Here is a 125,467-nt window from a genome sequence, read left to right on the forward strand (position 1 = left end):
GCTGTGTCTAGAAAGCAGGTAGCTGTATTGGGTGTAGAAGCAAGGCAGCCTTGGGGTAGCAACTGTGGGTTCCTTCCCTTGGCTGCACCCCTGGTTCTTGCTGCAGCCACATGTTTGCTGCCCCTGTTCCAGTGGCATTTGGCCTTTTACTTAGTGAGACAGCTGTACCTGTTCTGTTGCTTCTCTTGTTTTTACTTTCGCAAAGTACTGCACCTGAGCCAGGTTTTTCAGGGTGTGTAAGATGGCATTCCTGAAGTTTCAAAGAGAGCTGAGGAGAAGTTGGCCACTGGAAAGAAGGGAAAGTACAACTATGATCTCTTTATATATATTTATGCCTTTTAGCATGGTAACACAGCAAGAACCTGCAAGTATTTTAAAAGCAGAATTAGCAGTAACATCTCCTTTTCCCTTTCCTAAAGGGAGAAATGTTATTTATAGTGTCTCACTTGCTTGTGTTAATTTGTTATTACTTATCTGTACAGTAGCAGTGTGCAGTTCTCTGATACCACTATGTGCTCACAGCAACATGGAGCAACGATGGAGAGTGGCACTCCTGTCCAGAGGCAGCAGGACAAGCCTGTACCTTACCTCTTGTCTCCACAGATGCTCTGTATGCCACGCAAAACCAAGATAGGATGAGGAAATGGGTTTATTTTTCCATGGTGCCTTTGAGGGCTATTTTAGTATGCAGATTTTGTGATGCTGCTTTGCAGTCCTATGTGCTTGTCTCTGGGCTGTGAGTTAGCAGTCTGCCTGTGTTCTTAATTGCTAAAAGGAATTTTAAATGAATTTTCTCTTTTTTCATGACCCAAAATGTTGCTGAATCTTTCCTAAGGTCAGACACTCAGAGGAATGAGAAATATGTCCTCTAACACAGATTTTTCTAATGGTAGGGGAAATTATTTTGTTGGCAAAGGACATCTTGTGTACAGCTTCTGTTTGCCTAGGGCATGGCAGGCTTGTGCAATGGATTACCACTCCCTTTCACTGCTGAGCTACTTATTCGTTATGTAATCAAACAGCAATGACTTAACAAGTCATATTGTTTTTCTATTCAAATGGATAATGTCAGGTTCATGGTCACTTTACTAGTGGTCTTCTCAGTGTTTGCCTGCAGGAGAGATCACCACAGAAAATACTGGTCTTTGTGATATGATGCCTGAGGCCCAACTCCAGTGACAAAACCAAACCAAAAGTCATCAACAGGCAAAAATTCCCCACTGTGCAAGCATGGATCCACTGAGGAGACTGGGGAAGCTCCAGTTCCTCTATTAGGTTTTGGGGGTTTAACAGAGACATGTCCATCGCCAGGAGGGCCAGGACCTGCCTTTGGCTATGGCTGCCCCAGCCCTCTGGTGCCTACAAATGTGCCATTTCCTAATATTGTACAGCTCTGACCTGAAGGTTGGAAATATGTGGATCCTCAGGAAGGGAAGCATTTTACTTCTGGGACCGTGGATCAACTTGGACACTGTGTGAAATGCCTTAAGAGGAAAGCTCCTCCATTTCCACTATTATACCCCAGGAAAAGCTGGAAGAAAGCCCTGGTGCCCTCACCTCAACTGAAGAGGGAGCAAAAGGGATGGAGAGGACTTCAGTCTGTGCTTCGGTTCTCTTTTTTGCTCTATGCACATACTGATGCTCCCACAGGTCATGCTTGCAGAAGCAAGCACAAATCTTCTATGATTGCAAGGTAGTAATTAAATTAAATCTAACATTTGCTGTGTGCCCCTTATCTGTCAGGTTATCTGTTATCTCCTCTTGGGTTTTCTTCATGAAGCAGAATAGCTGCAGGAGAGAGAAACCCTCCTTGTCATCCTCAAGGTGGGATTGGAATAGATTTTGAAGGGCAATAGGTGATGCAGTGCAGCAGAAGGCCTGGCTCAGGAGGCAGCGAGGGAAGCGGGGGGAGGCCTGATGCCTCACCAGCTGCTGGAGGCACCACTTGAAAAAAAACAGGCATATGGGGTGGAGTTTTGCCATAGGTTTTTCATTTAAATGGGAGTGCCAGCTGGGGTGGGTTATGCTGAGGTTAGAAAGAAGAGAGCATTAAGAGCAGCTTAATAGTGCCGGTCGCAGCGAGCGGGTCAGCATCCCCGTTGGGGAGGACGGTCAGCTCAAGGAGGCACCACCGGGGTGCACGACGCCCCTCCCGCCGAAACCCAACCTTTCCCCCCTTCGTGGGGGGAAGGTCCAGCCACCTGAGGCAGGGCGCCGACAACCCCCGGGGTGGGGAGGGAGGGAGGGAGGCAAGCCGGCGCGCAAGCCCTGACAGCCAGCTCCCTGCCCGCGCACTGCGGCATCGGCCCGCGCCCCGCTGAGGGGCGGTGCTTCCCGCCCCCCTCACGGCCGTCCCCCGCGGGCGGGGCCGGTGGCGGTTGGGCGGCGCGGCACGGCACGGCACGGCACGGCACGATGGCGGGCGATCACTCTCGCAGCCTGGGCAAGGGTAAGCGGCGGCCCGGGCGGGCAGGGAAGTGGGCAGGCTGCCGTATAGCCTCAGCTGCGGCTGGGCGGTCTGTGAAGGGGGCGCGGGGCTGTGCGTGAGGCGAATAACGGCTGTAACGGTCGGTTCTTCCTCCAGGCAGCGCGGCCCCGGGGCCTGTGCCTGAGGGGGTGATCCGGCTCTACAGCATGCGGTTCTGCCCCTTCGCCCAGAGGACGCGCCTCGTTCTCCGCGCCAAGGGCATCAGGTGAGGCCTTCCTGGCGGGCCGGTATGGCGCGGTGCGCGGCTCCCTAACGGCCGCCCTGCTCCGCTGTCCCCCTCCCCCGGTGCCGCTACACCCCGCGCTCCCGTGACGGTCTGCTAGGGCTCGCACGGAGCAGGGGGTGGTTCAAGCCTTCCCTTCTTACCTGGGCATCCTAAATGGCTCTTAAACACCCCTGAAAGAAGTGAATAAAAAGGGGTTTCTGTGGGTGATTCTGCTATAAAGCTTGAATTTCTTAAGACTTTTTTGGGGAGGGGTGTCTTGTTGAAGTGGGAAATAAGTAGGCTGTGTATGAAATCAATTATGTAAAGGCCCAAAGTAAGTCTGTAGGGAAAAACCCCAAGCTGATTTTTTTTTTTTTCCTCACTTGTCATCCTGAATGTTTGCAATAATAGTGTTTGAGCTTGTCCTGGATAAGTGTGAGTAGAGCCTTAATGTATGTTGTTGTTTGGTTTTGATGTAAGCTGTGGTGAAAATTCTGGGAGATATGAATATTCAGTGTTTCTGTTATATTACTGCTTAGCAAAACACAACAGAGAGTGAGTGGCCTTTTTAAAAGAGGAAATGTACTGTGTTCCTATAATGTCTTCTCATTCCTGCACTGTAGGAAGTTAATGGAATTCAGTATTTGTGTTTGTTTCTTTTTCAAGATAGCCATGTCATTTCAGTGTTTTTAAATGGAGACTAATGCTTCCCTCAGTTTACAGCTTCAAAATAACAGTTTTTTCCACCTTTTGCTGATTCCCACCAAGTCCTAGGCCTGCCAATGGTTTGTTAAGTAGCACTGGGCTGGGAGTCCATGTTAGCATGGTGAAGTCTTACCACTCAGTTCTCCTGATAGCAAAATGAAAGTTGGGTTATTTTGGTTTTTCTTGGGTCTTTTTTCAAAAGAGTAGGTGCATTAAAACTTCCATGTCAGTTTAATTTTGTCTTTATTTAGTGTCTTTGGACTGATTTTGGAGTTGGGAGGTTTGCTTTAGTATGGTGATTTTGGAGGGGTTTTATGGCTACCTAAATGTAGTAGTCGCCTTCTGGTAACCTTTTAGTTGTTCTGAAGGTTCAGCTGTGTTTAGCAGACCTTTGGGCTTACTAGGAATTTTCTGGGGTCACACATACAACACAGCATATAACTTATGGTTTGTTAAGATAACATAGACACTTTTCCCATGTATCTTTTTTAATCAATATCTATTTACCTTTACCCTAAACACCTGCTCTATGTGAGGCCGTAGGTGGGGAAGATAAGTAGGTAGGATGCTCTCCTGATTTGCTCTTTGGAGTAAGGTCATGTTAAAGTTCAGCTGCATTTCTTAGCTGGAGTGTAGCTTATTTGCAATCCAGTGCTTCTTTCTTAGAATGCCCCTGAACCTGCATGTGATAAGTGTGCTGCATTCTGAGCTTGACCTTTGTTTTTAGCATGACTGTAAGGGCTGCCTCTGTTGTGTGCTTGCAGACTGTTCATGTGTCTTTTATTAGTTTGACAAACAAGTTATTGTAAGTCAGTGCTGATTTTCTCCAGCAAAGGGAAGTGCTTCCTGGCAGTATTTCTAGGTGTCAAATGGTTAGTCCTGCAAAGGACTTCAGGGAAGACTAGGGAGAGCAGGGGAATGAGGAGTCAGCCTCTCAAGTATTGTGGCTGTTGAGTTGTAATGACTGCGTTTCATGAAGTTACAATGGACTGTAGAAGAACTGAGCCTGTTTGGGTCTTGTTTCTTTTGCTCTTCTAGCCATGAAGTAATCAACATCAATCTGAAGAACAAACCTGACTGGTTCTTTGAGAAGAACCCCTTTGGGCTGGTTCCTGTTCTGGAGACCAGCAAAGGCCAGCTGATCTATGAGTCCCCAATCACTTGTGAATATTTGGATGAAGCATTTCCAGGGAAGAAGTTGATGCCTTCGGACCCATATGAGCGAGCCTTTCAGAAGATGCTCTTGGAACACTTCTCAAAGGTACTGCGTGATCAGGGTGGGATTGTATTTCTTACTTTACCATAGCACCAAAACCTGCAGCTCTGTTGCCAAAGATGCTTTCATCCTTTACGGCAGGTCTTGTGTCTGGGAAAAGCATTTAAATAACTGGCGGTTATTTATTTTTGGGGTCTCTTGCTGTGAGCACATACAAACCACTGTGTGTCTGAATTGCTCCTGGCATTTATGTGCGGGGATGGATGCAGGAAGACTACCAAGCTAGTGAAAGTGTATATGACTGAGGCAGGATTTTGAGCATCCTACAATAGAGCAAAGGTTAGTAGACCAAACCAGCTGACTGCTTGAGACCTAGGCAGTGATAATGGCTGTATTTTAATCCGAGTCTTTCTGTAGGAAGTACTGTATGAATGCAGAATGTGAAGAGTGCCTGACTGAGAGAGCCTACAGTCTTGGACAAGAGATGGCAGGTGGCTGTAGACATGGGACGTGTATAAGGAGACTGGTTTTGGCTCTCAGCAGAGGTTGGAGGTGGGCACTGTGGCTGACTGGAAGTAACCTCTCTGTACAAGCATGTGCTTTGAAGGGTCTAGGAAGTAAAAGAAGTCAGGTTGGATATGACGCAGCAGAGGAGAGGAAGCAATGGAAGATGCAAAGAGATGTGGACAAAGAAGGGTGATAGAAGGGAGGATATATTTACAACAGGCCTTTCTGAATAGGCGTGATGGGAAGAGGGTTATAGGGAAGCACGTTGCAAGAAATGAAACGTGCACTGAATGTTGGTTGTATGGAAGACGAGATCTTAGAAAAACGTTTCTCTGTGAGCTTTTAAGAATATAATTTAGTTAAGCTTGGCCACTGGGAAACTTTCTGGTACTGTATGCTAATTTCTCTGGCAATTGCCAAATTAGAAAATGGACAGGTTTGTAGAAGGCTGTGTATCTCTTTCTTCAAGTATCTTAAATGTTGATAACTAAAATGCATTTGGATTTCAGAAAAGTGTAATTGGGAAAAGTGTATCACTCAGCACCTTGCTACCTTATTTGCTACTTTTTGGTAGCGTGTGCAAATAGGAAACATGCTGTTCTTTTCATTGTTCTCCTCTTATTGCAAGACTAAAATGCATTAGTATTTGCATTAATTCTTCTGAAGTATAAAATATTTTTATTAATGGACTCTATTTAACTCTTCAAAGTTAAATCTATAAGATTTAACTTGCATCTAGTATCTTAACATCTTAAGCTCTGAGTGAATTGTATTATTGTAATAGGAACACTACAAACTTTATCTTTCCTTTTTATAGATAACACCCATAGTTTTCAAGTACTTTGTGGCAGTCAAGGATGGGCAGGACACCACAGCGCTGAAAGCAGAGATTGCTGAAAAGTTTGGCAAACTTGAAGAGGTAAGGGTATCTCACGATAATGAGCAGGTTGCCAGTCATTGTATGATCAATTTTTTTCTTTCATGCTTTGGCCTTTGGAGCAAGAGCTGTTCTTGTTCAGTTGGTAGTTATAGCAATGAACAATCTTTCAATTCACTCCCTCCAGCCTAGGATGCACAACATACCATTAGAGTAAATTCCAAGTAGCACACACCATCACCATTAGAGTAAATTCCAAGTAGCTAAACTAAACTTCATCTGTATGATGAAGGCTGTGTGGACTTACGGAGTTTTTTAAATGCTAGCTGACTGGTGTTGTCCTGGATATCTTTGTTGTGCTTTAAATGTAAGGAGACCTTGCAGCATGTTCTAAGAGAAAGGGCTGAGGAGTCTGAGCTGCTGAAAAGCATCTGTGCTCTAGCTCTGCTGAAATCAGTGCAGATACACTGGTGATGAAATAAAATCTTTTTTTGTTCAAGAGCTTATTTTTGGGGGGCGGGGGGGTGGGAGGAAGCAGAATGTAATCTGTCCCTTGCAAAAATCCAGCCCTGGGCCATGTTCTGCTATGGTGGTGTAATGCAACTTCAGCAGAGCTCCAGGAAGTGTCAGGTGACTTTGATGCTGTATTAGCAGCTTCACAATCTGTGTTGGTAGTGGTTTCTGGCTAGTCTGAACAGCTGTTAGACTTGCCTTTATCATGAATCCATTCCTTCTGCGTCTTTAGCAGCCATGACTAACACTTGTCTGGCTCGATCAAGAAGCGTTCCTCCAGAGTGTTTCTCTTCTGGTGCAAAGCTACCAATAGCTTTCTAGTACTTTCCTAATTCTCCTAACAGTCCTCTGTGTTCTGCTTCCCCACCCATTTGAGCTGCCAAAGTAAAATTGTTTTCAGGGTAGTCTTGTCTGTCTGATCAGGCTGATGCCAGAGTAGAGCAGATGACAAATGAGTTCTTGGGGGAAGCCATGTGTGTTTCACTTCCCTGAAATACAGATCTATTAAACATTAAGGAAGAATTAACCTTCTTCTTGCTTTATTAACGCTGTGAAATACTTGCTGCTCCTTCAGTGTCTCTATTTTAGTATACCCTGAAGGATTTTGCAGCAGCAGCTGAAGGTCAGCTGAGGATGGGAGGAAGGAACAGAGCCATGCAAACTTCACTCAGCCTATTGCAAGAGATATTCAAGAAGGGGAAGTGTTTTGAAACACTTCTGTATTTAGTTTGCTGCTACCCGACAGAGGGGGCTGTGTTCCCGTCTCTGCAACTGTGCAGCTGCTGAGTTGTGTTCTATCAAGACACCGGGTAATTCAAACAGCTTCATGCTTACTGAAGGACTGCTTTAAAATTTCTACTAGATCATGGTCGTTAGGGGACAGGGAGTAAATGCCATCGGAGTATAGTGTTGTGTGTCCAAAAAGACAAAGATTTGTAAGGTCTCTCAAGTTCCACCTTTAAAATGCTAAAGTGCCTGAAAACAGAGGGACTAGTCTTATGAAAGAAGAGACCAAGCTCTGGAGGTTCCTTAAAGCATGTTGAAGTTGGATGACCATGACACTTGAAATGTATCAGAAACATAAATGTAATGGGAAAACTTGCTGCATTCTTTGTGGCCCTGCTTTCTGTGCTGAGCTGTGGGGATCTCTTCCTGGAGTATGTGGATGTTACACTTGCTTCCTGTTTCCTTTGCACCTGGAATCAAATCCAGTTCTAGATGTAAAGTTAGAAATGCTTTCCTGATACTACTTGGCCTCAAGTGCCATGGGAAAAGAGTCCCTGCTAAAACGGTGTTCTAGTTTACCTGGATGTTGAATTTATCTGGATTTATTGCTCAAGAAATGCATGTGCATTGTTGTGTTTGATTAGTCTGTGACATTAATGCTTTCTGACAAGTAAGAAATCATGAACTGACAGATTCTGAGAGCTAAATTCCTTTTTGTTTGTGCACAAGCTGCAGCTCGCTAGTGATTCATATTTTGTGACAGTTTTTGAACTACTGCACTGACATTGTATGAAATAGTTGAGCTTGATACTACAGCTACTTTACTGACTAGCTTTGACTCCCCAGACATTGTGTGCATGGGAGAAACATACTGTATCTGCATTATTTGCTGTCTGATCCCTTCAGTATGCCTACATTCCACTACCAGGTGGGAATGTTTTGTTACTTTAGTGTCCTGCTGTGGTAATTTTCCTTCTGAGGGCAATTGCCATCTCTCACCCCTCACAGATTCTGTCCAAACGCAACACTGTGTTTTACGGTGGGGACTCAATCTCCATGCTTGACTACATGATCTGGCCGTGGTTTGAACGTCTGGAACCATTCCAGCTGAAGGAGTGAGTACCTCCCCTGGCTTCTAGTGTATACTGAAATGCCTCAGCATAAATATTCTTTGCATACACTCTGCAGCAATGGGCTGCTCTTGGGGACTGCTGAAGAAAGTTTATATTGTGTTACAGTTTGAGGGAAGCATCTTCCCAAAGGAGAGATGAGTTGTTCAGGGATCTTCTGTAAACAGGCTTTCTTTCACCAGGTCTGTTTCCCTACCAAATAATTTTGACAGATCTGGAAGAAGTGGTCAAAATACAGGGCTTTCTCTCCATCCCTAACATCATAGATGAAAATGGTCTTTATTTGAAGGGGATGGAGGTATAGAGGCCTAGTTTCAAATTTCTTGGTCCAAAACCTCAGACTTGAAATGCAGTCTTCTGCTCATCTTCAGAAATTCTAGGTTGACAAAGGAAGGTGGGTTTGCTTTGAGATGGGTAAACTGTATCCTACCTTGCTGTAGCTAATAGATTTGTCCCTGTTGTAATAGCATTTTTTAATAAGTACATAAATGTCTTGGTCTGTTACATCCTGAAACAGCTCAGTTACTGTGGTATTGCATTAATATATAGGGAAATGGTATCAAAGGAAAACTGTTTTATAGCTGGTTTAAAACAGGGCTAAAGAGTCAGCTTGTATGAGGAAGTGGGTGATAAAAGCAGAGGATGAGTATAGAACAGTTAGTCTCACCCTGGTGCCTGAAGCATTCTTGAAGAACAAGAAAGATGCAGGGAGTCCTTAGCATTGAAATGAGGGCTTTACTGAGGGGTTGGTGACTGACTTTGTCTCCTGTGTGATCCTTGATTGGAAGGGGAAATATTACAAGCAATATAGCAGCATAGGTCTAAAGTCATGAAGGTGTTTGAACGATTGAGGATCTGAGCCATTGTATGTTAAGAAAAGATGCTATCTGAAGAAGTTATGCATTAACTAAAATTGTGAGTTTGAAATTGTAATGCAAAGTACTTGGGTCAATCTGCCAGAAGGGAATGAAAATAGCAAATTACACTGCTAAGCTTTCAATTTGCCACATAGCTGTTTTTTCAAATGTGTCTGAGTGGGTTTATGGATTTAGTCTGCTAGCCGAATCCTCAGTTTCCTCAATAGGCTGTGTCTGTGTTTTGAGCTGCTGGGTTGCAGGGTAGTACAAACTGCACAGCTTGTCTTGGTATGCAAGACAGAAGAGAGAAGTTCGTGAGTTGTGGAGGAGAACTCAACCACTGCACATGGCATTTATTTCAAGAATGACCATTGACAAAGCATTCCAGAGGGAGGCAGTGGTGCACAAGCCTCTCCCTTCAACTCAGAGCAGATGATAAGTAAGAGCTGTGTTTTTTGCAGCAGCGATAACGTAAGCAAAAACATGTTGATATCTTGCACAATAAGTGCTCCTTTGTTTTTGATCAGCTTTGCAGAGTGCACAAGCTCTGTAGGAATTATTTCACTTTCCAAATGCTAGTCTGTCTTCTATGATCCAATATGTATTTCTGTCACGTGCTCCGAGCTAAACATTATACTAGGAGGGAGAAAGCAAAACAAGCAGTAAAATAGAACCACTCAAACTGTTTTGCTTCCTTGATGCTCTCCAACTTTCCCATTTATGTTACTCAGTCTCTTTCCTTTTCCCATAGCTCTTTGAGTCACACCCCAAAGCTCCAACGCTGGATGGAGGCCATGAAGGAGGACCCTGCTGTCAAGGCTACAATGACTGACCCACAGACGTTCAAGGATTACCTCCAGCTCTATTTGAAGAACAGCCCTGAGGCATGTGATTATGGGCTCTGAGGTGCCAGTAGGCACATGCTTGCTGAAGTGTCAGTGCTTCTTTTTAGTGTGAGCTGTGGGCATCTAGTGTAATTTGGTGGGGGCTCTTCTGTGGCTGCATTTCATGATGGGGAATAAATCTATGCTGAAAAGGATGAGGAATCTTCTGTGAGCTCCACTCCTTCCTGTCAGGAGGAGGATGTGCTGGATTCAGGCAGGAGATGGAAAGTCATTGCTGGCCGTGTATACCGTGAAGGAAAATGTTGGCTTTACTCAGAGGTGATGTTCTGTTATCTCTGGCCTCTTTGCAGGCATTGCTGGTGGGCAGTCCCTGAACTGACCCTGTTACTTGGTTTAGAAATTGTAATAATGGTGTCTTGAAAATAAATAAAAAGCAAACAATGTTGTCTTTAAAGACAGCTGTTAGTCACTGGACGGGTTGTGCAGAGGGGAGCGAGGCACTGTAAAGGTTAAAACAGATAGTGTGGTCTCTGAAGTTAAAATGTGGTTACCTAGTACAAACTGTCCTCCTCTTTAGACACGACTACTGCCAAACCACTGAACTTGCAACCCTACCCACTTATCCCCGCTCAGGTCACGTTTGCAGGGACCATCTATAATGGCTTTCAGTTTGGGCTAGATATGCTAGGGGAGTGTGTGGTTATAATCCTTCTCTGTCCTTCTGAAGTAGGGTCGTGTTTATTCTAGGTCCTAACCTCAATTATCCTAAAGGCTGGAGCAGGGACTAAAGCTAACAGAAACCATATCCTGAGCAGAAGGACATTTATTTTGTGTTCTGCTCCAGAACTCAAAGCATTGCTATACATGTCAAGATGTAGGTGAAATCAGAGAACTGAAACGGGAGTTCAGTCAGAGCATTATATACTGGTGGTGTCTTGCTGCTGGTGAAGGAATGGATGTATCCTGTTCCAGCAGGTAAATGGCAGGATCAGAGCTTTGCAGTTGGACATGTTTTGAAACTATCCTGTATGTTAATAAAACAGAGTGGGGACAAGATTATTTGAATCAAAAGTAGTCCCAGGAAAGACTTTGTCTCTCTTTTCTCTTTTCCCTCTTTTTTTTCTCTCCATATAGGGGATGAAAAGAACTGTGACCCATTCTGATGTTGCTCAGCTGTGTATGTCTTCTCTGTCAGACCACTAACAACCCAAACTAGCCATAATTCCAGGGAATAAGCATGCAGAAAGAAATAAGGCAAAGCAGTATGTTCAATGACAGGGCTGTGGTTCCTGTGGTGCTGAGGCAGTTGTCATGAGATAAACAAGACTGTTCCTATCTGTCTCCTACTGCAGTGAGGTAAGGCAGCATAGTAGAAGGTAGTAGTTCATCGTTTTCCTGGTAATTGAGGCACTGAGTGTCTTGGAGCTTTTCTGAAGGAAAACTGCACTATCTTTTTTTACCTTCAACATGTTCTACCCCAGCACACTAACTCTGAGGAGGTGCATGCTTGTGTAACTTCAAGTAGGAAAGCAGCTATGAAAGGCAGATTTAATGAGGAAAAAGAATTAGCAAGAACTTGGTCTGTCAGCTTGTGGCCGTTGGAGGGGATTGTTTATGCTTTTACTAGCTGTAATTCAAAGGATGCAGGTTTTCCCCTCCTGTTTATCTTTGTGGCTTTTAAACATATCTGGCATTACTTGGAAATACTAATTACTCTGCTGTTCCTTCCAGAATGCTGATGTTTTCTAAAAAGTTTCCCAGTCCAGATCTGATGCTGTACATGTTCCCGTAGATTGTCATTAGAGAACCGAGAGGAAGTGTAAAGCTGTGAGGTGTGTTATCAGAACGTGGATCTAGGCTGTTCTATTAGATGAAAGCAGGGTTTGAGCTTGATGAAGCCACTATCCCTGAAATGGTGTTGGTGGGATCCCAGTGGCAAACTTCCAAGGATTAACTGCAGAACATCTTGGTTTTATTAGCTGCTCTGCTTTGTGTAGGGCTCGTTAATGCTGTCAGTATAGTAGGCTTGAAGTTGCTTTCTATAAACATGCTAGGAATATGTTGCAGTTTGCTCCAGCGTGTTGTTGGATGCTAGTGGGAGATGTGACATCAGGGTTAAGAGTAGAGGCTGGCATCCAAAAACTGAACTGGCTAGGGCTAGACCATGGAAACCCAGAGACTGAGTTGTCTGAACTGAAAGACGTGCTCTCCCATCTTTACTTAGTGGCTGTAGAGCGTACCATTATAAATATGTTACTTCAGCAAAAAAAGTAAAATTAAGTATTCTGCCTTATAATTTAGTATTAAATACCAGTGTTCTAAATCCCCAGGCAGACAGCTGGGGTCCTTAACTCATTACAGCACACCAAGAAATGAAGGCCTCAGGCAAAGTGTTCTTGATGTGGTAATCAATATGCAACACTTTGGCGTAGTCTTCAAAGGAGAGGAAAAGTTACATGAAATGGACTGGCGTTCTCTTTTCACAGTGGATGGGTGTAAAGGATACATCATATTAGTTTAAAGAGGCCAAGAAAAGAAAACACGTATCTTCAGTTTTGGTCAACAGAGGAAAAAGATGAAGTTAATAGTAAAAGGATCAAGCAGATGAACAGCTCTGCCCTTTGGTCCGAGCTCTCCTTAAAATCTGTGAATCAAATTGTACAGCAAGTACTGTATTCACCTTCTACTCCATATTTCGCCCTTGAAAGTTGGTGGTTGTGCTATTGCTTTCAAAACCAATGGTGAATATTTTTTTGTTCCTTGTTGTTGTGCCACCAAATATAACTGCTCTCAGCACAGGTTAAAGAAAAAATAAAGTTTGGTGTCAGACAAAAAAGGACGGAGGCTGTCTTGTAAAAATAGTGAATTTAGGAGCATGATGGATACTTCAGATTAGGAAGGCATTGGGCCTCATTCTGTCCTGCATTTTTGTGGCATGTCCCTATATCTTTACTGATGTCCTTGAGATGGTTGTTGGTACCATAATGCAAGATGTGGTCCAGCCTCTTGTTCTTCATTATAATTTTTGGATCCCTTATATTGAAGCTAAGAGCAAGGTGGAAGGGAGCCAAGATGGAGGGGAGGGATGGGGATTCCAGGCTATCAGATCTGGGAAGGTTTGCTGAGTTTTGGGTAAGTTGGGTGGGAACTTGGGTGAATGGGGCTGTGGCTATGATACAAGGCCCTTGCTTGGGGAAATTATTGAGAAGAGTCTGTCCAGGGAGGTGTTACAAGTGTTGGTGGTTCTTGTGAGTGGTAGTAACTGGAGATACTGGTTTGAAAAGTCTCAAATGTCACATACTAGGGGTGCCTGAAACACTTGTGTGAACTTCATACAGTTGCCTGTGGCTTTGTTCCTTTTTCTAATCAATTAAAAAGGAAGAGAAAAGGAAATCTCAGCTTCTTGCCATGTTTCACTTAATCTTGGCTTCTTGCTATGTTTCATGTAACAGCTGTCTGTCCTGCTCATCAGACGTGCCTGGCAGTGTGTGAGTGCATGTACTAGGCATGTGTTGTTGGCACAATGTAACACCTCCTGGGCCTGCTTTCCCCAGTTTTCCACTATCGTGGCATCTGTAATGTTCCCCCACATTATCAAGGTTTGAGAACTGGCTGCTTATTCTCCTGTCGTCTTTCTCTGCTAGTAGCCCAATTATTTCACGATTCTGTTCCTTGGACATTGGTTTCACTTGGGAATGGCTGATCAAAATGCAGTCGCTATACAGTCATAAGATCAGATGCAATTTTACTAAATCATTCCCAATTTCTGTAAGATGGAAGCAGTCCTTGCTACTGCTGGTCCAAAGCCAACAGGGATGGCAGTTGCTGGTTTATCTGAGTAAATTAGTAATGCCATGTGATGTTATTAGAATTTTTCCGTCCTAGAACACTTTGATTTGCTAAAACAGGAATTTTAAAACTTGTCAGTGAGATGCAGCTGTGTCTGGTGTGGAGTGTGACAGCTGTTCAGCAGTGTGCAGTAACACTTTATCTGAGTCCAGGAGGACGTTAGAATGCAGCTTGTATTAAGGGACCAATGTACTGAGCCTGTTCTGTGCCGTTCACAGCCATCTTCTGATGCGCAGGAGGCAGTCTGTGAGAGTTACAGCATGTGCTGCAGGTTTGAGTGTTAGAACCACCACTCTTGGCAAAGCTAATGGAAAAAGCCATCTCTCCAGGGGAAATGGAGCCAAGAAGAGGGGCACTGAACAGCCACAAGCTGAGTAGGGAGCAGACAGCGTTTCCTGTAAGCTGCAAACCATTTGCATGAGTCACCTATGTGGCTGCACAGCAAAGGCATAGGAGGGCTGGGGGAAAAGGAGGAAAAAGCTGTCAACTTCTGATGACCTGAAGAATCAACGAGGACCAACAGTGAGAAGACATTATGCCTTAATACTGTCCTCTCTGCAGCTCTCTGCATATATTGCCATTTCCCTAAAGGATGCTTTTGTGCCTTTCCTCCTGTCGCTCAAACCATCCTCAGAAGGGAGCTCTCAACAAGCATGCGCTCTGGGCCAATCCAGAAGTCAGAGTGTGGCTGTTTTTTTCCCCTCTACATTCATCATACAGCTTTTCTCTGCCTGTTTAGGCTTGGAAGCAGAGTCTGTCTCCTCTTACTCATAATAGCTAAGGCACAGTGATTAATCAGCTGTTTCTCCTTGTGGGAAGACAGCTCTGATATAACCTGTGCCTTCAAACCCACAGGCTTGGTGCCTCTCAATGCCTCTTCATTGCTTTATGTAGCTTGGCTGTGTTGTGCTCTGGTGTCTCTCTGCTCTGGATCAAACTTTTCACCTCCAAAGCTGTGCCAGGTGTGGCTCTGGCAGGAGAGAGTCAGTGTGGGGCCATTGGTAGAAACCTGCATGTGGATAAACCTTGCTTTTCTCTAGCTTTACATACAGGAGCTTCATAATACTGACATGATGTCATAACCCTGAAGGTGAACTGAATTGGCAGGAATATTGTGCTGACAGTGCAGAACACATCTGTCCTGCGGGAACGCCTGTGTGACAGGCCAGGCAGAGCCGCTATGCATCACTTGTGCTTACAGGCACAAGAACCATCCAGGGCTGCCCTGCCCTGCCTGGTGCAAGCTGGCAGGGATGAGACCTGGAACATATTAGCAAGCTAAGCACTATCTCCCTGTGGATTTGGGAAATCCCTCTGTGCTGTCTGATTCCCAGCAGAGGGCTAGAGAGCAAGACTGAAGGTTAGGAGCAATATAACGAATTTCTGCCTTGATGTACCTGGGGAGGGGAAGTGACTGATGAGTCAGGCTGTGAACAATGGGGTTTACTGACCCCAGTTCTGCCTAGCTCTGCCTGCTGGGCCTGTATTGCACTGTGTTGGATCCTGAATGTTAGATTTCCAGTGACATTATAAGTGTCGTTCGTGGCACTTCTGGAAAGCAGCACAATACAGACTTAATCTTGGCTCCTTACACATGATTAAGTCTTTGAGTTGAGACTGTTAATGGCTGTGGGTCTGTTGGTGGATTTGAAGATTGTTTTACATCTAAAATCAACTCCTTTTCCTGCAGAGCACCTAAGATGCTTTTAAGAACTTCTTTGGGATTTTAGTCTTCGTTCTTGTGCACAATTTGTAAAACAGTGCCACAGACAGAGATTTTACAAGCACTCAAATGCCTGAACAGTGAGGGCTGTATTTAAATGTTTCACCTCAGCACCTCCTGCACTTCTACCTCAGAGCAGATCAATAAAGCTAAGATACCCACCTTCAAGGCAGAAATTGTTGATTTTTTTTTTTTTCTCCTCTAAGATTTTGGATAAGTTGTGGTTTTAGCTAGACAGATTCATAATTACTTAAAAACTCAGTGCCTTTATTCAAAGGCAGCACCTCTGCAAACAATGACTGAAAAGCTTTGCTCTGTAGGTTCCCTCAAGCCTCTGCAGCCAAAGATTTTGCTTCTAGAAGTCGAGGAGTCCAAGATGACACTCCTGTAACATAACTAGAAAGTGAAGTTTCTTTTGAAGAACACTGTAACATTAATTGATCCACAGCATGGGCTTGTTCAGATTTCTGTTTCGGCGCCAGGCTTGTCCGATAGATGTGATAGGAAGATCTGTCTCTTTGCCTCTTTCCTCTTCTCTCAAGGCTCTGCTACAAAGTTGTGTGGATCATTTTGAGAGTAGCAGAGGTAACACAACCCTGTTTCCTCATAGCTTATTTCTTCAGGTCTAGGAAGGCCTGAGTACCAACTGCCTTTTACTGCACTGGGTACATCGAAAAGATATCTTTTTGTGTGCTTTTTCAGCATTATGAGAGTCTCTGTCCTCTATCCATCTGCCTGCTTGCTTAAAATTTATCGGGGCTGAGTATTTGAGCTCTCTACAGATCTGTCAAATTTGATTAAAGTTGTTTGATGGGTTTAAAAGTATCTTGGCAGTAGATGAAGGGACAGACTCTCCTCTCCCCCCATCCCCATATGCATACACACACTGACTGCATAGGAAACTGGCTAAAAATAACCTAGTTTATGTTGCCATAATGAATTCATCATTTTAGAAAAAGGCAAGCCTGCCTGGAATTTTACTTGGAAGGGGTACAACAGCTCAGTTGGAGCCACTGAACCAATACCTTGGGAAATCCCCTTTCCAAACACACACAATCCAGGTAGATACAAGACATGAATCTGATACTGTGCTAGTGGTACTTGGGGATAGACCTGAGTTAGCTTTTAGACCTGCAAGTGAAGAACCATTACACAGAGTTGAGCAGAGGGGATGAAACCTGCTCAAGAAGTGGGCAAATCTTGAGCAGTATTCCATTCTGAGACCAGTGCTCCCACCTTCACTGCTAGTGGGACGTGACTAAATTAATGCTAGCATGCCTGCAGGTCACCATATCCTTTGAGGTTGCTCTTGCTTTTTAATAGCACAGTCATTTCTGCCTACTTGAAATAAAGGAGACTTTGTCCTTGCTTGTGGATATTCCATGAGTGGTAAAAAGTCATTAGATAAATTATTAGCTGCAAATTATTCTCCTGGCTTTACTGTCCTGCCAGCCTCTCTAGATGACTTAACACTTGAGAAGTGTTAATTTGTGTCAACACAAACATCACCCTGATTTGCATAGTAGCAAAACAACATTGTGCAGAGTTAGGAAACAGAAATGCATTCCTGTGTGGAATAAACAATTTTTCTAAAGTTTGCAGATCTTTAATATTAGCCATGCATCAGAATGGGGTGCTCATTTTGTATCTGATTACCATGAAGGGTGTGAGATAGAGGGGGGTTTCATGTCAAATCATAGAATCATTTAGGTTGGAAAAGACCTTTAAGATCATCAAGTCCAACCGTAAACCTAACCCTGCTAAGTCCACCACTAAACCGTGTCCCTAAGCACCTCATCCACATGTCTTTTAAAAACCTCCAGGGATGGTGACCCATCCATCTCATAATCCGTAAGAACTGCCCAATATAACAGTTACATATCCAGGCACTGCATAAAAGGAGATCTTTTCCTTGTGCTTGTGGAAAAGGCTGCTTACTGTATTTGCAAGTGTTACCTGTCCACTGAACTCTGTCCCTGTGCTAGAGGAGCAGGGATGCAGAGTGGACCTGCATTCATGAGCTTTTCGTGACCTTTTATGAGTTTTCCCAAGAGTCAGGTACCACATAAAGGTAACTTGATTTCAATCTTAAATGTCATGGGGAAACTTGTGTAGAGAGAGGAGGACCAGGCTGTAGCAAGTAGCAGCTCATCACACTGGAGAGACGTGCTACAGACATCTGTGCTTGTACATTTACCTAAATGCTGTGACTCAGCTTGGGCTTATTGGCAGGACAGCCTACCTGAGAGAGCTCCTAGTACAGAGCAAGCAGCTGAAACAATCCCGCTCTGAAGGAACCCGTCTGAGAGAGGTGTGTACCCCTCAGTGAGTTTGGAGAGGGTTGTTAATGATGGACTTCAGTGAACTCAGATGATTTGGGAATTTTGGGAAACTGCAAAAACTCTGAACTGTGTTTGAAAGCCTTCATTAAAATGAAAAGTTTCACGTTAAAATTATACTTGCCATTCTTGTGTTACTTTACTTGATCTATTTCCAAATTTCCAGCATTTAAAATGCTGTTTTGAAGTTTTCAAATGGAGTGGTAGTCAATGCCCAATGTCACAGCAACTTTACGGGGCCAGATTGGAGGACCTAACACAGAATAAGAGGCAGTTACTGTGACTTCTGAGTTTGTGGCTTAGAGTCACAGATGTAAACCAGCAAAGTCTTTGTTTTAAGTGTTACAAGAATACTTTTATGGGAAGCTTTTAATGACCAAAAGAGGAGTTTTATTGTACAATAAAAGAGAAGGCGGTAAATGTTACTTGTATTCTTGCCCCAAAAGAGAAATTGTAAATGCCTAAGACCTTTCCCCATAATTACCGAGTCAGCTTCTTCCAGCTGTAACATTTAAACAACATATGGGTCTTTAAGGTCTGATCATGTACTAAACTAGGACAGCAAAAAATGCCTGGGTCTTTAAGGTCTGATCATGTACTAAACTAGGACAGTGGAGATATTCACTGTCCTATGTGTTAGTTGTTTTAATCTTGCACTCGCCCTCCCACATAGGCCTGATAGCACCAGAAGCCAAGAGCTAGTGGAGGTTTTCTGGCATGTGACAGACTTGGTTTGCTTTGTGTAACTTCCCCATGTTCAGCTATTTATTCTCAATGTGCTGAAAAAATGTCAAAGTACACCACCACAAACTCACTTCTTGTCTCAGGGATTATTTCAAAGTGGTAATAAAAAATTGAGATTAGAGATGCCTCTAGCTGCAATAGAGAGTGCTGCTTTCTAAATTTAAGTAAAAATCAGCCTTTTTTTTGCGAAGTTTGTCTTGGGAGTTTTGATTTTAGAAGAAATTGAATGCTGAAGGGGAGAGAGACCTGGAACATAACATAAAGCAATTAACCATGCAGCAGCAGAAGGCAACGGCTGGTATGCACACCATTTCCAGGTCCACAACACAGGGCTTTCGGTGCACAAACCCCATACTGTGCTGGTGGGGTACAATCATTAATAAAAGGCAGCTCTTTTTTTTTTTTTATAAATACAGTTGCAAATGAAAGGCAATTGCATATTGATGAGACTGGGAGGACAAGACTGAGAGGTTTACTTTCAGTTCAAGTTCATGTGCTCATTAGCCAAACTTGGGACGCTCTGTCCCTTTGCTCGAGGAGTGATGGACTTCCCAGGACGGTGATGTTACACACCAACCAACCATAAACAGGTAGCCATGTCTAAGTGCGCTAGATAAATCTCCAGCCATAAAGCACACATTTAAGGCTTGAGCTGCAGGGTGGTTGTTACCTCAGGAGCTTTTGTCCATCTCTAAGAATATTATCTGCAGGTGTGGGAAGCACATTTCTGGACAGCAGTGTATCCACAATTGTATGCTGAAACTCTAGGCTGCTAGACTTCAGATGAAAAGCAGCACATTGGAACCAGGGCTTTAAGGAAAACACAAGAATTTTAATCTCTGAAGAAAGAATCCAGATCAAAGCCTAGAGGAAAACTCTTTTGCTACTAGAAGAGGAGGCCAAAAACAATCTCTAGTGGCTGGGGTTGGCTGCTCTCTGTCTCTGCATCTGCCTAGTCTATGGCAGATAATACAGTAATAATGGCCATGGCATGGACTGAAAATCTGCTAATTGCCCTTCTGAAAAAGGATTTTATATTGGTGTTACCCCTTCTGTTACATAGCAACACAGAAGCAGAAAATGAGGAAAAGAAAAAAAATGCTCCAGGAAATCAACAGCTCAGTGGAGCAAATGTTGCTGAGCTTGTCAGACTGAGCTTTAAAGTATGGTGGTTTCATTTTTGTTTTGTTTTTTTAAATAACAAAGTTGCACTAAAACACCCAGGACCGCTGATGATCCTGGGCCACAGACCTCACAAGCTCCATTTATCGCAGTGTGTGGCTGACCCTGGGAAATTTTATCTCCTGGCTAGGTAGTCTTTTGCTGCAACTCTTAAGCCAACTGCTTCTCAGACCTATTCAATGCTGATTCAGCCCCAGCAATCACTGGAAGGCAGAATTATTAATTAAAAGTGTGCAGAGCATTCTGTGGGGCTGGAAGACATGTCGCCAAGGAAACAGTGGTGTTTCTATTATATGAATTCATAACTAGCTTTGGAGTTCCTTCCAGAGCCAGAGAACATTAGAATATTAACAAGGAGGTGCCATTCCCTTAAACCAGTGAAAGGGGTTAAGCAGGAGGCTAAGTGGTGGTGGGTGGTTGCTGGAACTTGGCTGTGGATACCTCTAAAACGAGCAGGTAAAGAGGATTCCTCTAGCTAAACTGGAAATTCAGGAGATTCCTGGTTCAGCCAATAAGAACAACAACTACCAGCAATATCTGGGGCTTGCCACAAAAGGGTGTTTTTTGAGCAGAGATATCCAGAATAATTATTTTGAATTCCTGTGGATTCGTATTCTTAGGAAGTCTGACATCCTTGGCATTGTTCTGGAATAGCTATTCCACTTCATGTTCACATTGCATCTTATTCTGGAACAATTTCTTACAGGCAGTTAGAAATCACAGGGATCCTTGCTCTTGGGCTCACTGTGCTAGGATCGCACTGAGCATATCCCCACTCCATCCTTCTGCTCTCTCAGAAACATTTTTGGGGGAACTAGAAACACAACAGACTTCATACTTCCTTAGATTTTGTACAAGACTTCCTTTATTATAAATAAAGCTGCATGAGAAAATCTATACAAATTCAACAGTGTCCTGCTACAAAAACAGCGGTTTGAATACAGCACTGTAAATCAAGGAAGACCTTAGTTTGGAGAGTTTTGGTGGTATTGCCCATCTCAGCTGCATTGCCAAGATTGATCTTCATACTACAGTTTTGCTTCTGAGCTAACATATTACACACACACCCCCAACCCTAAAAAAAGACAAGTAATAAATAAAGCTATTTACTATGTAGGATCCTGTGAGAACCAACCCCTCAATGACCAGCAGCTAAGCTGTTACAGGTGGGTAAAGTCTCATTTCTTCACCACAGAGAAAATGTTGCAAAGGCTTTGCATTAAAAATGTCTGGTGAACAAGCACCAAATCCTGCTGCTTGAATACTGGATAAAGTTTTGGATCCCTTTGCTGAAATACATCTTTATACCCCCATAAGACCTGTATACAGAGCAACTCGGAGAGAGAGAAGCCATATTCTATGGTTGCCACATACTAAAGAATGAACTCCCAACAGCTCCCCTTAGAAGACATTCAGCTCCTGAGCAACAATAATAACATTAGACCAAGACATTTCCTAAAGGCAAATGGCTCCTGAGGCTATGTTGTAGATCAGTGGCTGCTATCAAGCCACCACTAATTCCATGGCTTTGACAGAGCCTATAATAAAATACGAAAACCACAAGTTGAGGGTGGAGGGAGTGGTTGGAAACCAGCAGAAGGCAATAGGAGTTCATCTGTTAAATTCACCTGGTTAACAAACAGCAAGAACAGCACGGAGGCACAAGAAAGAGGTCTGGGACAGGCAGTTTACCCTTCCTTAGGATGTCTCACAGAGATACAGGCATTACCAAAGAGATCTTGTGTGTTTGTTACTCACATGTCATATGCTGTTTGGTTTAAAAAGAACGTTATTCACTTTAAGCCACAAAACCCCACTTCCACCCCCACCCATTAAAGCCGCTTCCTATGAACGCCCAGCCAGACTTCAATCAAGGCAGAACTAAACACGGGCAGCACTAAAATGTCTTAGGACATTTTTACTGTCTGACAGCTGATAGAGCTGAAGTGTCTTATAAATCTTTTTTATGAAATGTGAGTGTGGCCTTTTACTGATAGGGCTAGTACTTGGTGGGCAAAGATTTAATACAGGAGAGACAAGGCAGTCCAAAGGAATGATGTGCTTCACATCATGGCCTCCTTGTACCACTGCAGAGGTCTGATCCACAGAAATGCTGCGTACCCACATCTCCTCAGATGGGACATGTCTATACCTCCGGTATATATGCTGGTATATGGCTTGCAAAGAAGATGTCTGCCCTGAGGCTTACTGGAGCACAGCTTATAGTCACAGAGCACTTCTACCCCCGGGACAGGTGTAAGTGGGTTCTCTCACAGCCTAAATGCACAGAACAGACCTCTTAAAAGGTGTCTAGGGCAAAATGAGCATATTGCATGCAGGAAAATTAAGCCAAGCAATTTGCTTTCAGGGGGATCAAATCCATAAATTCCTTTGTTTAGCTCCAGCTTGGGTTCAACTAAACCCTATGGAAACACTTCAGGGTCAGTTTGGGCTTAAGAGAGAACAGGCACACAAATACAGAAAATGAAGAACAAAAGATTCAATCCACTTATCAGTTTAGGTTCCCTTTGAGTCTGAGCAGCAGTCCTCAGAGCTGCATAAAGATGAGTTTAGGCATGTTTACAAGCCCGTAGGACTGGCGTTACAAAGCTTTGTTCTGACATTTTAACAGGGGAGCTACCTTATTCTGTTCAACAGCTTTTTTTTCTCATTCTCCCCCTGCTCAACCTTATTTAAAAGTTATTTTTCAACCCTGAATGTCATTTCCTGAGAGACCTGGGTCACAAATTTGTTTCTGTTCTTTGGACAGGCTAAATTTAGACTCCTGACAGGAAATGGCAGAGAAATTTTTATTTCTCTCTGGCTGGGCTGGGAACACATTCAAAAGCAACTCTGACCACAACTGCTTCAGCACGACCTGCCTGCCGGCAGCACATGCAAAGCTGGATCTGCTACAGGCACTGTGCAGTAAACCTGGGCAGGTAAAAATGGCAAATTGCTTGGGTTTGCAAACAACTTACACAGCTTCCAATGTAGCTTCCAGGCTCCAGTATTCACCCACTCTCCCTGTACCTCTCTGCTTGTCACTACCTGTTTGCTGTGTCCCCTGAGATTGCTCCTGCCCTCTTTCCTACCGGGGAAGGCTTTCTTGGTTGTGTTAATGAAAACCAAGGGCTTACAACACTCTTTAGCGTTAGCAATTAGTCCTGCCCTGTTGCTCTGCCAGCCCTGGCAGTCTCCCAGGCACTCATTGCCAAAGGTGCTGAACAAGCACTGATGATCCAAGACACTTTCCTACTGGCATTACCCACCAGCCTCTTCTCTCCCATTTTGCTTCCTACCCCTTACTTTCTGCTCAGAAATATTACTTAACCACCCTATAGCTGTCATGATAAAAGCCAAGGGGAGTAGCGATTTGAGCAGAGAGTTCCCTGTCCCCAGCTGTGTTTTCTTACAAACCAGGTGTGGAAACAGGAGTTACAGCTTTCCCTGCTTTTGTGCATGAAATGTCCCTCACCGGTGGAGGGACAGACAAGAGCAGACATCAAGGAGCTGGTGAAATGGTTTTTACCAGGAAAAGGGAGGAGAGAACACGTCTATGGAAAGTTTGCTTATCAATAGGCTGGATAATAAGGCTTGTGTTGTATGCTGTCCCTAGTAGTGATACAGGATTAAATATTCTCTCTGATGCATGTGATAGAGAGGATTGATAAAAAGGGACCTGTGGAGTCATGGTAATATCATCCCTGATGGGTCTCACCACCCAGAACAACCACCCTCTCGTAAACAGGATTCAGAGAAGCCCTAGTGTAAAACATTGCAGGAAATCCTACTGTAAGAAAATGGTAGGAAAGGCCCCTTAGCACTGGAGGCCAGCCTCCGGGACCAGCACAAAGCAGATCTGCACTGAGGCCCTGCCTTGAATCCTGCACACGAAGCACACGAAGGAGGGTGAGGAGCTACTGAGCCTTCTCCTCCAGCAAATCCACCTCACCGGGGCTGGGCAGCCCACCAGCACAGCGCTAACGTGCTGTTTCCTGAGGGAGTTCAGGCACCTCCATTTCTGCATTGGGTCTTCTAGCACATGCCTCAAGATTCTCCCCTGGACTGCAGAAGCTGTCGTTTCCCCATTGCACTCCTGGCTCAGCAAATTACAGTCTGCAGCAGCAGCTCCTCAGAGCCTCATCAGAGCAGCAGTGTCTAAAAGGATTGAGGAGACCCTGTATGGAGGCAAACAGGTAGCTTTCGCCTGGGTATCTGGGAGCAGAAGGGATGCGACACAGACCACCGGACAGCTGCAGACAGTGCTGCCAAGCTCTGCTACATGTGCTCCTCTCTCGTCCCCTCCTCCTGACTCAGAGCCATCCTGCTGGCCTTGGCCTCATTAAAACCATGCTGGGAGAGTCACACTCTCATTTGGAGGGTGATTGTTCCCTCCTCCTACCAGACTGCTGAGATTGGCTTCGTTACAGGATAATTTTGGAGAACTGCTTCTTTTATTAAAGCAAAACCTGTAGCAGTCCTTTATCTTGTGGCTGTTGTCAGCCTTGCTGCCCTGAGGTAAGGAAAACAAACACTAATAAACCGAAACGCCAGAACCCAATAAAGGTGTTTATCTCTTTTATCGAAGGTAAAAAAGGTTCCTGTCCTTTTATCCATGGAAAATGGCCAGGAATATAAACCCCTAGCCACGTTATCATGAAGAAAATGGAAGACTCGAATGAAATGGTCTGAAGACACAGACCCTGCTGCCTTCTCTTCTACATCCTCCCCAGGGAGAAGAAATGTGCAGGGTGCAGGGGTGTTTTTGAAGGACAGGACAAGCCATTTAAACGACTGCTGCAAGTCCTATCAAGAAGGCTTTTTCTTATAACTACAGTTCCCTTTTGATTAAAGACCTGCTGTTGATGTAAGGATCTCCATCCAGTCCAGACCTTCTGCATGACCTTCCTCCCCACAACAGCACTGAGTCTTATGTTGCACTTCCCATCGGTCACAGAGCTCCCGCTGTCTGCAAGCAGACAGGCTCCTGCAATCCCAAGATCCTGTCTCTGATTCCTCCACCCTTTTCTTATCTCCTCCTTGCAAAGGAAATTAAGTATTTGGCCACCACCACCGTTTGCATTGCAGGCATCTGAATAAATTAGCCATATTTGTTGCTCACCACCATTGTAGTGTGACTGAGACACAATAGAAAAATATATTCTTAGCTGCATAAAACCCAGCCAGCACACCAGTGGAGCAGAAACTTACTTTTATATGATGTCTTCCAGTTTCTCCCTATCCTCCCCCCAATCCCCTCTCCCTTACTGCAGAAACCATGGCCCAAGACTGGTTCAGCTGCAGACAAGAAGCTGTACTGGCAAAGTCAGTTCTCTCCAGGAGGCTTCAGAAAGCTGCCCTCTGGACTTGTGCTTAGAGGAACAAATGTTTTCCTGCTGGCTTTGGTTAAAGGGATTCCTTATGGATTCCATTGGTGTGTGCAAGAGGAATATGCACCGTGTACTCATTTATCAGTGCAGATGTGTTCCTGAGCATCTCGTGGAATGTGTCCACTGTCTTCCTGTAAACGTCCCTGTGTAGCACAAAGGGACGGAAAAGGTTGAGAGGCTCAGCCCTCTGGAATATGACGGGGAAGCCCAGCTCTGCTGGTACCTTCCCATTGCCGATGAAGAAGTGGTAGAGCTTCTTTTCATGCAAACATTTCTCCAGGAATTTCAGCATGTCCTGTAGTCGGGCCTCCAACTTCTCTGGGGCCCAGTCCTGGCTGGGACGTACCTGCAGGAGATGCAGCATCACTGTCTTCAGGTGGTAGTTGGTGAGCCCGCTTGGACCTGTGAGGCTGCACTGCTTCCCATGGAGGAAGGAAAGGATCTGAAGGCAGCTGACATGGCAGGCATTGGCAGGCAGTGTTTTGGAGATCAGCTGGATGAACCTCCTCTCATACACTGCAAAGGTGAGAAACCAGTGAGTGCTGGAGGGGAGGTCTGCTGCCAGGCCGCTCCGAGGGAAATGAGAGATGAAGTAAACATCAGAGTTCTCATACTGCACCACAGGGGTGAGGTTGAAGGCAATTGACTTCCCTGATCTAAATTTTATCTTCAGGGCTCCTGGCAAGTCCAGGAGGCTGAAGGAAAGGTCAAATTCATACTTGTGAGAGATTCTGTTCCAGGCCTTGGTGACCGCAATCTGGAACCACTTCATGACTTGGTTGGCATCCAGATATTGAGTATTTTTGAAGCACAGAAGGTCTTCCATCTCACTGCTGGGCCTGGTAGTATTGACTTGGCTATGGAGGAGGCACAGCATATCTTCCCCTAGTTTAGTCTTGTCACAGATGCAACCTGTCACATCCTCATCTGCCCTGCATACCTTGATAGTGCCATAACCTTGTTCATCTGGGGGAAAAGAGTCTCCAGAGCACCAGGTCTGGGACCGAAAACAGTATGGCTCGGGGGGGGCAAAAGGCACTATCAGATCACAGACAAAAGGTTTACGCACTCTCCAATTCTCATACATGCTCCCCACACCCATGCAGTCTTCCACCTCCATGTCAGCATCCCGGTTACAAACACTCCTCAAGGCCTCCAGCAGGTCATCTGCAAAGCCTTCCACCATCTCCCGCATCCTGGCCATGTCTCCGGTGGTACCCAGGATGCGCTTCTCATAGAAGCTGGCCAAGACGGCCTTGTCAGGGAAGGCCACTCCCTTAAATGCTTTCCCTAGGACAGCCATGTCATCCTCTTCTCCTCCTGTGTCCTGCCAATTCCCATCCTGGAAATCCTGCCTCCAGAGCTCGATCAGCAGAAAGATGACCATGGAAAGGGCAGTCCACATATCCCATCGGACCTTTTGCTCTTTGCTTTCCTCCACTACTTCTGCAGCCTTTTCCAGAGCCTTCTGTGTGGCTTCCTGGTCTGCAATTTCCTGCTCCAAGCGCAACTGCTCCAGCCGAAGGCTCTCCTCACGCTCCTTCATCTTCTGGATGATTTCTTCCGCGTTCTCGGGGACAGTGCCATTGTCTTTAGGGAAGAAGCGCGGGTGGTTGACAATAGCTGTAATCACCACTAGGCACACCCGGAAGATTCCCACGGGCATGGCAGTTCCTTCCCTGGAAGAGAAAGAAAGGCAGAATGACCCACGATTTGGAGTATGTTCCCTCAAGAAGAAAAATGAAAGAAACTGCCCACTTGAATAAAAGCTTTGGCATCCTTTCTAGCCCTGAAAAAACCGCTTGAGTCTAGAAGATCCTAAGCACATGCCTGTTTCTGCAAGTTATCAACCAAGCTTCCCAAAGAGACTTTATCAGCAGATGGTGAGGATGAAAGTGTCCTCTTACCAAATTAACTTTGAAGAACAGAACTGTGAAGGCACTTGCTACTGTCAACCCACTGTAATGCTGTTGGGGCAGTGTGGGAGGGGATGTCCTTCCTCCCTCCTTTAAAGTTCTCAGGACAGAAAGGGAAAGAAGGAGGCAGGGCCTCCCCAGGTGTAAAAAAGCAGGACTGGAGGTGAGCACTGCTTTCCCTCAACACAGGGCTAATGTTGCAGCTGTGGCAATGGCATAGGCAGGGCAGTCCCGGCCACCTTCCATGTTCAGCATGTCTGGGGACTCACACAGCCTGCTTGGATCAGAGCAATCTTCACTGCCAGTGCTGGTTATGTGCATCTGGGTGAGAACAAGCCTGCACGGTTTTGTGCTTCTAAGCGGGCACCAGAGGCAAAGCTCTTCCTGCCTTTCAGCACTATCAGGATCAGGCTGTGGCAAATCCTCCCAATCCCCACGATGCCTCATGACTGCAGATCCTGGAAAAAGGGCAGAGACAGAAAGACTGGTAAACTAGAAAGGGTTTCCTTTAGCCCTGTGGTTTTAAAAGCATCGAGTTGTTTATTTTTGGTGCTTACTTCACTATTAATCTGTGGGAGACATTAGTAAACACCATGGCTTTGATCTAAGCCATCTCCCCCAAGCAGCCCCTTAACAGCTGTGCTTGCAGCCAGCTCGGTCCTATTTGAAGTGACCTCAGCGTGGCTGTGAGGACACAGCCCGGGTCTTGGTGTCACTGCGCTTGCTGCAGGCAGCCATGTGCCCGCAACAGTCCCACATGTCACCCTTTGCACAGGCCCTTGGCATGACTGAGACTGCTATGGTGTTTTGGAGTTGCTTTGTGTGGTTACTGGCTCCGCTGCTTGGACCTCACACTTAGTAAAGCTTTCCATGCCATGGGGCTCATAATGAAAGAATTTAATTCCCAGCTTTCCGGGACACAGCCCCATTGCTGGAGCATCCGCCTGGCCCTGACGAGGCCTCCCAGAGGCCTGGGCCAGAGGGTGTTCAGGCTAAAGCCCGGGATGTTTCCTCCCAGGTGGCATTTCTGTTTCTGGAAGGCTGGCATTGCTATCAAGATCCCAAGCTCACTGGTCCCTCTTTCTAGCAACGTCACCCCTCAGTCCTAGCCTAGGGAGATCAGAAGGACAAGACAGATAAACAGGGCTATTTCTTCTTCCAGCTGGGGCATTTTAACACAGCCCCTTTAATGCCTCAAAAGTGTGAGAGAGAAGGGTTTCTATAACAGAAATAAAGTCTATCCATAAAATACCTAATCAGTCAGACCAGAAATAGTAATTAAATTCCTAACAAACTAATTCATCCTGCTATGGGAATGAGGCTGTTTCACAGAGAGCCAAGAGATGGTGGGGGCACCGTGTGTGCACCAGGAGCTGAGACCTGTAATTCCCTCCCCCTGCAATAGCTCCTTCCTGGCCTGAACCCAGCGTGTTTTGGTGCCACAGCAATCCTGCTGTCCCAGCATCTGGGCAAGAACAACATCTCTGGCAATCTCATTTATGCCTCCACAGGGCATGCAATAAAGATAGATCCATCCCAGTGGGCCTTGTTATCATTACTGCACAGCAAACTGCTGGGTTTCGATTGCAGGAACCTAGATTTCCTCGATGTGAGCACTTACTGTACATGGGAACTGTATCCTTCGGCATGCAATTGTCTTTGCTTATAAGAGGGCTGGGACTGGAACAACAAGAGAAGGGAACAAGGTTGAGATGCATTGTCCAAGAATCAAGAAAATTCACACGGTGCTCAGTATAACGCTACGTGCCCCTCCCTGTGTAACATTTACTAACTACACTTTTTTTAGATCCCATGTACATGCATAGATGAATGCCTTTATGCAGACATTTCTCTGGAGATGGTTTGCAGGCCTTTCTTGTCCTTTTTACATTTACATTAATGCTTTAATTCATCAGGCAATGAATTAAAGCTGAATTAATGCCCAAAGCTGGATGTTCCAGTTATTCTGTGAGCTCCACGCCTGGCCACATTTTAAAAATAAACTGGGGTCGCCCTGCATTGCAAAGAGCTTTATCAGTTTGCCAGGGCAGGGCAGGAAGCACTGGCGAGTTCCTTTCCTTAGTGCTATGCTCTTGCAGACCATGTGTGCTTTCCAAGCTTAAAAATAACATGGCCAGGGGCCAGGTGCCTCCTCTTGCAGTCTTGACCAGGATGACATTGCTGCTCTGCCCTGCTAGACCTCTGTCCCTGGAGGTGAAATGTTTTACTGTTACCAGATTACTTCTTAGATGCATAAGGCTGAAAGAAGTCAGCTTCCTTAGGATCTTCTTGTACCCTTCAAGTCTCTCATGCCCAGCTGCCCATGGGCACACCGCTTCCAGAGGTTACCTGTCCCAAAGCTCTGCTAGTAGAAGGTGTTAGGCCAGACATCCCCAAGTCCATTGCTGGCTGGCTCAGCTGAATTCATTCTGGGTCACACTGACAATCTAGGCTACCCCAGCTGATTTCGCAGGAGTAGGTTAGGAAGCACATACACAACCTCTTCCCCCAGCAAACTCTACAGGCATCAGACTCTGGAAGACAATCAGGATGAAAACTGGAAGTTACATCTTCAGCTTGCATGAATTTGCAAGAGGCATGTCTGTTTTCAGCCTGAACAGAGGAAGTTCTCCTGGTCAAAACTGCCCTTTTGCTACTGTAGCTATTCAAACCAGAAAATGAAGCAAAACGTTAACCTCAGTTAAGGCTTAAGGTTAATGATGCTCAGTGTCCAAGGTCAGTGGAGCCTGGCCTTGACAGCAGCAAGGGTGGTAGGGGCAGAACATTCCCACATCTCATCAGACACAGCTTTCCTGGCTAATATGAAAAGACTAAATAATACAGGTGAAACCAGTAGCACTGCCTGCTAGGGCAGTCCAGCCTTCCCCATAACAAAGGCTGCTCTTTTTCCTTGCTTTTAACTTCAGCCCAAGCAATTTAAGTCTGATAAAAATATTTATGCCTGCTCTGGCTGAGACAGCTTTTGTGTGGGGAAGTGGGAGAGAGTCCAAATGTTTCCAAGCCAGAGACTAAGAAAGAGAAGCATCATTATTTCATCTACGCATCAAATTTAGCAGCATTTCAAGTATGGGGGGAAAAAAAAAGTATCCATGAGTTTTTAAACAGCAAGGTCCCACAGTGATCTTCAATCTTTTCCAAATTTCTGGCCCTGCCAGTTTTTTCCCATTCAAAGTATAGACAATGTCCAGACTTGGTAACAGGCTTACATCTAACTACCTTCTGCAGACCCTCTTGTGACAGTCCCAGGGCTCCCAAGACAGGCCACCTCCACGAGCAGCCAAGCCTGCCTTCGCCCCGCTCCCTGGGCCAGGGGGTTCCCCAGGTGAGAGAGCAGAGACCCCCCCACCTCTTGTGCTCCTGTGGGCACAAAGCAGGGAAAGGAGCAGCAAGACCAAGGAAAGCTGCTTGGGGAAGGAGGGCGGGGGGCAAGCAGGTACATGGAGCCCCCCTGTCTTGATGCAAAGCTCTGTCTCTGCTCACTGCCCAGCATGTGATGCTGCTTGTTCAAACCTGCTTCTGGCACCAGAATTAGTTTGCTTCTGGGCTTTTCTGTGGCACTCACTGCTTCATTGACTGGGTGCTTCACTGATTTTAAGGTTAACGACCGCTCTGAACAACCCTGGGAAGTGAGGGGGCAGGCGCCGTCCCACTCTCCAGCTGGGGAGGGCTCAGAGACATAAAAGCAGCTGATCGCTCCGCTGCCCGATTAGAAACAACGATCAGCTGCATCCTGCAGCACTTGGTATGTTCAAAGGCTGAATTCACCAAGAGCACCTGCAGCCCTCCACCCTCAGCTCCCAGGCAAGTTAGGCCTCATCCTTTCAAGCCTGAAGCAGCCTCCCTGGCTGGAGGATCCCAGTCAGTCCCACAGCAGGTCCTGGATGATGCAGGGAGCCCCAAGAGGGGAAGGGGAAAGAGGACACTGCTATCTTGCAGTTCAGGTTGGTGCCATGAAGCCACATGCAGAAGGAGGCCAGCTCTCACAGCAGCAGATCTGAAAGCCCTTAGCTGCACAATTCAGTAATGTTTGGTTCACCCACTCACCTGGAGCATGGTTACAGGTAGCGTGTTGCAAGGAAAGGGAAGCAGCACATGAAGCTCACAGGCACATAAAGCCTTCTCACAGCCAGGCAGTGGCTTGCCTAAGGTCAAGTAATGGCTGGAGAGCACCCTCTGCACAGGGACTTTGAGAGGTGGCTGAAATCCTCTTGCATACACGTCATAAAAACCAAGGGGTGAGTATGCCCAGAGAGGCTTGCCCCAGAACTGCCACTGGGAAAGACTCTTCTCCTTTGAGACATTTGGGCAGTGCCAGCCATGCCAAAGGCTGGAGAGGAAATGAGCTGGAGCTCTGAAAATGGTCCTTCAGGTGAGACCAGACTCACCAGCCATGCTCAGCCCCTTGGCATTGGAGTAAAGGCAGAGTTGCAGCTCCTCACCAGCACAAATGGAGCCCCCTAAGCTGAAAAACTGGTGCTGAGCTCTGCAAACCCTCACTTGCTGTGCCTGCATCTCTGCAGTAACTGAATCTGCATCTCCTGAACTACCTGGGTACCTGCACAAGTGGCCTTGAAGGAAAATCGACTGCAGAGACTATCACAAGACAATATAAAAATAGCCATTGCACTGTTTCCTGACTGTAGTCAGCCCTGAAGATGAATAGTGCTTGCAGTGCACACTAGTGCAAGCAGATTTGCTTAGTGGTGTTTTACGTGGCATAGGGGCAGAGCTCAGCTCTACCTTCAGCTTCTGCCTTGAAGACCTCCTCCTCTCCTGGGAGTGTCACAGAGCTCATCTGGTGTTCCTGTGGGCCGACTTGGGACAGACGCTGCCCTGTGGCAGTGTGTACTCTCCCCCTTCCCACCAGCCACCCTGCCACAGGGCATTTCCCTGCATGAGCAGCGAAGTCCTTTGTAGAGACGATGATGCTCAAAGCCATAAAAATGTCCTTTTCCTTCCAGTTAATATATGTTCAACTTCTGATGTCCCCAAGCCTTCCTCACACCCTTTTCCACAGCAGCTTCAGACCCTTTTGCCTCCTGCTCAGTCTGGCAAAGGAAAAGAAAGAGATTTAAATGGCACCTTGCAAGTTGCCTCTGTAAGCTGCTCATGCGCTCTGTGCCCAGATAACCCTCCATTTTCTCTGAAGACATGGGAGAATATTTCCCTTTCACTAACGGTCCCTTTCTTTCCTCAAGAGTTCCTCATACAGCTATACTTTTTCCACCCTTTTATTCCCTTAATTTTTGAATCATGGGAAGCAAAACACGTTCTGGCTGGTGCTCAGCAATAAACCAGACAGGAGTAAGCTGAAGCTTTGATTCTTAAATTAGAAAAACCCAAGTCAAGCCACTGAATGCAGTTCAGTAATACACTGGAATACGCCAAGACATCATTTACAACACACTTGATTGCTTCCTGCGATTTGGCTGACACAAAAAGCAGTGACTAGGTGGCTGACACATTGTGTTTTGCTTTGGTAGGCTACAAGAAAAGAGGCAATTCGAAGAGATGATAGAAACTACAGCTGCTTGGGACCTTTTTTCATTGAAAGCTGCCAAGTTTTTGAAACCAGAACTTTCATGGGAACAAATAGGATTTCAGAGACTCTTTTTGGGAAGGTCCTTGAGGTCTGGAAAGGACTCTGCTGCCTGTTTTGACTGGAGAGATTAACAGCCCAAAACAGTCACTAACCTGCACTTGGGACTTTCTTCCCAGTAAGATGTGAATCTGAAGGCCAAGGGGTTTCAGGCCCAGCCCGGCCATACTCCCTCATGGCTGAGCTTCTGGGAGCTCCATGATTCCTCCCCTTGCTGTAACAGAAAACAAATTGCCTTTTGGCCTTTGAGTGTATAGCCTGAAATGCTTCTGCTGCATTTATGAAGACCTAGTCAAGACAAAAAGTTTGTTGAAAGCCCTTTGTAACGCACTATGACCTTCTCCAATTTGCAAATACCATTGCCACCTCTGCAGGTATTCAGAGGTATGCCCGGCTGCAGCAGAAAGAAATGACGCTTCCTCTTACTGATGACTACAAGCTCTGAATTGTACGAAACATGCACAATGAAAGAGAAATGGGGTTTGCAGAGATGCCTGTCAAAAACTTGGAAAGATGCACTTTATTTTGTCAACCCCAGACCATGCTGCTGTTTTTCCACCATGTCCCCATCAACGTTTACAGAGCAGTCGAAAGGCCTTTGCTGGCTCAGGACAGCTAGTGAGGGCAGTTTTCCTTCCAGCTGCTACATGAAAAGCCTCAGGAATAGACACGTGCTGGATGGATGTTCATGGAAAAAGATGAAGGTACCACTAGAGAGAGCAGTACCCTGGTGAAGATATCAGACTGGTCTCTGCTATTAGTTACTGGGAACTTGTTCAAATTTTGCCTCTTTTGCACTGAGAAGAATGAGAAAATGTTCAGGTTTTAATTTTATATGCACATATTTAAAAAACAGAGCACACATCTGTGACCCTATAGTCTGATCACTTACTTGGGATGACAGAAACTTCTGTTGAAGGCTCTCCTCCAAATTCCGGAGGGAGTAACAGTAATCTAAGCTTTGGTCTCCTTCCCAGCCCCTGAGGTTGCTGGCCTCATCACTTGGCTGCTTTCAGGTCAATGCTCCGCTCTCCTGGTTTGACCTGGGCTTTCACAAGACTTGGGGAATTGATTGTGGCAGGACTTCACTCAAACCTGGCTTGTTCTTGAGACCATTTTTACCGAAGAAGTGTTTTTTGGGGTGGGCACGGGAGGAGTCCCATTTTGGTGAAGAATTTCAGACCAGAAGCAAGTGAGGTTTCCTCCCAGATCAGCACTACATTTGTTGAGGCCTGCGGGTTATCCAGCACCCCAGTGTGATGGACGCTGCCAGCTAAGCCAGCTCCTAGGAGACACCATACGGAAGCACTGTATCTCAAAACAAGAGTTCCCATGTTCGCCTGAGTCAGCAAGGTGAGGCTGTGGTATCAGGTGGGGCTGGTAAAGCGCTGAACCCTCAGGGATGGCTGGAGGGCCCTTACAGCGGAGGTGAACGCTCAGAGCCCATGTACTGAAACACCTCCCAAGGTGACTAAGGGTTTATTGCACCAGTCTACCCTTCCCACCCATACATTGCCACATGTGACTCTGCCTGGCTTTCACCTGGCACAGGCAGCAAGAGCCCAGATGCTGAGATGAGGATCCTCAGCTGGTTTCTACCCTCCAGGATGAAGACCCCACTGCTTCAGTGAGAACATGTCCTCCGACTCGTACAAAGCCATGAAGACACCCCACTTCCCCCTCCACCATCAGCTATGACAGCACCCAGCACAGCCCACCCAGAGATTGCTCAGCATGGGGCAGCCAGGAGGGGCTCCTGCTCTCCCATCTCTTGAGCACACAGTCAGCTGAAGCACACACAGCCCACCCAGGAAGATGAGGAGCCACAAAAGCACAATACAGAGCCTGAGCGGCACCAACTTGTGCTGTTCTTTCACCCCCTATGAATTAAACTTGCGTGCAGGACGTTGGTGTGATAAGCTACCGACTGGGACAGAACAGTGCCAGCCACAGCAGCTATAACTCATGCTCTGACTTGTCTTTTTGAGGATTAAATTAGCGCTACAGACAAAGTACCAAATTCCAGTTGCTAGCACAGTCGCAGTTGGTTTGACACAGACTGGTGGGATCGGGCTCTGTCTTTGGCTCTCCAGTGGAAAGGACCAAATGCACCAACTCACGAGACGCAGAGGCTTGGATGTTGAGACTGGTACTACAACCACGTTTAAAACCAGAACAAGCCAGCGGGCCTGCTCGGGACTGCAAAAGACAGGTATGGCAGAGCAACTGCCTTCCAAAACCTGCCTGGAAGCCCCACCCCAGATTAGCTGCTTGGCCACAGGACAGCAGTTGGACAAGGCCACTTGCCTGATAACTATTGTTTTGCCATTTGATTGAGAACACGTTAGCCTTTCGTAACATCCCTGGACATCCTGTCCTGGGCCTGCTGCAGTGCCAACGGGGTCAGTTGCACAGCCTGAGTCGGACATCCTGCCCAACAGATCTGCTGTGGACTTCGGAAGCAATATTTTCCTCCCAGTGTCACCAGATCAGGTATTTCCAAGGAAATGCTGATGCTCATCCTGTGTACAGGACTAGGTCGGCCTCCCTTCCCATGGGCAGGCGGATTTGGGGTGGATAAGCATGTGAGCCGCACTGACATTGCTCCGGAGACAGATGCTACCATGCAGCCCCAGGTACAAGCAAAGACTGACTTTGCCAGCATCTCTTCAAGCAGAGGAGTGCTTGGCTTGCCCTGGGAAGGACAGGAAGTCTCTCTCATGTCTTCCAGTCATTCACTATCTTTGCCATCATGAAGCTTGCTGCAGTTTGAACCCCTAACTTTCCAGTGACCACTGTGGGTAAAAGTGGGACAGACTGTTTCTTTTCTTCTTGCAGTAGCACTCAAGATGTTCAGAGGTCCTCCCCTCCTGCCTCAGCTTTCACTGCACACACATGCATTTATAAGATGTTGCCATAAAATCCCATGGGCCTCCTTCCCCCAAAGCCTAGACAGTACAAAATTTTCTTTCTGGCTTAAAAGGAGTTATTTGCCTTCCAGGGCTCTTTTCCAAAACCCAAAGACATGTGGCATCTGTTAGATTTTCAGTTATATCAGCAAGTGCGTATCTGGATATTTCTAAGTCCTTATTTCTCAGTGCATACATGTATCACGCCACTAACAAGAAAACAATTCTGGCCGCCCCTTCTTGCCCCAGAAGCTGGCAGCCACTGTCAAAAATGGCTGTAATAACTACTAAATAAATGCAGAACCACATCATGCCCCCAAAGTACTCACTGTTTACTCACTGTAAGGCTGGACCCAAGAGCGGGTGCCCATGGAGACCAGGAGACAAAGCTAATAGCATGAGGAGTGTGTTACTCAGCATCCTGCCCATTGCCTGAATGTGTTTGGTTTTTTTTTTTTCTTTTTGACTGTGCAAGCCAGCTCAGCTCTTGTCAGCAAGCAGCACGTGGGCAGCCTGTGCAGTGCCTCGGGTTCCCCCTGCTACGGCCAAGATGGGGTTTTACAAATTGGAACATAGTGCTGGCTGGGAGGGAGGCAGGAGGGGAAAAAGGTAGGAAGTGTGCATGTGGCTCCCACCCACGTACTGAGCTGTTGTGGTAGGATCCTGTCCAGGAACAACTTGGCTTTTTAAGCCAAATACATTTTGTCTGTTAATTGTGAGGAAAACAATTGGAGTAGACCGAACTTTTGTGGTTTGTTTTTTGGTTGTGTTTTTTTTTTGTTTGTTTGTTTGTTTTTTTAAGGAGAAAAAGAGACACACACCAAGGAGAAAAAATAAAGGCTTACCAACCTCGCCAGCTCCCTCAGCCTCAAACCCAACATGATGGGAGCCTGGGCAATAGATGGTCATTCCCTTGCACAATCCTTCATCAGCACAGATGGACACAAAATCCCTGCTGCTTTATGAAAAGCCTGATGGTGTCAACCACAATGTATGGTGCAATGTCACTGCACAGGTGCTCCTCTGGCCTCCACCTGGTGCTCACGCTGGGACCCACTCTGGCTGTCACCCTCTCAGCCACATGACCTCCCCTTGCATATGCAGCAGCCATGGCTCATTGATCCGACCTGGCAGTCACCTCAGGGAAAGGTGGTGAGAATACAAAAAGGATTCAATTGCTAAGATGTTTGTTTAAATCTGCCCTCCTTTTCCCCGCTTAATTCTCAACAAGGTGGAGGAAAAAAAAAATAAAATCACACCAGCATTGTTAAACCAGGCAGTGGTTACTCTGACTCTCCTCATTCTAAGGTAAGCATATGCCCAACATCGCTACGCATCCAACTTAACTCTACGTTGTACATCCATTGAAACAAATGTTTCAGTATTAAAAGGGTTGGTGGAAACATTATTAGAAAGCTCATTTCCCAGCAGGGATACACCACTCCAGCACATCTAAGAGCACATGTGTATATTGGCACAGCTCAGATGTGACTCGCAGAATGATTATGTTTTACATGTAAAACATAATCAAGTCCCATTTCAGTCATGTAACTATAAGCACTTATATATTACAGACAGTAGAAAACACAGTAGTTGCCAGACACTTCCACACTGAGATGCTGAACAGAAATACAGCAAAAAGAAATTGTCATTGCAGGCTGGGCATTTGGTTGATTTGAGATCTTCTATTCCATCATAGTCTTGACTCAGTGACAAAGTCACACTCCTATGTCAGGAGACCTGCAGGCCCAAGTATCTGCTTAAAAAGGACTCAAACACTGGATGAGATCAGAGGTTTGTGTGATATTGGACTATTGTTTTGCTAACCAGTTACAGCTGTTTGTATTCAAACAGTTGGGGAGGAACAGTATTTTAAAGCTGGCTATTGTAGCCAAAACATCACCACAGAAATAAAAAGCAATGCTTTATTCCATTGCCTGAAATAGCAACTTTTTTATAAAACACATTATAGTTCCTTAAATAAAGTAAAAAAATCCAACAGACTGTGAAAGCCCCTGCAGGGATGAGTAGAGGATGTGGAAAGAGGAGAGAGCAAAATAGAGCACTTTTTCTGCAATGCCCAATTTCCTTGACTTTCACTAACACGACTCCCTGATCTAAGCAGAGGCACTCCTCATTGCATGCCAGCGTCTGCAGGAAGAATCAGGCCCTTTTACTTCATTACCTGGTGGCTCTAGAAGAGAACAGGAGAAACAACACAAATGCTTTGGGAAGCAGCAAGCCCAGTCTTGGCTCGCTAGTCATAAACCTGAAAACTGCCAAGAGACACACACGCACACAAATATGTTGGCTGCAGAGTACTGCTGGCTAACCCTGCTTTTCAAAATCAGTTTGAATAAATAAAAATCAGAAGAAAATAGCAAAGCCATACAAGAAAACAAACTGCCCCACTTCCATACAATATTTTCACGAAGCTCATCCTTTCAGCAGCCGTGGCCACCAACTCAGAGCCATTTTCACCCAAAAGGAATGACTCTGAGACCAGCCTATTGCCACATGCACCCATATTTAATAATTTTCATGTGCTCTTTGGTCAGTCCCCTCTGCTTACCAACAAAAGAAAACATCTTTAAGGTCTTTCTTTCCCTGAAGAGTTTGTAAAATGAATGCTGGGAAGAAAAACTCTGAAAAGACTCAATGGGTAAGAGCAGTGTAACATGCACTGCTGTAGCAAAAGTACCAAACACATGTTACGGCTGTGAAGTCACATGGTTTTCATTTGGGATGTGTGGGGTGAACACATACGCTTGCTTCCTTTATAACATACGCACCACAAAGGAAGGCTTTGTTTGAAAGCCAAGGGACAGCCTCTCCTCACTCTTAAAGGCTAAGTTACAACGTAATGGGAACTGTGAGTCATAGCTGTGAGGCCCCTGCTCACAGGCACAAAAATCCCCTCTGCTGCAGCAGGCAAGGAGCTTAGCTTAGCAAGGAGCAAAGACAGCTTCCAGCTCCGCAAGGGAGACTGGAAGTGTCCAGGACTAGCAGCAAATACAAGGCTGAGCTGAGAGCACGTGTTGTGGATGACTTAGGACGCAAACACGTCCCTTTCAGTCGACATTTCTTCCTGTAACTCTTTCAGAGCTTGAAATCATAACCCTGCACCCGTTCCAAGAGCATGAAGCAGCTATGGCTCAACAGGGAGGTGGGATGGACGTCAGCCAAGCACCTTCAGACTGTCTTTTGACTTTGGCTGCGGAAAAGCATGGCCATGATACTTAAACGGAGCTTAGCCAGCTTGCTAGGTAGGACTGCAGTAGAGCGATATGTCCTTAAGTCACCCAGTATGCCAGATAATTTACGTCGCTGTGTGTTACAGTAGGGGAGGGTCAGCTGATGGATTCCAGCTATCCAAAATACAGACACCCATCTCATCCTTGCCCCTACTAGCCTGGGAGAAAAAGATAAGGGTCTTCTTCAATTATGAATGGGTTGCAGTCTGCAGTGGAGAAGTGGCTGTGCTGCAGAAAATCCAAGTGTTTTGTCTCACTTTTCCAACAGTCCTAAAGCATCTGGTTGCTAAATCTCCAGAGGCCTTTAGAAATCAAACTCTCAACTGAAACCAGTGGCAGGCAGGTACCTGAGCATCCAGGAGGAAATAGCTTAGGATCTAAGCATTTTGGGTGCAGATACACACATGAGCACAAGCCCCTCTGCGAAGCACTAGACTGTGAACATCAAGGGTCACAGTTTAAGTTGAGAATGTCTCCTTAGCTCCATATCTGGTATGTAGTAACATTCTACAAGAGCTTAAAAAATACGGGAAAAAAAATAGGTTCAAAAAAGCAATACAATCTCCCCCCTCTGCCTACATGCATGGCCTACATGGCACCTGGATGGTTTCTGGCAAGTCTTTGTCTACTTTGTTCTGAAAAGCTTCCAGCAAATCTCCATCTCTGCCTCTCAAGGCAGTCTAGACTACTGCTTAACTACTTCTACCTGTAGGAAAGTCTCCTTATCACTGCATGTGCTTTCTCCAAAAAAAGCTGTAAGCCCTGATAGGATTCTGGCACATGCAGGTGGTATCTTGTCTTAAGGAGCTACTTCCGTCCCTGTGGGCAGCGTGGGAACTGTTTGCTCCCACTCCGTTATCAGGTGCTCCCCAAGCATCACCAAATCCTCTGCAATTTGGAAGAACTGAAAGCAAGGCATTCCAAAGCTGATTTTCATTGTTTTCATTTGAGCTTGGCCACAAACTCCATCTTTTCAATTGACGGCACCCACCATCCCTTGAGGCAACCCAAAGAAAGATGCAGTTGCTTGCACAGGTGGCTCAACCTTATAGCTAATGTCACTTTTCTGCCCAGGCGCAAGAACCTTCTCTGCGTGTTCTTCCCCCTGGTTTTGAAAGCAAAGGAACTGTACGTTTTCCTTTGCCAGGCAACTGAAATAACCATATGAATCGGAGACTGTGCCTAACAGGGCTTAAATTCTGCAACAGTTGGCCTCAATGATCCTCATCCTTGCCAACACCAAGCTTGGTTTTTTCCAAGCCACATGCATGGCAGTGGGGTGCATCAGATCTTTTCCCTGTAAATGCTGAAAAAGCATCTCTGCCTTGAGGCAAATAGCACTGATATAAATAATGTACTAGATCAGCCAGAAAAACCTGCCTCTAGAAGAGGGATAATAATGAAAGACGGTGGGGGGAAAAGAAAAAGAGAAAGAGCTTCATTTACACACAGGAAGATGGCAATGGGCCAGCTCTCACAGCTTTGATCGGGGCTGGCTGGAGGAGCATGCCAGGGAACGCTGTGAGCTGAGATTTGCTAGAGCAGAGCAGCCGTTTGAACTGACTGGGATGGGAAGAAGGGGACAGACACCACCCAACACAGACGCAGGTCCAGAATAAATACGAAAAAGGAAAAAAAAAAGATCACATGGAGTATGTGAAGTAACAGGTACTCAGAGCTGTAGCAGGACATTGTGGCAGCCAGGACTCCTGCTCTGGCAGCTCCCTCTGCCATCAGCTCCAGTTCTTCCCTTCCCACCACTGCTACCCGCAGAGCCTCCTGTCACACACTCGCTGAGCGTCACTGCCAGATGTCTGGGTTTCACCCAGCAGTTCTGCTTTCAGCAAGTTTTTCAGGGGTTTTCGTACAAACATGAGAACTCTGCACATTGATGACTTGTAAAAGCCACCATTTCCCTTCAATGTGCCTGTCTATGCTGTCACCTCTGATCATCAGGAGGTTGTCCAGGCACTTCAAGGCCTTCGCTCTCTCTCTAACACCTGGAAGAGGGGGGGATCTAGTGCTTTCCCAGACTGGGAAAGGTACCTCTGGCAAATTCTCCTGCATAGCAACAAATGCAGCAGTATGTAAGTCAGCAAAGCTTGGACGTCTTGGTTCCCTTCTGCCATCAGCCTCTGACTAGACCCCAACTGTACCAAGCAGTCACATAAAAGCAGTTTTATACTGAATGCCAAAAGAGAGAGGCTTTTAACACCGACCTTCTAAACTGAAGCCATTTCCAAATTAAACCTTCACAATATTGCTACTTTTGCTTTGCAAGTGCTGTCTGACCCTTGCTGCTGGGAACGTTTACTAAAATATGAGCCACACCACTTTCCTTCCGGCATTTCTGCTGTAAGGCTCAAGATCTCCTAGTGAGAGCCCATCAAGAAGCTTTTTCAAATCACATCAAATCTGGAAGAAAGAATGACCCCCGGAGCACTTACCTGCTACACGACTTTGCAGGTGCTCATTAAACTTCACATTACTGTTATCACCGTGATGCAGAGAAGACTATATTCAGTCACCCACTGCTGAAGCACAGCCAGGAAGTCTGCAAAACACAAAGAGAACAGATGAGGAAGTTCAGGCAGAAGATGGGTACATAATGCAGTTAACTAAATTAGGGACTGATTAAAAGAGAGATTAACTCACCCCCTTACCTAATAAAATGATCATAAAAGCTCAAGGGACCAGAAAGAATTAGCTTTGAAGTGATCAGGGATGAGTTAAAACGCTGCTTCTCCTGTGGGAAAGCGTGCAAATCACATGGCAGGTCCATCAGCATCGCAGGCATACTGGCAAGCGAGGACCTCCCTTCCCTGGCTCCATCCTCACCCACCAGCCCTCTCCTTTAAAATGGATTAGGGTCAAATTAGCAGCTGCGTAAATGCAAGGGCTGGGACAGTTCGGGATTGGTTTGTCTCAGAAAAGGCATCTATCTGCTGTAAGCAGCTTGCAAGGTAGAAATACTTGCTCGGGGAGCTGGGTTTAGTGAGCTAATGTGAGAAACAGAAAACGCAGGAGAAGAGGCAGGAAATAAGTTTAAGAGCATACAGGAAGATGTGAAACACAGAACCGCAAAAGATAAACTACCATATTTTAGGAGAGAGAAGTTAAGAAATTTTAGACGAAACAGGGAACAAAGCAAAGTCCTCCAAACAGAAGGAGGAGAGAGTGGGCTCGACAGGCTGGTTGCAGGCAGACAAAGGAGACGTTACCCAGCTGTGCACAAGTGGGCTGGGGAACAGGGATCCACCGCCCTTGTTACCAGCCAGGATCACCACTTCAAACCCTCCAACTGTCTTGATCCAAAGCCTAATGAAATAATGAATAGCGTGGGCTGAGCTGGGCTTTGGAGCCGGGTCCTTTAAGGGCTCGGTATTAGGTTGACGCGTCCTTGCTCTCCTGAGCCCCTTCACCTTGGCAGCTGTTGGGGAGGCGATAGCTCAACAGTTCCTCCTCCCACATACCTGCTCTGACCAGACTGTGCGTACAGTTTCAGTTCTCTGTTTCCACTTTCAACTGCGAGGCCAAATCAGGCAAACGGGCTCTGCCCTGACCCCCCAGCGCCTTGCAGCCTGCAGGGCTGCTTATGCCCCTGCTCAACCAGCGCCACGACACTACCAGCAGCAGCACAGACTACTGAGCACAGGAACAAGACACCCCAATCCCAAAAGGACTGGATCTGCACTATAATATCCCACTGGATGCTTGTTAGCCTTCAGGGCCTGCAATGCCTGGTTTCATGGTGGCTCAGGGCCAGTTAGGTACAGCAGGCGCTTCTGCTTGGAGGAAAGGAGCTATCAAGTGCCATGTAGGAACTGCTGCTATGGGACTTACACGCTCTCACTTGCTAAAATAATTTTTAAATCTCAAATGAGAAAGTTTAAGTCAGGGTGTCCCTCTACTATATGTGTATAAATGTTGGAGAGACCTTGACTGAACCTTAGAGGATAGTCTAAGGTCACTACAAGAAGGTCTCTCAGCAGTGGATGCGTCTGCGCTGCATCCTCACACGCTAGCACAAGTCTCATCTCGCTCCCTCGGAGGCAGTCTGAGCAACACAGCACAGTGTTTGCTGTGGGTCAGCAAGAACCTCCTTCTCCACACCAGAAATCAAACCCACCCCTGCTCCAGTGAAGCTCAGCAGCTAGTCTGGCCTTCAGGTCATGGCAGTAAAACCTATTTGTTTGGCTGAACCACTGGTCAAGTTTGGCTCAGCCAACTTTGCATGGCCCATGTGTACATGGAAATCAAAACAAACCAAAAAAAGAGCCCTGTCACAGCTGCACCCCTGGGCCAGCTCTCCGTCCCTTGAGCTACTTGAAGCTTGGCTACCTGCCTCCCTTCCTATTGCCCATGCTGAGGGGTGAATGGGCAGAAGGTTTTGCTTACACAGCTGAGCCCACATCCCTGCAAAACCTGGAATTCTTGGTCAGGCACACGGTGATGCTGCCCAGTGTACACCCTGGCCACACTCCCTCCCTCCTTCCAGCCTGAAAACCAGAGTCTCTACCTCTCTCCACCACCCAGCAATTACACGTGCTGATGGAAAGTATGCTGCCTGGCAGCAAACCTGATTTTTCCCCAGTATAAATGGATTATAATAACATTTGGGAGAGAAAGGCCTGGCCCACCCAACAGTCCATTTTAAAGCGGATCTGAGGGAACAAGCCAGGAGCTTTTTTTCAGCTCTGTTCTCCATTGCACCATTGCTATGGATTTCAAATTGCAATTCTGTGGAGCAGAGCATGCAGGACAGGACAGTGGGGAGACTCATGCAGACTCTTCGTGGAGTTCATATCCTTTATCAGTGCTCCCCAGAACTGCTTCTTAATGTTCGCCTTGTTGACAGAGGCTGAGTTTAGGTTAAATTTTGCCAGGACAGTTATTTTAGAGGGGATGTATATGTGGCAGGAGAAAGCAATACAACTAGAAAAATAAACCACTCCTGTTGCTCTGTACCCATTGTGCTCAGGGAACTGATTTAAGCTATCGGGGAAAAGAAAATTTAAAAAAAAAAGTATGCCACAATACAATTCACTAAGTATCCTGATATTGCACTATCTGCATCAATTTATTTGCAAGCAAGCTCCAAGATACTGAAACAACAGCCAGCAGGTAGACAGTTGCAAAAGCCAGCCTAAAATTGTCCTTATGAAAAATCATACTGTTTTTCCTTAAAAACAAACTCAGAAATTAGTTAGATCAGTTCATAGAAGACCGTGTCAGGTTTCTGTGGGTCAGATTCCCTCCCCCTGTTACTCATTGCCATGTAAGGAGGATCACAATCACTGGCATCCCTCTGAGATCACCGTGCAGCAGAGGCACATGGGAGCCCTTATTGCCATGGAGAGAACCAACAAAAAACAAAAGGGGATCAGGACATGCAGCTTTGGTGGCCCTAGTCATCAGATGGCCTGAAACAATCACTCACCAAAAGCAAAGTCCCCCAGTCCCTGACCAGGGCTATTTAGTCTGACTTGGGCAGGGGGGGGGAAGGTGAAAAAAGGCTGTTCTTAGTATATTGTAATGCTCCAAGCAACAGAAAGAGGAAGACAGTTAGGTGGGGAGGGGCCACCACCTTAGCTCTTGATAAACAGGTACAACGCCTTTGGTGCACACAGGTCGCTTCTCCCTTGTGGATGCCACTGGTGCAAACACAGATTGTTGCATTCTGCACACCCAAGTCATGCAAAAAAAAAAAAAGTGTCATCTACCAGCTGGGAGCCAAGCAGCCCTCAGGGCTGATCCCAGTACTGACATTGGCTCTCTGACCTTTGGCAAATCAATTCATCTCTCTCCACATCTGTGGCAATCACATTTAATATGTCCATTTCCCGTGTGGTAGCAGCGTGAAGCATCTGTTGTGCTGAAAACAAGATTGAAGAGAAGGCTTTAAATTTCCGTTCCTAATTTCCATGCTCTGCTTTTCCTCAAGGACCGAAGAAACCCGTTTCAAGTATATTAAGTAAAACTGGGACCAGTAGGTTTTAAAAAGCAGATACCTATAAAGGCAGAAAGCATCACTTTAGTCAGAGCTGCAGAAGAGCATTATCATCATCACCAAACTCAAAAACCTCACAAACCAAACCATGCTGCACTACAGTTGCTCTCCTCTCCAAGTGCTGCTTGCCTGGCAGCTCACGCCAAACACTCATGCCTGAAGGAGGTGCGCTGGCTATGGTTTAGGCCTATAGCACTCACTAAAAACATGTTAATAGTAATATTTGCTTAGAGACACTGCTGGAGCTCACCTTGCCTAACCACATAACAGACACCAATAGCAACATGTTCTGTTTTCCTGAAGGATTTTAATACGGCAGTTCCCAAGAGAAGTGCTTCAGTGGGAGATTACCAAGTTGAAGATGCAAAGGCCACTAAGGCTCTGGTTGTGCATCAGTTTTACAGCCCATGACTTCCAGTATTCCAGTCCTGACTCACTTCGATTTGAGCTACAAATACCTACTGGCCATCTGCAAAAAGACGGCCACATGCAGGAACAGCAGCTCTACTAAAAACATTGCTCCTTCTCTCTGTGCTCATTAGAGAGATACGCTGTATCTCAGAAGAAAGGCAAAAAAGTTTTGTAACAAGCTAAGACCAAGCCACGTAATACTGAACACGTAACAAAGCGCAATGATGCATTTTGGACTGTACGTGCCTGTGATCACCACTGGCGTTAAGGACCCCATGTGCTGTCGGCACCAGCAAAAAGAGGTGGCTGTGGGGTCTCTATTCAGCATGACCCGATGCCGCAGAGGTTCCCCATGCACCCCACCGAAGGGGGCTGCAGCCAGTCCTCCTGCAGCTCACGGGGCCCCTGAAAGCAGGCTGCCTTCTGCTCCTGCCCTTGGCTCCTGCTTGGGCTGCTGGGAGAGGAAAGCCGGAAGATCTGTCGAAACTTTAGGGAGCACAGTAATCGGCCTCAGGGGCCTGATCCGGCCCGATGCCCGAACACCCACCAAGACGAGCCACAAAATGCCCAAGTTACTCCGTACAGAGAAGCCGGGGAAAGTCACACCGACGCGACCTGTTGCAGGCAGACACCGGCGTCCCCCGCGCCTAGTCCTGCCGCTTGGCTCTCCTAAACCGCCGCGGCAAACGCGGGCAAAGCCCTTCCCACAGCGGCAGCGCGGGGAAGCGGCACAAATCCCCCCCCGCCCCGCGTGCTCAGGGTCCCCGCAGCCCCGGACAAGACTTACCGGGCCGGGGCTCCGCCGGGGCCGCCGCTCCCCACGGGAGGTCCGCGCAGACCGGTGGGTGTCGGCGGCCGCTCCCCGGGGCGGCGGGGCGTCCCGCAGCGCGGCGGCTCCGCTCGGCGAGGTGCAGGCGAGTCCGCCCAGCCTGGCCGGAGCGGGTTTCCTTTTCTCTCTGGTGTTTTTTTTTTTGTTTCTCTCCTCCTTCAAACCACCCCCGCCAGCCCCAGGAGCCGAGCCATCCTCCGGCAGGCTGCAAGTTCGCTGTCTGAGCTCCCTCCCGGCTCCCCCATTAGCTTCCCAGATGGTTTTGTACTAAGGGCACGGGGGACGGAGAGGAAATGCGCTCATTCTGCTTCTCGGATGTATTCTGACCTCCTGGTGGTCGTGCCTGAGAGTCAGGAAAGCAGCTGAAACGCATAACCTCGCTTGTGATTCTTATCAAAGCAAAGGAGCAGATCCCAGGGATGCTGAACCACTTTCCTGCTCTCAAAGCTGGTACAAGTAGAAGCTCGTGAATCTGCCCGACATCCCTTCGAGATGCAGAAGTGTCACTAGTTTCCTTGTAGGGGTGAGGGAGCTGAGGCACAGCAGGGTTAACTTAAGCAATGATAAAGGCCACTGTAAGGGATTTAAAAAGTGTTTTCAAACACTGCCCTCATTCTACAGTTACAAGGCATCTTCTTACAGATCTAGCAGACAAATAAGTTTGCTCAACAACCATCAGGTCCACAAAGAAGCTTGAGGGCACCAGGTTTGAGCAACAGCATAGTAACATCTATCTGATTTAAGGGGAACTATAGATCCCTTTATTGCACCCTCCCTCTTTCCACAGCATTGCAACAACTGTCTTATATTACCACTGGTATGGCACGTTGTATGTGCTCCACCACTGCTGCTTTGATATTTTTAAGCTCAGGTGGTGGACATGTGCTGTGGCGGGAGACAATCTGCGTGTTACGTTGCACTAAGACTTTGCAATATCAAAAGGGCACCAGGCAAATGTGTTGGCACAGCTTGGCGTTGAAGCCATCTACTTTGTGAGTGATAACTGGGACTGTTAAGTCAGCCTGTCTTTGAATTTCCTGAAGTGCTTACTGAATTAAGTAACAGTTTTAATGTTATTCGAAGGGCTTGTGTTCGTAAATGTGTGTGTATGGGTATCGTTTCCTTAGTGTCTGAATCAAGTTTATTCAGGTTTATTGGCAACCTGGGTGTTGTTAGCACATTCCTTTCTCATTATGCCATAATCTATGAAAATCATCTCTAGCAAGAGCAGTAGTGGAATCTCCCTGCTTCTGCGCTGCAGGACTCAGCCTGTCTTGGTGCACTGTTTATTTCCCCTGGGAACTTCACAGCAGCAGCAGGAGAGAGAACAGCTCCTTCTCCAACATCGCAAGTATTCATCATCTAAGCCAAAGGAAAATGTCTATTAAATATCACCTGCATAAAGCCTGACAAGGTAGTAATTACTGATTGTAGCCATGTATATATATACATGCACACACATTGGACAATACAAATCACTATAGGTTACATTGACTAATTTACATTCAACTGCAAAATTTCCCTGGGATACAGGGAAAAGATCTGAACATTTTTCAAAGGAAGGCTCACATCCCAAGAGATTATATTACATACCCACCATCCCATTCAGGATCCACTTTCTGTGCCACCAAAGATGGTATAAAATTATGATAACAGTACAACGCATGTAAATGGAAAAGTCAAACCAAGACACATTAATTTGATTTGTATTAAGTTTTTTGATGCAGTTCAGCAGTTTGAAAGAGGATGGAAAGCTAGAAGCACATAACCTGACAACTCCAGTACATTATTCATTGTTTGAATATTGCTGCATTGCAGAAGGCTTAAGATCATTATCTTGCTAAAGGTAGTAATTTATTTGATAATAAGCCAAGCTCCGCTAACCTTACTCAGATGTTGGGCAGGACCTGAAGCTGTGAGCAGTGGAGTAACAGTACGATAGTTTGTAGCACACTGGGATGTAGTCTGTGGCTCTGTCACATGGCTGCTACTGCAGCAGAAATTAGATATAGTAATATTATTTCTAAAATGGACTCTAAGATCCCATCAGCAAGAGCAGCACAAGAGCAAGATTTGGGCTGAGAGTTAGATTCTAGGTAACTTTCTCAGATACTTTCAGACATGTTATAAGATCGAGGAATTATTTTATTCTTTCCACTAGTATTTCTAATCCATTACAAAACTAGCAATATTTCCTTAAACTATTACAAGCAGTAAATAAAAAAAAAACATCTTGCAAGGTCTACAAAGAGAGAAGAGGGTTATGGTAGAAAGGCCATGGGTAGGTAGCAGTGAAACAGGTTTTAGTACAGCTTCCAGCTGTCACCTTCGCAAGGGACACAGGACACGGCTGCCAACCTGGAGCACACAGAGAGATCATGTTAACACAGAGAAAGCAGGAGTGATAGTCTTGCTCAAGGTAGGCTTTGCTGGGGCCCTACCTTTTATACTGCAAGTGGCTGTGTAAGCGTAAAGGAGGCTGCAGCAGGACGGTATTTTAATAGGCATAGCACAGTGTGACCCAGGAGCATGAGCAGCCCAAGGGGAGAAGGGGGCAGGGAACTCCCTTCCATAAATAATTCACACCTCCTAGCTACCACGCAAGGAAATGTGCAGGGGGACAGGGACACCTCCTCGCAGCTCACCATGTGGTGTCCTCATCTAACCACTTACACCTGACCTTATAAACATCTTAAATCTCTGTGATTTCTATAGCCTTCCCTGGGTACCAAGATTTTTTTAAATAGCTTCTTCCTCCCAGAGGACTCAAGTGTCAAGTAGATGCCAGACAAATTTTCAGCTAGGGGAAGATTTGGTGGTTGAGAATTAAAAGGCTGAAGAATAAAATATGAAGGAGGGGAACAGGAATCAGAGATTAGGACCTGGATTCTGCTGCTGGAACAGAAAGGCTGTTAGAAAGCACAGGGGGAAGTTGTTGCTAATGAACACATGATGACTCCAGACATATTTGAAACTCATTTTTAAATACACCCAAATGTCTTGATTGGGAAGACAGCCATGGATCAGAACAGGTAAGCAGGTAATGGAAAGTATGTATTGAAGAAACCTGAGTGCTGTGCAGGACCAAGCGTGTTAATGTTACGTTGAAGGCTTTCCTTCATAGCCTCTCTAGGGAGTAATGATGCTGGGCAGCCAGGATGGGAGGGGGTCACTTCAACCAGCCTGTTCCTCCAAATACATAGGAGGAAGAGTCCCCCCCCCATCACTCTCCAAAGCTATAGGTCAGACTGGTACCATAAACCATAATACTGGTGGTGGTAAGAGCCTGCAGTGGGCAGCGATGGTGATGAGGATCCACAGAGCATTGTTTTCCTCCAGCAGTCTTGGAGAATCCCCATATTTGGTCGGAGAAGGGGAGAAGAGAGGAATTTTCTAACAAGTGTGGCAGGCCATTGTAATCCTAGTTGCAGAACTGGGAGGAAATACTGGGGCAGGAAACAGTTCTGCAGTTTCAGACTGTGCTGGGGAATGGCAAGTTTGGCTTAGTTCCAGGATTATTGACTCAATTTTTAGTTGCTTTCCATAATTGTACTCTATTTTATTTTTTATGTAAAGCATGTAATTGTACGTTATACACAGACCACTTGTCAGCTTTAGTTTCTGTCTCAGAACTAACCGAGCTTTTTATTTGGGTGTTTCTATTAATCAAAACATTTCCATGATTTAACTTCTTATGAAAATGGTAATGAGATATGGTATGTTTCTTCCTCTTGAGATCACTGGCTCAACTCTAGTGCCAAACATGATCAAAGGTTACTGCTATTTGAGATTTGTTGCGTGATCTTTATGAACAAAGTAGAAAGCCTCAATCCAATTTAAACTGAACAACTGTTCATATTATAAAACTATCATTTATTTTGAAAATAACAGGAGTAGAGGACATTCAGAAAGAATATAGTAAAAATATCAGTTGGATAATTAAGTAATCAAGGACCGCATAGCATTTCCTTGTCACTGGAGAAAAAGAAGTATTTTTAGTAAGCTCTTTTCCTTTTAATACTGCAAAACTGATGTAATTCTGAGAAGGCAAACTGGCTTCTGGGGTATGTCCTAGAATGTCAGCCCACTGACAGCATCCGTACCATCACTCATGTTGGAGGCCATGAGGCTGTGTTGGATTTCCATATTGCTGAGGAATTTACAAGACTTGCAGCTATATAAGTAATATTTATGCAACATATTTGTAATATATATAAAGTAATATTTTAATGTTAGCAAATTGTTGGCCAAATCTTGCTTTCCTTGGGGGTAATCTCCCGTTGATTATATTATCTGAGTAAATTGAACAAAATTGTATGCAAATACAGGACCTCATCCATGAACACATGTTCACCCAACCACTATGTCTCCATGCATTAATTAATATTTGTAACACGTTTCTAAACCAGAAAATCTTGTCAGGGCTGAGAAGAGCTGTTGTTTAAGGGGGCAGTTGACCAAGCCACTGTGGCGGTGGAGTGCCACCTAGTGATACCCTTCCTTACAACAGCATGGTGTGAAAGGAAACACATTTCACCCACCTCCCCCCAGGCTTTCCTTTATCAATTCTTATCGTCACCTTCCAGCGTCCACAAGGTTCATTTTACACTTCCCAGAAAACATGTACTGTCATGGCCCCTGCCCCAAATTGCTTACATTCTCCTGGGTGATGTTCTGATGAGATTTTACTGTATTTATTTATATCTCTGCAGTAGCCCATAAATCCTTACACTCAGGAAGCGATGGCTTATCATTTTCATGCCACTACAGTTTAAAACGTGCATTAAATTAACTGCCTGAGGGTTGTGACCTCAAATAAATCAGTGAGCAAATATTTCTTCTCTAGTAACTCTTTCTGCACGCACACAAACACATCCCACTGATGTGAATATCTCTCTTACGCAACAGGTGATTCTGCCTGTTTACCATAAAGTACAGATGTCTCTTGAACAAAGTCAGATATTCAGGGAAATAAATAACAATCTTTTCAATGAACTGAAACTTCCTGGGTCCAGCTTGTCCCTGCTGTTAATGTTGATTTATTTCTTTTCATTTAAGGTGATTTATTAATTATTTTCTTATTCTGGGGCTGTCTGATTTTTTTGCTCTTACTAGCAGAAAGGTTTTCCCAGAGCTGGGAACATAGGCTCAGCTTAAAAGGGAGAGTTAAAAGGTGATGCCACTTCAAGAGCAAGTTCTTGTCTAGAGTTTCACTCTGTGACATGAGCACATCATTTATAGCCGGGACTGTCACAACACTATTGCAGGATGGCAAATGTGGTTATTTCCACTTTACCAATGAATATATAGCACAGAGAATTTTAAGTGGCTGGTCCCAACCTACAGGAAATTCTTGCTAAGGTCAGAAACCCAGATGTCCTCTTGAGTGTCAGTCCAGCTCCTTGGTCATGAACCTGTCGAGGCATTCTGTAGATTTGTTGCAGAATTAATTCAAAGTAAGTATTTGAACCCTGTCACAGATTTGTGTTCTGTTTGCACTTAAAACTATGCGCTATGAGTTGTGGTGTTAAGGCTTGGTGGCTGGCTTATCAAAAATGGGCTTTGGGATGAGTTATCACGGACTCCTAACACAGTCACTCTACTATGTCTGCAGTGCAGTTAGAGGTGCGGCTACTATGACAGTGAACTCGTTGAATTTGAATGAATTTAGCTCAAATGGCACTTGTCATGAAGACCAGCCTGTACACTCACCCTTAGATGGTCTCACAGGACACAAATCACCAGGAGTTTGAAAAACAGAAGCTCATGGGAATGCCTTAATAAATGGGTATAATTTTTGGGCACATTTATGCTGTTACCTGCAAGTGCAAACATGAACGTAAAGCACAAAGGTAACTACCTCCCTTCATAAGTTTCCACTCCTGTTTTGTTGTTAAAGCCATAAGAAAGAGTGTAATAAATATCAAAGTTGTATATTTAAGACATAATTTTAAAGGTTTTTTTGTTATAGCATATAATATTTTTATTTAATTCTGAGCATATCTTCTTCCTCCAGCAGTATTTTGCTAGCAAAATTAAAACAATATCTTTTGGTATTTCTTTACATGTGCAGCTGTTTTAGTTTTAAAGGCCTAAAAGTTTGGTCGTCTTGAGAATCTGAAATCCTAGAATCAGGGAATTTTTCATGATGTCTTCCTGGTAATTTTATTAAGTAAGAAACATCAGTACACAAGAAAATGAGGAAAAGAGTGCAAAACTTAGAAAAGGAACTTTTATTTTTTTTTTTATTAGAAGTGTGCTTTGAAATGATTGAAACTATGTTTCAGCATGTAGGACATTTTTTATAAATTAAGTCATACATACAGGGAATACGTTATAAAATGTGTATTATTCTCTAGTTCTACTTGTAAAACAAGACCATTTGAAATCATCCATTTGAAATTGCCTATTTTGCTGTGTAATCAATAAAATGAAGCGCTACAATTCAGGCTTCATTAAAGCAGGAAGAGAAAAAAAGTTTTCCATCATCATTATTAGTTTCAAGTGGTACTTTAAGGTCATAACCGACATCCATTCTGCTAGGGAGTGTACACATTGCACAATACACTCCCTGCCCTAAAAAGCTATCAGATGAAACATAGAGACCCCATAGAGATAAAAACAACTATTTCAAGGGTTGGCTGGGAGCGAAGCGAACAGCAGCAGCTGGTACTGGAGCACAGCTCTCCAAGCGCAGAGCCGCGGTCCTTGTTCTACGCCATGATTTGTACACGTACATGTACCATTCACACGCACAGACAAGCTAGTGTGAATAGCCAGGTGCAATGAAATGACAGAAGGCAGGCTCCAAGTGTAATTCGTGCCCCAAAACCGCACAAATCCCCTTTTACCACCTTCCACAGGACCGACCCCGCCTCCCTCCGTGCCTTGAGGGGACGTTTGACTCTTCCTGCTGAGCTGCTGCACCTCGCTGACCCCGCTGCCCTGCTCAGGGAGCAGCTCCCGGCCTTTCCTGTCACAGGGGAAATAGTCCTCAAAGTCGTTGATTAAAATCCCTGACGGCTGAATTTCAACAGCAAGATGGACAGCTTTGGAAGAAGACCCCGAGGCCGAAGGGACGGGGGGGTGACCAGGGTCTTGTGCAGGTCCGCGACGGGCTTCTCCGAGTTGCCTCTGGGCCGCGGGCCTACACAGCGCTGCGGAGCACACGGAGGCCCCGGGCGGCGATTCCGACTTCCGCGCCTCACGGGCCGCCACCGCGGGCACAATGGCCCCTCCCGCGGCCCCAACGGCCCGCCCCGCCCCGCCCCGCCCGCCGCCGTTGCTACGAGACGGCGCGGCGGCCTCTGCACCGCCGCGGCCTGGGGCCGCCACAGCAGCGGCACCGGCACCGGCACCGACTCCCGCCCTGGCCCCGCCCGCCCCCAGCCCGCCGGCAGCATGGCTGAGGTGAGCCCTCCCTCACCCTACATTCCCCACCTGTTTTTTGGACAGGACGAACGCTGTACCTCAGAATAAGCCCAACGACTTCTTCTATATCTCTATCATCTGTATCTATATACCATGTTTATGTGTCAAGTGACTTTTGTGAGCAGAGCTCAGTTAGATCCTGTGTTGAAAGTAGGAGCAATTAGGCTATCACACATCGGCAGTAATAAGAAATTTTGGGAACACCTGCTACTTTTAAGATGGTGGGTGTGAATCCACACACCCCCTCCCACCCCAGCCCCATATGCCATTACTGTCCTTCTTTTACCTCTATTTATGATCACAAATGTAAATGAGATCCAAACTGAAGGTTTGACATTGGAGAGGAGGATGAAATAAGAAGAAACCCAAATTCTTTGCCGTGAGGGCCACAGCAGGTTTGAAGGGGTTATGCACCAAACTTCGGCCATGCCATGCAGACCGCCCTTCCACGCCAACAGGAGCATGGGTTTTACTATTCAAGTTGCCTTTGCTGTTTTCCCATTGAAGTTTCTGACACAGGAAAAAAAAAAACAAATTAGAGCATTGGCAAGGAGAGGGGATTTGGAGGTGGTGCCTCTGCATCAGTGCGTTGCACAGCCTGACCTTACTTTCAAGTCGTAAGGGTCTGGTTTAACCCTTTTAATTTCAGGTTTTCCAGGTAGTGTGAACTTGTGTACTCCCCCCCCCCCCCCCCCAAACCAATGAAACAAATGAAACATGTCATTTTGCTCTCAGAATTTTTTTCTTTTTAGAATTTTTAAAATTCTCACCTTTAAACTTTTTGTGTTCAAATGGTGAGCAGGGGCCTGAAACATTTTTGAAATAGCTATCCATTGGTTTGGGGGCGAGATATGGGGGCATATTTTTAAGGTTGTGGGAGCTGTGCAGCTCATTGCTTCTCCTCTGTGAGGGGAGCTTGCCATACATCCATGCCCGGTGCTAACGGGAGAGCTGTTTCCCTATCCAAGTGAGTCCACCTCTGAGATGCAGTTACAAGGATACACCTAGACTTTGTATTGCAGCGTAGAGACATTCCAGTCAGTTTTGAGCAAGCTTGAGTAATGGAAGCAATGTGTCTGTGACAGCATGAAGCATCCCATGGGCTGATTTATCTTGCTGCTTAGCAGATCAAGCTAACACCCAAGAAATGGCCATACTGCCTCCACTTGATATGATTGTGTTCTGTTGAAGGCTATAATGGCAGCTTATTTTAAGCTGTTTTGAAAAATATTGGTGGAATTTGGTGTCCAGCAATCAAGCTGGCAAAATCTGGCGTCAGAACTGAGCTAGATCAAAAATGTCCCCTGTGAAAGGTTTAACAGTAGCATTTCTGGCAGAGGAAGGATTGGCTTGCATTGGCATTACTGGAGCTTTCAGACACACTTAATCTGCAAGTGATTTGCTGGCACTATCCGCACAGAAAGCATAAACTAATCAGACTTTAAAGTGTAGAGAACTGGGAAGAATTGAAGCTGAAATACTGGGCTTCCTCAATAGTTGATGTATTATTTAAACACTATCACAATGATGGTATTTTATAGACCTATCTTTAAAGTATATGTGGTACTCAATTACAGGAACTCTGACTGTTAAAGCACTAGTTATTTCAGTAAAATCGGGGGAGCTCTGTTTGAAAAATAGCTTGCAATGTGCATATAATATATGAGCAAGAGAACTGTTATTTCAGAAAATTTTGTCATGATTTCTTAGTAGCTGTTACACACTCAGTATATTGCTTTTTTATATTCCGGGGTCATAAGCAAGATGTTGAATCCCTCCCGCTTTTTGATTATCTATCTCATTTCATTCAGGAAAAGTCTGGCAAACCATATCTAGAAGAAAGTGCATTTGAAGCACTGGAAAAAGACTTCCAAGAAGTCATCAATCTACTTAAGGGAGATAAAACTCTGGAAAAATTCCGAATAGAATATGAGAAGCTCCATGCTGTTATGAAGAAGTCTCATGAAAATGAAAAGCGTCTCATGGAGAAATGCAGGGAGCTGAATGCTAAGCTTGTGGTGAATTCATCTAAAATAGCTGCGCTCACAAAGCTCTCTAAAGATGATCGGGGAACTATATCATCAATGAAGACGGTAAAGTTTTGAATAGAATTAAACATGATCTGCAAATTGTTAATGAAAAACATGGTAATAAGAAAAGCATCTACAAGAACACTTTATTTTATGTAGAGAACTAGCCAGACGACTAACCACAGAGCTGGCATCTCCAGTTCTTTAACCTCTGCTTTGCTACTGATTGCTTTGTTTCTTTAGCCGGATATTTTTACTAGTCCCAGTCAAATTCTGTGTTTATTTGCACTAAACCAACTCCATCAGCTTTCAAGTACTCGCTAATAGTTTTTGTTTAAGTTTTCCCTCTGTAAAATAGCACATTTCCAACTTAACATACAGTTTTTGAGACTGGATTCATTAATATTTTTGGAGTGCTGCTTGGATGTTCAACTATTGACAGAACATAAAAAATCTACTTACTTGCTGAAATATGGATTGTAGACCAGGGAAGTGTCATCAACTCATATAAATAAATGTTTTGCAGTGTTTTTGAAAAGGAATCCTATATAGCATTTCAATGTGATTTTACCAATTTACTCTGATATGTTCTTTGTTATTATTGATTTGAACTCTGTCAAATCAAAGTGCTTGACTCGCTAAAAACAGTCAATGTTTTTAGTCTTACAGTGAGGTTTGACTACCAGAAACCTAAAGCTGCCAAATGATCAGAAGGCTGTATTTTGAACTTTTTTCCTTCTGATGGTTTAAAAGCTTAGGCTGTGGAGCCTAGACAGGCTTTAATTTAGCATTTAGTTGAGAAACCTCCATGCCTTACAATAAAGTGTTTTGTTCCAGTAAAATAAATTCAGTGTAACAATCCAGAGTGATCTATGAGCACTACAGAAATAGAAGTTCTTTAAAATGAAGTTTCTTGTCCTTAGAATTAGGAAGAAAATACGCTCAGAGTAAATATAAATAGCAGTGCTGTCATCCTATGGCTGCAGCTTGCAAGCCCATGGTACTGCTCAAAGTATCCTCAAGGAAGAGGAAAACCGTGTAGAAAATCTTGTTGATTTTCACTGCTGCTAGTCAAAACCTGGAAAGTGGGTGTCAGGAACTGCACTGATCCTTATAATTTTCTTGCTGCTATTACACGGCAATAATCTGAGTGTGAACAGCAGCAGAGGCAAGCCTTTAAGATGTTCCCAAGCTGAGCAGACATTGTCTTAGTCATGTCATAAAACTGATGAGCAGAAGAGTAGGAAAAATAAGAGCCTTTCCAATTTCAGCAGCTAATTTGAAGCTCAGGCAAGGTATGGCTTAACAATACCACCTACTATTGAACCAGCTTAGAGATTTTGTGGTGAAAAAGCTGCTTGACAATATGATCCTATTAGAAATGACATGCAATGCACAACATGTGACATTTCGATTCTAGTGGTGTGCTGTGGGCCAAGTAAACAGCACTGATACTTTTTCAGTTTTGTTGTGAGAATTAGTCTTTCCCTTAAATGTTAGGAGTTATTTGGATATTGTTTAAAATGTTCATGTCATGTTTTGGGGTTTTGTTTGGTATACCCTTCATATTTCATGTTATTCTCCTTCCCCAAGGGAAGTTCCATCCTACAGTAGTGAAATACTACAGCTGTAGTAACAATTCTACTAACATTCAAAAAATGTGTTATGCAAGTGCCCAAGGCAAGTGTTCAGGAAAGTTCAAGTGCTAAAATAGGAAAGATTATATTCTTCAGCACTAAATTAAACATACAATCTGTTCTACTGTTTCATTATTTACGAAAGATAGGAGAATCCTGGTGGGGCTGTTCCAGTAAAAATGGTATAGCTGCTTCAAATTAAGGCCCTAAATCTCAGTGACTTGATGGGTCATCAGGGTAACAGGCGTACAGCCTTCTTCTTCTAGGTCATTGTTTCATATACAAATAAAAGCTGCAGAAGCAAAATTTTTCTCCATGTGAAGCCTCATTGTAATCAGTAGGATTTGTTTAGGGGCAGGGGTTAACTACACAGATCAGTGGCTGGTAGGACTCAGGTCAGTAATAATCAATAGCTGTTAACTGTTTGATGGTTGTTCAGTGCTCTGTTTTGTAGTTCTAATAAACCGGACATAATAGTCTGCTGTTTACAGTCATATCAAAGGAGCAAAGGGCCAAGCTGAACACCAAGGGCATACAATTCTCTTTTTCATTGATAGGGATACTGATCCACAAGGCTGCACTGGAACAACTCTAGAAGGGGAATTTATAGGAGCTTGTACTGCCCTGCCTTGGAATTACCAAGTTTTCAATTTCCAGGGGTATCAATCCGATATACTAAGAAAGCGTTTCAGTAATTCTCAATTTCTAAGCAGTGAAACTGATGTGATCTTCTGGGGTATTTAATGAAAATAAAATAAGGCAGTCACACTTTATGAATTCTGCATCACAATTTCCAGAGTTCCAGTACTTCTCCAAAAATTCTTGAGTTTTTCTAACTGCAAACATCCACTGTACTTCCATCTTCAATTATACAACAAACTGCAATGCATGTTACCTCCCTAACCATGTACTGCAATCACCCAGTGATGCTGACGTACTCTGCATTATTTCAGTTCCCCTCTCTGCTGAGTAATAATGTGAATATTTTTTCAATGAAGGCTTTCACCATCAAAAATTTCCTCCTCTTTGCTTTTGAATTTAGAGGAAGCAATCTGTTGATCTGCTATTCAAAGTAAAAGGCACAACCAAGAAACAACTACAATGAAGCCCAGTTTTGCTGATGCTGAAGTCTGTAGCAAATTCTTATTTAGATTTTGCTTATTAATGGGGCCATGATCTGTGCCTGTTAACCTTATTGATGAAAATTGGTTTTATCAATAGAAATTCAATAAAATTGTTTCTACCCATTGAAAGCAAGATAAAGTTCAAAAAGCACAGCTTAGGGTGACCTGAAATCACTGCTTATCTGAATGGCCTCATTGACTTCAGGGGATCACTTTTGTGAATACTCACGAGAACAAAATACTCACTGAAGCCAGTAAGACCTCTCAGAGGGCATATTGATTTTATTCACCGGTTCTATCCCCCAAAACTCCAATCGTAATGATTTAATTCACCAATTCTAATCACAGTCTAATCAGCCAGCAGGATGCTTTGATTTAAGTAATCAGCTTTAATCTTATTTTCCATTTGCTTTTTTCTAGAGAAAAGTTGGTTGCCTCGTATTGGTTGGCAAATCTGAAACATGTTTATTTACAGCTATATTTTATGCTTTTCTGCCAGTCAAGATGATATACTATATCTTCATACCGTTATTTCAGCCTAGTATGAGTTTATTTAAATTTCATAAGTGAACATTTTTATGTAAGGTAATAATGAATGAAAAAATTATTATTTACTAGATGATACTGAATACTTCATGTGTGATCATTGCTGCATTTGAATGGAATTTAGAACTCAAAATCTAGAAAATGTAACAATTGACTAATATTTAAAACTGTTTAAATATGCTTGATATACAAATGAAAAGCACATTTTTAAAACTAATTTTTGAACTAAAAGTAATTTATTAAGTAATGAAAATACTGTTTGTAGGTAGTGAATTTAACTGATTATAATCTCCTTCAGAATTTCTGAACGAGTAAAGCCCACCGTTTAACTCTTTCTTAATAAGCTGAGAAAAAAAAAAGAGCAAACATTCCTAATGTTTAAACTCCAGTTAGTTTCTCAAATTTGGATATGCTGAACTAGTTGAATAAATAAAATGAAAACGTATTCCCTCTCCAATTGGAAGAGCCTACAGGTGTTATATTTTGTGTTAGCTTTTCAGCAAATTCTGGTAGCCTGTTACTTCTGCTAGTTCGATAGCTTGAATTTTTAATTTAGGCAGTAAACAGCTAAATACTACCTCTATTTGATTTTTAAAAGTTCAATAAATATATTAACAGTATGTCATAATATAGGTGTCATCATTTTGAGTTTAAACAGGTTTTTTTTAGAACCAGAGATGTTAATTTCAATAAAGAACTGCTGTAAACAATTTGATACAAATTAAACTATTTGATACTCTTCATTGTGGAGTGTTTTTAAATTTTTTTGCCTTGCCCTATTTTCATATGATGCAAGTAGAAGTTGACAGGGATATTATGGCCTGATGTAATGATGCTTCTGTCTGTCTTTCCTTGGGGAGACCTTAAAGCTAATGTAGAGTTGCACAGCCACGCTTGGAGTCTAAATCTGTACAAGTCCATCAAGTCCAGAACTCCACCAGGAGCCAGCTGAGAAAAGACCATGAGAGAGAGGACATCATGCTGTGATTTGCAGCTCAGGGACTTCTAGCATCAAAAGTAGTGTCTTCATTATTTACTGAGTCTTCAGGAACTTTTCTTTCAGTCCAGTCACTTTCTGAATCTATGCATTTTTTTAGCACAGGATTCCAGAACTGGTAGGAGCTTGGTTTGAACCTATCAAGGAATAAGCCTGCTGTGTGATTCTTAAGGATCTGATTCAAGGGAGAGAGATGCAGAGGAAATTAAAAAATCAAGTGAACCTTGCTTCCCTATTCTGTTTGTGGATATCAAACCCTGGGTTTGTGAGAGGCACATGAGTCTGTCATTCAAGTAATTCCATGTGCTGAAATTTGGCATGAGAATTGCAGCTTGTCTAAATATATAGTTAAAATCAAAATACATTAGGTCCTCACAGATGAAAATGAACAAAGAGGGAGAAAAGGCCAGAGTAACAACTTTTTCTCATCCAAATCAAATTGGATGTTCATTGTCATAACAGCTAATAAGATTTTTACAGACATAGGTGAGCTATTTAAGTAGATGGTACCTTTGTGGGCACTGAATTTTCAGTAAATTTTTAGATATTAGTGGGACTCACTTGAACAAAACCTCATAGAGTGAGATCTGATAATGTTCAGATCTATGTGTTAAAGAAAATGTATTAGAGCTTTTGTGGCGTAAATTGACATAACCTGAATGGCTCCAAATTTTTGCTATGCCCTTGTCCAAAAGAAAAGACAACTGCTGAAGAAAACTGTTGTGAATCTAAGCGTGAAAAGGCATGAAAATCTATTTTCTTAATTAACCAAAATGCAAGGCAATTAATTTTTAATTTGTTGTTAATTTTCAACTCAATTTAATTTATGAATTGTTTTCCATGTCGTTCCTAGGAGATAGAAAAGGCCTGGAAAATGGTGGATATAGCCTATGAAAAGGAACAGAAAGCGAAGGAAACGATTAATTCACTGCAAGAGGAAATTGTGCGCCTAAATAACTTGGTGGAGCAAGGATCTGGAGTGTCCTTGGGACAGGAGTGCAAGTAAGTTTTCCCCAGGGAGGAGGAAAGTCTGATCTGATTTTCTATCATTCTACAGCTTGTTTAGCCATTTAGACACTACAAAGACACTGGAAAACAGAGAGAGAGGTCTTTTCTGCCTTTTACTTTTCTCATGAGTGCACATTTATTGGTCAATGTGTTTTTATGCAGTGAGCAAATACAGAATCAGGCTCTGAGTGAGTTCATTCAGCATCAGATTAAGCTGAGAGATCAAATAAAAATCAATATTATGCACTTTCTCAGTATCTGTCATATTGTTTTATCTGACTAGCGTTTCAACATACTCCGTCTTTGAGAATAGGATCCTGTCAACATTTTTACATATGATGGTAGCAGGGTCAAGTAGGTAAGTCAAGGACGCGGGACACTTGATTTCTCTTCTGTTCCCAGCTTTGTTATAAAGTATTATCACTGTCTGTATTCTTGTTTGTATTTTGTATTTATACATTTTCAACACTATGGGGTTTTTTACGGAACACTTACGCAGCCGCGAGCACAGAGGGACCTAGTCTCAGATGGAGTCTCTAGCTGCTACAGTGTGCAAATAAAAATGATCCTCAGAAGCTGCTCAAAAGCCTTCCAAAAGCTAGTGTTTGTAGCATCAGGTTCTCAGACGGTGCTTAGGCTATAAGATTAAGTGTAAACTCAAAGATGAGATTAAGTATATTGACCCTATGACCCGTGCACATTCTATTGAGATTGCTGATGGTTGGCCCAGCTGGTTCTGGATTGAAATTTTCACAGTGTAAGGTATTTATTTCTATTATGCATTCAGGATATGTATGGGGCATGCTCATCTCCCCATGCACTGTGTATCTAGGCTGCGTAAACAAGACATGTCTGTGAGCAAGGCCCTTAGCGTGCTTAAACACACGTTCCTCATTCCTCCAAGGAATATGCCAGCACATAAACCACCTGGATGCAAGAGAAATCCACTCCTTCACCTTTTGGCCCTGAAATGTTCTGGACCTGTGTAACAGGTGTCCTTGGATCAAAAAGCTTGGTCATTAAGCCTTCCCCTAGTATAACTCTCCCTAAAGGCAGCTCTCTGTGGCTGCTTTTTGCATTTTCCTGCAAGAGCCAGGAGCTGTTACTTTGCCAAGACCTCACTCCTGCCATTTCCAGCTGCTGCCCAGGCTGCTGAGACCTGCCTACTTACAATTTCTTCTTAATTTTCCCTGTGTATTGCCCTCCAGTTCCATGCTTAAATACTATGTCCAGTAACCAGGCCGTGGGACTAGACAACTCCTTTGAAGTCTATAGTCTTATAGATCTATAAGGCTGGTTTTCAAGGTTGAGTGTGAACCCACACTGCTTGGACTTTCTTTCAGATTGTAAAAGTGTCCAACCAGGGAGTCTGTTTTATTCTTACATTAGATGACTGTAAGACATAACCCAGTTAGGTGCCCAGTCAGGTAAGCTGCAGAGAGACTGGTTACAACAATGTAACATTTTTGGTCCCTGAGTAATTTTGCAATGGGTAGAGAAGAAGGAATTTTGTTCCCTGTTACTTTTTTGGGAAACTGAAGGTTTCTTCAGACCCATGAGGATGTGATATAACAAGAGCGATTTATTCAACTAGGTTAGCTTTTAAAGCTGCCTATGTTGACGGTGACTACGATCACAGTAGATAGAGCATATAATTCAATTGACCAGCGGAGCCTTAATCCAAGAGGAGCTTAAAGTGAAACAAATTACTTTTAAACTCCTGTTTCTAACAAAAGATCTTTCTCTGGGACAGGAGGAGGAACAGAAAGGGCATGTGACACTGCTTGACTGTCATTTCCTTGCTTCCAGTATCCAGGATTTGCTAAAACTTAAAGAAGAGATAACAAAGGAGCGAGACCAACTCTTGTCAGAGGTCGTGAAGTTACGTCAAAGTCTAACTCAAGCCACAGAGCAGCAGCAGGATACAGAGAGGGCAAAAAATGACGCAGATCAATCCGTTATGCAGGTCTGTACAGATCACCAAGTGGTGATTTTAGGCTTTGTCCTGAACCATTCTCCACTCTTGCAATTGATCGCCATTGACTAGTATGCTACTACCTGTTCTTTCACATCTCAAACATTTTCAGAAGTGCTCAGAAAGGAGTTTGTTGTGAATTATTTTTATATTTTTCTCTACTTCTAGGCTATAGAAGTAGATACACTTTGCAAAGTGTATTGTCATGTACCAGCTGCTTCCATAGCTTCCCAATACCCTGAATGAGGCCAAGGTTCCTTTGCCTGAATCATAGTTATCTTTCATACTGGAGATGTGTTCTTCTGCATTGTAAAGCCTTATGCCTCCAAAGAACCACTTAGAACATAGACCTGGAATGGAAATCCTAGGTCCCTTGTTGTTGGCAGTGGTTGTCACATGATGCCATACCATAATTTTTAAGAATGTATCAAATTCTCACTTAAAAGCCCATTAGGATATTTTCTCCCCTACTGCTTATGGGAAGCTTTTCCAGAACCTCACTTTTCTAATGGTTAGAGACCTCCTACTTTCTTCTTCACACTGATTCCTACCTACTGCTTTTCAGCTTAAATAATTTTTCACCTCACCAGTGTCTGTAGACAGCAGTCATATTCCATCTCAGCTTTACTTTTTTTGTCTCCTCTTTAAGTTAGATTCCCTGTTTTTCTGACCATCTGAGTAGACAGTTCTTCTTTACTGATCAATATGTACACCTTCCTTTAAATGTGTATAGCAGCTAGAGATACAGAAAATTGGGGATCAATAGGATGCCCACTGAATGGAAAGAAAGTAGAAAAGGATGGAATATGGGATGCAGAACTGTGACACATCAAAATATAAAAACATAATAATGAGGAATAGAAGAATTTAAAGCAGAATATAAATGGGGACTGGAGCAAGACAACAGGAGAAAGGAAAAGCAGAAAAGAGCAGAAAAGAACAGAGAAGAGATGGAAGCATTTAGCTTGCCATTTTTTATTAATCACAAATAGGAAAGTAATGATCAGCCTAGGTTTCATGCACAGAACTTGTTTCTAAAGCAGATGGTTGGGAATGTATTACAAGACAATATAAATCTTTGCTTTTCTGACAGTATTGTGGGCATGGGAGAAAAGATAGAGGTTTGAAACCCCCATCAAAACTCATTGAATTTTGCCAGCCTTAATCTTTTGATACTCACTTCATCAGTCCTTAAAGTTATAGGATTTTTACAGCGTTTGTAACCAACTCCTATTCTGCCAGTATGAAATTATTCTCCACTTCAGACTGCTTAAATGACAATGTCTTTTTGAAGATCCTGTTGAAGACCCAGTGAGTTCTGGCAACTTTTCATCTGTGGGCTCAGAGGGAGAGGAATCTTTAAGCAAAGAACATCTTTCAATCACTGGTCCCTGGCTGAACTGAATATTTCCATGTGGATCAGCCCCCTCTGTCTCCTCTCTGCTGATTCTGCTCCATCACATTTTTGGGGAGGGGGAGAGCAGAAGTCACAAGATACTCTATTAAATATGAGAGAAAGCTCTTCTTTCAAAGTTCCCACAGATGAACTTTGAGAGCAGAAACGTTGAGAGCAGTTGTGAAAATAAACACTGGTCTGACATCTCTCTCTTTCCTTTACTATCAGTATAATACGTGTTTTTGATGGTGAGATAGAAAAATCAGAATAAAAATCCTTGCAATACAACATCAAGCCCAAATTAGTTTTAACACTGCACTCAGAAAGCACCACTTCACAAATAACTTACAACTGAAAATACATTTGTGCCACTGCATCTCCAGAGAAATGCTTTTATATCTGAACTGTATCAGACCCTTTTGTATGGGTGAACTGACTGGTACTTAACAAATTCTTGTCATCAATAAATAGGTTCCCTCATGCAGGGTTTTTTGTTCTTTCTTCTGAGAACATCTGGCATATTCCATGTAGTAGTGGGTACAGTAGTATAGAAGCTGTTATTTTCAAAATCAAGCACAGTAGAAGGAGAGGTGAGAGGCCTTGTTTTCCTGAATAAAAGGCGGCAGAACTTAAACTTTTGTCTTCTCTATTATTATAGCTTCAGCAAGAAATCCAGCTGCATCAGAATGAGGCGTCACGAGAGGCTCGAAAGAAGGAAAAAATGGAGAAGGAGCTGAAAAATCTTCTAGCTGAAATGGATAACAAGCAAGCTGAGATCAAGAATTTACAGAAACATATACAGAGGAACAAAGAGGAACAACTGAAAATGGAACAGCATCTAAAAGAGCAGAAGGTAAGGTGCATGGCACACTGTATTTATCAGGTCTAAGATTAGGGTCAGATATCAAAATAAGAAAAAAATTAATTTTCCTGAAGGGGGGGAGATTATCTTAAGTCAATAAATTTTTATAAATATTTATTTTTATATAAATATTACTTTACTAATAAATAAATATGTAAAGCTGGCTGACAGATTTCAGATAGATTTCCTCACAGAAATCAGTAGTGGATTGCAATGATATTGCTAGAGTTCATCTCGAAAAGATCACAGCAAATGAGACAAAGTCTGTGAAGAGCATCGATGATCTAATGATAGTAACAGGAGACTGCCAGGTTGGACTTCTGATGTGTATTGCCAGTTTTGCCACTGATTCACTATAGTGGCATTGGTAAAGTCATTTTACCTCTGACCCCTTCTTTCTTCTCTGTCACTGTCGGGAGTTTCCCGAAGATGTCGGGAGTTCCCCGATGCCAGGAGTTGACCGACGGTTCGCGGCTGAAGGAACAGATGCGTCCGACTCAATATGAGTGATAAAGCATAGTCCGCCTTTATTATTCAAGCAACACATATTTATACCGTTAGACCTAATACGCGCCTACTTGTTAGATCCTAATTGGCTGAGCCTAAAAGTTACTTTTGTTTATGTTCTTCTACTTGCAGTTTGAGCAGCTGTATAACTCCCTTCTACTTTGATCATAACTACTTGTTATCTACATCCTCATTTCTCAAGGACGCCCAGTCCTTGCCACGTAGCCCTTATTTATTGCTTCGCTTGTAATTTTCCACAGGCCCGTCTTTGTCTCTCTCAGAACAAGCTCTGATCCATCAGCTGCACAGGACCACCCCAGGGGCCCGCATCCTGCCCTGCACAGGACCACCCCAGGGGCCCGCATCCTGCCTTCCCACATGTCACAATCATTTTTATCTACCTCTCAAGCTTGTGGAAGAGTTTCTGTGAAAGCGCAGAGAACTGTCTTCATAAACCTTTTTGATTGATTTTTCCCATTCTATTTCTAAAAACTTTATCTGAAAATGTCCTAACAAAGTGTTCTGCAAGCATTTGAATTTTCAAGTTTTCAGTCCATTTCCCCTGACTTTGAAAAACTCTCAGAGAAGCAATTTCTGTAAATAGCAGGGGAGATCTCATCACTGTAAAACAGTCCTACCTCAAGGGAAACTTCTTTGCAAGCTGTGTGTGTCTTGTAAATTTATGACCTTTATGGCTTTTTCTTCCCTTCATGTCCAGGGATTTGTGAAGGTAGAGGTCTGTGACAATTTTTTGTCAACACAGAGTCTTAGTAAAATACTTCACATAAAGAGATACAGAGAAGACTTGATTATTTCTCTGAATATCACTGATTTGATGCAGCTTTTGAGGGCAGCTCCATGATCTGCCAGGACAATCACTTTGTTTTTAAATAGGTTATCTACAATTCCTGGTTCCATTCCATTCTTCCTTCTCCTTTCTGTAGTCCTTTTCAACCTTGCTAAGTGCAGATTTTAGGGGCATTCAATTGTCCAAACTGTCCTGGAAACCAATAGTTCACATAAAGTGCTATGCCTAGGCTAATTAACCAATGACTGCACTGTCTTTGTTGGCTGTGCTGGCTTGAAGGCGTCTGTGGAGGCTCTGCATTGTCTTTTGCAAAAAGTCTGTCCAAAACACAGGTTATCCAACTGTGCAAAAGTCAGAGTAGAGATCTGCAAGAGAAGGTGACTCAGCTATTGCAATGTTATCAGGTTATTGTTTCTCAACTGAATTGTAGTTGGCTGTGATGCCTGCTCTTATTCCACTGAAATTTCTACTAAATATCCTTGCTTGCATGACAGTGAAGATGGTTTGATACAACTACTATAAGCTTTATCCCACCAATGTCCAAGTCTCAATAAAGAATCACCTGAAACACAGTGTTATCCTGACATTTGCAACACAGCAGTATTCCTTGTTTTTACATTGTCTTTGCTTCTGCATGTATTCAGCAGAGGGAGATTCCACTTCTCTTTCTTTAATGTTAAGGGCAGAGTACATTTTGACTTCATCAGTTTATCACACATTAATGCTTGAAGTGAAAAATATGATTGTTCTTTCCTCACTTATGGAGTAATATCTGTTAGGGGAAGTCCCATCAAGCAGAAGAAAAGACTGGCAGCTCCAGTATTGAAGTATATGTTCTCCATAGAAACCATGAAACTGCTGTTCTGGGCTTTTGACTGAAGACAAATTAGGGAGGAAAATGGTTGTGACCTGGTCTCAGCAAACCATGTACCCAGCGAAATGTTATCAGCATATTAATGTAGGATTTGCTTGCTAAGAAACAGAGCTCCCCTGCCCTCTGCTGATGGAAGTAATTTGAATCTCATACTCATTTTCAGTAATTATATGTAGCAAGTTGTGTTACGTGATGCTTGCCAAATGCCTAACAAGTAGTAAAATATTTATCTACCACCTGCAAGAGAGACCTGCTAAGCTCCCAGAAAAAAAATGACACTGGCTGTGTTATTCATTAGAAATTATCATTTCCCCTAGTCAATATGAACATGTATCATATTTCACATTAGTAGTTTCATCAGCAGTGAAGAGTGGTTTTTAAGCAGACAACAATCTGTAGCAGCTTTTATCTCCTGGGGAGATGGAAGGTTCTGTCTTCATGTATATGTAGATATTGCAATGAGATTAAAAAGAATTAATAGGATTGTTCTTTAACAGATATTGAATGAAAGAGCTGGTAAGGAACTTGAGCAATTTCAGATGAGAAATAATAAGCTCATGCAAGAGAGCGAGCAGCACAGTGTGATGTTTGAAGAGGTGATGCAGGACATCCAGCAGAAGACAGCAGAACTGAAAGTAAGTGCCAGAAAGTGCATGCATCCTATCAGCTCTATCACTCTGATGGCAGTCTTAGCACTTGGGACAGGGATGACCTCAGTTCTTGTACTGATAGTTCCCTATGGGTAGTTTAGGGGGAAATCTGAGGAGTTTTTAGGAATGGATCTGGCTGTCACTGATTGCCATTCTTTCTGTGGCAGTACCATGGTGCAGTCTTCAACCCTACCACCTGACAGGGTAGCACCTGTGCTGCTGGAGGAGCTGTGTTTCATAAAACACATAAATCAAAATGCTCAACACATTGTCTTCATAAAGGATGCATGGTACTTTTGGCAAGCATAAGGTCTTTTCTCGATTGTGACATCTTCAGATAAGAGCAACGACTTTCTTACAGTGATTAACATAATCAGAATGTTGCCAAAAAGCATTGAAAAATGTTAATAAATTATAATGACAGTGTCCTGGATAGCTTCCACTGAAGGGAGTTGCTTCCAACACTAAAATTTTCCCCCACAGTATCAGTTGGGGAAGTTAAGTATAAGTAACAAAGATCTTGTTGACCTTCCAATTTAAATGGTTTTCTTGCCTGATTTTACATTGTTTAACAGTTGTTTTGTACCACTCAGAAGCAGGTGAGTTTCAGTTAGGGAAGGATTAAATGATTCCTGCATATACTTTGAGAGCATTTGTGATAAAGGGTAATGTATAAACGTTTGATATTATTACTCTGTCTACCATATCTTGCATTTTGTATCATCATTGGGGTTAAAACACTAAACATTAGAAAATTCAGGTAGAAAATCATTATCTTATCAATGTTTACTCAAGTATAACCAATTCACCTAAATAAAAACAGTTTGCCAATAGTGTGCTTTTTTTTATTTTAAATGGGAACTGTTAGTCAGAATGATAAAAACTAGCCACTGACAGATTAAAATCTCAGTTCATAACTAATATAACACAGAAGATTCTGATTTGAATCCTTAATGAGCTGTATGGTAGGAGCTTGTTTTCTGTCATATTTTATTGGGCAGACTGGAGGATATTTTTCTTACCTATTCGAGAAAAAAATTACTGTCTTTTCCAGATTATCTGGTTTTATCATTCCTTCTAGCAATACCATCATTGTTTAAAACTTTACAAACAATGTGTTCAAATGTGACTTACATTTGGGGCTCTAGAGTGTCAAAAGGAGGATTTTGATTCTATGATCTTATCCTACCCTCAAGAAAAGTTGATGGAACTTGTAGAGTCATGCACATGGAATTCTGGGAACAAAAAAATAGAAGATATTGCCCAGTTAGTGATTAAGCCAATTGCTAAAACTTCTAACAGCCCCAGTCATGATCTGAGATGCCCTTTTTGCAGGCATTGTGCTTGCAGTTTCAGCCTGCAGTGTGCTGAGTGCCTCCACTATGGTGTTGGGCAACCCAAACTGTGCAAGTATTCATAAATCTCTTGAAGGTTATTGTCAGTAAGATTTGGGAGATTCACATCCTCCCAGACGATACTCACATAGTAGGATTCAACATCTTACAGAATCAGTATCTGAGGCTGTAAGTGGAACACTGTAGTCTGTGATGACTGTAAAACCTAACAGTGGCACTGAATTATACGAGGGAGTTATATTTAATTCTTAAAAGGAAAGAGATGAATTTCTGTTGTGATTATTGGTTGTGTTTCCTGGTAACCAGTTCCTTAATTTTTATGCAGTGTTTTGATTGATTATTTTCTCCTCTGATTGTATAGCAAATGAGACGAACTCTACGTTTTGCTTTTTCTTTAAAGCCATAGGTTATAAAAGAGATGGAGATAGCAGATTCCTGCTCTTAGGGACATGCAACCAGACCACACTACAGATATCTTTCTCATCACAGTCACTGTCCCTAATACTTCAAAGGAAATTAGAGCTGCCCGTGTTTAATCTGCAGGACTAATTGTGTAGTGCTGTGTGAGGTTTGCAGCTGGGGATTCTTTATTGATCATCTTCAGCCCTAAAGCATAAGATTTGATTATCATTTTCCTTGCCCTAGCTGGCTTTGTTTAAATTATTTTAATGTTGTTCAATTAGCTAATTGTCTTCTCTCAGGCGACCCACAGCACTTATACCTGTGCTTCCTGAATTTCATGGAATAAGTATATACCATGTACAGAGGCATGTTCTTTCTGTGGGTGCTTTCTCTCCCCTTTCCTTCTTGCTGTTCTGTAGGCCAGAGAGGATGAAGTGACTCAGATGCGCCTTGAAATTTCAAAGCTGAACAAAGTAAGAGATGTTCTCCAGAATAAGCTGCGTGTTGCAGAGGAGCAAAAAGTTGATGCAGGACATGAGAGAAACACCCTAAAAAATCAAATGTCTGGGCTGGAGAGAGGTAGGTGCCTAACTGAAGGATTGATCTGTCTTCTGATTTGTAATTTATTCATTCAGGGTACATCCTCCTGTTAGGATCATAGTGTCTAGTATGAGACTGTATAAATGACCGCTGGAATCTACAGCAGCATTTTAAAAACCTTGTACGGTTACAGAATTTTCATAATGTAGCATATGTAGGGTGAAAATACAACAGACATAACTGAACTTTGTGGTGTGCCAATTTGTGCCATGTCACATAGAGAGTCGTCCCCAATGCACCTTCATTGCTCCTGCACTGACCTGTGAGAGAGAAGCAATCTCAGAGTTTACTGAAATCAGGCATGGTTAGGACACGCTTTTTTCCCTGCTTTGATTCTGCTGAATAGTTACAGCCTGGAAGTGAATATGAGCAAGCGAGCTGATAAACTTAGTTCTGGTATGTTTAGGACTTCGGTGGTCAGTGTGGATACTAGAGCTGTCCAAGTATTGACTTGACTAGTAGCAGATCTGGAAAACCTTAAGAAGGAACTTTCAACATTTTTGCCAAATGGAAATTTTGGAAGAAAATGCCTTGGGTCTAACAAAATATTTTGTTTAACTTTTGGGGTCTTTTTGAGCATTTAAAAGCACTTTTTTTTTTTTACTTTAAAGTGCAAATAAATTTCAAAATAAAATATGCTTTGAAATAAAAATAGACACATTTTTCAAAGTAATTTTCAGAGAAGACATTTTTATGAATTTTTTTTTTTGCTAAAATATTATGAAGTTGGCAAAATATTTGAGTTGATGAGACTTCACTTTTTGGGGCAGAAAAAACCCCTTTTCTACAAACTTCATCTAGTTCAAATTGATATATACTGGAATAAATGCCTCTCCCTGCCCTCCCTTGTTTCTAGCTTGTGTCCAGAAAAGACTGCATGTATGAGACATGGATCCTTCCATATAACTGTATTTATGGAAAGTCGTGTCTGTTTTTCATGCACCTCTGTGAGGGTGGAAGAGCTTTCCCACAAGTATTTTGCTAGTACTGCTTAAGGTCATGCTCTGTACTAGAAAGGAGAGAGTATCTTAGGAAACTCAGATCTGCACTGGAATGTCTGAGAATGCAAAAAGACATGTTATTAGTAGCCAATATTTGACTATCTTAGCACTCCAATGTACTGCATTTCCTGAGTTGCAATCTTAGTGTAGCAGGTTTTAATTAATTTTAAAATATAGTGAAAAAACATCTCTTCAATTTTTAATATCTTTTTAATAGTATGTGTCCAGTGTTAATCTTTACCCATAGCAAGTAGTTTTAACACCACTGAAGCCAGTAGAATCTCACTGCTTCAAAGGAGAACTGGATTTCACATAGAAGGATTAGAATAATTCTGAAAGTCCCTGTTTTTGAAAGTGCCTCAGGTTTTGGATGCCCACATTGACGGTTCTTAAAAGGCTCTAATTTTCAGTGTGCTCCATGATCTCTGAAAATAAAAATTCTTTGTGGTATCTTGGTTTCAACACCCAAATACAGTAAATCCTCATACCATTAATTACTGTGCCTGAGTTGTTCTAAGTACCCAAATAAGTATTAACATCATTAGCTGATACCTGAGGTTGCAAAACTTGGTCACAGCTAATTGAATTGTTTGTGTAATGTTAAGGCTTTCTAAAAAGTCCCCTAAGTTCTTTCTGCATTTTTAGCAGCTGTACAGTTTGAAGCCAGGATTTATTCTCTTTCCTTCTTTTCTCTAGAGTTGGAGGCTGCCAAAAAGCAGGCGGAGATTGACAAGAAAGCTATAGATGAGCTTGTGAGGGAAAGGGATATGCTAAGCAAGGTGAGCTTGCATTGGTAATACTGATAAACAAATCTCACGGCTTGAGAATGAAAGGCTTGTAATTTAAACACTTACAGCGACACAGAAATGTTGTAGAATAAATAAGGTTAAGTAAAGCATTCAGATTTCCTTAAGCAGATGCTTACACTCCCTCTTTTCTGTGCATTGAAATAGTGTTAGTACCCATAAACATACAAAAGATTTCTAAGTTTTAACATGTAAACTATCAGGGAGTTCAAAAATGCTACATGTGTTCACCTTTATTGCAAACCTGTTATTTGATATCCAAAGAGTTCATTATATCTGTGCTTTTAAACTTTGTAGCATATGAAGTTTAATATTAATCTGGGCAAAGTAGGTCTTTGCTAGTAAAAGAACAAACCAAAATATTGATGCACCACATAGCAGCTTGGCAGACTGTGTTAATACTAATCATCTTTGCTTTTAGGTCCATTTCTCATACTGATCGTTTTCCATCAGCCCAAGGTTCTTGCACTGCAGGATAGCATCTCATGTTTATGGGCATTCCTGAAGTGTAATCTAGTAAATTCAATGCTAAAGGATGATTTCTGAGGTGCTTTACTTGGTATAGATTCACCGTCCTGTGTCTTGACTCTAGCAGAGGCTCAGATTTGGCAGGTAACAAGCACCTGTTTTGTATAGGAAGAGAAGTTTCAAAGTGGGACCAGAAAGCTAATTTGGTAAAGATGATACAGGACAGATGATATTGGACAGGCTGGATTGATGGGCCAAGGCCAACTGTATGAGGTTCAACAAGGCCAAGTGCCGGGTCCTGCACTTCGGCCACAACAACCCCATGCAATGCTACAGGCTTCAGAAAGAGTGGCTGGAAAGCTGCGTGGCAGAAAAAGACCTGGGGGTGTTGGTTGACAGCCGGCTGAATATGTGCCATCAGTGTGCCCAGGTGGCCAAGAAGGCCAACAGCATCCTGGCCTGTATCAGAAACAGTGTGGCCAGCGGGAGTAGGGAAATGATCGTGCCCCTGTACTGGGCGCTGGTGAGGCTGCACCTCGAATACTGTGTTCAGTTTTGGGCCCCTCACTACAAGAAGGACATTGAGGTGCTGGAGTGTGTCCAGAGAAGGGCAACGAAGGTGGTGAGGGGTCTGGAGCACAAGTCTTATGAGGAGCGTCTGAGGGAACTGGGGTTGTTCAGTCTGGAGAAGAGGAGGCTGAGGGGAGACCTTACGGCTCTCTACAATTAGACACATTTAGTCTAAATGCCTTAAAGGTGGTAAGGTTTTCCAGTCATTAGTTATATCCACTTGTAAACAATCCTATCCATTGTTTTGTAACGCAGACACTAGTGTTTTAACTTCAAACCAGAAAAAGCGCTATTTAGCAGCTCTGTTAGAGATTTTTTTAAAAATCAGATTTGAGGCTCAAGTATTTCAACTGAACAAATTAGATAAGGGGTAATAACATTGGAAAATCCACAATCCACTTAGACAATGGCATGTTTTTGTCATAGTGGTGGCAGTGTTGCTTTTTTAGCTCAAGAGTCATTATTTTGTGTTCCCTGTAGAACTTGGTCAAAGCTACTAGTGCCACTCAGAAGCAGATAAATTTGGTGAAGCTCCATGAACAGTCAAAGAAGAACTTGGAAGAAGAAATCCAAAATTACAAGAATGAAGCTCAGAAACAAAGGAAGATTATTTACCAGTTGGAGAAGGAGAGAGATTGTTTCATCAATGAAACCAATGAGCTCAAACAGAAGGTAGGAACAGCTTTTTATGCAAGTGGTTCTATCCTATCTTACTCTCAAAACTGTAAAGATGATATATTCATTTCCTAATGTGCCAGTGGGAGGAAGCTTAGGTCAGTGGTCTTCACACAGTTTACAAAGATTTCTTCTTGTCAGTGCATATTGCCCGCTACTGTTTCAGGTGTCTCTGGGGGAACCTCATCAATGGGTGTGTATTCTATGAGAGACTCGAGTACAGCTATGTATTTCTCTTATTCAGCGATCATTTGGGAAATGAAACTAGGGTTGGAGTTCAAACCAAGGCCTCTGACTTCTTATACCTGAGTCCCACGATTGAAACTCTTGTATGCAGTTGGAAATTACTCTTTGATTATTCTGTCTTATCTGCAAAGGACCTCATCTGCATGCTACCGGTGTCCTCAAACTGAGGCCAGTGAGGGCTGACAGTGCTTGACATCTTTGTAAGAGACTTAGCATTTTCAAGGATTACTCCCAGTATGTGAAAACATCTGAACATGTTCAAGCTAGTCTGCAAAATAGAAGTTTTCCAGGAACAGCTGCAGAGAAACACTATATAAAATTTGTGTTGTCTGCTGCCCATTATTATGTACAGGTTTATTCCTGACGGTATACTCAGGAACATAGTTCTAACATGTTCCATTAATTGCTGAAGATCACATTGAAGGGCCCTCCAAGAAGCTCATTGATTTACAGGGATTAGCTTTCAAGCTGTTTCAACCCACAAGTTATTTGCTATCTTTTCACTTTGAAATTATCCTTTCCAACTTCATGTGACATGGGGCTTCTAAAGAATTTTTTGAATGGTGTATGCTTCCTTGTCTGGAATGCCTTTATGTTGTTTCCTTGGAATAATATTCCACAAAAGTGAGATTTGTCTTTGTTGCAAAGTCATATTTTGCATCTTTCCCTCATAGTGCATTTCTAACAGTATAGATATGAGTTAAGAACATTGTAAACTAGGGCCAGGGAGTAATTCATAACACTCAGAACTACAACGATTTTGCTTTCAATTCTGATTAGGGTTGCTCACAATATTTTGAGAGTGAAAATGACAAATGTTTGCTTGTTTACTTTTTCCTTTTTTTCCCCTGCCACTTTGGGTGCAAATTTTCTGTCACTTCGTAGAAGTCAGAGCCTCAGTAAGTGGGTTATGACACTTGAGCTGTTTGTATAACAATGCCTGCATTGTGATTGCAAGTTTCCGAAGGACTTGCACGCTTCTGTGGTGAAGAGCAGCAGGAGCAGTTCTGAGCACAGGAGTATGTGAGACAATAGTCTTGTCCCTTCAGATGTTCCCTACATGAGATTACTCATTGTTTGGAAGGACAAGACAGGGCAAAACACAGGGTAGAAGGAGGGCATTATTACATCCACTAGGTAATATTTAGGTTCACTGTTTGAGCTATGCAGATGGGTAACTTGAGAAACTGTGGCAAAACTACAGGAGCCATTTCACATCTAGTGGGGAATGATGGGCAGTAATCATGGCCAGTCAATGCTCTTCTGTTACCTTTTACCATCAAACCGGCTCTGAAGCAGCTCGCTGCACACCTTCCGAATTGTGTAAGAGATGGTAAAAAGCTAAACCCATCTAAGTCCAAAGACTTCTTGGAACTCCTGCAAGGCAGACAGAGCCATGCAGGCTCTGAAAGCTGTCTGGTTATTTACAGCAGGACAGAATCTATAAAGCTGCAGAATTCCTCTTTCAAAATCATCATTTACTACTGAGTAACTGATGAACAGAGTCAGCAAAGTTATATCCACAACAGTAAAATATTTTAGTGGTGAGAATTCACGCTAGACTTGCTCTTCTAATTATTGGCCTGGCTGACTGCTCATTTGTACCATTTTTAAGGCAGTGTCACTACTTCTAGATTAACCAGCACAAATGAGGAAAAAATCTAGCTCTTTGCTCTTTGTTGTGTAGCCTGTATTACTGTGCTACAAATGTTAGTAGAATATTTTTTTTTTAATTGAAATTCTTGGATTATGAAATATTAGTTTCCATGTGGAATGTTTAGGCTGCTGAAAAGGAGGCAGTGTAGTATACCCTTCAGTCTCACCTGAAGTGTTCCCTGACTGCGCGTTATGAGAGGTCACAAAAACAGACTCTAGTATGTTGTTTTTTCCAAAAAAAGACATTTACAATGTTAAGTTTACAGTTTAACAACATACCCAGGAAAATAAAAAAAATCTTTCCTTTTTAAAATTTGCATAATCTTTTGGAAAACCTAATGCTCAACAGGCATATCATTAAGACCCTGGCAGCACTTCTTGGAGTGGATAAATAAAGGTAAGCGAATAAGGGTGGCACCATTACTGAGATCTTGAGTAGATTCACTGAACTAAACAGGTAACCAACAGCAGATGATAGTTACATGTACAGATAAAAGAAACTGTGAGGGTACAGGAGAAAATTATGAATATCTAATACTTTATTCTTATCTTTGGCCCCTCATTGCCAAATGTGAGAGGTGTAGTGTGCTATCAACTAAAACAGAATTGAGGATGCTCAGCCTCCCACAGGGTTCTGTTGGGAAACATTGCATGTGTCTCTTCTGTATTTATAAGGGAAAATTATTTGTGTTTAATCATTCCTGAAAAAGCAGAGTCAGCATTCAGCCTCTGAGCACAACTCAGAAAACTTAGTCCACAAGCTTATTGCACTTATGTTGTATCAAAACCAAGTAAAAGACTTACAAATGCAGTGACCTACTTTCAAATCTTGCTCCAGCCTATGATCACCATAGTGCAGATAGAAAACATGCCTTATTGATTTCTTCTCCCTGCTATTACTATTGGCAGGTTGTTTTAACAGAAAAGGAAAAGGCAAGAGTAGGTTATAAACTGGGACTGTATTTTTGTATTGCACTGTAAGCAGTTCCTGGGATCCTCTGCAGTCAGCTACAAATGTGCTGGAATTGTATTCCTGCTGCTGTAATAAAATTTTCTATATTTAGCTATCCCCTATCTTCAAAGTTGGTTAGAGGTACGTGGTAGAATGGTCAATTAATTAAGCTCCTGCCCCATAGTTAAACCTCACAAGGCTTTACTGCTAAGCAAGGGACAATATTGTGAACTGCAAACTTTGCAGTTATTGACTATTTGATGTAATCATTTTTTTTTGTTCTTCTGCTTTGACATATGAACATAAATTTTAGCTCAAACTGCTACCTTCAAAAACAGTCAGGAGAACTGGGTATGAAATGCAGTTGTAAATGGACTTCTCTCCTGGGTTTTGTCCATGTGATTCCTCAGCTTTTTCTTTAATGCTTGATCTTTTTCCCAGCTTTAGGGGTGGCATTGTTTTCTCCCCCAGGCAGTGAACCTGAAAAATGATGTTTTTGACTTGTGCACTCCTTAGTTTTCTTTTTATTTCTTTCAATCTTCTTTCTTTGTAATTCTGGATTCCGTTTGAATACTGCTTGTTTGTGCTCCTCAGTTTTCAAATTTGTACAGCAGGAGGAAGGTTCTTATGTTTTAAAAAATAATTAGGAAGCCCACCATAATGATTAGCAACTATTTATATTTTTGCTCCTTTAATGTAGTAATTCTTATGTATTGTTATGGTGGTAACTGTTTAATAAAGCTGTCTATAAAATTTTGTTATTTTCATTTATTGGTACTGCATGTGATCACCTTTCTACAGTCTACAATACTCCATTCTCTTTAGGTAATCTTCACATCATTATTTCTGATCCTTCATAGAAGCAACTAATGGTGATTACTTGCTTATTTAGATCAAGTGTAAGTTACATTAACTGACTTTCTTATTATTGTAGTTATATATCAACAGTTTGTTATCATCAACAGTTTGGGATCATGTGTTCATTAAAGAAAAAGTTGGGTTGTTAGAATATAGGAGTGCATGCAGGGCTTCTTGGAAAACCATATGTGTTTTTATTCATCTTATCATACAGCTGACACCCAAAACAACATACAAAGTCTAGCTTCGCTCTATAAATAACCTAAGGCTATTCTTGATGAAAGCTGTTTATGTTGATTTTATTGAACCTGCTCAGTAGCGATATTTTCAGTAGCTTGATTTTAAATTAAATATATGCATATCAATAAGTTTTAGCCTTGAACAAAACCTAGGTATTAGATCAAAATAAAAGCTTCTCCCACATAAGCAATCCAGAAAGGTTAAGCTTGTACTTGGACTAAAGTGATTTTTAGCTGTAGCTAAAACTTCTTATCACAGGGATTTGAACTTGTCATCTTAGAAGAAAATCACAAACTCTGCCCCATTCTTATAATCTTGTGATGATGGTTTAATTGTGTTCACTTCTTTCCACTCCAGGTCCTCCAGCACCTGAAAGATATTGAAGTACGGGAAATGCAGATCTGTGACTATGAGAAGAAAATAGAAGAGTCTGTGATTAAATTAAAACAGCAACAAAACCGCTGTGAAGCTGTGAGAACAGAGAGGAACCTGTACAGTAAAAATCTGATTGAAGCTAAGGTAGAAGGATGTGTTTTTCCTTGTGCTTCTCCCTCTGCTTGTGTTGTTTTTTTCTGATGTAACTTTAATTTGTTAAAACGAAAACTCACTGGGTAAATAGCAGAATTGGTTTCTTCATTCCTGTGTGTTTTGGGGAAATTAATGTTTTAGGTCCCTGGCAATTTATCTGGAGAGTTTGTGTTTTGACTGGAAATAGGAATTCACAGTCATCATGTGGCAATATTTCTGCTTCAAACCACGCATAAAATCATGATACACTGGAGCTATGGAATCATAAAACCCTATCAGAGAAGAAACTTTTTCCTTTCCATCCTGGGTCCACTCTGCTCTGTCCCTTTAAAACTTGTCTGTATGTATGGCAAATAGGGTATAAGGGGAATAAGATCACCTCCTTAGCCCTGAAAGTGTATGCATATTACAGTGAATCATGATTTAGAAAGCAGAGGGAACACTTTCCCAGCTGAAGCGGAATTTTCTGACAGAACTCAATGCTTCCACCTTGCTTGTTTCTTTCAGGGAGTGTCACTTTCCTCAGGTAATGATTCTCTCCATTCATATCTCTTCCTTGGGGATCTCACTAACAATACTGGAGGAGGAGAACAGATCACTTAAGGATACACTCTGTTATTCTGATGTAAAGATTTAAAATGCTACACAAATCCTATTGCAATTGGCAGAGATTGGGACCTTGGATAGCTGTGATTTACAGCCTTGGGTTATTTCAGAATTAGGATTACAAGTTTATGCTCTGATTTGAATAGGTAGGTGTTTTTTCTTGAGAAGCAGATAGGAACTTGGACATTTCATTCCTATCCAACTGTGTGCTGAATTTGATTAGGAATGAACCATTTTGCCGTTTATGTGGGATGCTTTACTTGACCTTTGTCTGCCTCTCATTAATGGACGTGGTGTTGGGATTCTCACTGCTCCCAAACAATCTCTCAGCAGAAATAAGGGTGAAAAATTGCAACACTGATGATTTGTTTTTATTTTTTTTTTTTAAATACAACATAAATTTGCATACTTATAAAGAGCTGGCAGCTATGTGCTGAGTTGCAAAATGATGCAGTGAACTCAACGTTTCAGATTTTGACTGTTATATGGTGGTATTCACAAAGTTATTCATGGTTCCAGTTGTTAGAGGCTGGTATTTAGACTTTAATAGCTTACTTGGCTTACCATAAAACTCTTCTAGCAAGTCCTGTGTGAGGAGACAGCTGATCCCAAAAGATCTTTTGGCCAAGGCAATATTATGTGTAGCAGTGAAAAAATAGCCATTCATAGTTCAGTAACAGGTCAGCCAGCCACAAAAGAACAAAAAAAAAAAGAGGGTTGTGTTAAATATTATGATAAATTCTTTTTCCTTTTGGGAAGTAAACCAAATTTGCACAAGCTTGTTTAGATAAAGCTAGTTGTAAGTATTTTTGGATCGCTTAATGTGGAAAGATCCCCTTTTGCCTACCTTGTTAGTGGTCTCCAGGGTACCATAATGTTCAGCTCAGTAAAATCTCTTGGAAGAGACACACTGGCAGGCTGTTAATATGAGATAAATAAGTGATGCTTTCATCCTTGGGGTTTCTGTTGGTATTAGGAGCTCATTTGTTTAAGCAAGTTGATTAGAAGACCTGTTTGCAAAAATTGTGTGTTCTTACTGTTCTTCATTAAATACAGAATTAGGAATATATTTGGGTGTATGTCTGGGCACCATCTTTTAAATCTCTCTCATCTTTTACAATATTGGAGAGCTTTATAGGCTATTTAGCAAAGACAGCTTTTAATATGACTTTTGCATTCACAGGAGTGACTGAACATGAAAACAGGTGGGCCTAATGGCATATTGCTACATTTATTTCTGGTTCATTTAATTTGCCAAATAAGTGTGGAATCCATGGATTTTGTTTTTGAGAGCTGTCTGACTACTAATCAGTACTTTCTCTGTACTGTTTGTGAAGACTGCCATGACTCAAGATCTTGCTTAACTATATTAAGTATTTCATGCAAGAAAGCATCACTCATTTATCAAGTAAATCCACACCTATGGTGGACAGTGCTGAAAGAGCTCTAAGCTACCCTGGTTTTGTACTGAAACAGAATGTATTCACATGAAAGTTTATGATGTCTTCTCTATGAGGTGGCAGCCTCTGGAAGAGAAGTAATAGCTTCTAAAGCTACTTTCATTAGATCCAGAGGAGTATGTCTGTCTAAGCATTGAATTTATTAGCTTCCATTTCATGTCACGACATGTGCCATCACTGCAATGAGTTGAAACAGTTTCTTAATTTTATATGGTCAGGCATCTCTATGCTGTGACCAGAAGTATTCCTAGTGACCTGATCTCTCTGCAGTGCTACCAGGTTTTTTGCTCTGTGTTTTGAGCTTAAAATACATGCTAAATGTTCTCATACCAGGGACTTCTCAATCTCTGAGCACACTCTTTTCCCCCTTGCACCTATGTGCAAGCTAGCACATAGGCAAAATGGAGATAAGCATTTCCTATACTCCCTGGCAGGCATATAGGTATCTTACTTATGGGTATGTTCATTTGCTTTGCACAAAAACAGCTTCTCGCCAAACATTTGTGCCCAACTGCATACAACCTTACTGAAAAACACATTACTAGAAGCATGAAAACAGATATATAGGAACAGAATCATATTAATTTGGATTGACTGCTAGTTCTTATTGTGCGTCCAGCACTTTAAATTAAATGGCTTATTATACTCATAATTGGTGGTCATTATTTTTGTCAATGTATCTTTTAAAGGCTTTTTTACTGCAATGTCATGCTGGCGTAAACAAAAAATTGTCATTTAATGAAACTGGTTTGTTCTGTTGGATTAAAAAGTAATGTCTTGTGGTATGTATAACAGATCTCAAGCGCTGTGGCTACATTTTCCAACATCAAAATAGCCTGAACTCCCAGTCACAAACTTGCTCTTTTTTGATCCCTCTCTGTGATCACACTTCCTGTCCTATTAGGATGAGATAGCAGAAACGAAGAAGAAACTGAAAACTGTGACACATCAGGTGGATCAGCTGAAAGAGGAGATCACAGACAAAGAAGCAGCCCTTGTGAAAGCACATCTAGAACATGAGCGAACAGAGGAGGAGAAGGAATCATTGAAAGTAAGAGCCTTTACAAATACACCTTCTTATAAAGGATGGTTTCCATGATTTCACAGACTGCATTATGTTCCTGGTCTGTGGTAGTTGTTTTGCTGTATTTTAATAAACTATTTTGTAATCGAAGCACAAGATTTCAGTACCTTTTAGAGGTATTAGTTACACAAAGCTTCCATGTATATGACAAATTTAATCTCTGCCTATAATTATAATCAGAAAGGTCCTGGATTGTCTGTTGGAAGCTTTAAATCTCTTGGTGACTGAACATTTTTACTAAAAAGTTCCGTTTTGCTTGCAGAAGTGTGGATTTTGGGGATAGCCTGATTCTAGCAAACTTTTCAATATAGACCCTTATAATTGAAGTTTTTCTTTTTAAAAACTTTTTTCTCTCTGCTGTTTTTAAGTGCAAACCCCATTATATTATACTTCACAATCTTGTATTACTGTGTGACTAGCAAGTGTTAGTCTTCTGGGAGTTAGGCAGTGACTTTTAGTAGGTCCCTCTGCACAGAAAGTTATTTTAATAATGTGGTATAAAGCAGCAAGAATCTGTTTTAAATCAAAGGAAATCTGAGCTTGAAGCTCTGGTTCTTCTTCTTAGTACTGGCTGCAGCCCATCCTTAGATAAGCTGTTAGATTTGTGGTCATATCTCAACCCAATTTGCTGCGCTCTCAAAAGATTTAAGGAGTTAGTGTCCACAGCAGCTTATTTTTTCTCTTCACTAAGCACTAGAAAAAACCCCAAACCAGGAAACAAACAACATCCCCTCAAAAACAAAAGTCCCCTGCCACTTTCCGCAATGTTTTCTTTTGTCAGTTTATTGCTATGCTGCAATGACTCCTTGAGTTTTCAGCCCCTCTCAGCACATTACAGTTATGACAAGATGTCAATAGAGCTTTGTAAAAAGGTGATGAATTTGTGTTCTTTTACCTGATCTGTCTCAGAGTTGTTCTATCAGTGATGGAGAAGTCAAACAGCATCTCATTTCTTGTGTGCAGCTTTCTGCCTTAACTAGTCCCCAGTTCTGTCTCATCACCTCGGAACTGTCTGCCATCCATTTGACAAACATGATTGCTACATGGTTTACCCACTCAATTATTCACTAGCAAGTATGTCCATACACTACCATCACATTACTGACTAGCTTCAGGGCATTGTGGTCTTCTACCTGAGTGTCTCTGCTGAATACTAAAGCAGAAGAGAATTCAAAGAGGGAGCTGATTGACACAGGCACAAAAGAACCCAATTATTTGTACAGTAAGATGGCTTCAATTTGTCCTGTTTGCACTGATGTGAAGGAGGCAAGCAAGCTATTCCTGGAAAATCAGTTTAAAGAACATGCTAAATCATGGAGGATTGGGATTCATAGGAATGAGATGATACAGACATTGGATTTATGCTTGCCTCAACTGGCATGAAGATCTTAAAAATGTGTAATCATGGTAAATGAAACAGAAGATGCCTGATCCAAGTTCCATTAAAGCCAGTACAATGTCATCTTTTGGTTTCAGTTGGCCTACATACAGGCTTACCGATCAGACTGGTTTGACAAAGCATCCAAATGTTGAAAAATATATATCTGAAAGCTGTAAGAACTATGGCCCTCCAGGTTTGAGCTGCTGTCAAGTGCTTTCATATATTTTTGTAGATGTTCATGTGTGTCTTTTTTTTTTTAGCATTTTCCAGAAACGTGGATATAAAACCTCTGACTTACTGTTATTTCAGCATTCTGTGTCCAGCCCCAGTTACACCTTTTATAAAACTCCTATTTTCCTCCCACCTCTAGAAGAAACAAAAACCTCTTCACTTAAGCTAATATTTCAGAATCTAAATGAAAATTTGGTTTGAGATATTGGCATAAGTCCCATATAAATTCTTTCTTGCTGACTGTTCTTCAGTTCTTACAAACTCTCTGAACCAATTTCAAATCAGCTGTGATGATTTACAGCAGTTTCAGACCTGACTGTTTTTCTGCTTGCACAGTTACTGTGTTTATTAATTTCCTTTTCTCTTACCTAATGTACACAGACTTTCATACTGTAGTTTTTAGCATATTTAATCTCATTGAAAGTCCTGTTAGCTTGTGGGGCCTTTGTGTGGCTTAAAGTATTTATGTTCTTTACTGTGCAAGGCAGTTCAGATTTATTTTAACTTTGTGCATTCCAGTGAGGAGATTTGTTTATATGAATGTTTGCTGCCAACATCTAATACCACTTCTTGTTTACAACTTATATTTTTTCTGACATAAGGAGAACATAGAATTTTGATATATTAAAAAAATATTATCCAGCAATGCCAAACGCATGAGCAGTTTTACATTTGTAGACAGCTTTTGCACAGTGTTGATTGCATTTCAATATGAAGTGGCTTGCATTTTTATTCAGCTGATGGATTCTGATGAACATCCAACACTGAGTAAGAGAGAGATGAGTGTTGCACATATGGGAAAAATGAGAATTTTATTAAAGAAAATAAGAATGGAACAAGCTATTTTATTATGATGATGGAACTCTTTCTCTCTTAAATCAATGTTTTTGCAGGTGAAGCCTTCATCACAGTCTCATTCTTTCAGCATTGGATGATGCTCTTTCTGAAAAGGCATCTTGAGTATTATGCTTTATAAGGGTCAGAGTTGTGGCAAAGTCTTTGAGTCAAGGCTTAAAAGTTTTCATATCTGTGAAAATGGACTGCAGTCAGCTAGCTCCATCTTGGCTCTAACTAATTGCCTAGCAATGGTAAAAATTTCTAATAATCCAAGAAGACCTTATTATTTTTATCTACATGCATGCCTTGAATTACAGAATTCATGACAGTAGGATAGAATTATTGGGCAGATTCCAGTGTTAGTTTATGTTAGTGGTGTGCAATCACTGTAACAATGCATTACTTCTCCTGCACTTAGGGACAGCCCCTCTTTTCTCAGTCTTCCTCATCTACACATCCTCTAAAAAAGTGCTAAATCTCTTTAATTTTGCTCTTCCATGTCTGGTTGCCATCTTTTCTATGAATTCTGGCTGTCCCAAGTTGATGCTAATTTGTATTACATAGCATAGATTGTTGCCCTTTCCAGCATGGTGAGCTATCCTTTCTCATATCCCAGCCTGGCTTTGAATTTGTATCTGCTAGATTTTCATAACCTAACAACTTCATTGAAAAGCATTCTAAATATGACCTATTTCGTTTTTTTTTTAATTTTAATTAAATGAGGTGCCTCTGAATTACAATTTGAACCATTGTCATAGATAAAAATCCATCCAAATTTCTGTTGTGTATAACACAACAATATTAAAATACTCTTTACAACATTTCTTAATGGGTCTTCATGCTTGCTTGTCTTAGTGATTTGTTCTCAAAAACTAACAAAATATGTTCTCTCTCAGGAAACTAGAAGAATGTATGAGATTTTATTAAAATCCTAACTCTTAATCCCAGGTTTATGTAATGGGAAGTTGTTACTAAGCACAGTTTACCTATATTCTTTGACTTCTTCAGGCTGAACTGCTTAAGATGAAAAAACAGGCTCTGGAAACCAAACACTTCATAGAAAATCAGGAGGCAGAAGAGAGGAAACTCCTAAAAATCATTGCTGAAGCTGATGCTGAGAGGCTGAAGCAAAAGAAGGAACTTGACCAGGTAGGAATCTCTAATTTGGCTTTTCAAACACACTGCATTCTGTCCCCTCATTTATCCAGTGTATTTTTAAGATCAAGATCCTCAGCTACTGTAAATGTGGTACCACTAAAGCTTTCAAAGTGCCATTGAAACAAAAATGTTAAGATACTGAAGTGAATGGAATACGTAGTTTATACTATTCAGATGACTGAACCCTTATAGGGGAAACTATTAGGCCCTTGCCATATTTCTGTCACTAATATCAGTGAAACCTCTTAATGCACATGATATTGACTGATGCAAATATAGTCACAATACTTTGGGATTGTACTGAGAAACTGTAACTGAGATTATTGCTTTGCCCTGCATCCTTAGGTTATTAATGAGAGAGATATCCTAGGGTCCCAGCTTGTTCGGCGCAATGATGAAGTGGCTCTGCTCTATGAAAAGATAAAAATCCAGCAGTCCATCTTAAACAAGGGTGAGACCCAATACCGACAGAGAATGGAAGACATCCGACTTCTCAAGCTGGAGATTAAAAAACTTCGTCGTGAGAAGGGGATACTTGGCAAGAGTGTGGCTAATGTGGAGGAGCTCAGGTAGAAAAACTAAATACATTTCCATAGTGACTACATCCATGATTCTGTGTTTGATACAGAAAGTATATTTTATGCATGGTAAAGATTTATACCAACAAACATTATACCTTGGAGAAGGGGATTGTTTGGTTTGACCTCAAACACAGACTGGATTAAACTCACAAAACAACTTATTAGCAATCAAGAAAATTAAAATATAAGCAGGAGGAAAGGACGAAAAAAGACATCTTGGCCAAAGTTGAAATAGTTTTCATATTTTCTCTTGTACTGTGAGTTACTGCCTACAGAGTAAACTTGACAGACAGCAGCAGAAAAGGTGTTCATAGTTCAGTGAGCTACTTAGTGCTATCCAAGGCCCAAATTAGTGGAACTGCTTTTTATTAGGCAATCCACAGAGGATGGGGAATATTTGACATGTTTATAACAAACCCCTACACATTTTCAGAGCTCTCTCCTTTCAGATTTATATGTAGACTTGCTCTCTGAGAGAGATTTAGTTAAATTTTCATTGAAGGTTGTGTTTCTTTAAAACAGAAGTTTAATAGCCCCAGCCTGATTTATCTCCTCCTTCTCTGGCTTAATGCTTCCCTTCTTTTTAATGCTCCAGTATTTGAGGATTAAAATTTGTATTCTTTGCTGATGGGAACTATTGTCATTTTCTATAGAATAAGTCTTGGTTTGTAAGGAGAGGCAGCTATGTTTTTAGCAGATAACCGTCATACTAATTCTACGTAGTTACCACAGTTTTGGGTGAGATCTTTAGGTTAACTGTATCAGTATAATTACATAGCTTTCTCTGGAGCAAATTGACTTCAATCCTTGACTCCAATGGTATTACGCCAGTTTGATTTGGTGTAACAGAAAAGAGAACTGGGCACAAAACATTAGCAATTGCAGTTTTCATTGACTGACTACAGACAGGAATAGGATTTGAACCTGCTGCCCAAATGCATTCAGCTGAAAGTCTGTTACTGTATTGAAACTCAGTGACGATATTGAAGTATAGTGCGATGCATGCCATGATGGGTGGATCAATTCTTGCTAACTGCAGCAGCAATCACATACTTTAATGAAGTCCAACACCATCATGAAAACTGCCTGTCGAAAGACTTCATTTATCACTTGTGCTGCTAATTAGCTTTCTTGATTTGCCAATTGGAGATGTGGTTTTTTTTCCTCTTCCATAACCTTATCCAACCTCACAGTTAAAAAAAAGGTCTTTTTCTCTCTAGTGAGCTAAATGCAACTCTGAGCTTAGCAGAAAAAGATTCAGTGGGGGAGTAGGCACATGGTGATCCTCCACACCCTTTTCCCTTGGAGAACTTACAGGATCCACCCACCAAAGTGATAAGGGTTGGACCATTGCAGAATGTGCCTTTTTCTTCCTGCTCCTTGGTCGCCCCATCCCCACCATAGGAGCGTAGTTGACAAAGCATCTTGGGAGTGCTCAAATAATTTTAAATTCAGCAACAAATCACCCCTGAAATTCCTTGAGGAGAGGTAGTAAGACTAAAAGAAATCAAACTTGGGCTCTCTAAAGAACAGTGTCCATCATACTTAGGTCCTAGCGTGTGTCTTATTTACTGGATTGTGTAAGCCATGTAGATTTAAAACCTCCTTTCAAACACAAACTGTCAGATTCAATACAGGGGTAACTGGGTATGATTCCTTAACTGATTTGTAGGTTACCCTAGATGAATTATTAACTGTCCTTCTGGTCTTAATGTACATGGGAAGATGTGGGCAGTGAGATCCAGTAGGCTGCGGACTAGATGCTGCAGGAACTGATGAAATGTCCCTTTTTTGAGCCATTCTTACTAAAGTGAGTGAAGAGGTCTAACTGTTACCTTATGGTTCCACCTGTATAGTGGTATCAGTGTTGACTATTAATCACAAGAGTCACTTTGCCAGTACTGTAGTGCATAGGAGAATGGTTTGTAAATGTTAATGTTTATTAGTGTCTTGGTCACATTGATGTGGTTTTGGTGTGTTTTTTTTTTTTCTTTTCGTTTTATGCTGGTCTTAAGACAGGAGGTTCATTACATGCAGAAGGAACTATTAAGGGAACAGACTCGGTGCAAAGCTTTGGAAGAAGAACTGGAGAATCCCTTGAATGTTCACAGATGGAGAAAATTAGAGGTGATATCTCAGCATTTCAAGTTCCCAAAGTCCATGTTACCAAATCAGTGACACAGCACAAAGGCACAATAGGCACAAAGCCTATTTAGTTTACTGTTATGCAAATTATGTGGAGGGGCAGGCAGACTGAAATTTCCATAGTACCAGTGGAACGGTTAACTGCTGAATGGTTTCCTTGCACAATGCAATCAGTGTTATTTTTGTGTCACTTTCTCAATGAAAAATTGCAGAGGGATTTGTAAAGAGCCAGTCAAATGCTAAAGGGAATAAGAATGCATAAGGTGAATTTAGGAAGAGGTGATTCCTTAACATGGATTGATAATGGGAAAGATACAATCCTACCAGAATTAGAAAGGGTCATGGAACAGGTGGACTGGGGAATGGACATATATGAAGTCAGAAGGTAAATTACATCTGTGAGAAAAGGAAGAGGCCTCCACATAAACAGTGGTGAGCTCCCAAAGATAGCCCTTCTGGGTAATGTCAGTTCAACTGTTATGTAAACAGCAAATCTAAATTTTCACACTATTCAAACCCACAAAATGAAGGGGAAAAATAAAAAATCTGTCAAGCTCAGACCAAATATATGAACATCAGTTGGCATCACTGCATGTTTCTGAAATCAGAGCCAGTTGAGATTTCTCTGTTGCATGGATCTCTGATCTGATGCTAGCCTAGGTTGCTTAGCTGCTCTAATAATGAATGGTAACATGTTAGTCCCTACAGAAGCAGAGCTGAATATTTTGGCTGCGCTTACCAGCATGATAGTTAATTTCTGATCTTTCCATGCTGAGCTGAATGGTGCGCTTAGCTTTTCTCATGGAAGGGAGATAAAATGCAGGACGCTGAACTAGGTTAAAGGCATCTAGGTACAATCTCCAGCAGCACTTTGTAACAAAGGAGAATCAGGCCAGTCAAAACATCCAGTGTTGGGAAAATGAATGTATGAATAGACTGATAATGGGAAATTACATCTTTCCATTCTAGGTCACTGGTTTGTATTTGGAACACAGAAAGGCCAGCAGATGGCAAGATCCATATGAAATAATCCTGATGGGGTTTCGGTTCAATTCTTAATGAACAAACACCCTCTTATCACTACACTTGAAACAAATTGGCACCATGTTTGGCCAGTGCTATAAAAAAATGAAGGACTGAGTGGGTCATGGGGACTGAACTACTTTGTAGCCTGGTTTCTCAGGAAATGATGTTGTGTTGTGAGCACTGCATGCGTATCTGTGTCAGTGTCCCAGCTACACTTGAACTGATTAGTCAATTTAGATAAAATCAGACAAAGGATTAAGAGCCATGAGACACCAAGTTCCTTGTAAGCTCAAGCAAATATGCATAGAGTGGGACTTTATTGGAGCCTTTACTGCAGCGTGAGTTTAATCCTTATAAGCCACCAGACACACCAAATGAGAGAGGAAAAACCACGTGGGAGAGAGAGATGCGAATCCCCAAGTGGGGAAAAGCTTCAGTCAGAGTTTATTCCTCATTAAAGGATCCAACAAGAAGACACAAAGTGGTGGGAAAGTAAGTTTTGCTGGCTGCTCCTCACAGAATTATTTGTTTGCTCCTTAGAGCTTCCTCCAGATGCAACCTGTGATAAAAGAATGAAAAGGGAAGGAGAGACATCTACTAGCTCCTTGTCTTTATAGGCTATGTAGATAGAGGGCTGCAGTAGAGTGCCTACACTCTGTCACCTTTTTAAGCACTTAATTCCATTGAAGAATGAGATTCCACACATACAGACACTTTAAATCCTGATAATAACTTGCCAATATACCCCCATAATTTGTTCCTCTTAACTTCTCAACCTGTTTCAAAAGACTGTATTGCGGTTACTCTTTCTTTTGTTTAAGAGAAAAATCTTCCTCTCCTTAAAACTCAATTGGCACTGTTTGAAGTTCTTAAAATAGTGGGAAGTACTTGCACTGCTCTTCATATGTCAGCGGGCAGTTTCAGTTTCTGCTAAAAATTATATACTAACCTCCATTTCCTTCTATGCCACGTGGTTCTCCCATCTTTGTTGGTTTGGGGGTTAAGCTCTGAAGGACTCTTATTTATATTAGTTGTTTTGAGGAGGATTTGTGAGTGTAATAGTGTTAAACATGAACATACTCCAACTGATCTTCAAGAGGCAGAGATTCCAGTTTCAGGACTGCTTGTATATGTGCCATTTAAAAAAACCCCCAACACTCTCCTCCCCCACCCCCTTTTTTATATTTCTCAGTTTTGAACACTTAGATATTATGGTTTTCATTTGCAAGCAAGAAACACTAACTTGTAATAAGGTATAATTTTTGAGACTGCTTTGCTCTTGTCTAGGCCAGTGACCCAAGTACCTATGAGCTGATTCAGAAAATACAGAGACTACAGAAGCAGCTTATCAGCAAGACAGGTGAAGTGATAGAGAAAGAATTGCTCCTTCAGGTATTGCAGCATCATTATTTTGATGTATCTTATTAACATATTTGACTTACCCTGCATTCTCTGTCTAGTCAGATGTGCTTCCTGAATGTTATTTAGATGCATGACTTCGAATTTCTTTTGCATGCCCTTTAGATAGCTTTAGATGGCAGCACTGACTCACTGAAAGAGAACAAATAGCATCTGATTAGTTGATTTTTATATTCTGGTTACTGATACCTGGACAACTCTGGAAAATAGAATTAAATCTTTGCTTTAGTTTATTCATGTCATAGATTAGTCTTCAACTCAGTATTAGACTTTTGGAAAGGCTTTTTTTCCCTTTTAAACATGCCTGTTATGACCAGGACATGAAGAAAAATGCCTGTTGGATTCTATTTGTACTTAGCTTGGCTTTTGGCAGAAGGAATCCTACAAAGTTTGTGTGAATTAGATATGTTGCTGTCTGGGCCATGTTTGACTTTAAGGTCTTTGTGACGAACTTAGCCAAAAAATAATTTTTGTGATAGCTTATCTTTTTTTAACTGTATCAGATGTCCCTTAACCCCAGTGATACCAATAAGATTTATGTTCTAGAATCAAGGAGAGACTATATTCCTGTAGTGCAAACATTGCTATCAAATATAACAAGAAAGGACTGTCTCTCAGCTTCAACCATAGGTGTAAAACTGGGAAATTTGTCTCCTTCTCTGTGGTGACTGTAGGGATAGCTACAGTTTGCCATCTGTAGGTATGATTTTTAACATCTTAGTCTTAAATATCCTAATAGTCTTGATGCCTATGCTGGGTTTCACTCAATGGAGAGTAGAATGTGATCTAAATCTCCTTCTGTCTTGAGAAGAAGCTCAGCAGATGTTATCAAGACAGGGTTCTTTATTGTTTCATAGGAAAAAATAGACCTGCAATTTCATATGAAGGTAATGTATGGTGTATTATGTCTTTGCTTGGAAAAGTGTAATCTTTGTTGCATAGCACTGAAATGCTGTCAGTGAAATAGTTTGTTAGCTTAAACAAAATGTAGCAAAAATAGCTTCAAATTTGCTGTGCTTTATTTACCCATGCACAAACTCAATTCTGTTAGATTTTTACATAGTCTCTATTGCGTATCTTGCCTTATCCTTCGGGTACTCCCATTTCGCTATTATCCTTATTTAGAAGTGAAGAACTGAGATATAGAGGTTTTAAGTTGCCTGCCCAACAAAATAATTGAAATAATAGGTATCTGAGCCTACATTAATATACTAGCCATTGGCACAATCTTTCTGTCTATGCAGCAGTCCTTCTATGGCAACTCTACTTTTTTTATTATTATTTTCTTGGATTTAAGTCAGAGTTTGTCTATATAAAAGCTAATTATTATATCTAGAATTGTTAATAAAATGCTTTGCGTCCTTAATTCAGGCACCAATTTCCTGTGCAACAATGCTGAAATGAAGGTCTCCCTCAGAGAGACTGATAGTAAAGAAAAGGACAAAAATAAATGCTCCACATTCTGTTCAGGGCTTCACCATCAACATTTCTAATCTCTTTTCTGATTTGCCACAATGTTTTTGAGTCCTCCACAATGACTGAAAAAGGGTTCTTTCATAGCAGGGTGTGGGTAAGGAGAGGTAACCAGAGATGGAGGACATACCCCAGCTCATTTCCTCAAAGGGCTGTATATCCTACTGGATAGGTCATTGGCATAGGGCTCTCAAATGAAGTGTACTAGCTGAGCTTCTTCTGCTAAGTGTCTGGATAACCTTGTACAAGTAATTTTATTATTCTTTGGACTGGTTTTCCTCGGTATGATGATAGTATCTGTTTTGTGAAGTGATACTCTGATACTCACTAAAGCAAAACACTCAGTAATAACTTATGAAACTGATGCTATCATCTTCCAGACTCCTCTGGTGAAAGAGGGAGCCTGAGGAACACCTTCAGCAGAAGGAAATGAACAGAGAACAGTAATGTTAACTTTCCAGAGGGAGCTGAGTTGTATGTGCCAGGGGGATTGCTTCACAAGGCCCCTTCTGGGCAGTGTATCTTTACTCAATAGAGAGTGTACAGTTTGCTCCTGACTGAAATTTAGAATTATGGGAAACAGCAGCAATTTAGCTCCCATTTCTGGAATGTTTAGTTTTTGTTCCCTCAATATAATTCGTCTTGCTTAGTGAGTTTGCTGTCTGGTCAACAGCTAGTGTATAAGGCACTCCTCCCCCATAAGGTCTGATCATTCCTTTTTCTTTTTTTTTTTTTTTCCTTTCTTTTTTAAAATCCTGGTAAATCCCCTCATGGTTAAAGGCATTCAACATCTTTTTTTATAGGTCTCTCCTGGAAGTCACCTCAGTTCAGTTCAGTCTCTGCTCATTTGCAGGAGTAGGGGAATTGCTGATGACTTGGCCTGTGCCTAGTTGGTGTAACATCCCCTGTATTCAGAGTCAGAGACTGCAGGAGGCGAGGGATACAAACTCATTAGGTCAGAGAATTGTTGCTTCCCCATGTTGTGTTTGCTTGCATAAGTCACACCTCCTCACTCGCAGTTGTTTTCATCCACATCTTGCCCTGTGATAAGGGCATAGCCAGTGTGTGTGTCTGCTTTAAAACAATCTTAATCTCTTGCTTGCCGTACATAACCGTTTTTATGTGTGTGTGGCCATCATGCTGGCACATGGGATATTTGTTGAAGGTGAAGCTTGCGAGTGTCTATGATTTCTGTGTGTGCATATTATGTAACTTAAATTCCCTCACATCAAAGTGTAGTAATGAAATGGAGTGCAAAAAACTATGTGGATTGAATACTGAGTATTAAAAACACCTTTGGAATTTAGAAATAACCCATGTCTGGAAATGGTTGAGCCCAGCGTCAGCAACCTGTAGTTTGATTTGTAGGGTGTTCACCTTGCTGCATCCTCAGGCAGAGCCATAATGTTTGTATAAGGAAAAAATAATTCCATTTGTATTGTATGAATTTTAGTTCTGTCTTCTGACTGTTACTTTTGGTTTTTTGCAGTCTTTTAAATAAAAGCTGGTTTATGCAGGGAACAATGTTTCAGGAAGAGCTGGATATATAAATGGAAATTTTTGCTAAGTAAGGATCACAGTCTATAGATTCATGTAGAAAAGCATGTGCTTACTTTGCCTGCTCCTGATGTGTATTTGATCATATCCTTTTTATTAGCTTTTTCACTATTTCTCACCTGTTAGTTCTTTAAAAATGATGCAGCTGTAAAAGCATGCTACAGTCCATGCTACGTGATTAAAAGAATGATTTGCTACATTTCAGACAGAAAATTCTGATTGCTGGCAGTACAGGAAGAACCCAGCTTGACTCTAAAATCCCATACAAAAATATCTTAACCTGTCAGCAGGGCACATTTTTTGTATCAGACATTTATTGAGAGGTATTGAATATGCAACATGATGAATATTGCTTTTTTAGAATGACTTTTCAGAGTTGAACACTTCTTAATAAAGGTGTAGAGAGATGTCCCACGTTACAGAAATTATTAAACTCTTTTCTTGTTTCTGATTTACCTGTGCCCTGTAGCCACAGCATCTTGGGTTATAACCTATCAGCTCTCATACACCAAATAAGTGTGGACATCCTGAGGCTTTGAAGAGTAGCTGCAAAGCAGGTGGTCATACTTTCCCCTTTAACTCAGGCATTCTCACAGTTGTGAGCTGCTGTGCTGATGAAAAATGCTGTCTTAAAAATCAGATCCAAAACCAAGGTCTTGAATACTTACGGACAATAAAAATCCAATGGTACTTTTGCCAAACACAGAAAATGTTACTTCAGGGTTAGCCAGCTTCCATGTTTGAGTCATTACCTTCCTTCTGAATTTGTGCAGTTAAAAGATACAGCATTTTTGGGTTCTTTTCTAAACTGTTGAGTAATACTGTAGGGCTTTGTGGAGAAATACCTTGTGTGTTAACCAAGGGATTTCAATGATGGGTGAAGGTCTTTGTGAACACGTGATATGAGCAAAATGTGTTGTATAGCCGTAAGGTGTAATTATTAATAAAAACAAGTGCTCTGCTGAACAAATCCTGACTGCAAAAAAAATACTTGCTCGCTTTGTATGTGGGACAAGTCCCTCACGTGACTGAAGGTCTACTGCTCTACTGCATACTGAACAGTGATGTGGTAAACTCGCAATGTAATGTATTACCTTGTTAGGATTATGATCAGTGTGGTTTTAGGAACTTATCCCATTAAAAGTGAATTATGCACTGCTTTAGTTGTTTCAAATTTAGTTCTTTCTCTTCAGAGTGAACTCCTCTAATTTGATTTTATGTCTGACTGAGAGGAATTTTATTCAGTTGCACGTCTTGGAATGGTTAACAGTGGGAACATTCACGTTATATGTCAGTTACCTCCGTTGTCCGTCATCTCAGAAGATTGTTCATAAATATAAAAGAGAGATGTGCAACCAGAATTATTTGTGGAGGGAGGCAAAGACAAATGTGTCTCATTTGAGCCTTGCATGTAGTAGTGAAAGTATTGTTCTTCTGTACATATATATATTTAATTGCATTTTTTCAAGTTGTCAACAATCAAAGACCAGGACTGGGCAGTCAGAATGTGATGCTTCCAGGCTGTTAGCATCTTGAACTTATAGTTTCAAAGAGTGCAAGGGCAAAAGGCATGATTAGCTCATATATCTGATTCAGAGATTACAGGCAGGTAACACCCACGTCCTTGCATTGAGCCAAGTTTTGAGCTAAGTTTCAATACCCCCAAAGAACTGATGGCCCTGCTGACAGAGAGTAGGAGGAGCAGAGGGGATGCTGCTGTCTCTAGTACAAATCAGCAAGAGTTTCATTTCGGGTATTGCAAGATACAGGGGGGACAAAGCGAAAGGGACTTTCTCTGTGACCTTGGGCAGTAGCTTTGCATGCCTCACATCAAGTAAAAAGGGAATAAAATAATTTCCACTCTTTCAGTGCTGTGTGAATGAATATATTAGCGACGTGACTCAATTAAATAGTAACAATAGCTAGCTAAACACTCAAAATAGGCAGATGTTTAATTTTATTTGTGCTAACATTGTAGTGGAGCTGTTCTAAACAATTTGAGGTTCTTGTTGCTATAGTATCTGAACGTACACATAACCGTCTTTATTTTTCAGAGCCGGTACTATAGTTTCATAAAGAAATCTGCTTTAGAACAGTGTTACCATGTGGGTTTATGCAGACTGGCAGCTACTGAAATCAAAGTTTTCTCCCAGCTACTGGAGGAGCTTTGGAATTTGCTTCCATGTATCTGTTACACAAAAATTTTCTGCCCGTTTATTATCTAAAATACTGTGGTTTTTTCAATCTTGTATAATTTTTTTTCAGCCCCGTTCATGAGTGCCTAGTCCTCTTGAAAATAATTTCTTTCACTAGCTTGGCAGTTTCAGGAAGCATGCTTCTGCTAGGTTCTTCATTGCTTTCACAGTGCTCATGTAGCTTCCATTATACAGCATGTAATGCAGAAAAGTGTGCTCAAATGCTGAGTAAGAGATTTTCTCATTGGAGAGCCTGCTAGGGGAAATAGGAGAATACACTCCTTTTACCTGCCTTTATTTCGGTATGCTTAAGGCCCAGCTCAGTTTTATTTTAGGTATTATCTGTATGTCTTCAAAATGGCTGAGATTTACTTTACCCTCTCAAATTTGGCATTTATATATTTTCGGTGCCGAGTATAGATTCTACTTGGATTTGAGAATATAAACTACTTACCTGTTACATGTAGGGTAGACAGTCCGAGTTGGGGATTTTTTTGGCAGAATTGTCTGTTTTCATAAAAATAACTGCAATTCACTTCAGGGAACTAATGACTGTAGAATCTCTAACAGTCTCTTTTGACCTGCCCATTATTGTTTCTCTGTCATCTTGCCTTTAGAGAGATTTTAGCAGAGGTAGTTTGTGAGAGTGCTTTGTGCACACTGAAACTTACAGGTGAACTGCAAAATCCACTGCCAAAATGCAATCCTTTCTTTACTGCTCCTTTATCATTTATATATGTCAGCCTTTTGAAGGGATTTTTCCATCCAAAAATGAAAAGGGAAATTTTCTTTTTGGCTTTTTATGCTTTACTAGGACTTGGGTCTTTTCTATCTCTGTTTCCTGGAGGATTTAACTTCTTCTGGAAGCACTGGATTAATGCCCTATCTTGTGGCTGAAGCTAGCGGTTCTCTCAGCCCTCAATTAAAGGGATGAGTATATTGAGCTTTAGGCCTTTTCTATGCTTAAAAGTACCATTCCTACTGGCAAAAAAGTCACTTTTCTGATTTAGCTTGTACCAGCTCTTGAATGGCAGAAGACTTTCTTGCCAGTATAATTGCATCTAATTGCATAGCCTGTAGCTGGCATAGCCATGTCAGCACAAAGAAATTGCACCACTAACGGAGAAAGCTAAGCTGGCAAAACTTCTAGCCGTTGATCAAATGGTTCCTGACATGGGAAAAAAAAAAAGCAGAAAAATGCTTTCCTGTCCTTATAAAAACCTAAGCGTTGTTACGTATCTTAAGGAAGAGTAGAGAGAAAACAGTACCTGCTGGAGTGTGGTTTTTGAGTTTATGACTCCAGTTCTAAGTTGGTGACCAAAATTTAAAGGGATTTATATCGGAATATGGAAATGAGAAATACACTAAGGACTTAGGCCCAACATTTACTTTTTGGCTTTCAGCTAGGTATGAATCATTAAAAAAAAATGTTTACTTCCCTAATGCCACACAGAATTAGGCACTGGTGTGTCAAAGGCACACTGTAAGAATTGCCTTGATTTAGAATGGGACTCTGAAGAGAAAATCTGTTCTTTTTTCAAATAAAAAAATAATATATTTCCATGAACTCTGGCTGTAATCCAGTTCTAACTAGTGATGAACAAAAAATATCTAATTATCAGCACAATATTTTGATGCACAGCAGTCTACTGACTTAGTGCCATCAAATTAATTTCAGTCCAGTGCCTTGAATCTGATTTGAACTGGAGTCTCCAATGCATTATGAAGTGACATATGGAGGTACTTACTGCATCGAGTCATCCTTCAGGACTACTTTTTCACGTTCCTTCCTTCTTGTGCCATCCTTTTATTTTCCTTTTGTTATGCTTGAAATGTTCATTGCTGAACTAGGGCTTTGATTGGGGATTTTAACTTTGACTGTAAGTGGAAATGTTTTGTATTTTAGTATTGGTGTTAAGTTGAAGGATTAGTGTCTTTTAGTTATTCTATGCCTGGCATGATGATTTCTTCATATAATTACAATTTCTCTAGTGCGTTTTGTTCTGCCACTGATGTTATTTTTCCAATTAATTTATTTATTTATTCTTTTTAAAAACTGATGGTGTATCCAGTAGGGTTCTGTGAGTAGGGTAGAACCACTCACACTGAGCAAATCATAGAATCACAGAATCACTAAGGTTGGAAAAGCCCTTTAAGATCGTCAAGTCCAACCATCAACCCAACACCACCATGCCCACTAAACCATGTCCCACAATGCCACATCCACACGTTCCTTGAACACCTCCAGTGATGGTGACTCCACCACCTCCCTGGGCAGCCTGTTCCAATGTTTGACCACTCTCTCTGTAAAGAAATCTTTCCTAATATCCAATCTAAACCTCCCCTGGTGCAGCTTGAGGCCATTTCCTCTCATTCTTAATGTTAGACTCCGTGACTTACTCCTCTACTGCTTGACAGCAGTGTAAGGCATGAAAGGCCATATGATGGTGTGCAGTCATGGTGTTAATTCTCGGTGCACCTTACCTGGGCTTGTATGCAATCCTGTGATGATGTACTAAGTAATCACATCTCATAAACAGGAAAGGTAAGAGTCACCTGTGTGAAGGTCTGTTGAGGGTCTACATATCTACCTGAAAGTTTTGTGTAAGCCTTAAGAATTCAATAGAGATTTGAAGGATGTTCAGTTCTTGTCCTAGCTCTCCTCAGAAAGGAGTTGATTTCTATTTCTGCATATTTTGAATACGCTTCTTGGCACATTAGTTTATTTTAGCCCTTCTAATCTCAGTCTATCTAGAATTAGAAGATGTTCTATGCTGTAGAAACTTACAGCATGATAAACTACTCTTAAAAACACACTGACATTTACATTCTTTCCCTCCTCCCACATATGCTGCAATTCAAATGGAAGAGGATAAAGTCTTCCCAGGAAAATAGCCTTTTTGGTTTTTTTTTTTTTTGTTGTTGTTTGTTTAGGGTATGTTTGTTTAGGGTATGTATGTTCAAAAACACGGTTTTTAAAAACCAGGGAAGAAAGGTGCTGATCACTTTAATGTTACAAGGTGAAGATAATCGGCTGCTCTTTAGAGTAAGAAAATATTTTTTCAATAAAAATAGTTGAAATATTTCTGGCACTGGCAAATGGGAAGCAAAGCAGATTACTTAGCGATCAAACGAAACATTTTTGGTGAAGAATTTTCTTAGTGGAAGAGTTTAATTTTTGCTGAATCTTTGTGGAACTACATTGCCCTCATAAACAAAAGAGTTTTCCCATGATAAATGGTTTTGGACAGAAGCAAGGTGCAAATTTATTTGAGAACTTAGAAGAAAACAGATCAAAATAACTTCTGGGGGTCTGCACCATTTTTAGCTACTCTAATGGTGTTTTAGACAGAAATATTCAGTTGCCATTTACAAAGGTGAGGAAGTTGCAGGTAGGGTAAAAATCTCTTAGGGTTTATAGGTGGCAAATGTACATTAATGTGTAATCTGTTTTTAAATTTTTTTAGGAGAATTTGTATACTTACTTGACTTTGAGCTTGAAAGAGAGCTCTATTGTGTCATCAGATGCCATCCCTCCACATCATGCAAGACTGACTTAATTACACAAATACCATCCGTGATAGATGAATGTCAAGTACAGATTTGTTTCCTGCGTTCTAATACATGTACTCCCAGTCCATGAATTTTAGCATGCATGAAGAGATTGTTGGCTTGAAGTATACTGTGGCTTATGGTTGTGACTTTTCTCCCACACTTCTAACCTTCTGCTGTAGTCTAGTCCGGTGGTTCTGAAAAGCAAGGAGCAGATGTATTGGCTTACTCAGCATGGTGGTCCTGGGAGCTTAGGAGGCTAAGTTTCATTTCTGTGTATCTTCGAGAAGTTTTAGTGAACTTTGTCAATTCATGTAGCAACTCTTTGTGTCCAAACCTCTTGTAGAATGAGAAGAGGATCACTGCCCTGGCTACAAGCAGTACTTCAGCATAAGTACATTAAAGATTTAACAGCATTCAGATACTGAAAGGATAAGGCCATATAAGTACCCAAGGCACATCACTGTTATCTGTAATCTGCATCAGAAAAGCAGAAATAGTGATCACCAAAGTATTTTATTCAAATGCATTACATCTGGTTTGAACCCAGAAATCCTGAGCATGGGTACCTTGTGTCATTAGACTTAAAATATTTTGTAAAACAACCAATTCCTAAAGCTCTTACTCAGTCAAAATTGCCATTAGCTTCAGTGATAGTTTGCTAGAATAAAGCTTGAGTAAATGTTCAGGAATTGTTCCAGTAAAAAACAAACAACTGAAAACAAACTTGTTTACTCCTCATTCCTGTATTCAACATGTATCTGGGAAGGAAATAAATCTGCTGCACATGCCAGGGTAAAGTATATTAATCAACCAGTTATCTTGTTAAGAGAAAGTAAATGACTCACTGTGCTGACTGAATACAGTGCAATGCACAAACTTTGCAGTGCTGTTAGCAATCCAATACTGACTGTCAGCCATCCAGAAGCTGCTAGAGAAGTTAAAATATTGGAGGAGTGCAACAGCAGTGTAGCAATACATTCACAAGTCCATATTATATAGTGTGGCCCAGAGACAGCTGCAAATCTTTATTATTCAGGTGTACCTTTTGGCAGGTGTTCTTCCATTGAGGCAAGGGGGTTCTGCTCTTCCCTCAGCAGCAAGATACAGACAATATCTACAGCATCCCATTCAGAGATGGATTATTATTTTGTATGATAGTTGCAACAACAACAACAAAATCCAACAAACAAAGACATTCCACAGGGACACACTAAATTGTATCTATTTCAGATCACTTACTTTCATTCTTGTAGGAGTGTGAATGGTGCTGTTGTTGAGAAAACACATGCAAAAAGATGCACCAGAGCTAAGGCTGTTTTGGGGCAGTTAGAGGTAGGCAGTTAGAGTCACTGCATTGTGTTTTTTTTTAAAAAAGGTAGCTTAAAATTGGACTCACGAGGACACAAACAGGTGTAGAAAGAACCCTGTCCCTCCATTCTTCACTCTGAGACAGCCAGACACGAGCTGCTGAGTGCACGGGAGCCATGAACCCCACATAGGGAGACTCTCTGCCAAGTAGGGTGTATCAGTCAGCCAGTTGCTCCACATCCTCTAGGCCCAGAGCTCAAGTCTTCCCGTGCCTGTCTTAGTAGATATAGCTGTAATCTTAAACAGGGGATGGCACACTTGGGCAGAGCAGTTGTCTTTACATGAACATTAGGATTTGCTCTCTTTCCCCTTCCTTTAGTCCTGTTTCTGTTTCTTTGAATTTTAAGAAACAGGCAAGGGGAGCTGAAAACAGAACTCCCTGAAGGATAGCAGAGGGCCAGCTCTAATTACAGTGAGTCTGAAGGAAGCCATATATTAAAACATTCATGATTTCAGAATTGCTGTGTGTGTTTCTTAGATGTACTGTTATTTCTTAATAGGTTCCAAAGTGTAACAGGAGACCACTCTTTCTTCCCTGAGGTACTTGGCATATGCAAGGAAGCTCTGCTATTCTGTCAGAAAGATGTATGTAGGCTTTACTGCCTTGTTAGACAGGTATTTGTAGGTTTAAGTGGTGGCTTGACTTTGAGACAGCTGTTCAGAGGTAGCAATTCCAGAACACCGAAGGACTTGAAGCTAAGTACTCTCATCTTTCAGGGAAATCTAAGGTTCTAAGTCAAGCAGGTGATTAAAGAGATGTAGGTGCCTAACTTACCGATGGGTATTTCGAGAAGCAGCTCTGCAGTTTCTCTGACCCTTTGAGGTCATCTGTCAGATCAGTCAGAAGTAAGAGCAGAAGCTGGGTCTGCTGGGAATCCCCATCCCAAGCCTCCACCCACAGAAACAGCTAATCATTAACAGCAGAGCTGTGATAATTCTCCTTTGATTAATGTGATATTTTAAAATCTGAATGGCTATTGAATAGCTAAAATACATGCTGTTACACTGACATTAAAATACAGAGGTTTTAAGTCAAATAGTCTACATTTGAAGAAGAGACTTTTTTTTTTGGCTTGAAACCCTGTATATAGTAATTATTAGCCAGTAAAAGGTACCCCATTGTTTGCTGTGTAGACTTATTCACTTAGAATAGATTTCTTGTTGATAAGATTTGTATCAACCTCTGAATCTCCTCCAGAACATTTTAAGACAAGCCGCTACTAGAATGTGAAACAAAGGTTTGTTTAGAGCTCTCTTCACTCCAACTGTCAAGCTGCAGGCACTCTAGAAATAGCTGGAATATTTACATCAATCCATGCTGTATCAAGGGTAATTCTTACCTTCAAGGAAGGTAAGAATACACACACTTTTCTTGTGTGTGTATATAAGTGCATGTGTGTTCCTGTTCACACATATAGAAGAACAGGGGATAATTAATTGATCGTCTTCTGCAATGTAAAGTATAAACACTGTGATTAAATGAACTACTCTGATTAATGATTTTATAAACTCTTGTGTAATGTGAATTGTAAAAAGGGAATTGCAGCTGTTATTTCAGCAAGAGGCATCCATGCCATTTTCTTCTGGCGGATTGTTATCCTTATGTCTCAGAGTTCAGAACTGAAAGGAGAAGAGGATATGTAACCTATTTGTTTGTCCATTGGAAAAAACACCCTGTTTTCCCACACACTTCCTAAGAAAGATACAATAGTACCAGTACCTAGCAATAATAATAAAATAATAATAAGTTGCAATTGCACTTTTGCTGGAAATGTTTGTACTTTATTGTTTGTGGAAGATGTAATAATGCAGCATTCAGCTCTAACGGTTACAAAAAAGAGTCAAGGGTGAAGACCTTAGAAGATGCTCCAAGGTGGTTTTTTCCTCTCTCATTAAGCTGTTTTGAAAATGCCAGTCAATTTGGTGCAGTCTGCTCTGTGCCAAAGGAAAGAGATTTGTCCTTGAGAGGCATTATCAGCTGGAGGGCTAAGTCATAAGACAGGTTTAATTTAACTCCAACTAGAGTGGTGCGAATCTCACCAAAGACAGGGAAATGATCCCAGCCTTTCCTTCAAGTTACTGGCAGAGTTTTAACAGGAACATCCCAAGCGTCTCATGCAGTATTAGTGTTGCCACATTGCGAAAGGACTTCAGTGCCCTGTTTTAAATGTGAGTTAATTTGCCCAATAAAAATCCTCACACTGGACAGTTAAAAGAGGGTCTGGATGGTGATGAAAATACAAGCTGCAAGCTGCATGCTTGCAAAAGTGTTTGCTGATGGATGTGGAATAGACAAGAAAGAGCAGGAGCTTTTGAAAAGTGTTTATTGAGAAAGTTTATACCGCACACTTCTCACAGTGCTGGAGGCAACTTTCTTCTATTGTTATAAAATTTGTGAAGGTTACTGTATGCTAATTTTTTCTACACCTCATAAAACTTTTAATCATAGATGTCCTGAGCCAACAGCTACTCTATTAGGTATACACGTACACACAAATAAGTGTGCAGCTTATACAAGTAAAATGACTATGACTAGATATATATGTATCTATGTATGTATTTAATTCAGATTTCAGTGTCCTGTTTAACACTTCTGAAAATGGATCACAACCCCTTAAGGAGGCTCTGCTGCTGCCTGGCATCATAAACAAAATGGCTCTGGAGTTCAGCCTAGAGCTGACATTTTGGTTATAATGCCAATAAACAAGAAACCCCCTGTGGCATGTTGACTGACTTGTTTTCCTCACCAAAGCCATGAGGAACTGTAGTGTGCTTACAGAGTTACTGTGTTGCTTTCTCCACCTTACTAATTAAAATAGGGATTTTTATCTAGGTTAAATATTTCGGGGTTTGCCACCACACACTACATTGCACACTTTTGCTCTACATCTTTATCTTGTTGGGTTTTTTTCTTTAGCTCAATTGCTGGAGACAGGAGCTAACATAAATGAAATTTACTCTGAGTCAAAGGGTTTGGGATTTTTTGTGTGTAGGTTTTTCTAATAATTTGCGTGATAGAAAGCTTTTGGTGCATAGTAGGATTTTTGTGGGTCTGGTGGAGAAGGCTGTTGGTGTGCTACTATGCCAGGTAAATTTGTGGAATTATCTACTTGGAAAGACAAGCTGATAAAAACAAGGAAGCTGGGACTTCATGGCCTATTTCTGCTGTGAATACGTTTTCATTAAATGTACGGTCATCCATTGTCCCTGGCTCAGAATGATACCCTGGGCTAACCAACAAGATCGGTCATTTCAGGAGTTTCCTCGTGTCATGGCGAGAGAGAAGATGATACAAAAAGGAGTCTCATTTTTAGAGCTAATACCAGGTGCATTGGTCTATCCCAGCATTGCTGACTGTCTCCCACTCCTTGTCAAAGCAGTGAAATGTCTTGGGTCATTTTGGGAATGTGTCTGATGGGGCTGATGGTCCCTCTGGCAGGAAACAACGAGCAAATTGGGCTGTGCATGTCAGCAATAATAGCTTTTTTTGAAGTAGGATTGTGCTGGCAAAAGTAATTCTTCTTCCTGTAGACTGAGCCAACTTGTGACCCCCAAGTCCTGAAGAATGAATTGAAATTTGCCAAAGACCTGCCAGTCCTCTGCAGAAGAAAATTTTTTTTTCTCAATTCACTGTAGAGCAAGCAGGCCAGGAGAACTCCAGATTCTGGCTGAGACAGCAACTCGTTAAATTTAGGGTAAAGCAACAGTCCCTCCACCTCCAAATTAATAGGTGAGAGACTTAGGGATGCAGAAACATATTGTCATGGCGGAGCCTAAAGGCAGATCTGTGGGCTCCTTGGAGCTCCCCTGGAAAACAAATCTAAGGCAGGAAGGGCTGTTCTAAAAATAATGTGGAGTTTTATTTACACAATTTTTACGGCAGGTATTCACAGAGGCACTGAAATTCTCTTTGGAATGTCTGAAATTTGACTGTAACCCTCAATCTGAGTCTCCCAGTGTGCCCTACATACACAAAATGAATGTGCCCTCATCTTTCCACCATCAGCTTGGTTTGGTTTATGCCGTAAACCATGAAGCTGGTTGACATTATGGGCTCAGTCCTACAGTCAAATACCTGCTGAATTCCATGGAATTTTGCCATGGGAAGGATCACATAAAAAGCTTTGGTACTGGCCTACACCTGATCTGAACACATGTACATTACTCTTACCAGTGAAGTCTTAACAGCATGGAGTTACAGAGAGATCTGATGGATCTTCCTTCACCTCCTCAAGAAGAGTAATGCCTCGCAGTGTGTTTGTGACTTTAAGTTCTTTTCATCTTAAGAATGCGTAACTCTAGCAAGCTGTATGTTGTGATTGCAGCCTGGCATAAGGACAGAGAGGAGTGTGAGGGGAGGCAGTCTGGGACAAGCCAAAGAAACACATCTTACAATGGATTGACTTATTCCTGCCCGATGGGTGTAGGATTTCAGGTAGCTTTTTCTCCAACATCACCTATGCAGCCACCAACAGAAATAAATGGAATTTACTGACTTCCACTTTGGACAAAATAGTGTTAACTGACTTCCAATAGGCACCAAACAGATCAGCCTACCCTCTTGATTTTGAATTACTGCTACACCGCTTATCATCATTGCTGACATGATTTTCTTGTCAGTGTCAGGATATCTTCTCTCCATCCAACCCCATTGGGTTCTCAGACATGTTAAGGAATGCATATGCATTTTACTTGTTTCCAAAACAAAAAAGCAACATAGATCTATCTTCTGGGGGTATTAATTTATGCAGTACAACTGAAAGCTACTTTGAATACAACTCGCACATCAGACAGCCCTACAGGTCTTTCTACATATTCTATGCTGTATCTGATAGCTGGCTATTTATAAGATATCTGCATGGGATACACATTGCACAGCTTGTCTGTCCTTTGAATATAGCTAGAGTATTGTAGAAGCCAAAATTTTTCTTTATTATTTTGTGCTGATTTTTTTTCCTGGTCATTCCTGATTTCTTATGTGTAGAGATAAAAGTACCTGCTGTAAGCAATGCATTTTTGGTGGTAGTATCACATGTACCTTGTGACTGACTTAGATTTACTCTGGTGGTTAATATTTTAAAATTAATTGAAATTAATTAATTGAAATCAATTGGTTTGGGGGTTTTTTGCATCCTGGGGTAAAATGTCAGAAATTATAGAAATGCCAACCTGTGAATATAACTTTTGCTGATGAGGAAAGAAGTATCCAGGATGTTCTTTTAACATTTTGCTGACATATGGTGCTTCCAACCCAGTGACAAATTAATTGACTAGATGTAAAAGAGATGGACAGCGCTTAGCAAGGAAGGACAGGATATGCATTATAAGACAGCTGGTTCTGCCTCTGTTAGATTATGGAGACAATATACATTGGACAGCTAACGAGTCTCTGTTGCATAAGATAGATTCTCCTTATAATAGAATTGCATGCTTTGTCTCTAAATGGTGTTATTATACATACCATTGCACAATGTTTGAAGAGCTTGGTTGGCCCTTGTAGATGGTTAGGAGAGAAATAAATTGGAAAACAATTGCACGTAAGACCTTAAATCCGTCAGCTGCTCCATATTTATCCAAATTACCGTTGCATTCTTCCAAAATACAAATCTGTGATGCATTCGGGGGGGAATGTTAATACTGACCAGGCAGATTTTGACAAGGCAGACTTTTCTTTTGCTGTTATTTTTAACTTGCAGTAAAATCTTGCTTCCTCAGGAAGAAAAGGTGGTAGTGGAAACCACTTGTAGTGACATAACAACTCTCTACTGAGAATGAATTATCAATTTAATTTTTGTCACTATGCAAACTTCAGTCTGAGTCTCAGGAGGTTTTGACTTTTCCAGAGACAAACTGTGAACAACTTAATTTATAAGGAACTCTTCGTCAGTAATATTCAGAGTTTAAGGGCAATGCTTGCAAAAGTAATTTATGATTTGAAGTGCTTACATTTTTGGGTCCCAGCTTGTGACCATTATAGTGCATGGTTTTCAGAAAATGCTGAAGTCTAAAAACTCTGGACTCCTTATACTCTTGAAGACTGGATACCTGGAATTTTACATCTTCAAAATAACAAGCCACTTTTGAAAATACTGGCTCAACCACTGAGCAAGGCCAAATGTAGCAATTCTAGGTGATGTGATGGCACCATTTCCCACATCAATGGAAGAATTCTGTGGTAAGAGTTGTAAACAGAGCTTATAAAAAAGACAGCAAAAAGGGGTTTTGTCAAAGCCAGTGTAAATAATCACCTGTCCTACCTCCTACTTGGCATTTTTGTCTTCTTCAGTTAAATCTTTTGGCTGCTAGTCTGACTTCCAGTCAAATAACCCTCCTTTTTAATTCCAGCTCTCCAGGTACCAGACAAGGATGGGATTTTGCTAACTAATGTTAAATAATAACAATCTTAGCCTGACAGGATAGATAAATAGTAAAAATATTGTAATGTGTATTGTATTGTAATGTGCAAAGCTATGAAGGTGGCTTTGTTCAGTGCTTTATACCTCAGACTAAACCCTAGTACCTCCTCAAAACACAATAGAAAGTAACCTTTCAGTGCAGAAAGCTGTAAGTGGGTCCATGGTGTGGTTTCTGTTCGGGCATGGCTATATCCGATTCCCACAAGTATACTGTTCCAACATGAAGGAAGAGGAGACACATGACAAAGAGAAATTACTTGGTGGTAATTGTGCTAGTCATTCCTGTTGCTGTTTATACTTTCTTTCCCTTTCCCAGTGCCCCTGCAGTTAAACTGAAAGGTGTTTTATATAAATATATGTATGTGCATGTGTGTGTGTGTACATGTGCTTTGCAGGATTTTCTTTGGAAGAAGTTACTCTTTTGTACAGTCCCTCCCTGACATTTCTGTAGCCTGCTCACATCCTGTTGGGTGTGAAGTTATGATCCTTAATGTAAGGCAATGTGGCTTATAAGAAGAAGGATTGCAATAAGCACAGTTACTAGTAATTAATTTCCCACCCCTGGATACTTTTCCAGTGACTGTTTTATGTTCTCTGTGGTAGAGCATGCTCACTGATGACAGTGTTTAAAAGTATTTCATTTGTGGTTCGAAGTAGCTGGATGTTTCTCTTAATGAGCTCTCCCACTGCTGTCACAACTTTAAATACCTCATGGCTAGTGAGGAAAAACTGACACACAAGCAGACTTGTTTCTGCAAATATCTTCCTGATTAAGTTGCTTTTTTCAGTGAGGTTGATTTCACAGAATCACAGAATCATTAAGGTTGGAAAAGACCTGTAAGATCATCAAGTCCAACCATCAACCCAACACCACCATGCCCGCTAAACCATGTCCCTCAATGCCACATCCACACGCTCCTTGAATATCTCCAGCGATGGTGACTCTACCACTTCCCCGGGCAGCCTGTTCCAATGCTTCACCACTCAGTAAAGAAATTTTTCCTAATATCCAGCCTAAACCTCCCCTGGCGCAACTTGAGGCCATTTCCTCTTGTCCTGTTGTTAGTCACTTGGGAGAAGAGACCAACACCCACCTCTCTGCAACCCCCTTTCAGGTAGTTGTAGAGAGCGATGAGGTCTCCCCTCAGCCTCCTCTTCTCCAGGCTGAACAACCCCAGTTCCCTCAGCCGCTCCTCATAAGACTTGTGCTCCAGACCCTTCACCAGCTTTGTCACAGGTTGTGCTGCTGCTATATTAGTTTTATAAGAGCTCTTCCTCTTGTCTTTTTCTTAGGAAAAGGAGAAACTGTATGTGGAACTGAAGCATGTCTTGGCCCGGCAGCCTGGGCCTGAAGCTGCAGAACAGTTGCAGCTTTACCGGCACACTCTCCGAGAGAAGACTAAACAGCTGAAAGTAAGAAATGCCCTTTATCTCTGGCTGAAGGGCTGCCAGGATTGCAGAACGACTTTACCAGTGATCCTGGGGAGCGAGTCTTCAGGAAGATTTTTGATGATCAGTGTGCATGCCTTAGTATATTAGATCAAGAAAGTAAGATTAATACCGCATCTCCCCAAGGGAGAACCAATAGCAGTAGAAGAGCTTTTTTTCACATTATGCTAGTTTGTTTCATTAAAATAGAGGAAAAGTCTTATTAGGATATGAGTGTGCAGCACAATGCTGTAAATGCTTTTTGTACGTGGGCATTCTGGGACACCATCAGTTTTCCATTAAGCTTATTCTCCTTCCCTTTTCTTGAACTGTTAAGATCTTTAATAAGCAAATCAAAGCCATTTCATTTTCTTTTTAACAAACTAGTGGGAATATATTGAGAATCCAATCTTAAATTCTTGTTATTTCTCTTGCAGTGCATACACATATATTAGACTTGCAACTTTTATAGGTATGCCAGGAGTAACCTGTCCTAACCCTTTGTCATTAGATGGGAGGATTTCCTGGTTCTGAAGGAATTTTGTGGGAAACTTTGAAATCATGTTATTAAAAAGTGATTCTTTGATAAAATAAGCTGATATTCCCTTGTTCTTGCCTGCATGAAAGATCAGTCTCCCCAGGAGTTCATCTACTTCTACAGCTCCTCTCTCTGTTGAAGTCATCATCTCCTCTTCACTGCATCATAATCACGTCTATACTAACCATGAGGAAAAAAATGCAGGAGCAGATGGGCCCTTAGGAAACAAAGAGGCTGTTATGCAAATCGTAGCTTTCCATGGAGAAGAAAAACAGTGTAGAAAATGTAAAATAGAAGCCAAAGTTTAGCTAAACTGAATGTGGTTTGAAGTTTTCCATACGGTTCCTATTTGTCCTTAATGCAGTCAATTGCTACTGTGTATTTCAGGCACAGTATGCTGTGGCGTGCTGGCTTGCATGCCATTTTGTGGTGCCAGGTCAAGCTATTCTCCTTCTTAAAGAAGGAAAACACACTATGCATGCTCCTACTTTTTTTAAAGTTTACTGATTCACATGAAAGCAGCATTGTATTCATATTTACACTGCCTGGTATGACTTTGCCTATGTGGATTTAATTAGTTCATGTAACAAAGTGGATCCCTGTGAAAAAAACCCATTATTGTTAAATAAATCCCTGCTTTATTATTTTTTAAGACCTTCATTTTGGGTTTTCATCCAGATTTGTGTCCCAGAACATTAAGAGCTAATGTATGTATTAATATCATTCCCATAATGCTTGGGGCATATTTTACATGTTTTATTGCGGTTAAATGGCATAGCCTTAATTTTGTAAATTGTCCTTAGGAGGGCAGAGGCAATCAAATGAAACATCGTGACAGAAATGAGATGTGGTGGAAAATGGTGGGGTCTTACATCCTCAAATGCGAAAGGAAAAAGTGTTTGTAAAAGTACCAACTTACATGTAAGTGAAACTAACATCTCCTGTTTCTGCTTTTTGCCTTTTGTTAGGTTTTGTCCTCAGAATTGAATATGTATGAATCACAGAGCCAAGAATACAAATATGAAATTGAAAGACTTGCCAACGAGCTTCTGAATGTGAAAAAGAAATATCTGGCTCAGAAACGCAAGGAACAACAGGCCAAGTATGGGAAAATAACAGTTTTGTCTACACAACTTTCTGCATAAACTAGATTTTTTTTAGACCCTGCTTTAGCCTTTTGGCCAGAACGTGGCCAAATTTGACCGATGTGATATAATATTGTTGCCTAATTTTCCTGAATGTTTTCCTTCATATTCAGTCTCATCTAGATTTACCATGATCTACGGCCAGGACAAGAACATCCAGCAGACATGTTGCTGACATGTTCTGCAGTCCAATTAAATTATTCATACCAATGAGATGGTGCCCAGAGGACACAGATTAGTGTCTGGTCTCTCATGTCAAATGAGAGATCCTCAAGCATTAAGAGGACCTCAATGCATTTTACAAGTTATAATTATAATGAAAGTGTCTTATATGGGGAACAACCTTTCTTCAGGTGGCAAATGCATAGTCCTGGTATAACAACAATGTTGTTGTTTCCAAAATGTGGTAGTTGTGACTAATGACTAGCCCCTAATGGAGGCAGATATCATCGCCGATGGTTGCAGAGAAGAGCATTCCCCATCCGCTTCTTGTTCCCTTCCTACATCCAGATGGAGGAAAGTGAACAATGCTCAGAGTCTGGCTTTGTCAGATGTCTTACCCTTTTGATGGTAGAGCCTAGGAACTTTATTGTAGGTAGCTGCTGTCTCTCCTTAACCAATAGCAGTTTGATGACACCTCCCTGCTACTCTCAGTCCACAACTGAGCATTCAGCTGCTCCGCTTGATTAAAAGAAAATGATCCAGGATCTTAGCTGCCCAATTTCTGGCCCATTAAAGTGGGCCCATTAAATCTGCACAGGCTGCGAGATGAGACTATTCTGATAATGAATCTCCAAGCTGGGACACCAAAACTATTAGCTACTTTTAAAAATGGAGTTATTGGACTTTCCTTTTAAAGAGAAGTTTCTTAGATTTCTGCAGTCAGATGACACGATCTGTTACTAAGTTTTTCTGTGTATGCCTTTTGTCTTTCCACCCCTTTCCATCCTCAGCCTGTCCCTTTCTCACATACCAAAGCCAACAGTTCTCTACGTTGCTGAACATAATTCAAAGCTGCCTGTATCTATTTCTTCCTTAATCACATTTCAGGCAGCAAACAGTTTTGATGACTAAATTAGCAAAATAGTCAGTGATAAACAGTGACTTTTGTCCATCTGCAAATTGCATAATGTTACCTTAATGTTTGGAATTAGGAACAATTGTGCAGTGCTAATGGCCTTCCTGGAGCTTTAGGATCAATATGTGAGGCTACCATAATGCCTGATAATCCATTTCCAGCAGCTAAGTATCCTCTTCACAATAGTTTTAATGTTTCCATTTTGGACCCTGGCATCATGTTTCTTTCTGTTCATCAGATTAAAAGAAATTCACCCATGTTTTTTTGTTATATTGTACCTAGAATTGATTCCTGTCATAACTATTGAAAAAATTCAACTTGTTAGGGGCATAACTGCTTTAATGTAAAGCAAAAATACTGTGCAAAGTGATGGTGACTAGAGTTGGGTCTGTTAACCATACACAGAGAATGGAATTTCGTGGTGCAGGTCAATTAGTGCCGGACTCATTACACTGTCTATAGGTTCAGGATAGATACCTGCCATTAGTGCAGCTTGTCAGGTTGTTGTTTGTGTTGGCAGGCATGACTGTAGTCCGATGAGCATGGTGTCTTTGTGGCATCTGTGTTTTAAAAGTAAATTCAGATGCTTTTAGCGGTGCTTCTGCAGGTCGATAGCATCTCATTGCTCCTACCTCGGGCTCAGAAGCTACCAGCACTGTGCTGTCAGCCCTGACTTGCACTTTGGTTGTCTTTGTGGCAGCCGAGAGGTGGCCAGGTGCTGGGCTTTGCTCTCCTCTGTCCCTCGTTGTTTTGTTCCCGGGTCAAATCTGTTGGACCACATCCTGCTTTGAAGGATATGTGCACCCCAAAGCACAACTGGGCATACCAGTCCTGGATAACTGCAGCTTCTGCAATCTCTAGACCGCGCTTTGCATTGCCCAGCAGCAGTGCAAAGGAAACAACCTTTTTTGTGCAGCCTTCCTTCTCCAAACTGCCAATTGTGCATGACGTCTTTTGCTTTCTACAATAGAGAGAACCTGTTGTGCAGCCAGATCCTTCCCCAAGGAGTCCTTCACCCATGATATACAGCCATTCCACAATCAGACTGGGCTGGACAGGCAGTGCCTAGTGTGTAGATGCTAGCCAAAGAGCCAGGGCCATTTGATTCGTACAATCTCAGGTTTCTCTAAATCCCAGCTGACACAAAACCACTGACTTGATCTCGATCATGCTGGCTAATGTTAACATCATGTCTGAAATAAATGTGGCTGGTTTTGCTATAAAAAGAGGATCCTGTCAGGACAATAGCATTAATAGCATTATTGACTACCCTGGTATGAAAGAGAATTAATACTCTCAGATGTCATACAAAGGTATCCTCTAAAGCTTTTATTGATTTGCACAAGACAGTTCTTGTTTGTGATTTAAAGTCTTGATACTGAACTAATGCAGGTTTTAATGGGATGCTGAATGAATATAATGAGTGACAACAAGAATTTAGTTTTGTTTTGTGTTCAAGCTGAAAATCCAATGTTTAAGATTTTGGTTGTGAATTTGAAATCCTCTTTTTCTCCTCTCAAATTCTGAGTGTTGTCTTTCCCAGATGTTTTAGACTTTCTTTTTCTCACTCTTCCCATTCTCTCCTGCTTCTTGCACCTTTTCTGCTTCACTACTTTTCCTAGTTTCTTCTAGCACCAGGGTTCCAGTGTGATCTTGATAAAGATCTGTGAGAAAATACGAAGCTTAAATCCACACCAGAGACCTGATCCTGCAGTCGTATATATGTAAATAACTGCACTGAGGGATGTCAGTAATAACTGGGAGCTTTTGCACGTGGTTGCTTGCACATTAATTTTGCATAATATATTAGAGTATTCGGCCTCATAGAATTTTCCATACTGATGAGCACATCTGTTGGCTGTCTCCATGGGAGCATGAAGAAAGAAAGAGCATGGATTCTGGATCCTTTTGTCTCCCCAAAGTTGGAAGCCCAATAGAGAGACAGGATGACCTACCTAAACGTAGCATATTAGTTTTTAGTGCTATCAGCTGGCACATCCATTAGTGTTACACTGATATAATTAAAAACATTTATAAATGGTTTTCATGGTTAAGTTCATCTGTGCCATCTTTTGCCTATTCTCCCACCTCCATATGGGTTAAATTTGGAAAAGGAAGCGTAAATAGTCATCCTACAGGGTTTCTGTGAACTTCCTCCTCTCCTGACACAGATATTTAGGGACAAAGAGAAAAGTATTAATTCTGGGAATCATTTGCTTTTCCCTTACTGGGGACTGAGAAAGGGTGCTAATGTGACAAGGCTAGATTTTGCAAAAGCCTGGTTGCATTCATGTTTGTGTTTCAGTCTCAATGACTGTAAAAATAAAAGTAATGGCACTGACCTTCTTTGTAAAGCCTTGAGACCTCTGCTGTTATGATAAACAAGTACTTCATAAAGCTCCACTTGGCTACTTTTAAACATGTCAGGACCCTTCTCTGAAACCTCCAGGTATATTACAGTGAGTTTGAAATACTGCCCTCCATATTTGTTCTGCTGTGCTGACCTCCCCAACCTCATAAGAGTGGAACAAGCTAACCCTTGTTCCTTCCTCTTAAGGCCATAAAATTCAAGTCCTCCTGGATCCTCAGACGGAGCAACATCCTGGGGCTATCAGTGCCCCCACAGCACACTTAGTTTTCTGCAAATGTCACAGGCAGGGTAATTATCACTAAAACTTTGTTGAAATGTGAAGACAGGTAACACTATTCATTAAAATTCAACAAAGAAAAAATATCTCCCCATTGTGCCTTTGATAAATGTAGCTGTTTGTTTGAAAATAGGTATATACTTGCTAGAATGGGATGGTGATTAGAAATCTGGAGTCATGGAGCTCATGTACAAACTTGCTCTAATGAGGTGCTCTGACCATTTTGGGGAGTAGCACGAAGAGAGCTCATTTATTTCTAATTTTTAATAATTCCAAAAACCATCAGTAGGCTTGTAATTAGATCCAAACAGACACCTAGTCTTGGCAGTTTAGCCTAACAGGCTTTAATCAACAATTTTTTAATGATCTCTTGATACGTGGTTGCATCAAAGAAACTTTGGAGAACACAGATTTCCTTAGTTTGTAAACATCACTGGGCTGCAGAATGAAATATTTATTTTCTTTTTCTTTCTTTCTATTTAAAGGGAGAAGGAGCGATCCTTGACTGACATGGAGCCTGAGTTTCTGCGCCACAGGTCTGATGTTCCTCGCTTCACTGGAGGGGGCTTTGCTGTCAGCAGACCCCTTCCCAGAGTTACAGCTTAGGAATGGACTCATCACATATTCCCATTCCCAGTCTCTTGCTAAACTCTATTTGTGCTGGCTTGTTTGAGAAACTGTAATTTTAGAAGAAATTAATAATCAACTTGCCCTCTGAAATCACTGTATTGCCTTCAGGAAAAGGCATTTAATAGTAGAATTAATGTAGTTTTGGTTTACAAACTGTGGACCAAATCTGCCCATATGATGCCAACGGAAGCCTGCACTGGTGTAACTGAATGGTGAAGACCATGCAGATATTTCTTCTTCAATACCGTGTCTCTATTTAGCACTATACCACCACAAAATGCCTTAATATGTAATTATTTCCCCTTTCTCTACCACTGTTGTACGTCACTCCATTTATCTTCTGACTCAAAGCACCTGAAAGAAATGAGAAAACAGGAAAGAAGAAAAATTAATAGGCTGCTGTTTCAAGCCCTACTGAGCAAATGCAAAATTAACAAGTCTTTACTTAGATGTACACATGTAGCAGTTCTTTGTGCAGGTAGTATATAATAGGGTTTATGCAGTGTTTGCTACAGTTGTTAGTAAGATCAAGGAAGTTTGTGGCCACAATGTACATTATTAAGAACCTGATTCTCTTTAGTCTGGTAGACACAAAGTGACATAATTATGTCTGTTCAACTGGGGAGACTGTACACACTGACTGGGACATGCTGTTCTCCCACATAAATCCTTCCAAGCAATTCAAACTTGGACTCAAAACATGGCAAACTTTGCTCTTTAATTTCTAGACAGTCAGGCATTTTTGTAACTTTCAGAAATTGTTTTTGTAATACAGCAGGAGCCCTCCAACCTTTTCAGCCAAAAGAGATTTAATTACCATTCATTAACAAGTGAAATAACAAAGTCACGGCATGAGGTGCTGAAGTATAGAAAACTTTCAAGCTGTAAAATAAAATGTTTTGAAACTGGTTTGTACATGGAAGCTTCTTCGCAGCCTGAGGGATAAAAATACTTGTCCAAAGAGATATGCTGATAAATATTTCACATGCACAAAAAAGCCCTTTGCAAAGATTTTGTTCTTTCCTTTGGTGGAATACATAATTAAATATTAAAGCTACTGTGGGAAACTTTTAATGGAAGTGTTTAATTCAAAGGAATCAAGTTAAATACAACAGGGATCTACCTTGCTTTTACATTGGGGACCAGAACATTCAGTCATCAGATCCATTGTATTTTTCTTTTGTTCCCAAAATAGCTATTATTGCTTTTCCTCTGTCAAGTGCATTATGCTAAAGTTATCATTTTAGGGCAGTCATGCTGTCTGAATCATGTCTTTTGTGTACCTGACATGTCCTTATAGTTAGAATAATTGAGAATGACTGACATGGGCACTGGGGTTTGTTGGGATCCCAAGTAGATTTTACTGAAGCTTTTAAAATCTGGTATTTGTTAAGGTCCTGAGCATCCAGCCTGAAGCTGGACTCTGCTATGCTTACTGATACGGGGAAGTAATCTGTACTGAAATAAATCATCAAAGTCACATTTATTAATTCACATGAATGAGACAGGCACAGTTAGACTCCCAGAACACCATCACACTGTAGAGAAGCAACTTATTTATTACACTCTGAACTGTAGAGCGTACCACCTAACTTATCCAGAGGTAATCCAAGTCTGTGTACATCTTTCCCTCCATTTGTTATCAGGGTTTAGGAGACAAGGTGTTACAGTGGTCAGAGTAAAGGAAGGGGAGCCAAGCAGATGGAATGTGTTCCCTAATTGCATATATTTTTATGAATACACTAATAAACCAGATTCTTTTCCACCTTTAGATGTACTTAATAGTAGCTTGCATTGCATAGATTGGACTATTTTTAGGGTAGGAAGCTCTATCCCTAAATGACTCTTGACCTGAGTTTTACAGTCTCTAATATGGGTGGGATAGCAAGTCTAATGACTTGCAAAGCTGAATTCCCTTACATCTAAAAAGTGATTAGTCTTCTAGATTAAAAAACCATAGAAGAGTGCAAAAAATTGTGATTTTCTCTTACAACATGTTCTTCCAGTCTGAAGGGCTGGGAAGTGAGTGCAGTAAATTCCACCTACAAAGTACAGGAGCTTTTACTCTGTTCATCCACAATTTCAGGCATCCAGATGTGTATGTGTTGGCTACTATCTCCAGTTTTATTGCATTATTTACTTACTAACAGGGAAACTAAATTCACAGGTTACATTGGAAAAGAAGAAAAAAAAAAGGGCAAGAAAATTTAGTTATCAAATTATTGCCAGTAACTTTCAGCATAATCAGGAATAGAATAACTGCAGCCAGCTTAATTTATAGTGCTAGAGAGTGAAAACCATTTCTGAGTTCATATAATAGAATGGATTAAAGCACACCAAATCCCTTCCCCCCCAGTCTATAAAAGTCAGGGAGCTTGAAAAATGGCTCTGGATGTCTGTGAACCCAGCTGATGCTGAGGTGCTTTTAGTGTTCAAGGATTTGGCTTGCACAGCAGGGAAAGGCAGAGCGTTAATGAGAGTACCATTTCTTCAGTCGCTTCTGTATTGTGAGCAGCAGCTCTGAAGTGCTTCTCCAACTTTTGTTGCAGAATAATGTTAATTGAATTCCAGCCTGTGCAAGATGTAAGCCTAGAAGTAGGAAGCATATCTTTAACTTCTTGTTCCTGTAAAGATACGTGAAAAGATGGAGGCAAAGGGCTATGATCTATGGCACTTAAGTTAGAAGAAATCTTTCTTCACTTTAATTGGTTTGGATTAGAGTTGTAGTAGCTTGCATGGTAAATCTATCCTGGAGTCTTTTTCAGTGAGCAAAGTATGTAATATTGTTCATTTTCAGAGCTCTTGCAACACGTAGATAATATTTTAAGTAACTTCACATCTAACTTGAGCTCTGATCATGTCTGGCAGGTCTGTATTCAGTGTATTGTACAAGCAGGACACGAAGAAGACACTGTACACTGAACTATCAAGTTCAAAGGCAGGAGCACAACCCTTCTGGGATCACCTGGTAGCTACCCAAGACATGGCACAATAATTCAGTCCTTAATTTACACTCACTTTGTGAATTCACAGCAGCAGGAGCACATACATACTACACACCCAGTAACATGTCCTGCTGCTGTAAATGTGGGAATCCTTTGAGGCAAGAGCAGTGAAAAACAGGTCACAGCTCAGGCTTTGTTGTGGTGAGAGCTACAAACTCCAGGGCAGGCTGGGGGGGCAGAAGGAAAGGGTGAGTACTTGGCACCCACAGACTTTTACCAGCACCACAGAACAGAGGCTTTGCTCTGAATGGAGCAGCAGGTGCTGGGCCTTCGGGCACTAATGGGCCTTAAGGGCCCTGGTCAACTCCACCTGGGCCCAGGGGTGCCATTTAACAAGCTCAGCCCTGCAGGTGAGTTTCTTGTGGTTTCCTGGCCTTTAGGGAGCGGCTGGCTCTTGCTGCACCCTGACAGCAGGGCGTAAGAACAGCTTTAGTGCCATCTTCCAAGTGCTTTCAAAGAGCAAGCTGCCACAGGACAGAGAGGAATGGACTGCGCAGGAAAAGGGGCTGTGGGTGTTGAAAGCCCAGGTGAACAAGAGGAAAGCTTTCCCTCCCAGATCCTGTGGAGAAGGAACTGCTACAGAGGTGTTCAGCTGTGTGTCCCAGAGCACTGTCCGCAGGTGGGTTGCCAGTAACTGTGTGAGTCCCCAGTGTCAAGTCTCAGACTGCTGTTTCATGTTCTTGTGTTGGGGTGAAACTGTTGTGCCCTAAAGAAGTTGCAAGAAAGAGCAGAGAGAAATCAATCCTTGATTTATTCCCTGTCCCCTATGTGAAGTTACCAGAGGGTAAATTTAGCATGAGAGTCTAAAAGAGAAGTGAGGCAGCAAGAACAGCACCTGCTAACTCTGAAGCATGACTCTTCCTGAAAGTTGGCCCATCCCAACTATCTTTACCCAAATTAGAGTCTCTAAATCATGTACGTTTGTATTTAGGCACTTCAGCAATTAAGTATTATTTTCCTAGCAGGTGGTTTAGCTGTTGTGCCATCTCTTCTAGCAGAATGTATTTTTAGTGTGTTTCTAAAAGCAGGAGCTTGATTTTGATGCTCTTTCTGTTCCCTGCTTGGGTGCTTTTTAAGCAGCCCCACACAGATCAGCTACTTATGCTGTTCAGTGTACAGTGAGATGTCAGGATCTCATCCCATGGGCTTGCTTGAGGAGTCTCATTTTCCAAGGGAGAGGTGAAGCTGTGCCCGTGGCGCGCATGGGTGTGAGGCAGTGGGGCAGGATCCATGGGACATGCTGCATGTGGCTGAGGTCAAAGCAGCTGCCTATTCCTCTGCTCAGCCTTACCCTTCAGGTTGCTTTCTCCCTGAATTGGAGCACCTATCTAGGCTTATGGAACCCATGTGCTTTTTAATCCCTCTGCTGACTTCAGTGGGTTTATACACCTCATCACAGGCACATAGAGTCACTTGGACAAGTCAGTATGAGTAAGGCTGTGGGAATGCAGCTCTGGGGCTGGAACAGGCTCTAAACCTGCCGAGATTCTCCCTGCTCTCTGCTGCCTCTCTGCTGGGGAGCGCAGGGTGCTGAGCTTTCTCTCAGGGCCTGCTCTGCCTTTGGCAACTGGGACTGTGCAGTCAGCCACAGGAGCAAGACAGCTTGAAGGTGAAGCTCCACTCTTGCTCTTGCTTCACCCTGATGTGAAGAGGCTGAGTATGAGTCTCCAAATATTGAGCAACTGTCATAAGGTGGCCACCCCCAGGGTAGGAGCTACACCACAGATGTCTCACGATACAGCTCAGGAGGTGGACATCCTACCGAGCCTTAACTGGGACCATAGGCAGGATGATCAGGAGGGGAAGAGGCATTGATATTTAAGCTAAAAAGAGTGTTCTTGAAGGTGGGGTGGGTGTGGGGGTGTGTGTGTAGAATTGAGTGCTAAACTCTGCAGACTGCTCTGAAACAGAGGTGATGGTAAGCTTTGCTCTTGTGCTCTACCTGGGCTAGAAGCAGCACGTTTCTTAGGCTGTTGCGTCTAATCACAGGGGTGGGAGGTGCAGCATCAGCATTAGACTTCTGCAGGTTGGCTGCAGGCTTTGGCAGTATGGGGGGGGTATTTCCACGGAGATGGTTTTAACTTGGTTTTCAAGAGGAATTGGTATTATCAGTGCCTTTGTCTATCCAATAGCCCTTGTTCTACTTGTTACTGGGGCTCCTAGTTTCTCTGCTGCCTTGCTGGCTTGTGCAGTGCTCATCCCTCCTGCAGTGCCCCCTCTGAGAGGGGAACAACGAACCCAAATCTGTAAGTCATGGGCAAATTGTGGAACTGTTTCTTAACCAGGGTGTATCTGTGGATTTTCTGTTTGGGATCCTTCTTGTCTTATAGCCTGAGTGTTTTCAAGGAGACTCCGTAGTTTTCAAGGAGGTACTCCATCTTCCAGGGATGATGAAAGGCTGGCCAGGCTGACCTTGTCACGGGTGGTCAGAGCTTTCACCTAGCAGCGAATTTCCCGGTTGCATATTGCACATCCTATGCTGGTTCTAAGGGCAGTCTTGCTCCCTTTCTGTGGATCCCAGACCAGCCATTTTTTTTATTTTTACTATTCTTTGTTATTTTGCAGATATTGCCAGTATTTTCTGTCTCTTTTTTTTTTTTGAGCTCTTCACCTTACCTACATACAGAGAGAAAAAAGGATGCAAAGGTTGTTTTGAAGGATGTTATTTTTAAAGGCTGGATCTCGGCAGATCTGAGTTTCCCTCCAAGGCTCCAGGAGCCTCCCTTTCTGATGGTGGGCACTTTAATCTGCCCAAGTGTGAAGTGGGTATAACAACTACGCTTTCAGCCAGTCTTGACTATTTAAACTTCACAGTTCTTCACAGCAAGAACCATTTCTTAGGGCTCTTTCTTGGCAGAAGACTAAGCAGTAATTTAAAACCATTTTAATCTGCGTGGGGTTTGAATGCACTTCAAGTGAAGTACGTATTTGCAACTTTTGTTGATCCTCTTAATTTTCTGAGTGTCCCCGAAGAAACAAGGTATGTTTGTGCGGTGGCAAAACACACCAATAGTTCAGTCTCATTGAGACCTGTAGGGTGATAAAAGCAAAAATAGTAAGGGAGTGGTGTATTTGGGATCAGCCCTGGAATGCAGGTGATTAACCATTCTTCTCTAAAGAAAATATAAAGAAACTGGTCAACATGTGCTCCTGTCTCCCCTCCCCAGGAACATCCTGAAATTTTATCCTGAGCACAGGGTATTTCTGGAGGAAAAACATATGTTTTGTTTAAAAAATAAATAATAATAAAAAAATCAAGTGCTGTGCCTAGCTCCTGTGGGAAAGCACAATTTTCTAGGACTGCTTTGTCATTCGTGTCATCACAAGTGATCATGCCAGAAGCTATCCTGTGGCAGCTGAGCTGCAGGAATCAACCACAGGTATGTTCTTAGCTGGCCCCAACTGCAGAGTAAAATGTGTTTGCTTAAACCATCTTTGTCACTTCAAATGAAAAGGTGCCTGAAGCAGCAGTTTAAATAAGTCGCTTTTGCTTTGCAATCAGGGCAGGCTACGAGCAAACACATGCTCAGTTACCGCATCTCACCTGAGGAGTGGTAACTCACAAATTTGTGAGCATCCTCAGAATTGCTCGGTTTTGCTCTGCAAAAGCTGTGTCTGCAGCCCCCTTTGATGAAGGCTGTGCAGAGGCACGTGGCATGGCTGAACGGCAGGGCAAACTCTGGGGGCTGGCTGGGTAATAAATGTTCTCGCTTCCAAGTCCCTGTTTGAGCTACCTCATCCCCTGCAATTTCTGTGTTATCGTTCAGATGTATTCCCTCTTGGCAGGTTAGGAAAACTCATCACTGGAGTTTTATTTTAACTGAGTGTACACAAGTCTTCCAGAAATTACCAAGTCCCTTGCTGATTCAGGTGCTGTAGACCAAAAAGACAGGCAGACTTGAAATGTCTCAGACCAGCCTTCTTTAACAGCCCTGCGTTGCTTTATTTGCTTAGTGGCGAGCTATTTGCTAAGTCCTGAACCTTGCACCAGTCCTGAGCTTGGAGCAGTTTCAGTGGTCAGCTTTTCTTGCCAAAGTTACCTTCAGAATTCCTTAAAGCAACCTGTGTTCTGGTTTGGTTTTTGGAGTGAATCCTGTTGTCCTTGTTGCAGAAATGAGTGTTTCAATTGGTATGCGGCACAGCAGACGAGTTAGAGCTACGTGTATTAACTGGAAGAAGCGAGCAATTAAGTGAACTTTGGTTACACAAGTCAACAGATCTCTGCTTGAGTACATTAGCTGAGGGTTTAGTGTATTTCCATTTGCATCTAATCAGGCACAATTCCTTCTTTGCTTTTAATATGATGTGTGCTTACTGGATCCAAGTCTGACTTTATTTCATTTTTTTCTCTGACTTTTACCTTTGATATCGAATGTTGATGGCACCCAGGCCAATCGTTGTCCCATGGTCAGTAATACAGGATAAGCAGCCTGATGCTCTGGATGGATACATTGGAGGTTGTTGCCCCCCTCCACCTCTGCAGCTCCCACCCAGCTCTTGTGGTGTGGGGAGGCGTCAGAAGGATATGATTCATAACCCCGGGAGATCTTACATTTTTGGTGGCAAACCTGGGTTTTGCCTGTCTAATAGGGAGCAGATGACTGTCCCCACAAGGCACCAGCTGGTCCCCGCATGCCCATCTCTGTCCAAGGGCTGGACAGAGCAGGGGATGAGCTCTGTCCTCCTGCAGATGTGCAGCCTCTCCCTGCCGCCCTGGCCAGCAGCAGAGCTGGTGCGGGGATGCTCGTGCCTGGGGCTGTGCGCTCTGCTCCTTCTCCACGGGAACAGATGCCTGAGATTTCCAGAGCTGTCAGTCATGCATCCTTCACAAGCACTAAAATTCAAATCGGGCGATATCAAGAGGAATTACACGCCAGCATTGCTTGTCTGATCAAGAGCTTCACCTTGTGCTCTTGAGGGATGCGTCTTGTAATTTACTTCAGGCTGAAGGATAACTGATTTTTTTCTTTCCTATCTCTTTAGTGCAAGCTGGCAGCAAACTACCCAAGTCCTCTGCCGCCCAGCGTGTCTCCCCTGCCTGTTTCCTTTGCTTGCACCGTGCAGATTTCTGCTGGGCTTTGATCAGGTTTTGCAGCTGGGGTCTCGCTTTCTTCGCTCTCTTCTATTCCATGTGCTGGCAGTTCTGGTTTCCCCAGCACCATCCCGTGTCCCAGGGCTGCACCCGCTTTGTCCTTGGTTGCTTCCAGCCCCTAAGCTGATGCAGCCCAGGGTCTGCCTGGGGGAAAATTGGTGGCGTTCACCGCCATGGGGCCTGGCCTCTGCGTTCATCCAGGCACCTGCACCTCCTGGGCTGAAGCCAAATTTGAGGAAAGAAGAGAAGCAGGAGGGCAGTGGCCATGTGCTGCCTTTGGTGCTCTGCCAGCACCATGAGCAAGACAGTTCATGGAGGTTTTCTTTGCTGGAGTTGAGGATGGGAACCTGAGACTTCTACTGCCAAATCTGGAGCTAAAATTCACCTGACCACAGCACAGAGGAGTATCGGGGTCTGTGTTACAGCCCTGCCTCCTGGCATCAGACGAAACAGCTTTCTCCTGCTCTCGTGACACTAACCTGCCTGATTCCCTCCTGTCACCTCTGCCCACAGCCCAGTGCATGCACGGAGAAATCCCCCCAGGTGAGCCGGTCAGGGCTGCCAGCCCGCTTTGCAGAGTGCCCTTCTCCTCTTCTCTTCCCCCAGCTCACCAGGAGAGGCTGGGTTTTTTTGAGTAGCCAGTGGGATTTAACTAAACACGCCATGAAGTGGAGCACTGGGAAAGGCTTCCCCCAGGGCTGTGGTAGTGCAGGCTGGCTGGCCTCGGGAAACTGCCTTTGGCAGCCGCCTGATGGGAGAGCCAGAAATCAGAAATCCTAGGGGGAAAAAAAACAGCCAGCCCTTCCGCGGGTTTTATTGGACTCTCAGAAAAACAACAAGACTGGGTTTGCTGAACAATGTTTCCACCAGGAAATGCTGCAATTTAAAGCACAATCCATATAGCAATATGCTGCAGGCAAAATGTTGCTCAGGGAGCAGGCGAATGTTGGGAGCAGAGGTCCTCAAGGTGGATGAGAGGCTGAAGTGTTGCCCCTAATTTGAGTGTGTGGTACCTTCATCCCTCTCCTCTCCAAGCACCTGCAAGGCAGAGAAAGGCAAAACTCTGTTACCATGCAAGGCTTCCAGACCATGGCTCACATCTTCCCTGATCTTGCCCTGGGCTCGTGCTGAGGCTGAAGGAGAAGGAAATTGGAAATAAAGGTGTTGGGTTAATTGCCTGCTTGGAGAATGGCTTTTGCCTAGATCACAACATGCCATTGTCACCAAGTTGTTCACTTGGCCATTGCAAAGCACTTGAGCTCTGTTGAGCTTTATCTGTCCCTCGGGGTGCCCAGGGAAACCTGCCCAGCCCACTGTCCTCTGGCTCAATGCTGCTGCAGTAGACAGTGGATTTCACAGAGCACATCTGGCTCCAGACATGGTGAAGTCAGTAAGAGTATTTCGCCTTTCTCTAGTGTATTCCAAATGAAGACTACAGGGAACAGGGCCAACACTAACCACATCATAACAACCCTGCTTAGGAGAGATACCTGCATCACACCTCAGACAAGCAGCTGGAAGGACAAGGTGACTTCTTCCCAGTCAAGTCTATGGCAAAGTCCCTCAGAGAAGTGTTTAAGGTGTGCAGCATCTTTGCGTCAAGATCCAAGCATCTCCCAGTTTTTAACTGTCACCTGGCACAGCAGCAATGGGGACAGACCTCCCAGCCCTGGCACACAGTGGAGCAGAGCTGGGGAGAGCAGCTGGGAGATGCTTTACAGCCAGGACCTGAGCAGGTCCCCCATACCGAGCGTCCTGGCCCCGGCCACTTTTCCTCTTTGATTTGCTCAGGAAAAGAACCCAGTTCCAACACTGAGCCTTGGGCAATCCCTTGCTGGATTAGGATATTAGAAGCGTAGCTGCAAATCTACCAAGAAGTTTTTCAAGTTGCTGCTTTCCCCGTGGAGTCAGCACAGTAAAAGCCATGTCTAGGTGAGATGCTTCATCCCTTTTTTGAATTTTTTCATCCAATATCCTTGTCAAAGACTTGTAGGCAGCTGCATCTCAAATCATCCTGCATTTTTCTTGTGATTGCTCTGCCTGATATTGTGGTGAGTATTCATATCAAGTCAGTATATGATAGATGGTTAGAGTTATGCTGTATGTTGTGATCTGGGTGTATTAATGTATTTAAGTGACTTATTCAGCTTAAGCACCAGCACTGTCTGCTGCTCCCTCATCAACATTACAGGCAGAGAGAGATAAAATAGCATTGGTAATTGTGGTGATGGAGTGTCACTGGCAAGTAATATGAGCACAAAGACCATTTCGAGAGACGGATGGAGTATAACTCCTCTGTAATTTCCCTTGAATTATTTTTAGAGTGGGACAAACTGAAAACCCCTTGAGAAGGGCTGCACGGAAGGTGTGATGAGTTGGGAGCCTGAGCAAACATTAGGACTTCCTAAGAGTTTGATGCTTATTTTAAAAAAAACAAAGGCAGAGAGAGAGGAAACCTAAAAATGAAAGTCATGGTGAACCCAGAAGCACCAGCCGTTTTCCAGGGAAACTGCTCCCAGAACTGGAGTAGAGTTAGCAAGTGCCGTGGAGATAAACACAGCTGGCTGGATCACTGGGTTGTAACCACAGCTCAGGCCTGGGGCTGTGCATAAATCACTGTGGTGCATTTACAGCCCTTTTATGTCACATCTCTCCTTTAAATGCAAATTACTGTGCAGATCAAGTGCCAAAGCCCCTTTGCCCCCAGCTTCTCCGGCTTCCCTGTTCTGCTTGCAAAGTTTAAGGGTGGCAGAATCTGCCCATCTTCCAAAAGGACGTCACCCCAGTGCTCGCCTTGCCTCCAGGCTGGTGTGGCTGCCAGAGGGTTTTGACAGCCTTCTGCTATGCAGAAGCAACAACAGAGAACAACCAACCCCCCAAATCCAAACGGTGTCGATTGGGGAAATTAAAATAGTGACTGAGAAAGACAGGTACCGTCAGTCTTTTTGGCACAGAGAGTGA

At 42.4% G+C, this 125,467-nt stretch overlaps 3 protein-coding genes across 4 annotated transcripts; 2 read left to right on the forward strand and 1 right to left on the reverse strand.

Moving 5' to 3' along the window:
- Positions 1–2,412: 2,412 nt before the first annotated feature.
- Positions 2,413–10,528, forward strand: LOC104254409 (glutathione S-transferase omega-1). Of its 2 annotated transcripts, XM_059821258.1 has the most exons (6): positions 2,413–2,449; positions 2,585–2,693; positions 4,437–4,659; positions 5,939–6,040; positions 8,246–8,352; positions 9,976–10,528. In XM_059821258.1, exons 1-6 carry the CDS (start codon positions 2,416–2,418, stop codon positions 10,127–10,129), a joined length of 729 nt encoding a protein of 242 aa, XP_059677241.1. In that variant the 5' UTR covers positions 2,413–2,415; the 3' UTR covers positions 10,130–10,528. The 2 variants fall into 2 exon arrangements, with proteins under 2 accessions (XP_059677241.1, XP_059677242.1); XM_059821259.1 differs by lacking the exon at positions 5,939–6,040.
- Positions 10,529–25,164: 14,636 nt separating this feature from the next.
- On the reverse strand, positions 25,165–26,971 carry ITPRIP (inositol 1,4,5-trisphosphate receptor interacting protein). Its single transcript, XM_009808153.2, has one exon. It carries the CDS (start codon positions 26,963–26,965, stop codon positions 25,316–25,318), a length of 1,650 nt encoding a protein of 549 aa, XP_009806455.2. The 5' UTR covers positions 26,966–26,971; the 3' UTR covers positions 25,165–25,315.
- Positions 26,972–53,289: 26,318 nt separating this feature from the next.
- CFAP58 (cilia and flagella associated protein 58) lies at positions 53,290–114,385 on the forward strand. The gene is made up of 18 exons (XM_059821354.1): positions 53,290–53,658; positions 55,491–55,772; positions 60,867–61,015; positions 62,831–62,987; positions 65,051–65,245; positions 67,941–68,078; positions 70,270–70,429; positions 72,148–72,230; positions 73,776–73,967; positions 78,280–78,441; positions 81,421–81,567; positions 85,058–85,198; positions 85,553–85,776; positions 87,804–87,915; positions 90,247–90,351; positions 108,236–108,355; positions 109,877–110,010; positions 114,265–114,385. The coding sequence occupies exons 1-18, from the start codon at positions 53,290–53,292 to the stop codon at positions 114,383–114,385; spliced, it is 2,991 nt and encodes a 996-aa protein (XP_059677337.1).
- The last annotated feature ends 11,082 nt before the right edge of the window (positions 114,386–125,467 follow it).

This window comes from Gavia stellata, chromosome 9 (genome assembly GCF_030936135.1).
Source record: "Gavia stellata isolate bGavSte3 chromosome 9, bGavSte3.hap2, whole genome shotgun sequence".
Classification (NCBI taxonomy): Eukaryota; Metazoa; Chordata; class Aves; order Gaviiformes; family Gaviidae; genus Gavia; species Gavia stellata.

What these genes read in the sequence shown, in the direction of transcription:
- LOC104254409 (XM_059821258.1), top strand. Translation starts at nt 2,416, where the DNA reads ATGGCGGGCGATCACTCTCGCAGCCTGGGCAAGG. An exon ending in CTCCGCGCCAAGGGCATCAG is followed by an intron (nt 2,694 to 4,436) that starts GTGAGGCCTTCC and finishes TTGCTCTTCTAG; the next exon opens with CCATGAAGTAATCAACATCA. An exon ending in TCTTGGAACACTTCTCAAAG is followed by an intron (nt 4,660 to 5,938) that starts GTACTGCGTGAT and finishes TCCTTTTTATAG; the next exon opens with ATAACACCCATAGTTTTCAA.
- ITPRIP (XM_009808153.2), bottom strand. Translation starts at nt 26,965, where the DNA reads ATGCCCGTGGGAATCTTCCGGGTGTGCCTAGTGGTGATTACAGCTATT.
- CFAP58 (XM_059821354.1), top strand. Translation starts at nt 53,290, where the DNA reads ATGGACAGCTTTGGAAGAAGACCCCGAGGCCGAAGGGACGGGGGGGTG. An exon ending in AGCATCTAAAAGAGCAGAAG is followed by an intron (nt 65,246 to 67,940) that starts GTAAGGTGCATG and finishes GTTCTTTAACAG; the next exon opens with ATATTGAATGAAAGAGCTGG. An exon ending in AAAAGAAGGAACTTGACCAG is followed by an intron (nt 85,199 to 85,552) that starts GTAGGAATCTCT and finishes CTGCATCCTTAG; the next exon opens with GTTATTAATGAGAGAGATAT.